Raw genomic sequence first — 129,323 nt, 5'->3', positions numbered from 1 at the left:
AATTTTCTTCTCTTCTAACAAACCATTAGCAACAATTACAACAAAACATACTGCATTGTGGTTTGAATAAACCCATGTTGCACTTTATAATAAGTACACACTATTTAATGATGAATTCAGTTTTTATTAATCCTTTACCAATGCTAAATAGTGTGTACTTATTATAAAGTGCTACCATATTTACAATAACAATTTAAAACACTAAATGTTATTTATTATGTAACACTGCCTACATAAATGGCAGCTGCATTAACTCTGCAATAACAACAAGCAGTTTATCGGCCAAACTTGGTTGGGAACAAACAAGCTACCAAGTGCAAAATGCGAAAGTGCAAAATGTAAAAACGTAAACGTGACCAATTCAGTAATTGGTCACGTTTTAACTCAACAGCAGATTTTTAAGAGTCTGCAGCTTTGGTGGGAGTTTGTCCTTGCCCAAGCCAAGCATCACTCTTTGAATGAAGTTGAATGTGTTCTTCATGGCTTTAGGGTAGTTCAAGTGCAAGGCATACGATAGCCCAAACAAGAGGCAAAGTGTGTGAGGTAGGTTCTGAAGATCATCCATCACAATACCTCCCTCAACAATAATGGCAGTCGACACTGGGTCCAGGTGGAGTTGATTTGGAGACAGGGGCACATCTTCAGCGATGACAGTCAGAACCCCAACAGGTACTTGTGCCCAGGCATCACCACTGTCACGATCCTGTGGAAGACCAAACAACAACAACATTACAACAAGGAAATGTAAATTGTCACTGTGTGTCCACACAGCTCCACACAAACACACACACACACAGATGCGCGCACACGCATACACACCATTCTAGTAAACATAATATCTTAGATACACCTTTGGAGAGAACATTTCTTCAAATTGAAGGTTGAAATTTGGTGGTCAAAGGTCACTGTGACCGTACAATACATAAAACTCTGGCCATAACTCAAGAATGAATATGCTAATTATGACAATTTCACACAAATGTTGAGGATAAGATGCAATTATAAGAACTTACAAAGCAGGTGTGGTAGAAGTGACTTGGGTCATCACCAAGCAGAACAGGGAGGCCTCGGAGTACGAGGGTTCGCATTGCCGTCACATCTGATGTCTGGAAGTGGATAATTTGAAAAAAGTACATTGTTATGCAACATTAAAATCTGACAGTACGAAGCTGTTCGTCAATGTGACAATGAAACAAGTATCATAAGAATGTTTGTTTGACAGTACAGACTTACCCGCAAATCAATTTGCTGCAATAACTCAGCCAATGTCTCTCCAACGCTTCCTTTCTTGGACTTGAAGATTGCTACAAAGCGGGATGTGAAGCGGTCCAGAGCATCAAAGAAGTTATTATGCAGGTTTGTGGTGGAGATCCGGTGTAACTCGGCAAACACCTAGAACACAGCAAAAAAACATACAGCGACTAAATCAGCTTGGACCATTGTAGAAATAAAAAAATATATATAATCTGCAAACAAGAGCTACGTCATTACACTGTTCATTTGTAGGTAAAAACTAAGTTGATATGGGTAGTTGGGATTATGCCCTCAAAATACACTGCTTGCAGTTCCACTGCATCTGCAAGAAATAATTTTAATTGGGGAGAATCTATTAATTATCATATAATTGTACCATTGTAAACCCTTTGTCAAAATCTCTAACAATGCTCTATTGCTGATTATAATTTATAAAGAAGAAATATCCTCCAAATTAAAGGCTATTGGCTGGTGTCTTACCTTTAGTGAACGGCCCCTCCCTCCGGCAGTTGACGTCAGCACTTTCTCTGAAAAGGACAAAGAAATTTAAAAGGAAGCTGTACTTACAGTATATACAAATACATAAACACACTATTTGTACACATGTAAATGCATGTACATACATATATTTGAGGCCATGTTCATAAACAAATTCAAAAATTGAAATAAACACAAGTAAACATAGCTGTCTTGTCATACTTCCTGAGGAGTTTATACAGGTCAAAGAAGATAGCCAAGACCACCAATATCCCCTGTCTAATGTTAACATAAATTGCAGATTGAGATTACAACTTGATTATCTTTTACAGGCATCTTATTGTAGCTGACAGCTCAAGAGTCGCATATAAAAGGTCAAATTAATTTGCGCATTCTCTGAGGCTTAAGAGGTATGCATGCGCAACTGCAGCTTTAATGGGGACTTTCACCACTGGATGAATTAACGTCGCATGAAGCTGATGACTGCTCGTGTGTTAACTATGGCAGTTCAGATTACTGTATGAAATCATTTCGGTGATGCTAATATTCAGAATAATGAAACTATTAGATATTTGTGTAGTATGTATTTTCCACAATGCAGACAGTCCCTGCGCCCCTGTGTGCACGACTCTCGCAGCTGGCCGCACATTGAAACCAACGTTATTCGCCCAGCTCGGAGAACCACCCGTTTTGGTCAAATGAAGGTTAGCTTGTTGTCTGTCAGAGAGGTGTTCTTTGTGTTTTAACACCGTTTCGCTAATGAGTTATTTATCCGGGAAACCCAAATCTGTTAATCTCTTTCCAACTTTACCGAACTAACTTTGGCAGTGTGTTGTGTTGTAAAGACTTAGTTACAACGGCACTAGTCATTCATTAACTAAATACACAGGAGTAGCAAAGACCAACCGAAGTGTAAAATCCCTACATTACACAGTAGGGGCGAGATCCCCCTAGCGACGCTGGCACTCAGTGGCACTTGCCAGTAGTTGCCACAGCTACTCAGTGGCACTTGCCGGCACTTGCCAGCAGTTGCCAGCAGTTGCCAGCAGGTGCCGCAGCTACTCAGTGGCACTTGCCGGCAGTTGCCAGCAGTTGCCAGCAGATGCCACTACTAGTCAAAAAGTGCCACTACTAGTTAAAAAGTGCCACTACTAGTTAAAAAGTGCCACTACTAGTCAAAAAGTGCCAGCAGACGGAGGGTCGGCCAGGCGCGTCTGCGGCATGTCTGCGCAGTGACGAGTCTGCGACGATTTAGTGACAAGCTCCACTGAAGTGCCCGGACAGCGGAAGAAATTACTTTCATGATCACAAAATGGAGGAGCTGCGGTTTAGCTAGATAGATACACAGATGGATATATATATACATATACAGGACTGTCTCAGAAAATTAGAATATTGTGATGAAGTTCTTTATTTTCTGTAATGCAATTAAAAAAACAAAAATGTCATGCATTCTGGATTCATTACAAATCAACTGAAATATTGCAAGCCTTTTATTCTGATTTATTGCTGATTATGGCTTACAGCTTAAGAAAACTCAAATATCCTATCTCTAAATATTAGAATATCATGAAAAAGTATACTAGTAGGGTATTAAACAAATCACTTGAATTGTCTAATTAACTCGAAACACCTGCAAGGGTTTCCTGAGCCTTGACAAACACTCAGCTGTTATAAATCTTTTTTTTTACTTGGTCTGAGGAAATATTAAAATTTTATGAGATAGGATTTTAGAGTTTTCTTAAGCTGTAAGCCATAATCAGCAATATTAAAAGAATAAAAGGCTTGCAATATTTCAGTTGATTTGTAATGAATCCAGAATGCATGACATTTTTGTTTTTTTAATTGCATTACAGAAAATAAAGAACTTTATCACAATATTCTAATTTTCTGAGACAGTCCTGTATGTATATATATATAGAGATAATTTGTGTCTTTTTGTAGACTTACTTACAATATGCAATAAGATAGTTCTGTACATTACTGCTATACTATATTTAATATTGGTTTGCTTCTATATATTTGTAAGGTGCTGTGATGCTTGAGTTAGGTTTATAAATGCAATTAATGTGATGGTTATTAATTGAATACTAGGCCAACATTAAATTACACATCAAAGCACATATATTTGCTGAATCAATAAAGCTACAGTTGTCATGGGTGTTAACAGAATATGAAAAGAACGAGACGCAGAGAAAGTCAGGAAACAGTATTCACGGAACGTATTTGTAAATATGAAACACATTTAATAAAACAAAACACAACATGTAAAACAATAAACTCTCATTACGCAACTAATCACAGTGCTTGAATGACCCATCCACCTTGTAACCCTTGTCCATGAATTCCTCAGAAAACCTATTATAATCACTTTGATATTCAAAGTTGAAATCAAAGAGTCTTTCAGCTCCGTTCTTCTTCTTCTCCGCATGTGCTTTTCCGATGGCCAGCTGTTCTGATCGGCCCATTAGCGTCAGTGCGGGTAATGTCACCTTCCCCTTCAAAGGCCATGTCTGGCACCACTTGGCTGCCAACAGAGCATGCTCAATTTTGGAATTTTCCAGAATTCTGCATGAGAAGAATATGAACATTACAAAAACACACACCATTTATTTCAAGTACATTTCGTTTTTAAGTCACTTTGACTATACAATATGAAACAATAGCTAAATGTAATTAATTAAGAAAGAAAAGCGATACATTTGAATTCTAAATCAGCACAGTAATACTGTAGGAGCTATTTATTTTGTGTTAGTATTTAGTTATTCTATTTGTAAGTATTCTTGTTTAATTATTCTAGATGTTTGCCTATTCAGAATATACATATATTTGTTAAATTAAGCCATTTGTCGTTGTTGTCTATGTATACTTAGTCTTTGGTTTGTTCCTTTGTTTATGAATTGGGTAATGCTACTGATTTATCGAACAAATGGCCACTACAAATACTATTTCAAAATGTCTATAGTGATCTGCACTTAATGCTTGTGTACTGTGGCTGGAGTTCCTTGAGCACCATGTATGTTGTTTCAAAACCACAAATGGATGGATGGAGTAGGTGGTAGAAGCAGGATTTCACTGCAGTTTAAATAATATGGTGGTACTCCAATTTGGAGTCCACCAGCAAAGTATGTACAATGTTCCTAGAGTTCTTATATAAAGGAGGGAGACTTTATCCTTTTGTTTAACTGTGTAATTATTTGTTCAGACATGATATATCAGACTTTTAACAATTACCTGTTGGTCTGTCGGCTCAGGTGCAGGGCTGTCGTTTTCCTTTTCTCTTCCACTTGGAATTAACAGAGAGTAAATTGTGACATTACTTTCACGATTGACTTTTCTTAAAATGTCACACTTTACAGAGTGCTGGATTATTATGGCAAGCTGATTATAGGCATACAGTTAGCTGTAGAAACACAATTCTTCAAATACATATGAGAAATTGCATTTCCCTTCATCACTAAACCTGTTAGTGTTCATAAAAATGCATGAAATCTACATTTAACACAAAAGCAAAGGAATTACTTAGATCTCATAAAGAAAAAGGTCTTACCTGTGCGCATCTTCCTGTTTTAAGAGGAGGCTTTCTGCCTCGTGTCTCCAAAGACCCAGTGTTTTTCTCAGCCACTGAATTGTTACCTTAAAAGCAACATAAATTCACATTTTGTGACCACATTTAAGTTCTGTGTGTACAAAGTTGTGAAATCAAATTAATCCAAGATGTAACAATTTCACCAAACCTTTACTAATGCGCCATTTGGGCATACAACTATCAGCAGGGCCACCAGAAAGCTTGTTCAAATGAATACTCCTGACTTATTCAACAAAGTATGGTCATGAAATCTATTTTTGTGCTGTATGTTCATTTATTACACCATTATCGAGAGCAAATATATGAATAGAATCATGCAGTTTATGCTTGTGTGTTTTTAGAAAAAATAGCACACATTCACTGGATAACAGTAAAGCATGGGTATATGTAAAAAACAACCAAAGTGACAGTGTATTTCACACCAAATACCATTTATTATTATGAATGTGAGGGGTTTTTCTCTCACAATTGATGTGTATTGTGTATATCATATTTATTTTAATAAATACTATGAATCCTACCTGTGGCAGAATTACATCTTCCAGGTACATCTGCTGTTCTAGCTCTTTGCCCGTTACAGGCAGGATGTTCTTCAGCCTGTTGATCATCTTTGAAGTCTAAAACATTTTACAAATGATCGTTATTACATATGAACTCCAAAGTACAGACTTTTTTCAGAAGCTTTGATGAAAATGTCATGCTTCTGTTTTTTGACAAACATTATTAGAAATACAGGTCATACTTTCCTAACGATTAGAGACAAAGAGAAACATGTCTTGCAAGTTACGATGAAACATGGCAATGTTTTGAGCATACCTTCAAGTCATCCAACAATGTGTTGTTGGATGAGTACATCATTTGCAATGCCGGATAAAACTCCTTGTTTTTATGGAGATAGTGTCTGTTGGAAAGAAGCGTGCCATCTCTGATCTTTTGCTCCAGATCCTGCAAAGAGCATAACAATTCTGATGTCATGTATTTCTTTTACCATCTCATGTGAACAAGTTAAAGTATTGATAGCCCAAAATGAATGGGAGTACAAGTACAAGGCACATTTATAAAAGCTGTTTAACACAGTTTAGTAATTTAAACTCTAAATCAGAATAATTTACTGAAAGGTTTGGATTGTGGGTGTCACTGCATTTGAGAAGTTTGACAACCATCCATGTAGCCAACAGACTGCATTTCCAAATACTTTGTCAACATAACAATTATTGCATAATCTTACAAATGTAGGAAGGAGTTATTAAAGACATTTATAAAACTTGTTGTAGTTTTTTTGTTACCTTTCACTGGCACCGACAACTCAGCGGCAAGTGCCGCTCGGTGCCAGTACTCAGCGACAACTCAGCGGCGTGTTTGCGACGAGTCGCCGGCAGCAACACTCAAGTGGCAGGACAGGAGCAAGCGAACGACACTCGCCGAGAAGCTGTGGGTGGAACAACCATATTTACACTTACACTCATATACCATCATATGTATAATATACCCGCCTTTTTAAAATAATAATAATAAAAAAAGATTTGTTTTTTACCATGATCATAGGCCTACTGTTATACCCCCACTATGATACTCTACTCTGAGGAGATGCCACTGTTAGTCTAAAGTTTAATATATTACGAAGTGAAACGTAGTAGAAGCAAAACAATATTAAATATTGTACAGCAGTAATGTACAGCACTATCTTATTGCATATTGTCAGTAAGTGTCTACAAAAAGACAATTATATATTATCACTCCCTCCAGGAATTAGACGCCACCTTTGTTCTTTTTCTTTACTGACAGATGTTTATTGGATGCGGGAGTACTTCGCCATCCACCTTCAATCCACCGTCGAACTGTACAAAATACATTTAACAAGGTTGACGTTGACATTACGTAAAATACAGTTGACAAATATATGCGACGAAAACATTAACATAAAACATAAACGTACCTCACTGGCTGCACATAAACCACGAGGGAATGGGTCCACTTTAGACATGTATTCTTCTCTTACTTGCACTTTCTAGCTTCACTTACTTGCACTTCTAGCTTCTCTTACTTGCACTTCTAGCTTCTCTTACTTGCACTTCTAGCTTCACTTACTTGCACTTCCTAGCTTCAACCACATGTTCACCTGAGATTGTTACAATCAAATGCGTCCCAACGCAACACAGGACGCACAAATAGTTCCGACCAAATACAAAACAAAAACAACCATCATTAAATAAACGAGTTGTACAAATAATATATATTCAAGCAAACTTATGACAAATGACATAAATAACATTCATGGCAGTTACATATATATATATCCATCTGTGTATCTAGCTATTTTAGCTATCTATCTATCTAGCTAAACCGCAGCTCCTCCATTCTGTGATCATGAAAGTGATTTCTTCCGCTGTCCGGGCACTTCAGTGAAGCTTGTCACTAAATCGTCGCAGACTCGTCACTGCGGCCGACCCTCCGTCTGCTGGCACTTTTTAACTAGTAGTGGCACTTTTTAACTAGTAGTGGCACTTTTTGACTAGTAGTGGCATCTGCTGGCAACTGCTGGCAACTGCTGGCAACTGCTGGCAACTGCTGGCAACTGCTGGCAACTGCTGGCAACTGCTGGCAACTGCTGGCAACTGTCACTGAGTGCCAGTGCTTACACTTTAGACTAACAGTGGCATCTCCTCAAAGTAGAATTTCATGGCGGTATAACAGTATGACATGGTAAAACAATAAATTATATATATATATATATATATATATAAAATTATTATTAAAGAAAGGCGGGTACATTATACATTTTGTAGCGACCCTGTGAAGTGGCTGTCAATCACAGTGTGGCACCGTGCATGCTGGTCGAGGGGGCGTGCCTGTGATTGGCGGAGTAGAGGGGAGGCGGGGTTAACCTGTCGGAAAACGGAAGTTAAGGGTGGTTGACGGGAACCGTTGTTGTTGACGTTCGAGCTGCTAAACTGAGAGGAGCAGCTGTCTGTGTTGGTGGATGCGAGCACGCTGTCTGTGTTGGTGGATGCCTAATAAAGGGAGGATTAATAACGTCGTCCCGTCTCCGTGTCATCAGTGCCATAACGTCCGAGACGTTACAATATCATGGTATATAAGTGTAATAGGTTACGAAGTGAAACGTAGTAGTAGCAAAACAATATTAAATACAGTACAGCAGTAATGTACAGCACTATCTTATTGCATATTGTAAGTAAGTGTCTACAAAAAGACAATATATATATATATATATATATATATATATATATATATATATCCATCTGTGTATCTAGCTATTTTAGCTAGCTATCTAGCTAAACCGCAGCTCCTCCATTCTGTGATCATGAAAGTGATTTATTCCGCTGTCCGGGCACTTCAGTGAAGCTTGTCACTGAGTCGTCGCAGACTCGTCACTGCGCAGACATGCCTCAGACGCGCCTGGCCGACCCTCCGTCTGCTGGCACTTTTTAACTAGTAGTGGCACTTTTTGACTAGCTGCGGCATCTGCTGGCAAGTGCTGGCAAGTGTCACTGAGTGCCAGTGCTTAAACTTTAGACTAACAGTGGCATCTCCTCAAAGGAGAATTTCAAGGAGGTATAACAGTATGACATGGTAAACAAATTAATTATATATATTTTTTTATTAAAGAAAGGCGGGTACATTATACATATCATGGTATATAAGTGTTATATATTACGAAGTGAAACGTAGTAGTAGCAAAACAATATTCAATATAGTACAGCAGTATTGTACAGCAATATCGTATTGCATATTGTAAGTAAGTCTAAAAAAATACATTATCTATGCAAGTCTGTGGCACTTGTCACAGACTTGCCACTGAGGTGCCAGTGAGTTGTCGCTGAGTACTGGCACCGAGCGGCACTTGCCACTGAGGTGCCAGTGAGTTGCCACTGAGGTGCCAGTGAGTTGCCATTGAGTTGTCGGTGCCAGTGATTGCACTCGCCCTCTCTCACATTACATGCAATATATAGCTCGCTGCTAGCTAACCAACGTTACACATGTAGGCTAACGTCTTACACCAATCACTTAAGAGTTAGCTAGTGTAAAATACTATAACTCCCCCGCTAACAGTGGCTTTAGTGACAAGTTACCTTACTGTTGCTGCAGCCCTCTTGCACATCTTCAACACAGTTGCCAGAGAAACAGTTGTTGGCTTTACAAACAGTACAATGTGTCTCTTAATGACGTGGGTGCCACCCGTTTCAACAACACCTTAACGGAGCTTCAGCAGAAAGCACGGTCATGCTGCATTCACTTGTAACTCGGACTTTCCAGTGTCGCGCGCCCTGTGACCAAAATGCGTTCGTCAACTTTCGTTAAGGAACCATTCAAATCGTTTGCCAGGTGACCCGGGAGCAGTGTGTGTGTGGAGGGGGTGGGGGGAGTCAATCTTAAGGTGACCGCCAAAACACGCCTGAACAACTCTGCCAATAGACTAGCAGGGCTCCGCTCGACGACATTGCGGGGGGAGCCCGTGCGGCTCTCCCGTTATAACTACGCTACTGCACGCGCGCGCCTCTTGGCAACCGCACGCCCGTTAACCGCGACTGGATGTAGAAAGCGGAATATAGCGCCAAAACACGCCTGAACAAAGTCTGCTTATAGACTAGCTAATGGACAGTGAGTGTAAGCTAACGCTAAGTCAGCTAGATTTGGCTAGTTACCTTAGCAAACTCACGCTAGCTAACATTAGCAGCAGTAATAAACACTAAACATTGTACACACAGTTATTGTTTGCTTGATAACTTACCTTATTGTTCTTCAGAAGACAAATTGAGACTTTTCACAACTTAAGTCTTTATTGCGCAGCTTCCAGTCCGCTCGAGCCACCGTGTCTTGAGCGCGAAGATGGACTGACTGTCCGCTTCTGCGCATGCTCAGACCCCAGCCGTTATTTGTTACTTGAGTGTATCAAGTTAGCTTTACTCAAAACAATTTGTGAATTGGTTATTTTCTACCTGTAAGTAACTGTTACTTGGTAAAAACTAGTAAGAAGTGATATTTTTGATCGCCGAGTAAAGTATACTCATTTAATGTAAGTGTCGACCACTATTACATTTTACAGTGTAATACAAACTCGATATATTTAGTTTTGGTTGTCGTTGTTGTTGTTTTTTCATCATTAAAAAAACTCATCATATTTGCCACTATGTGCTGCACGCTGTGATGTGTCGACGTCATCCTGGCCTATGGTGTTATTGATTTGTTGCTTGTCAGGTGGAGCTTTCTGGAAATCAGAAACAAAAAGCATTAATAATAGAGCAGCGCTGCTGGAACATAAAGCCCGGGCCAGATGGCGGCTGACTGGACTTTTTTTTTTTTCTTCCCCTCTTGGAGAAAACCACATCTCTCCCCGATGTAATTTACCCGCGTGTTGATGGTGGCGGTGACCTTGGCGTCCGTGGGGGTCACGTGCCACAGACAATCAGAGACGCACACGGAAAGGAGCCCAGAGAGAAATCTCTGAAGTCACACCAACAAAAAAGTGTATAAGACACATTGTGAGTCATCCAGATTGTGTAACAGAAGTGGGCTACAGGTGAGGTGAGTATGAAGTGTGAAGTGTGTGTGTGTGTGTGTGTGTGTGTGTGTGTGTGTGAAAGTTCATCTGTTGGATTGACCTCATGCTGGTTAGAGGAGCACTGCGACCAGACCGCGTTAGATGAGCTAAATGCTAACATCAGCAGGCTCACAATGACATCGCTAATGTGTATATACATGTATTCATAAAACACGTAGGATATAATAAATAAATTAAATGTTTAAAAAGTAAAAGGAGAACAAAAAGTGCATATTCACTATAAGCAATAAGAAAAGTCATTTCAAAATCCTCCTCTGGGGACCGCGAATGTCCGTCCAAGAAAATGTGACGGCGATCCATCCAACACCAGACGGGCGACCACCCGAGAAGAAGTCCAAGGGTAAAGAAAAGGATCGCTTTGTTGCTTTTTATTTGTTTCCACTTCATTAAAGAATCTGGAAGCGAAACTTCCAGAGGACGAACTCGACTCTTTGACTTAATGAACCAAATGTTTGACGTGCGCAGGTGAGGGAATAACTCCAGGGAAAGTCCTCACAGCCATTCATCACAATGAGCCACCTCATTGATCGTACCAGTACAGCTGCCAGTAAGTGTGTGTGTGTGTGTGTGTGTGTGTGTGTGTGTGTGTCTTTGTTCGTGTGTGTGAGAGAGAGCAGGACTCTTAATTCATTGCTGTTCTTTGCAGGGTCGCAGTTAAGAAAATGTGCTCTGCGCGATGTGCTGATGATCAGCTGATTGATTGGTTGATTGATTGACAGCAGGCGTGAATCGCTGAGCCGGCAACACCGAGGATGTCGACGCGGCAAAGGTGAGACGGAGCGGCGCTTCTCACCTTTTGACCCCGACGCACCGTGCTTCAGCTAGAAAGAGAAGAAGGAGCTCGTAGCCCCGCCTCCTCCTGCTGCATCTTGTATAACGTGTCCACCGATCAGCAGATTCCAGGCCGATCCTCCCGCGTTGCTCCTCTCGACGTGGGCGCTGCGAAGCCTTCCGAGGCTGTAACTGTGATTAAGAGCTGAACAAATAAACCTGGCTGCGGTGAACACGCGGCGGGAGCGTTTTAATCACCCAATTCAATTGTCCAGATACATTTGATGGAGCAGGAGTTGTTAACGGCCTGTGGCTTTCTTCAGGGAACAAGGGGATCCGCGCTCGCCTCCACAACACACACACACACACACACACACACACGATTTACCTGTCATGGTCACACCTGGCAGATGCTGCAACGGAAGAGGAAAGTAATTCTCACCCTAATAGGTGAGATCGCACACACACACACACACACACACACACGGTGTACTCTGAGCTCTCACATTGTGGTAAAATCATTCTTTCCCCTTCAAGAGCAGCTTTGGGGAAAAAAAACGTAAATCACCATGACGCAACGCGTGTGCAAATGTGTGTGTGTGTGTATGTGTGTGTGTGTGCAATCTCACCTATTAGGTTGAGAATTACTTTCCTCTTCAGTTGCAGCATCTGCCAGGTGTGTGACCATGACATGTAAAGTGTGTGTCTGTGTGTGTGTGTGTGTGTGTGTGTGTGTGCGTGTTTAAGGCCCTCTGCTTCTTCTGTGCCAAGAGTCAGCTGCTGCCTCGGCATCCGAGAGGCGGTTCTACGGCCTCAGTGACAGGTCAGCATGTAAAATCCGGTGTTAGCCTATGAATATGAATGCGTCTGAAGCAGTCTGCGCTCTCACACGATGTTTATCTCAAAGAGGAACGGACTCTGAACCCCGAGGGATCGATACAGAGGCGGGAGAGGAGGGACGGGCCTGTCGAATAGGCAGAACTGTGAGGAAGAGGTGGTGAAAGGGCAACCGAGTATTATTTAAAAGTGCTCTATCGTCAATATTCAATCAATAATTTGAATCCCTTCAGCTCTGCAAAGCTTTTCATTGAAGTTCTTGATGTCAGCGAAAACGCTCCACACGAGAAATCAGAGACGGATGTTTGTTTATTATTATAACTTCATGTTTGAATCCAGATGTTTCTCTGTGTGTGAAGCAACTGTTCTCTAGCAGCTTGTTGATATTGCTATAGCATTCATTTGTATTTGATGTGTTGTTGTTGTTGTTTAGAGCTCTCTCTGCTGCCCCCAAGTGGCCAAGTGGCTTCATTGGAGTTGAACGCAACATGTGTGTGTGTGTGTGTGGAGACCATTGTGGCAGCAAACAAGTGTAAAGACCGAGTGGAGTCACGTGCACCGAGAGATTTGAACGTTTTATTACGTCAGTAAATTCCTCTCAAGTGAATTTTTAAACATTTAAGTGTCTTTCGTAAATTAGTCGCTAACCAGTGAGACTCTACACACGTCATCACGCCGACTTGTTGGATGCTCGTGCGATTGTAAAGTTGTTAGTTTAGAGTTTGATTTTATACTTCTGTCCATTTTCTGCAATAATCCCAAAATCAACATGAAAAAAATTCAATTGCCTCTTTTTTATGGAGTGAATTAGTGCGACGCTAACCTACGTCATACGTCATGTCATCTCTACACTACATATTTCATGAGATAATTCTGAGAATCAACATTATAATGCTTTGAATAACGAAGGAATTAAACTTTGTAGAATTGTTTTAACAGAAATATATATATATATAGTATTGGACTGAAACACAGTAGTAGACCTCAGAGGACTGACCCCCCCCCCCCTCCTATTGACGCTGTCACATCAAAAAAGTAAATTCAATGCAATCCTCATGACCTCAATCAAAAGGTCAACTTAACTTTAAACTGTTCCTTATTTTATTTGAATTAGCCCCATATATCTATTAATGGATTTAATCGCTCAACTATGAATATTTTCAATTGGTTTCCTCGGAGCAACTTTTAATCAATTAACTTCTGCTCCACCATATTATTATTTATATTTTTAAGAGTAAAGGTCACAAAGAGCCACACAAGCTCAACCCAGGAAATAGAAATAAATCCCACATGATTAACAACATTAAATGTGAAAGTGGGTGTGAGGTCTGGTCCTTCAACATCCCACTCACTTCATTTTGTCTTTTAAAAAGTCGGTTATTAATTAAACCCTTCAGGCTTTTAAACGTCTTTGTGTATTCAGAAAAGCGCTAAATAAGTTTGAATTATTATAATAATAATTATTAAGTATGTTCCTCCCACATTCAGCATCACTGGGATTCTTCTTCCAGTCTTCCAGAAGATTAATAGTCGTATTTGGTTCGATTGATATAGCTGATGATGATGATGATGATGACGATGATGATGCCATTCTGACTGCAGTTTAGAGAGGGGTTTGGCATGCAACAAAGGTCCACACAGATGTAATTCTATATTTTTCATATGGCCAGGTTGCACCGGGGGGCCCGGAGCTAGAAATGATGCCTTCAGGTACCTGATCTGCTTTGTTTAATAAGTTGAAAGTGTGGCCATCACTCATATTCTCATGGCAACCCGATTTTTTATTCCATCTCCTCTCCAACAGTCTCTGATTCGCACTCATTTACATAGTTCGAGACACACTGCAGCATCTCGGACTGAACTCATCCTCTCGTTTCCCTTTTGGCCTCGTCAGCGTCCTCCGCACTGAGGATGAGGGGAAAGCAGGAGAAAAGCAAAGCAGTCCGACTCTCAATGTCGAGCATAAAGAGAAGCTGTAATTACTGGAGGGGTGGATTGTGTTGTAGTGTCGGCCGAAGTAGAAACAGCTGCATCTAGTGGAGTAAATCTATTTTCTGAGCTCCAAGGGAGTCCAGGACGTGAGGCTGAGAGCGTCGTGTGTGTGTGTGTGTGTGTGCGCGCTCGGCCTCGCCGGTATTCCGACAGCAGGAAAGTGTCTCACTTAGAGCGACTCATGTAGATTTAGAGACGCTGTGATTGTGCGACTCATTGATCGGCACGCGGCTCATTTCTCATCTGCTTTATTACCACCGATGAATAGTTTCATGAGCCACTCCTAGTGTTACCAGAAAGTTTTATTTGGATGCTTCCTCACACATGTACGATGCATACGTTATAACCTGCAACCACCAAACGGGCGCCATGATTCACCGCCGTGTGGCTTTACATGCACACTGTGACCCGTTGAGCCAGATTTGGAGTGAGGTCACCAAAGAGCGTCCATTCAAAAATATCTGAATGGAAAACGGATGAGTTACAACCAAATCCAACATGATGTCATAAAACTCCTCCTCTAAAACAGATACAAACATAAAACGTGTATCTACCATCAATCAGACATGAAATTTAACTCTGATGATGTATAGACAGATGTATTCAGACTCAAACCATGTGAGAACAGACACTTTCATTCATGCAACGACGAAGATAAACTCACTAAATTATTTTAAATTCCTCGTTCTTCTTCATGGAAAAAAAAAAAAGTGTCACATATTTCCCACGCCCCTTCCTTCGTAGTTCATGTCACCTGAATCCCCTGAGGGGCGACCTCCTGATCACAAGCTCTCTCAGAATAGCATTTTTCCATAATTTCCTAAATTTCCGCACAGGCTCGGAGTGGAACTGGCGCGAGCCTCTCGGTGGTCTAACTCGTCTCCCGCGGCCCGGTTGCTGGGTCCGATGGTTCCGGGTCATCCGCCGGGGGCTCAGAGGGGCCGCTGCATTTGTTCTTCAGAGATCGTCCTAAAAAGCGCCAGTACTCCTTACGGATGGTGTCCTTCTCCTGAGCCAAGAGTTGGCAAATCTACCAAGAGGGGGAGAGGGAGGGGGGGGGGGGGACACAAGCAGGTCAGCAAAACCAAAATGGAGCAATTCTCCATATATATATAAAACAATCCTGATCCCTCACAGGCGTATTGGTGAGCAACAAATTCCTTAAGAGCAAAGATCGAAGACATCCTTCCTGATCGGTCGTCACAAAGTCGGAGCTGTTTCCTTTAACCCTCCTGTTACCTTCACATTTACCGACATATTTTACCCTCGGGGTCAATTTGACCCCAGCAATTAAAACCTCCAGAAAATGATTAGAATTAATATTGTTTCCCAAGTTTAAGTGTGAGGTACTTTGTTTGTTTGTTACCTAAATAGCTCTTTAAATATATAAAAAAGTTGATATTTCTTATATGTTTGACACAGTGAAAAACAGCCTGGGGTCAAATTGACCCCAAAGAACACCGACGTTAAATATTGAATAGGGTCAAATTGACCCTAAGGTAACCGGCGGGTGAAACAAGAAGCACTCACTTCTAGAGCCTTCCCGAGCGTTTCACTCCGGTCCGCCTCAGACATGTTCTCCTTTCTGTCGCCGTTCTCCAAGACGTCCTCGTAGCAGTCGAACAGAAAGGCGAGGAGATAAGAGGAGCAGTGCGTCTCCTTCAGCTCGAGGATCCTCTCCAGCAGGCCGGGCGGAGACGACAGACCTTGGTCTTGAAGCATCCTTGAGAAATAAAATAAGAGTGAAACTGAGTCTCCACAGGTTTATTTTTATTTTTTAAACTTCTGGAGCATGCCGTATATTATTGGGGATGACACACGGGCAAAATGAGCCCTTTGAACAAATACAAGAGAATAACATAATGCAGCTGCTTGACGATTTACTGGGAATAGATATACTTGTGTCCACTTGTGACATCTTACCCCTTCAAGTAGTTCCATACGCTCTCGTTGTGGGGAGCCTTCTTGATTTGGATCACACAATACCTTTTAAAGAGAGGACAATCAGGCCAAAGAAAGCTTAGTGCACAAACTGAAGCGGGAACAACGACTGGATGAGAAACAGAAACCTTTTCTTATTCGTACAGCTCGTTCATGGGACATCGAAATTAAACGCAGGCGGTTATCAGGGTTCTTACACAACTTGACCAGTGGATTTCCAGGACTTTAAACCAAATTTCCATGACCAAACTGAAATTTTGTATATACATGAAAAAGTGAGAACATTTAGTATTTAAACAATGTGAATTCCAAAGCATGAAACAAATGAATAAGAGACAATATTTTGATTAAAAGAATAAACACTTGCTTCACGAGCTATGGCCAACGAACTTTCCAGTTACGGTGCGTTCACTTGCAACGCGAAAAGAAGAAAAAAATTCGACGCCAGTATGCCGGCTTATATTTTGAGTCTTTCTAAAACATATTCATTATTTCAAACTCGGCGTAAATGAACATGTGATTATAACAAATTTCCATGACTTCTCCCAAAATTTTGTGATTTAAGTTTTTTCCGTGACTTTTCCAGGCCTGGAAATGACCATTTAAAAATTCCATGACTTTTCCAGGTTTTCCATGACCGTACGAACAATGGTTATTCTCAACACTGAAGAAGGCATTTATTTCATCAGACTGACTTTAAATGGAAGCTATTCATGGCAGGAAGTCCAAAAATGTAAAGACGCAAATTCACTTTGTGTCCAGATCCTCCAGACTTATTAGGGAAAGTACTCACTGAATCTCTCTCTCCACCACGGCCGGATCGGAGAAGCCCGTAATGTGGGAAACTACAAAATGCCTCTGGTTCCATGCAGAGTTATTCCTCACGTCTTCTTCCAGAAGCCTCTCCACGAACTCCAGCTCGTTGTCCCACAGTTTGTACTCCTGCAGGTCGACCCAGACAACATGTTGGCTACGCACTTGTTTATGTAATCCCGTTACTGCTTTTAGTGGCGCAGGACAAATACCGACTCAAACAAATTAATAAGCAACGGACCGGTTGCGGCAGAGCGGCTCGCTGTGCTGAGCTCAAACACCGACCTGGATGACCCACTGTCTCTGCTGCCAGGCGTGGTAGTTCTTTGCATCTTGGCTGAGAATGTCGGCAATGAACTCCAGTTCCTCCGAAGGGTCATTCAACCACTCGACCACCATACGCCTGTGATGCCTGGGAGGAGAGTCGGAAAGCTGCTCTCATTACCTTCGCATTGAAAATGCGGAAGGTAATGTTTTGATCGCCGTGTATTTATTTATTTATTTGTATGCGTGTTACTCGCATAACTCAAAAAGTGTTAAACCGAATCGCATGAAATTTGGTGGGATGATTGGTTATTATCCGGGGACCATTTGATTAGATTTTGGGATCGATCGGGTCAAAGGTCAAGGTCATGAAAAGTTCAAAATCTTCTTTTTACCAAAGCGCGGTCAATTTCTATCCAATTGGCATGCAACTAATGCCAACATGTTCATAACTCAATGCCCAATCTTGTGATATGCGAAGGTGTGCGCTCTACCGAGTGCCCGTTCTAGTTATCCAATGCTTTTGTCAAAATGAAAATATATTCTTTTCTCCCTTTCTTTTTTTAATGCTTGGCTTCTTTCTCCACAGCCTACACATATTTCCTTTAAAGAAAAACAATTGGAGAAAAAGTTCACCACACATAGAAATTGACAAAACAAACAAATTAATGACCCTGAAAATATATAGTTTTTTTAAAACAATGTCAACAATATTGAACAACCGCTACATGAACATGGTCCTCGACATGGATTTGCCATCACTCACCAGACTTGATAGTTTTTGGGCTGCTCCTCGATGATGGCGGTGATGTACCTCAGCTCCTCCCGCAGGTCCTTTGACAGCGCTTGCAGCAATACTCGCCTGTAGTGCCTGAAAACACCCGAAGCCAAGAAGTGTCATTAAACAGATGAATAAACAAAAAGTGCACTTCTTTCTGTGTGTGTGTGTGTGTGTGTGTGTGTGTGTGTGTGTGTGTGTTTGACAGCTCGTGGGATTGGGACCTCGTTGTTCATGAAGCGACAGCTCTGTACAAACACAAATTGGGGTCCTAAGATGAAATGTTATCCTAAAAAGGTGCAGATTTTGTTATCCACAGCTCAGCATCAGTAGGGGTACCCCTTTTTCTACAAACTAACACTTTGAAATCAACTCTTAAAAAAATGATATTTACGCAAAAAGATGTCAGCATTGCTTTGAAGTGAAGCGAGACGCCACGGCACAGTCAACACGAGTTGTCCATTTCCCAAACATGCATCGTGCTCACCAAACGGTGTAATTAGCAGCATTTAGCTCAATGGCCTTTGCTGTCAAGGCGAAGGCCCGATCGCTCCTTTCATCGTTCTTCAGGAGTGCTCGGAAATAGTCGTACACGTCCGAGACTGTTGGGAGAAATACAAGCAGACGTTAAATGTGTGGATGTTAGACACGTACACTACCGTTCAAAAGTTTGGGGTCATCCAGACAATTTTGTGTCTTCCATGAAAACTCACTTTTATTTATCAAATGAATTGAAAATTGAATAGAAAATATAGTCAAGACATTGACAAGGTTAGAAATAATGATTCATATTTGAAGTATTAATTTTGTTCTTCAAACTTCAAGCTCAAAGGAAGGCCAGTTGTATAGCTTATATCACCAGCATAACTGTTTTCAGCTGTGCTAACATTATTGCACAAGGGTTTTCTAATCAGACATTAGTCTTCTAAGGCGATTAGCAAACACAATGTACCATTAGAACACTGGAGTGATAGTTGATGGAAATGGGCCTCTATACACCTATGGAGATATTTCATTAGAAACCAGACGTTTCCACCGAGAATAGTCATTTACCACATTAACAATGTGTCGTGTGTATTTTTGATTAATGTTATCTTGATTGAAAAAACAGTGCTTTTCTTTGAAAAATAAAGACATTTCTAAGTGACCCCAAACTTTTGAACGGTAGTGTATGTTAGAAATACCAATAAAGTTCTGACGACAACTACTTTTGGCTCGATGCTTTCACATGTATGAAGCGCCCCATCGCTCACGAATAATCCCACCGAACTTACACATGTCAGAGTAGGCGATCTTCACGACAGGATTTGGGCCATCGTCCTGAGGAACGGGCTCCAGATCAGCCCACTCCTTTCTGTCTCTGCAGGACCAACACATGGGGAGGATTTATTGGCCGCTCATCTCGTATTGTGCCTGAAAGCGGCTGACGAGGCGAGCGCTTCTTACGCGTCCTCATTTACAACACACTTGCAATTTTAGTGAAACGCTAAAATATCGTCATTGTTGCTCGGGCGCAGTTTAATCGTGCTTTTGTTACGTTTATTAAATGTCTCTACTTGGCACTGTAGACCGGTGTTACGGTTTAAGAAGCGACCGTGTTAACTGGCGATTGTTGTCCGTTGTTGTGGTATTTACAGTCAGCTGTTGAACACGTAGCTGCCCTTATGAGTGCCACATTGTTTGATTTGTATACAGGGTTCTTACACATTTTGACCAATGGATTTCCAGGACTTTAAATCAAATTTCCATTCCAAAACTAAAATCTCGGTATAAACATGAAACATTTAGAAAACGTTGCGTATTGAGAGCGTACGCCGGCTTATATTTTGAGCGTCTTTCTGTAAAAAACATATTAATTATTTCAAACTCGGCGTAAATGAACATGTGATTATAACACATTTCCATGACTTTTCCCAAACTTTCATGATTTAAGTTTTTTCCATGACTTTTCCAGGTCTTCCATGACCGTAAGAACCCTGTGTATTGTATATATTATTATCTATGTGAGAGGGGTTGACACTGCAATACACAATTTAACCAAGCAGGCATTCACAAAGACAGCTATACGTGTTCTCTATCCTTTGTCGTAACCACGACAACAACGGACGCGTTCGGCTGAAAAGTCGCCAGCTAACAGGGTCACCCGTTAAACCGTTACACCGGGGGTGAACGCACAGAACCGGTGTTACACCCCTACTGGTTTTCAGACCTACTGGTTTCCCTACGCGTGCGTGTTGTGTTCTCTTCACATCTGCAGCGGGGCTCTGTCTCGCTCACCAGATTCGTCACACATTCACAAACATATTGCTGGAGATCTTCAAGCCACCGTTCATATCCATTTCGGCGATTACGATTGTATAAGTGAGCAGTGCATCACAGCCACGTAGGAATAAATACATTTAATAAAAAATAAAAATAAAAAGATCGCCCGACCTGGTTTCGATCTCTGTCACGCAAAATGAGTCTGCACTCTAAGCCTCGCAGTCTGTGCGCTGCGCCACCAGATATTAGTTTCAACTCAAGTAATTGATATATTCAACCATTACGTCACATCTTTTGTTTCATGGGAACAGTTTGGCGGAGGGGATCTGAAACAACTGGTTACCTTGTTCGGATATTTACACTTTGAAACATGTTTAGCGATGCTTGTTCGCAACGCAACAGCCACACAATACCGACAACAACTAATTGACTTTCGTGACGAGTATATAATGACGATGGTACTGTGAACAGAGATTAGAAACATTGCGAACACTGAACAACAGGAAGAATGGCATACTCGTAATGTTCCATCTACAAAACAATGTAGAACATATTGCTGGAGCTCTTGAAGCCACATGTCACATCTATTTACGATTGTACAAGTGAGCACTACACATCACACATGAAGAAACACATATTTGTATAAAAAGATCGCATCATGATACAAAAATAATATTGATAAACTGTATTGACATAATTCAAGAGTTTAGAAAATGCTGCACAGCTGTCACATCTTGCAATCACAATTCCAATCAAGCAAGGACATAATTAGCAATATCTGTATAAAAGGAAACTGTGTCAGACAAACAAACGGAAGGGAAAAGACAAGAAGCTTCGATGGATCCACTTATGGTGCAAGAATTGCTTCAGTTCAAGCTAACAAATGCATTCCCTTAACATTTCCAAAAAAATGATGTCTGAATATTATTTATAAAAGCATCACAAAACATGTTTGGAAGTATTTGAATATCCTTAAGGTAACCAATTGTTTCAGGTTGCCTCGACCAAACTGTTCCCATGCATACGAGTTGTGACGTAATGGATGAATATCAAAATTACTTGACTTGCAGTTAATATCTAGTGGCGTAGCGCATAGACTGCTGCGCTATAGAGTCGCCAAATTTTGCTTGAAGGAGATCGAAACCAGGTCGTTGCGATCTTTTTATAAAAATATGTGTTTCTTCATGTGTGACGTGTAGTGCTCACTTGTACAATCGTAAATAGATGTGACATGTGGCTTCAAGAGCTCCAGCAATATGTTCATCATTGTTTTGTAGATGGAACATTACGAGTATTCCATTCTTCCTGTTGTTCAGTGTTCGCAATGTTTCTAATCTCTGTTCACAGTACCATCGTCATTACTGATGGCGCCGCGAAAGGTCGCCTCGGTGTGTTGGTGCGCGATGTTTTTTATTGTTTTCGTTTTAAATACTGTTTTCTGCTGGGATTCCCAGAGCTCTTTCACCAGAGAGGAACTCTTGAACATAAGGGGAACAACTCCAGCGGATTTACTTCCAACGTTTTTAACTTCTGTGGAGTTACTGGACATTTTTGTAAAAGGTGTGCTCACCTTCGCCACGTGGTGAAACGCCGGCGGAGAGGAAAGCGTTCGGGGCGCTTGCGGCTACGGAAGCGGGATCTCGTACAGCGCTGCGGGCATATTTCTCTCAACGTCCGCTCACTGTGCAACAAACTGGGCGAACTCCAGCTGCTGGTGGGGAGAGACAGAGACTTCTCCTCATCCTCCGTTCTGTGTTTCACGGAATCATGGCTTAGTGGCTCGATACCAGACTCTGCGCTCCAGCTCGCTGGCTTCCAGCTGTTCGGCGGACCGGGTCACGGAGCTCTCGGTAAAAAAGGGTGGAGGAATCTGCTTTTACCTCAACAACGGCTGGTGCAACGACGTAACGGTGATTCTACAGCACTGTTCGCGGACCTGGAATCTTTATCATCCACTGCAAACCCTTCTACTCCCACGTGAGTTCGCTTCATTCATCCTGGCGGAGTTTACATGCCGCGCGGGAACGTGAACGTGGCACAACAGACACTCGCTGAACAGATACGGCGTGTGGGCGGACCTTCCGGACTCTTTGTTATTGTACTCGGGATTTTAACAAAGGAAACCTCAGCCACGAACTCCTAAATATAGACAGTTAATTAAATGCCCTACCAGAGAAGAGCATTCTGGACCACTGCTACACAACAATCAGCAGGGCCTATCACGCCGTCCTCGAGCTGCACTGGGAAACTCTGACCACGTCATGGTCCATCTGATTCCCTCATACAGGCAGAGACTAAAGCTCTGCAAACCTGTGGTGAGGAAGTTCAAGAAGTGGACCAGTGAGGCTCTGGAGGATCTCGGGCGTGCTTTGACTGTACTGACTGGGATGTCTTCAGGACTGCTACCAACAGCCTGGATGAGTACACAGAGGCTGTAACTTCCTACATCAGCTTCTGTGAGGACAGCTGTATTCCATCCAGCTCCAGGGTGAGTTATAACAACGACAAACCCTGGTTCACAGCGGAGCTCAGGAAGCTAAGACTGCAGAAGGACCAGGCATTCAGGAGTGGGGACAAGGACCTGTACACAGAGTCCAAATACAGGTTTAGCAAGGCGGTGAGAGATGCTAAGCGACTGTACTCTGAGAAACTGCAACAGCAGCTCTCAGCAAACGACTCTGCTTCTGTCTGGAGAGGGCTCAGGCAGATCACCAACTACAAGCCCAAATCACCCCACTCCATGAACAATGTGCTTCTGGCAGATGAGCTAAATGAGTTCTACTGCCGCTTTGAAAGACAATGGAGCAGTCCTGAGACAATCCCCACAGCCCCACCAACAAGCCACAGACCATCAGCCCACCCTCCCCCAGCCCATCAGGGGCTCACACCTCTGGAGCACCCTCCATCAACTCAGCGACGCCCCTCGTCATCCTGGAGAGATCCGTCAACAGGCTGTTTAAAAAGCAGAACCCCCGCAAAGCAGCGGGCCCGGACTCCGTCTCCCCCTCCACCCTGAAGCACTGTGCCGACCAGCTGTCTCCGGTGTTCACCGACATCTTCAACACCTCCCTGGAGACATGCCACGTTCCAGCCTGCTTCAAGGCCTCCACCATCATCCCGTCCCAAAAACCCAAGATCACAGGACTCAATGACTACAGGCCCGTCGCCTGACCTCTGTGGTCATGAAGTCCTTTGAACGCTGGTCCTGTCACACCTCAAGACCATCACCGACCCACTCCTGGACCCCTGCAGTTCGCCTACAGAGCCAACAGGTCTGCAGGCGATGCAGTCAACATGGCCCTTCACTACATCCTCCAGCATCTGGACTCCCGAGGAACCTCGCCAGGATCCTGTTTGTGGACTTCAGCTCTGCCTTCAATTCCATCATCCCGTCCCTGCTGCAGGACAAGCTCTCCCAGCTGCACGTGCCCGACTCCACCTGCAGGTGGATCACAGACTTCCTGACCGACAGGAAGCAGCACGTGAGGCTGGGGAAACACGTCTCAGGCTCCCGGACCACCAGCACGGGTTCCCCAAGGCTGTGTTCTCTCGCCTCTGCTGTTCTCCCTGTACACCAACAGCTGCACCTCCAGTCACCAGTCCGTCAAGCTCCTAAAGTTCGCGGATGACACCACCCTCATTGGACTCATCTCTGGCGGAGACGAGACCGCCTACAGGTGGGAGACTGACCACCTGGTGACCTGGTGCAGCCAGAACAACCTGGAGCTCAACGCTCTGAAGACAGTGGAGATGGTTGTGGATTTCAGGAGGAATGCAGCCCCACCGCCCCTCTCATCCTGTGTGACTCCCCGTCGGCTGTGGAGTCCTACCGCTTCCTGGGCTCCATCATCTCCCAGGACCTCAAGTGGGAGCTGAACATCGGCTCCATCTCCAAGAAGGCCCAGCAGAGGATGTTCTTCCTGAGGCAGCTGAGGAAATTCAACCTGCCAGGGAAGATGATGGTACAGTTCTACACGGCCATCGTTGAGTCCATCATCTGCTCCTCCATCACCGTCTGGCACCCTGCAGCCACATCATCCGCTCGGCCGAGAGGGTTATCGGCTGCAATCTGCCTTCCCTCCAGGTCCTGTTCACTTCCAGGTCACTGAAGCGGGCCAGAAAGATTGTCGCCGACCCTCCCACCCTGGACACTCCTGTTCGAGTCCCTCCTCGGGAGGAGGCTGCGTCCATCATGACCACGACCTCCCGCCACACCAATAGCTTTTTCCGACGGCGGTCGGGCTCATCAATGGACCCCCGGACTGACTGACTGTCACCCCCAGGACTACCACCTCTTCTTCCACCTTCCTCTCTCCTCCTTCTTCCCGCTCCTTCCTCTTCCTCCTCCTCCCTCTTCCTCCCACTCCCCCTCCCTCCTTGCGTTGATTGTTGTTTGTCATGTCCAAATGTTGCACCTTCCACCAAAAAAAATTCCTCGTTTGTTTGTGAAAACATTCATTCTTTGGCAATAAACCTGTTTCTGATTCTGATTCTGATTCTATATACTCGTCACGAAAGTCAATTAGTTGTTGTCGGTATTGTGTGGCTGTTGCGTTGCGAACAAGCATCGCTAAACATGTTTCAAAGTGTAAATATCCGAACAAGGTAACCAGTTGTTTCAGATCCCCTCCGCCAAACTGTTCCCATGAAACAAAAGATGTGACGTAATGGTTGAATATATCAATTACTTGAGTTGAAACTAATATCTGGTGGCGCAGCGCAGACTGCGCGGCTTAGAGTGCAGACTCATTTTGCGTGACAGAGATCGAAACCAGGTCGGGCGATCTTTTTATTTTTATTTATTAAATGTATTTATTCCTACGTGGCTGTGATGCACTGCTCACTTATACAATCGTAATCGCCGAAATGGATATGAACGGAGGCTTGAAGATCTCCAGCAATATGTTTGTGAATGTGTGACGAATCTGGTGAGCGAGACAGAGCCCCGCTGCAGATGTGAAGAGAACACAACACACGCACGCGTAGGGAAACCAGTAGGTTTGAAAACCAGTAGGGGTGTAACACCGGTTAGCAGCTAGCGTTAGCAGAAGTATCACAACACTCCAATAAAACATATCGTTTCACGTTTGGAGTTGAATCCAAGTAAACTGCTGGTAACGTTGTTATGGCACACACTGAGGAAACGTAGTGATGTTAAACGAGAAGTTATCAAACGTTACTGTAACTAAAGGCAGAGGGTGTTAACGCCAGAGCAGCGGGTAAACTAGCCCATCGAACTGTCGGGCAAAAATGAGAGACACACGTTACCTGTAGAATATATATCGAGTCGGGTCGGGGAAGTACTCATCCCCGAGGTTGTCGTCATCCTCAACATCACACTCTTTACATTCGTTCACTTCTACAGATTCATTTGTAATTTCCTCGACACCTGACATCGCTAATGTTGTAGCTTAATCCGGGGAGGAAAGAGGAAAACGGAATATCCGGTGGAGCGGGAAAATGCGTTAAAGGACTGTGGGAAGACTTATGAGACGAGAGAGATGTCCTCAGTTTATTTTTATTTCTCTGCCTTGTAAAACACTCCAATTGCTTTATATATTATATATATATATATATATATATATATATATATATAAATAAACACAAACATATATAAATATATAGATGTATAAATATATATCTCCTTCATTTCTCTGCCTTGTAAAGCTCTTTCTAATTATTAAATATATATATACAATTATATATATATATATAAAAATATATAAATATATATATATATACATCCTTTATTTTTCTGCCTTGTAAAGCACTTTCTAATTGCTGCTCGTTTTAAAAAGTGCTTGTTAAATAACCTTTATAACCACAAGGTATGTTTAGATAATACCTTCATTGCATAACATGAGACTAACAGCCAGTGTTAAATATTACAATTACACATACAATTATGAGTGTGGAGTTTGTTGTTAAAACTAAGTGCTACAAATAATGAGCTTGTTGATCTGGAATACAACAAGCATTGTGAGCCATGCGCGTTCTCTCCCTCTCAGGGAGTCTTAATACTATGGTCTCTGAAGCATCCTGGAGGCCTCCTGAGACTTAAGGGCTAAGGGAACAAGGGGTGAGGAAGGGGCGACTCACTTCTCTGCCTCCTGGTCTGGGAGAGTGTAAGCCTCTCACAATCACGTGAAATAGTCTTTGCTTGAGAGGACGCAGCAGTTACCCCCATCTGGAATGGAAATCCAGAAGGCCCTCTTCCCACAAGAGCCGCTGCCGGTCCACCTCCTGATCCCACGGCCATTGCTCCGAGCATATAAAACTTCACTAGTATAGTGTGCCATCAACATAATAGAAATGCAAAAGAAGTGTAGAACATGAAATCATGTTGTTTGCCATAAAATGTAATACAAAATGTCAAAAAATAATGCTTTACGTCATAAAAAAAGGCCATAGACCTAAAAATGCCACAGCTGTGTCCAGAGTATAGCTACCATAAAAATGATTAAGTCAATGTCATTATAGTTGGTATGCCATAATGTCATACATGTCAGTCTTGTGTACCTTGAAAACTACTCGATATGAACTCAGAGGGAATATACACCATAGTTTTTAAGAAGGAAATGACAATGGGGTCATATGGGTACATTTTAATTTTCATACTGTGACAATTAATCCATCTTATTGTTGCCGCACTGGAAGCTCCGATGGATATTTGCTTAAGTTTACGTTCTCTCCTGATTCTTGCTATGTTTAAATTGTTTCCACATGGGCCGGCCATCACAACAGTAGAGTTGTCTCGAAATATAGAAATGAAAAACATTTTAAAAACTCAATATCAAGCCTGTGGATATTTGAGCAGTGGCAGCTCCTGAAAAAAATGAAAGCATCAGACTGCATCCTGTCCAACATCCAGCCTCCTGATGGCTCGTCAGTGTTGTGTTTCTGTGAGTTATGCAAAAAGCAAAGTGGAAACGGTTGAACTATCCACTGAGATCTTTATCGATATCAAACACAACATACATGCTGTGAGTCATTGACAAATCACTGCCCTCAATCAGTACCTGAAATATACTCAATTAAATCCCCCAGATTTGTGCAGCTTCCCTTGAATTTATATATTGAACAGTGTTTATTGCAGTATATATGGATATTGCAGTATATATATTTTATGGAACCAGCTTCCAATTTCAGTCCGGGAGGCAGACACAGTCACCTCATTTAATAGTCGACTTAAGACCTTCCTCTTTGACAGAGCTTATAGTTAGGGCTGAATCAGGTTTGCCCTGGTCCAGCCCCTTGATATGCTGCTATAGGCTTATAGCTGGGGGGCGCTTTTAGGATACATTGAGTGAGTACCTATCTCCTCTTTTTCTCTCCTTCATGAATTTTCATCTCTCAATCACTCTACTAACTCTGCTTTCTCCCCGGTCCTTGACTTCTCATGGGGTCATCGGACCCATGAGACGGCATAGATCCTGCCTGATGGATCATCGAGGTCTGGGTCTGGAATTCCTGCTCCTGACTCGCCCACTGTCCTGTTGAGACTCCGAGACCTCCTCCCCACAGCCATCTGCCTGATGGATCGTGGAGGTCTCCATCGTGGAATATGCCTACTATGAACTATTCATACACTGTCATATTCATTGAATGTATTTTAACTCTAAATCTGTCCTTCTGTACACATTACATATATTGTTCTGTCCATCCTGGAGAGGGATCCTCCTCTGTTGCTCTCCTGAAGGTTTCTTCCCTTTTTTTCCCCCCTGAAGGGTTATTTGGGAGTTTTTCCTGGTCCGATGCGAGGTTTTGGGGCAGGGATGTCTATGTGTACAGATTGTAAAGCACTCAGACAAATTTGTGAAATTGGGCGATACAAATAAACTGAATTGAATATATACATATACAGGACTGTCTCAGAAAATTAGAATATTGTGATAAAGTTCTTTATTTTCTGTAATGCAATTAAAAAAACAAAAATGTCATGCATTCTGGATTCATTACAAATCAACTGAAATATTGCAAGCCTTTTATTTTTTTTAATATTGCTGATTATGGCTTACAGCTTAAGAAAACTCTAAAATCCTATCGCATAAAATTTTAATATTTCCTCAGACCAAGTAAAAAAAAAGATTTATAACAGCTGAGTGTTTGTCAAGGCTCAGGAAACCCTTGCAGGTGTTTCGAGTTAATTAGACAATTCAAGTGATTTGTTTAATACCCTACTAGTATACTTTTTCATGATATTCTAATATTTAGAGATAGGATATTTGAGTTTTCTTAAGCTGTAAGCCATAATCAGCAATATTAAAAGAATAAAAGGCTTGCAATATTTCAGTTGATTTGTAATGAATCCAGAATGCATGACATTTGTTTTTTAAATTGCATTACAGAAAATAAAGAACTTTATCACAATATTCTAATTTTCTGAGACAGTCCTGTATAATATATATATTCTGGAACTATAACATGTTTTAATAATTTAAAGTAAAATTATTAACATTTAAAACTTTTTTTCTCTTAAGCAACTAATTGTAATAATAATAATAATATTTTTAGCTGAACTTTGGTAGTTTTACAACAAAATGTAGAAAGTAGAAATATTATTTATCAGTGTAGTATTGTGTAGGTCTAGGAGGTCCTAATTGTATTGTTGCCAATTTGTCTTCATTGTTACGCCGACCGAAAGGAGTCTCTCTCAAAGAAAGAATTGACACGCTGCTGTTGCCCTGAGCACTGGCCGTCTCCACTGAATACGCCTCTGTCGAAGCTGGATGACGTACTTATACGCTTTTACGTCGATTACTTACGACACGACCTGGAGGGGCGAGCCCCCCTGGGAGCCATAGAGAATGCATTGAGAGCTCTGTTTTGTGAAAAAAATGGATTTAACATGGGAGTCAATGGGAGAGGTCTGGGCGATTTTCATTTCGTCCAAAATCGACCCAGAAGGGGCGGGGCCAATTGAAGCACGACTTTAGGCGGACTGAATGACTGTTACCTGATTCGACAATGACACGCATATATTTTTTTTCCCCTTTTCCCCTAGGCAGCACGTCGCCCCAATCGCACTTATGGACAAGCCGCCCCTGCATTTGAGTCGACGCTCAAGTAAAACAACAAAGTGACACACGTGTTACGGTGAAGCTGAACTTTATTTTCATCGACGACTCTGGACATTATAAAAATAAATAGATGATTCACAGTCAGTGGATCGTCATACAAATTGTTATCAAAATTATGCATCAGCCAGAATGAAGAATTAAACACATGCATAAATCACCCTCCCATCGACGTGTTCAGAGTACTCCCCTTTACCATCTGCGATTAACTAAATCGGTTCTGCGACAGAACCCCTTGACGTTATAGAAAAATCACCATTCAAATTAGACAACTATGCAAGTTGAATATGATGCTTCTCTCGATGTTTTCGGTGGTGGCTTGACCCAAAGTGTGTTCAGGGACTGTCCTCCTGATCCAATCCGTGTTTTTCAATGTAGCGTCTAGAAGAGGAAGAACAGAGCAGACGGTCAAAGGGGCCCCCACAGCGTCTTTCTGGACCAGATGTGAAGGAATGCAGTGCCTGAAGGGGTCCTAGGGTTACAGCGGGTCCCCCATTTGCACATGAACACAACAATGAGGCCCACAGAATGAGCTGCAGAGTTGGATAATGACTCAGAGGGGTTGTCACGACGATCAACCTCTTTACAGGATTTTCTACTTCAGTCTGGATTTGAGAACAAATCTGCTGGGTCTACGTGACTGAAGACGGAAGTATTTTTACCGAAGTTTTCCGGCTTTAACACAACGTAGAACTCACTATTGAGCGACAGACGGAAACCCAGAAAGGAATTCAAAGTAAATCTCTAAGCAAATTAATATTGCAAAGCTGTCCGGCTCAACTGCAAGATGTCGTGCATAATGAAGCAGCGTTGGCGTCTTATTAGCATGATCTGAACACGCGTCAAGTCCTGTCAATGAGGCCAGAAATATGTGATTTATACAATAGCCGAGGGATTATGGGAAGATTTCATTGGCCCTTTTTGTCACATCGGCTGCAATATTAACAAAGATGATGCTCTTCTAATCATCCATTGTACGGCGTAACGACCCCTCACCTCCTTGCAAAATTATAGAGTGCTTCTTTCCTCTCTTGGAGAGACAAATGTCTGTCAACTGGTGATCGCCCAAAACATTGGGCAGCAGGCTGTGGATGAAAAAAGAATTATTAAAATCACTGGAAAACAAAAACACCAACAATAAGCTAGATGGACTGCATTTGAGGACAAAAAGCAATCTTAAAACACAGAAATAGCCAAACAAAAATGCTATTTTGCCATTCCTATGCAACTTCAAATTCCCCAGTTCTATTCTCGTGAATACACATTTCATATGTTTAATGAGCATCTCACCGTAATGGTGGGAGTCGGACCAGAGGGATAGGAGCTGTTCCTAGAGGACCCAGAAGACGTCGTCCCGGTTGCCTCCATTGGACCTTCGTCCTTGTGCTCCAGCAGGTTTGTGATGGTGGTGTCGACGCAGTTGGTTTTCGCTGCACACAAATCAAGGGACCATAAAAAAGGCATTCAAACCACCTTCCGGTTTTGGGAAAGACGCGTTCACAATAATAAAGCGGTGTACTGAAATAGGGCTGTACCCAAGTCCTTCGCGATGACATTCAGTAGGACGTGCGGCAGAACGTCCTTCACCTGCTGGGCCATCCGAGCGATCCGATGAGCATCGGTGCCCAAACTCTGGACCATGAAACCCAGGCCAATAGAGCCGGGTCTGACACCTATGGGAAAGAACAGCTGTCACCAGACGCCCCCAGGAACACCTGGCGCTCGCGTCTGAACTCGACTTACTGGTCGATGTTTGCGGCGCAGTGTGCCGTTTACGCTTGATGTGCTCCGCTTTATCGGCTTTGGTGATCTTGGTGGAGACCACGCCGAGTTCAGCCGCCAACAGCTGAAATTAAAAAGATGCGCATTGCTGGGGTCAGGATGATTGGATAAATTGTATAACTGAATAACTTATTTGTTTTTTGCAGTTACAAATCGAACCCGTAAACCATTAGTTTCACCTCCTGGGCTTTGTTGGCAAACTCCTGCATGGACTCGCCCTCTTGTCTGGACACTGGTGGGAGCCAACTGGGATGGAAAGGAAGAAACAAACAAATTAAAATTGCCTCCAACAAGTCTAGTTGCAGTTTGCCTCCACGTTGGTCCAAAAACGTCATCGCTTTTTATCCGTTTAGACATGAGTGAAAATCATCAGAATTAGCGTATGACGATGTTCTGTGAGGTCAGTGACCTTCGACCACATTTTAAAATCAGTTTATCTTTGAGTCCACGTGAATGCGTGTCAAATTTGAGACCGTGGTGTTCCCGAGACGGCTGACGCGGAGGCAAGTGAAGTAAAAACACGATTATGTCAACAGAAATGTTCAAAATCAATTTATAAAAAAATGAATTTGTAACCAAGAGCACTAAACGATTACTTACTCGAATAAGTTTAGTTTTAAAAGCATTTGAAGCGCATGCACATCAATCAGCATTACTGGCTAGAGAAGATTGTGGGTTGTATTTGTGCCTAAAAGTGTTTATAGTTAAGTTACATAAACATCCTCACAAAAAACTACCTCAGTTACATGGATAATAAACACCGCTATTGGATTATTATCGATCAATCAGCTTCAGAACATCAGGATCCCACGTTTAAAAAAAAAGCAATTTCCGATAGAAAAATGTATACAAATTATTTAGTACCTTACATGATACACCGTACATGGAACAAAAAATGTCCATAAGAGCTCCTTCAGCCAGCTCGAGTCAGGTGTGCTCTGGGGACAGACAACCATCACATTATAGCCCCACGTATCGGCCCTACATGCAAATATGTACACACAGGGGGACCATAAAAGTCCTTAGGACCATTTCAAAATGATCTCCACTGAGCCCAACAAGCTAAATGATATCCGGTACCGAGGTGGCTGGATAAGATCCAAGCAGCCTCCACTAATCCGCATGCCGTTACTTCCAGAAAAGTGAACTATTGTAATGATTTCCCGCAGCTGGGATTGAGATATAAATGCATTATTTCACCCCATAGATTTCCTTCCTTCCTCTGCGTGTTAACATTTGGCATTTCCAGGCACGTTGCATAGTTTATACGTCATTACCAAGCACATTAGGAAATATCGTACACCAAGATATTCGAGACAGCATTCAAGATTCAAACGGAGAATGCTGCAACTACACAAATAAAGAGTTATGTTAAAAACAAGGTATCCATCATATGTTGGTAAATTCATACCAAAGCAATCAAAGGTCTGGTCACGCGTAAGGCCACGGGTTGGATGGAATCAGTCAGTGAGAAAGGCCAGGAACTGCGAGGAAACAGAGGTTTAGTAAGCGGTGAACATCGGCTAAATATTTTACTTTATAATGCAAGAGAAATATCAATGTGAACACATCGAATTTCTTTCTTCCATTGATAAAGAGGAAAACGGTCCGTTTAAATCAGATTTACTCATATTAGTTTGCAGTGAAAACCTTCAATAAACTGAAATTCCCAAGTACGCTTAAAAAAACAATTACAATATTTGTCTTGATAGTGTTATGAAGCGCTCCTCCCAGTTTGATTGGGTTTCAGTGCAGATTTGGAGCCCCGCAAATTAAAGACAGAAATGAACCGATCCTGCAGCTGTTTTAAATTCTTTAAACCCATCGAACTCTAGAGGGGAGACAACCGCCAAAGTAATTAATCTCCATCTCCACAAAAGAGGAATGATCGAAAGTCACGAGTCTGAAGCCAAACCCCCGTCTCCATCTGCAAATACTGATAGGTCCCAGGTCTGTAGGACCGATTTCATTACAATTGATCATTATGACTATAAACAAGACGGATAAAGTAGAATTTGAGGGGAAAATGTTACGTTTTCTCAGAGTTATTTCCATCCTTTTTAAAACTTTGCATCAACTAAGTCCCACTCACAAATAATAACCGTCTTCCTTTGGTGCCATGAACCAAACGTGCAACAGAAATGTTCACCTGAACTTCAGCAGACCGGCGCGGCCGTTTGTGGTTTCCTCTTCAGGAAACAGCAGCAGAGGGGGGGTGCCTTCAGTGGAGCAGTACCTCTGGAGAGACTCTCCGACGGCTTCTTGGCCAGACGCTGACTGGATTTCCATGAAGCCTCTGGCCCAACACACAAAGCCCGTGGAGCCCTCTAACTGGGGCTAACGAGCAGACGGAGGAAGAGCAAATTCAACCTTACACTGACTTTACTGTGTTCAACAGGGAAATGCAACTTTTTTGCACAGGTAAATAAGAAAAATAAAAAGTAATTGGTGAGATAGAAATGTGGCCGGTAAGACTTCAATACGCCTCACGGAGCAGTGCGAACACCGCCTCCTCCGTTTCATCCGCCACCATTAAAGTTAACATCCAGAACATTATGTACTTTCATCCGTTTAGTTCCTCTGGGAGAGAATTCACAATGCAAGTGCAACACTGACATGTGGATGCCCCATTTGTATTTACTATCATTTACAATATATGCTGCAAACAAATGCATCGTGGATTTAACAGAAAATCTATAAAAAATTGCTTATTAAGACATAGAGGTTTGGAGCTACACCAGTTCTTAACACAAATACCAAAACAAAGAAACTACAGACATCAGCACAGTCCTTTCAGAGGGCTAATCCCCGAAACGCTGCAGCTGGCGACAATGTTTAAAAAAAATCCTGCATAATGCGGTCTTGCACATTTTAAAAGTCAAACACTCACAGTATGGCAGGGGGTCAGAAGGTTGATGATGTTGTGGTCGAACTCCGTCACGTGGTTGCATGCGTACAGCTTGGTGTTTCGGTCTCTGGAGCGAGGGTTTTTCTGTCTCACATGCATTCCCAGCACCGAGCACATAACCCGGACAATAAATCTGAAGAGAACAATGAAACTCGTCATCAACTTCAAATATCACAAGAACCATCAATTATAAGAGGTCATTGTGTAACAGACGCATAGCATATAAAATATATTGAGCAGCCACTAGCTGTCATGGTGTTTATGGGGTGGCGGTGTTTAATGGGTTATTATAGCTGTGAGAGGCAGCCACACTTCAATTATTCTTAATTGCACAGTATGCAATATATAGCACCACTTCACAGCATTAACTGTTCCTGTTTTTTCCTTTTAATTTCCCACCACTTTGACCTAAATACATTATTATCAACACACAATTGATAATCATCATTGACATCATTATCAATGGGATTGTGCTTTACCCAGGGGGAAAATACAAAATAAAATCTGACTGACAATTGCTTAGAATATGCGTACTATTAACGACACGTGTAGTTACCACAGCAGCTCGTGCTGCCACGATCACAACAAATGGAGTCGGAGAAGAAAAACACATGCGCTCTAAAATACTCGCCTTCTAGCAAAACTCTCCGGAAGTGCACAGCTGACCAAGAACACGTGAACACCAATGAAAATCCTTATCAACGTCAAACAGATCCCAACGGGAGAGTAAATCAGCAGCAGCAGGAGAAGAACTGCATCTTTGGGAAAACTGGACAAAGAAAAAAAAAAAGATGTTTAAATGCAGTGCATGAAAACTTTAACAGGCATCAAACACACAAAGACATGTGGATTTGTGTGCTTTTAGTCTGGTACCTTACATGCAGCACTAAACCACCCACACCGGGGCTACCTTCCAAAACGTGCATCACAATAACTAACGTAACGCTCTTTGTTGTGCATGATTCAATTCTCTGGACAGAAACTGCAGTGCAGTTAGAAACCTGTTTCCACTTCCACGTGCACCTCCATTTATACTCTCTGCACGCTGCAGTTTAAGACCCTGAGCGTGTCTCTGGTTGAGTGTGTTAAAAGTATTCACTGCTGAATAATAAGCATCACCTGGTTGCTTCACTGTCGCATTAACGTTTGTGTTTTCGTGTCACAGTGCGAAAGTTTCACTTCCCACAAGTTATTTATGACACGTGTCAAACATTACGCTATTGTCCCTGGCGGTGAATCTTTAATTTAAATCCTACACATTATGAACTGGCCTGAAATCCGACACCTATAGACCGACTGCTGCATTGTCGGGCCTCATGTCCCACATGCTCACTGCGAAATATGGCCTGTTTGTTTTTCTACGTTGGGCCTTTGTGGTCGAGGCACAACTTCTTTTTTTTTCTCCATATGGTTATTAACGGGAGACAGAAGGACAAAAGCTGCGGCAACGTGTTGGCGGATAATAAGTTGGGTCTTGCGAGGAAACTTTAGCCATCAGCTCAGCGCAAACGTCCATTATAAGGACGACGGGACTATCCACCATGTCGAGTAACGAGCTACCGCGGTGAGACGTGTCCGGTGAAGCCAGCGCAACTCCCGGGAGCGAGAAGACGTTTACGTTAACGTCACCGCGGCTAGCCCGCTAACGGTAGCCAGGGGCTACAAAAGGTGCAATATCCCTTCGCGGTATCGTAGCTAACACACGGTGCACGTCACCGACAACATGTCAGTCACGTTTATGCATCAAACAAACAGGATCACAAATGTTTCTACGCCGCGTTAGCTGAAGATTACCGGCCTCAGCTAGCTGCCGTTAGCGGACTTACCGACGAGAGTCAAACATGTCCTCGATGCCCCGGTTCTCCATGTCTGCAGTCGGACCTTCGAGGCTAATGCTAAGAAAACAACCTGGTCTCAAAGTATAAATGAGTCATGCCGTTCAAGACAGCGACAGATGTGTTCGAGGGGGATTGTACTGGACGCCAAATGGCTTCGGGCAGCCTATTTCAACGAGTTTAAAACGTTAGCTTAGCTTAGTCCAAAGGTGCCTCTGCCCGCGGTGCTAGCAGCGCTAGCCCCAGTGAGCCAGCAACAACGACACTTCCGGCCGGAATCCTCCAAAATAAAAGGGCTATGCCCATATATGGGACTTAAACGTTGAGCTAAATTTGGAACAGACATGCCCATTAATACTCTTAATAACCTAATATATTATGATGTCGTGTGAACTGTAGCTGTGAAATAAACCAACTAAAGACTCTCAAAGTCCGCCTACTTTATCTGTGTCGCATTGTCTGATCATTTCCTCCCAATATTTAATTCAAACTACAGGAAAAGCGACAACACGTGACGGTGTTTTGTCTCCTCTCGTGGAGGTATTTGATTACTACTGCCCATTGGCTGTAATTACAATGGCGTGATGTTTAGAGGAAACAAATAGATGTAACGACATGTTTAGAACAATATTAAGTATTTTAAATTATTCCAGTGAGATTTTAAATGACACAACTATTTGGAGAATAGGGAAATTAATAACTTCATCTGTCTCAACACTAAAACGACACTTCACAGTGTATTATACTTTACATATATTTATTTAAATATATTTTATATATATTACAACCTGGCGATTTGTCATTTAATCTTATTTATGTGCGCTGTTAACCGGTTATTGCGGCTTTACATAATTATGATGTACTGTATGTAGGACATACCCGCCCACTAATACCCATGTCTCCTCCCACAGCCTCATGTTTTGTTTGGCAACAACACACGATCGTTCCAACCACTGCTGATAACTTCACATCGTTATATTTTGTCAAGGGAAACAGAAGACCTCTCTCTCGTTCTCTTTTTAACTGCGCACCGTCTGGACAGCGACAGACATGGTGGTCGGATCCCGCTTTCCGGTAATCCTGTGCCTGGCCCTGGCCGCCGTGCTGGGCTCGGTACTCGGGTTCGGCGAGGACATCGATCGGCCTCTCATCGGGTCTCCGGGCTCTCCTATCCGGCTGCAGGAGTCCGACCCCGGCCTCAAAAAGGCTCTGGAGTTCGCGGAGGAGCGCTACAACCGGGGCTCCAATGCAATGCTCCTGCGCAAAACCAGCCGGCTGCTCTCGGCCACCAAGCAGGTAACGTTAACACACAGCGTGTATTTTCACTCTTATTAATTTATCCACAGCATTGTGACATTTTATTATTTAGTCATAACGAAGGTGAATGGAAAACGTCGGCTGTGTGACGATTTGCGACATTTCCGAACGAGTTACGTTAAATTCATTGTAAACAAAGGCTCCAGTGCGCACTATTCATGTCTGCGTCATGTTACAAGAAAGGCCGGAAAAATCTGAATTACCTTCAAAATAATGGTATGAGCTAGAATAAACAGGTTCATTATGCAGACGCATACAATGACTACCACTATACTACACCTGTATAGCCCTGTCTCATTGTTTTATTTAGATAAATATGCCTTGTTTATACCTCTAAAGTGACCCTTGTGTGTATTTGTCTGTCTTCCAGCTGGTTAAGGGAATCCTCTATTCAATAACAGTGGAACTGAGTAACACCCAGTGCAAGAAATCCACCGGGCTCAGGACATGTGACTTCTATCCCGAGTTGCACAAACTCAAGGTAAGTTGTGTGTGTGTGAGAAGGGAGGGTGACAAAGTAGGCCATTGTCTCGGTTTAAGAATGGCAGATTTCTCAGAGTATGACACCATCCAAAATTAGCAACGTGTTAATTGTGTTACGAGTAAATACTATTGCAGCAGTGCTGTTATCAGTACAGCTGAGATGTCAATAGATCTTGAGACCCGAGTTGCACTCGAAGGAGCCCCAACCATGCGGATGCCTCATGACCTCTCTATGCAAACACACCTGGACACATACACTTCTTCTTTTTTTGTTCCTCTATTTTTAGACTTTACAGAGGAGACCTAATCCCCCTTTCTTCTTTTTTTTAGACATCCTCTATCTGAGCCAGGGGGGAGAAAAAGAGATGTTCTGATTGAGCCGTTTCACTTTTGAAAATATGTAGACACACAAGAGACATGGATGTTGGATTGAGCTACAGTGATTGTGCAACACATTGCTATTTTCAACAGATGTCTTTCCTCCATGTTTTTGTTTATGTCAGACGGAGGTGTGTGTGTTCGAGGTGTGGGACATTCCCTGGCAGGAGGCTTCAACTCAGTTCAAACAGAAGTGCAAGCCTAAAGGTCAGTCCGCCTTCACACACATCAATGGTGTGGTCAATCTCTGGCTGGAGAACACAACTCTGGTTACCTGCAATCACCCACTGTTTACACGCTATCAGTGTTATCCCATGATGCTGACATAGCAGGTGCATCTTCCAGGATGAAGGTGGCTCTATTGAACCGATTAATGCTAGTTTACACCACCATTATAAAGACAATTATGTATTTGTTTTAAACATGTTCCCTTGCTGGATTAATAAAGTATCTATCTATCTATTCATTGACACTGATCTTCTCAAGCAGCCTTAATTATCTATGCAGTTGGTGCATGGAAATAGTCCCAGAAGAAAGACTTGATGCAAATGTTTCCTTCATTTTGACCTTTATCTTCTTATGTAAACTTAAATTTAGCATGTGGCCAACACTGTTTGATAAATGTGTGATCTACACACTGGAACAAAACTTTTTTGTCTTGGATGTCTTTTTTTATCAGTTGAAACTCAACCAAAAGAAACCAACGAGGTCGTGGAGGCGTCCGCCAGCCAGCCTCTGCAGGTACAAATGCTGTCCTATTCAGATCAATAACGGACTGACAACAAGTTCCACGTTGCTATCTGCCAACTCTCCTCCGTTTATTGTGTAAACTGCTGGAATTTGACATTAAAGATACGGCCTGCATGCGTTTTGTCTACTCATCATCTGACAGGAGTCTGTGGAGCTGTTGGGCCAGTTCAAAGAGTTCATGGTGACGTACAACAAGGTGTACAGCAGCCAGGAGGGTGAGTCACTGACACCACGTATTGTTCAGACCAAAAACAAAAAATGTTAACACCGTGAACCCCGTGACGCACTGACAGCCTTCTCACAGCAACAATAAACGCCCTTTTGTCTCGTATGACAACCTAAACACACGGTGAAATATCACCATCCATTCAGGGCCTTTTGGATATTGTGCACTGATGGGTGCAACGTATCCCGTCAACAGTGAACAATCGTTACTTAACACACTCCAAAAGTACCATAGAGCTCGTCACAGGAGATGAAAGGTCACTGCCTTCCGATTGGCGTGTCCCGCGAAAACAACCCAGATCAGCACGCCTACCAAACGTCTGCTTCCTCATTCGTGTTTTGCTCCGCACGTCACATGACATGTGATAGACGAATACACACAGCAGGAAAATGAAAATGAAAAAAGATGTTTAAATGCAGTGCATGAAAACTTTAATAGGCATCAAACACACAAAGACATGTGGATTTATGTGCTTTTAGTCTGGTACCTTACATGCAGCACTAAACCACCCACACCGCTACCTTCCAAAACGTGCATCACAATAACTAACGTAACGCTCTTTGTTGTGCATGATTCAATTCTCTGTACAGAAACTGCAGTGCAGTTAGAAACCTGTTTCCACTTCCACGTGCACCTCCATTTATACTCTCTGCACGCTGCAGTTTAAGACCCTGAGCGTGTCTCTGGTTGAGTGTGTTAAAAGTATTCACTGCTGAATAATAAGCATCACCTGGTTGCTTCACTGTCGCATTAACGTTTGTGTTTTCGTGTCACAGTGCGAAAGTTTCACTTCCACAAGTTATTTATGACACGTGTCAAACATTACGCTATTGTCCCTGGCGGTGAATCTTTAATTTAAATCCTACACAATATGAACTGGCCTGAAATCCGACACCTATAGACCGACTGCTGCATTGTCGGGCCTCATGTCCCACATGCTCACTGCGAAATATGGCCTGTTTGTTTTTCTACGTTGGGCCTTTGTGGTCGAGGCACAACTTCTTTTTTTTTCTCCATATGGTTATTAACGGGAGACAGAAGGACAAAAGCTGCGGCAACGTGTTGGCGGATAATAAGTTGGGTCTTGCGAGGAAACTTTAGCCATCAGCTCAGCGCAAACGTCCATTATAAGGACGACGGGACTATCCACCATGTCGAGTAACGAGCTACCGCGGTGAGACGTGTCCGGTGAAGCCAGCGCAACTCCCGGGAGCGAGAAGACGTTTACGTTAACGTCACCGCGGCTAGCCCGCTAACGGTAGCCAGGGGCTACAAAAGGTGCAATATCCCTTCGCGGTATCGTAGCTAACACACGGTGCACGTCACCGACAACATGTCAGTCACGTTTATGCATCAAACAAACAGGATCACAAATGTTTCTACGCCGCGTTAGCTGAAGATTACCGGCCTCAGCTAGCTGCCGTTAGCGGACTTACCGACGAGAGTCAAACATGTCCTCGATGCCCCGGTTCTCCATGTCTGCAGTCGGACCTTCGAGGCTAATGCTAAGAAAACAACCTGGTCTCAAAGTATAAATGAGTCATGCCGTTCACGACAGCGACAGATGTGTTCGAGGGGGATTGTACTGGACGCCAAATGGCTTCGGGCAGCCTATTTCAACGAGTTTAAAACGTTAGCTTAGCTTAGTCCAAAGGTGCCTGCCCGCGGTGCTAGCAGCGCTAGCCCCAGTGAGCCAGCAACAACGACACTTCCGGCCGGAATCCTCCAAAATAAAAGGGCTATGCCCATATATGGGACTTAAACGTTGAGCTAAATTTGGAACAGACATGCCCATTAATACTCTTAATAACCTAATATATTATGATGTCGTGTGAACTGTAGCTGTGAAATAAACCAACTAAAGACTCTCAAAGTCCGCCTACTTTATCTGTGTCGCATTGTCTGATCATTTCCTCCCAATATTTAATTCAAACTACAGGAAAAGCGACAACACGTGACGGTGTTTTGTCTCCCTCTCGTGGAGGTATTTGATTACTACTGCCCATTGGCTGTAATTACAATGGCGTGATGTTTAGAGGAAACAAATAGATGTAACGACATGTTTAGAACAATATTAAGTATTTTAAATTATTCCAGTGAGATTTTAAATGACACAACTATTTGGAGAATAGGGAAATTAATAACTTCATCTGTCTCAACACTAAAACGACACTTCACAGTGTATTATACTTTACATATATTTATTTAAATATATTTTATATATATTACAACCTGGCGATTTGTCATTTAATCTTATTTATGTGCGCTGTTAACCGGTTATTGCGGCTTTACATAATTATGATGTACTGTATGTAGGACATACCCCGCCCACTAATACCCATGTCTCCTCCCACAGCCTCATGTTTTGTTTGGCAACAACACACGATCGTTCCAACCACTGCTGATAACTTCACATCGTTATATTTTGTCAAGGGAAACAGAAGACCTCTCTCTCGTTCTCTTTTTAACTGCGCACCGTCTGGACAGCGACAGACATGGTGGTCGGATCCCGCTTTCCGGTAATCCTGTGCCTGGCCCTGGCCGCCGTGCTGGGCTCGGTACTCGGGTTCGGCGAGGACATCGATCGGCCTCTCATCGGGTCTCCGGGCTCTCCTATCCGGCTGCAGGAGTCCGACCCCGGCCTCAAAAAGGCTCTGGAGTTCGCGGAGGAGCGCTACAACCAGGGCTCCAATGCAATGCTCCTGCGCAAAACCAGCCGGCTGCTCTCGGCCACCAAGCAGGTAACGTTAACACACAGCGTGTATTTTCACTCTTATTAATTTATCCACAGCATTGTGACATTTTATTATTTAGTCATAACGAAGGTGAATGGAAAACGTCGGCTGTGTGACGATTTGCGACATTTCCGAACGAGTTACGTTAAATTCATTGTAAACAAAGGCTCCAGTGCGCACTATTCATGTCTGCGTCATGTTACAAGAAAGGCCGGAAAAATCTGAATTACCTTCAAAATAATGGTATGAGCTAGAATAAACAGGTTCATTATGCAGACGCATACAATGACTACCACTATACTACACCTGTATAGCCCTGTCTCATTGTTTTATTTAGATAAATATGCCTTGTTTATACCTCTAAAGTGACCCTTGTGTGTATTTGTCTGTCTTCCAGCTGGTTAAGGGAATCCTCTATTCAATAACAGTGGAACTGAGTAACACCCAGTGCAAGAAATCCACCGGGCTCAGGACATGTGACTTCTATCCCGAGTTGCACAAACTCAAGGTAAGTTGTGTGTGTGTGAGAAGGGAGGGTGACAAAGTAGGCCATTGTCTCGGTTTAAGAATGGCAGATTTCTCAGAGTATGACACCATCCAAAATTAGCAACGTGTTAATTGTGTTACAAGTAAATACTATTGCAGCAGTGCTGTTATCAGTACAGCTGAGATGTCAATAGATCTTGAGACCCGAGTTGCACTCGAAGGAGCCCCAACCATGCGGATGCCTCATGACCTCTCTATGCAAACACACCTGGACACATACACTTCTTCTTTTTTTGTTCCTCTATTTTTAGACTTTACAGAGGAGACCTAATCCCCCTTTCTTCTTTTTTTTAGACATCCTCTATCTGAGCCAGGGGGGAGAAAAAGAGATGTTCTGATTGAGCCGTTTCACTTTTGAAAATATGTAGACACACAAGAGACATGGATGTTGGATTGAGCTACAGTGATTGTGCAACACATTGCTATTTTCAACAGATGTCTTTCCTCCATGTTTTTGTTTATGTCAGACGGAGGTGTGTGTGTTCGAGGTGTGGGACATTCCCTGGCAGGAGGCTTCAACTCAGTTCAAACAGAAGTGCAAGCCTAAAGGTCAGTCCGCCTTCACACACATCAATGGTGTGGTCAATCTCTGGCTGGAGAACACAACTCTGGTTACCTGCAATCACCCACTGTTTACACGCTATCAGTGTTATCCCATGATGCTGACATAGCAGGTGCATCTTCCAGGATGAAGGTGGCTCTATTGAACCGATTAATGCTAGTTTACACCACCATTATAAAGACAATTATGTATTTGTTTTTAAACATGTTCCCCTTGCTGGATTAATAAAGTATCTATCTATCTATTCATTGACACTGATCTTCTCAAGCAGCCTTAATTATCTATGCAGTTGGTGCATGGAAATAGTCCCAGAAGAAAGACTTGATGCAAATGTTTCCTTCATTTTGACCTTTATCTTCTTATGTAAACTTAAATTTAGCATGTGGCCCAACACTGTTTGATAAATGTGTGATCTACACACTGGAACAAAACTTTTTTGTCTTGGATGTCTTTTTTTATCAGTTGAAACTCAACCAAAAGAAACCAACGAGGTCGTGGAGGCGTCCGCCAGCCAGCCTCTGCAGGTACAAATGCTGTCCTATTCAGATCAATAACCGGACTGACAACAAGTTCCACGTTGCTATCTGCCAACTCTCCTCCGTTTATTGTGTAAACTGCTGGAATTTGACATTAAAGATACGGCCTGCATGCGTTTTTTGTCTACTCATCATCTGACAGGAGTCTGTGGAGCTGTTGGGCCAGTTCAAAGAGTTCATGGTGACGTACAACAAGGTGTACAGCAGCCAGGAGGGTGAGTCACTGACACCACGTATTGTTCAGACCAAAAACAAAAAATGTTAACACCGTGAACCCCGTGACGCACTGACAGCCTTCTCACAGCAACAATAAACGCCCTTTTGTCTCGTATGACAACCTAAACACACGGTGAAATATCACCATCCATTCAGGGCCTTTTGGATATTGTGCACTGATGGGTGCAACGTATCCCGTCAACAGTGAACAATCGTTACTTAACACACTCCAAAAGTACCATAGAGCTCGTCACAGGAGATGAAAGGTCACTGCCTTCCGATTGGCGTGTCCCGCGAAAACAACCCAGATCAGCACGCCTACCAAACGTCTGCTTCCTCATTCGTGTTTTGCTCCGCACGTCACATGACATGTGATAGACGAATACACACAGCAGGAAAATGAAAATGAAAACCGTATTTTTTTCATTTTTATTGTCATATTACATATAGTTACATACATATATGAAATATATTCTCTGTATTTGACCCATCCTTAGTTATTAAGGAGCTGCTGTGAAGTGCCCAGGGAGCAACTGGGGGTGCAGTGTCTTGCTCAAGGACACTTCAACATAAAGGCTTTCAGGCGGCATTGCATTTTTTTTAAATCTATGTTTATTTGACCCCGCAGAGGCAGATCATCGTCTGCGCGTCTTCCACGAGAACCTGAAGACCTCCGAGAAGCTCCAGTCTTTGGATCAAGGCTCGGCTGAGTATGGAGTCACCAAGTTCAGCGACCTATCCGGTATGTGTCTCGACGTGTGTTTCTGCCGTCGGCTCGTATTTAAACGCCGTCAGCTTTTCACATGTTGCGTCAGAAGTAACGCAAACGTTGAACTGCTCTCCTTCTGCTTTTTTCTCCAGAGGAAGAGTTTCGCTCGACTTACCTCAACCCGCTGCTGAGCCAGTGGACTCTTCATCGCCCGATGAAACCGGCCCCTCGCGCCCGAGGCCCCGCCCCCGCCAGCTGGGATTGGCGGGAGCACGGAGCCGTTAGTTCCGTGAAGAATCAGGTACCAACAGAGATATTTCATTATAATAGAGCGTTCACCCTCAGTAGCTTTTCCACCAATGAATACATGATGCGTCCTGCTTACATCGTGCTGATTGGAGTGTGTGTGTGTGTTTCTTGCAGGGTATGTGTGGATCCTGCTGGGCATTTTCTGTCACAGGCAACATTGAAGGCCAGTGGTTCCTGAAAAATGGGACGCTGCTGTCCCTCTCTGAACAAGGTAAAACACACACACACACACACACACACACACACACACACACACACGCATACAGACATGCACAGACCCAAACAAACACAGATGATACAAAAATTCAATAACTCTCCAGCAAGAAAAAAGCCAGTTTGTGAAAAACCAAACATTTTCTCTGCTCTGATTTTGTCCTTCACAGAGCTGATGGACTGTGATGGGCTGGACCAGGCGTGCAAAGGAGGACTGCCGGCCAACGCCTATGAGTCCATCGAGAAGCTGGGTACGTGTGACATGAGTGGAGGACGAGTGACGGGAGCAACCATAAAATCATTTTAGTGTTCGCCGCAGTTATTTAGTTAAATCTGCAAATCCATACTGTGCGTGTGATTTTGATCCTCAACGTCTAGGTGGTCTGGAGACGGAGATCGACTACTCCTACACGGGGCAGAAGCAGAGGTGCGACTTCACCTCCATGAAGGTGGCGGCCTACATCAACAGCTCTGTGGAGCTGTCCAAAGACGAAACGGGTGAGGACGGAGCTCTGACGAACGAATCCCGAAAACACACCGCAACAAGCTTTTTTCAATCGGAGAGTAACACGGATTAGCCTCGGTGAACAGATGGTAGTCACGCAAACTATGATTTCTTGATTCCTATTTCAAAGAGAGAATAATTACGAAGATTAATGGGTGTTGATTTTGATCACGTGTTACTAGAAAACTCTGCTGTGTGGCAGATGGAACCAAAGAGCTGTTGAATTTACTCTTCTTTAATTTTTGTCGTTCTTTTTTTTTCTCAGAAATTGCAGCGTGGCTGGCTGAGAACGGACCGGTCTCCGTTGCACTGAACGCCTTCGCCATGCAGGTAACCGCTTTTGACTGTATGACATAACATATGACCCCCTGCCCCCACCTCCATGTAAGTTATACGCATCATGGCAAAGGGCACATTCAATTCATCTTTTCTTTGTGAAATGTCTGTAGTTCTACAGGAAGGGCGTGTCTCACCCTCTAAAGATCTTCTGCAACCCCTGGTCGATCGACCACGCCGTGCTGATGGTGGGATACGGAGAACGTAAGTGCCTCTGCATGTTGTTTTAATTATCCTGTGCTTTATTCGGACAGCTCCTGATTCTTGTATTAATGTTTCTGTGCTTTCAGTTAAAAGTATCCCATTCTGGGCCATCAAAAACAGCTGGGGAGAGGATTATGGAGAGCAGGTAAGACAAGCCCCACCTACTCCTCACAGTCTTTGTAGATTAGAGAATGATAATACTGTATTCTTCTTCACACCTTCTCATTTTAAACAAAGGCATCATCACTTCCTGACTTGGCAAGACGAATTTTCACAATGTGTCAACAGTGTCATTTCTTACCTAAAAGCCACAGTTGGTTGTTGTTGTGTTGCACTATGCTGTGTTGTTTGTGTGTTTGTTCACTCTCTCTCTCTCTTCCAGGGTTATTACTACCTGTACAGGGGGTCCAATGCCTGTGGGATCAACCAGATGTGCTCGTCTGCTGTCGTCAACTTGAGAACTAACACCACATACACACACGTAAACACACCATCATAGTTCATGTATTGGATCCAGAATGCATAACGATTGCAATCAGACACACATGAATTCCTGCTGATGATCCTGTTAAACCATCCCAATGTTCCACCTTGTTACCTCACACCTTGTGTTACTAAAAACATACCAACGTTCATAAACTAACTTTGCTGAGTAATTTTTTTAAAGTAATTTTAAAGTAGATCATATGTGCCCATTTATTGTCTTTAGCCCCGTCGGTCATAAGGATTGCTGTATTTTAGGCAGTTTTTGGTTTTAATTGATCTTTCCTCAAAGTATTTGAGTATTTGTTTGAGCGTGCACTAATTAAAGTTGGACTACTGTATTTTGTGGCTTCTTGGATGTTTTGTTAATGGCGTCCATGCTAATGCTTTGTCGTATTTGAGTGGGACTGTACCGATCTGTATTGATCTGCACATTTGGTCGGTACATAACTGCAAATTACTAATAACAACTGCTGTAAGACAGTGAGAAATAAGTGAAGGTTGAATAAAGTGTGAAATCCTAATCTTTGTGTGTGGTTTTCTTTTCTTACTAAATGAAACTGCCACAAGGACCGAGACAAGAGAACATTCCAGAGACAGGAGAACATTCCTGAGACAGGAGAACATTCCTGAGACAGGAGAACATTCCAGAGACAAGAGAACATTCCTGAGACGAGAACATTCCTGGTCAGATCCTCCTCAAATTGAAATTAAACAACATCAATACACCTTGCACCGCTTTCACTTTCCATGCTGTATTTACATCGTATACACCATACACTTTTAATTTTTTTATTTCATTTTCTTACATTTATTGTATTGTATTGTGACTTAATATTCATATGTTATGTTTACTCTAACCTTGTTTGCTGTTGCTACAACCAAATGTCCCTCTGAGGATGAATAAAGTATTGATCTATCAATCTTATCAATTGAAAATACAAACAAATGCAGCAAAACATTTGTTACTGTGATTAGATTATACCGTCAATAAACGCCATTGAACATCACATTGCTTAAATGTCTAAGTGCCTGATGTTAAAAGTAAGGATATGCAATGTTGTACTATATAAACATCCACTGCTATTTTTATGAATTAATTTGTGGTCTGCATATAAGTATTTATAAAATCAATTGTCCCGAAGTAAAATAAATAAATAGCGACAACCTGAAAGAAGGCATTGGTATTTTATTGTGTTACCTTGTGTATCTATTGAGAACTGGTTGGCAACAGCGAACACTAGTGATCTTGAACGTTGCTCACATTGAGAGATGTAAAACTACATTACCCACAATGCAAAGGCACTGCGGCGGAATAACCAGACCAGTGTGGGGCGGTGTGGTGCAGTATATTGGGGTGAGAGTTGGCACCCCAATATTATCTTGTTAGACGCTGTTATAGTCAGAAAATAACAGCAATTGATGCAGAAGTGACGGAGTTACGTGAAGTGTCATTATAATCCCTCATTGAACGTCCATTTAGCCGGCAGATAAAAGAGCATTAGAGAGTGACCATTATTTTGAAAGGGATGGACTACTTGACACCGGAAGTGTAGCCGTTGGTGTCGTCAGAAAACAGGAACACATGTGGTTTGGCTTTACTGACAAACTATTTCAACGTGTCTTTTCTTCTAACTGCTTTTTAGCTGCTGTCACGCTTCCTAGGAACACTCTCTGCTTTAAGGAGACACACCTATCCTCGTTCCTCGTTTCTTTCTTTCAAGGTAATCACGTGACCCGCTGACGTGTTGAGCTATAGCTGCGCTTCGAGATGGCTAGCTCTAATGCTAGCTTAGTCAGCCGTAGCACGAGTAACTATTCGGCCTAAAAAGTTACGGCAACGTGATGTATACGTCATTGTGGTAGCCACATATTTATAAAAGTTGCCACGATCATGTTAACTGGAACTCTTAATTATTGTGAGCGTAGCTAGTTTTCAATTTAACCTCTCTGTTTTTGTTTTATAACTCTCCTCCTCTCAGCTGGACGTCACCGGAAGTTCACATCCTAACTCTTCAAGATGTCACAGGCCACCAAACGCAAACACGTCCTCAAGGAGGCCCTCGGGGCCTACGTCACGCCCACCGCGAACCAGCAGATCGTGAAGGTGTGTGGGCCGCGTGCACCTCGGTGTGTTTATTTCAGGTATTTCATTGTCGTCATCCGGACTCTCGTCTCCATCCTCTCGACCTGTGTAGATCACTGGTAGCCGTGGCAACAACCTCCACGAAGCGGTCACAGCCCAGGGCGTGACGTTCCTGGTGAGCATGCCCCCCAAGTTCCGCAAGAACCTCTGGATCAAGAGAGGTGAGTGATTTGAGTCGGATATTATATGAATATTATAGATTATCACAGAGATTATGCAGTGTGAATCGGGTATTCACTCAAAAAGAAACAACTTCTGTATAGCGCTACGAGATATCAAGAACTCCACAGGGTATTTATACCATTTTTAAGTACAATATGAAATGTGTTGCCACTTCTCAGGGAAATGCCAATGCAACATTTGTTTTGTCTGATTTGTAAACCTTGTGAATATCAGACTATGTATTTCTGCACCTTTTGATTTCTTGATTTTATTCTCTGTAATGTCATATAGGCGCTAAATGCACACTAGATATGTTAATCGGCGGATTTCTTTTAAATTGCATACTTATCTTATACTTATCAATATATATTTTTCCAAATTGAACAGTGGTTGCTTATGGGACTTTTGACTCAGCAGCTTGGTATTTGTTGCTGTTTCAAGAGAATAGATACTGATATATCAATAGAAGCAGCTGGAGTGAGGACGTATTATAAAGTACTGACTGAAAGGAAAATCTGTATTTCTCTTTTACCTTTCTTTATTTTCTGGATCACATTTTCTACATGTCTAGGTGACTATGTGATCGTGGATCCCATTGACGAAGGAGAGAAGGTGAAGGCAGAGATCAACGTCATTCTCTTCAAAGATCATATTCAGTACCTGCAAAAACAGCAGCTCTGGTGAGTGTGAACACACACACACACACACACACACACACTCAAACATAACTAGCGTACTTTGGTCAAGTGTAACTGCGTGTGTTGTTTCTCGGTTTCCTCCAGGCCCGAGGGCTTTACACAGGAGACGAGCAAAAAGCAGGAAAAGGAGACGGAGGAGAAAGACAAGGACCTCAGTGACTCTGAAGATGAGAGTGACCTCTTTGTAAACACCAACCGCTGTTATTACCACTACAGTGAGAGTGAGGAGGAGGACAGCGAGGAGGAGGAGGACGCCGCCGCCGCCGCCGGCGACAAAGACAAAGAGAAAAGGACAGAAAGCGCTTCGTAGCGGCTGCTCCGAGGAGGCGGGACAATCGAGAGCGAGAGGCTGCCGTGCGAAGAGGCGGTCCTCGCGCACCTGAGCCGTCTGGACTGCCGTGGAGGGGCTCTTCGTCTGGACTTTCAACTCACTGGAACAGAAGAAGTCTCGCTTGTGAAATTGGTTTTTTTTTTAAAGAAAGAAGAACAAAGTGGAATCGATCATGTCAAAGCTGACGTGCTTCTGTAGTTTCAGGGTCCTAAACTCAAGCATGTCTCTGGTCTGAACTTCAGTGCAGCGATCGCTATATTGCTGGTGTGCTGTGTTCTTAGGCCATACTGGACATACGCAGGAAGTTAATGGAAACCGTTAAATCCATTTATCCTCATCGCTCGATTCAAAACTGTCACTGTTGACGGACCACCCTGTACTCGTGTTTAATGTGAGTTATTAGTTTAGATTGAGGAGTCAGGCGTGGTGTGAGTTTAAATATCTTTCCAGTGTGACTGGTCCTCTGGAGAACATTCCTTTTAACAAGCTGGACTGTTTAAAAAAAAAGTTATTTTCAAATGAATGCAGCTGATGGCCTCGACGGTTTCACGGATCAAAACGCTCCCGTTTCATTCGTATCGCGGCGCACCGATCGCCGGTCATTGTGGCCGACGAGTGCCTCGTCTTCTCCGCATTCCTCGCTGATTTTCGGGTTTGTGTAATGATTAAAGTTTTTGAAATGGATTCGTTCTACATTCTTAAGCGCTTTTCTTTTTTTTCACTCCACGGACGTGACTTTTATTTCACGTTCAAAGAATAAATCACCTCTGGTCAGATCCTCCTCAAATTGAAATTAAACATCAATACACCTTGCACCGCTTTCACTTTACATGCCGTATTTACATCGTAAACACCATAAACTTTTCATTTTTAAAAATTTCATTTGCTTACATTTATTGTTTCTTCGTTCAAGGAACTGCTGCACAGAAGGCTACGAAAGTAAACACATTTATTCCCGCATGTGCTACCTATGAAGTCATAAGTTCGTACTACATAGAACATCATGTTTGGTATCGAGCCCTTGAGTGAGTATTATATTTGCACTGCCGGTAAAACACGTTCCACAGGGACTTGTGTACTTGGCACAGTTTGTCCCTGAGCTTTTGGTGGATACGTGTCATGTGTATTTTTTTTTGGAAGGAAATGACGTCGGGGTTGCATTTACATTTTTGATTTAATAAAATTATTCTTCCATTTACATTCATTTCAGTCCAATATATCGCATTATATTAACATAACGGTCCAAATGTAATGACGGTCACGTTGATGATTTACAGTCCCACGTCATTACATTTTTGTTTTCTATAATACAAGAAATGGCATTTAATGGTCTTTCAGGTCAAATGTTTATATACAGGGTTCGTACGGTCATGGAAAACCTGGAAAAGTCATGGAATTTTAAAATGGTCATTTCCAGGCCTCATAAACGTTTTGGAAAAGTCATGGAAATTCGTTAAAATCACATGTTCATCTACGCCGAGTTTGAAATAATTAATATATTTTTTGAAGAAAGACGTTCAAAATATAAGCCAGCGATAGCTCTCAATACGCAACATTTTCTCCAGTTTTCTTGTTTATACTGAGATTTATGATTTATAAAAACTATATGTAAATATACTGGTTTATTATTAAATATTTCCTTAATTTCCCCAAGGGTTTCACATGTTTTACTATAATCAAATAGAAGCCCAGGACATGGATGCCTCAGTTAAATTTAAAAAACGTGCGTTCGTGGAACCGGATGCTCTCACGGTTCGGGTTTGTTCTCCTTCTCGCCCGCCCTCCTCAGGGGCGTGTCCCGACACTGGGCCTGGCTCATTTTCAAACGGGCCCACAGTTTAACGATCTGGGCGGGGCTTCGTTTGTGGACCAATAGGATGGTGTGATACGAACACCGCTTCTCCTCTTCCCCGTGAGGAAAGTCAAACGTGAGGAAGGCGGGGTGGTGCACCGGGCGAGCGTTAATCCGAACCATACACATCCCCACGTAAACATCGTCGATTGGGAACAGGTGAACCCTTTCAGAAACGTGGAGCAGGCGTCTGGCCAGCAGGCCCGAGTACACCACCCCTCCACCGCCTGCGTACATGGGATACACGCCCTGGTAGAAGCCGTATGGGATGAAGTACTTGGACCGGCGGACTCGATTGGCTAATCCCGCCGTGATGACATCGCCCGTCATGAAGTCCCCGATGGTCTTGTGCGCTTGCGGCTTCTTCAGCTGGTCCAGGAGGAACGCCACCATCCTCGGCGTGTTGACGAAGACGTCGTCGTCCCCCTTGAAGACGAAGAGAGTCCGCTTGCACGAGCGGGAGAGCCAGCTCCAGAAGAGCACGTCCTTCATGGTGAGATTGAAGAACGTGTCCCTGAAGTCCCACTGCAGGACGTCTCCGTGGCGTTCGCTCTCCATCTGCAGTGCCTCGGATAAACGGACACCCGCGTCCCCGTTCCCGAGCAGGAACACCCTGCGGACGTGTCCTCCGCCACGTCCGCCTCCTTTACGGTTACTCCACTGCCCCGCGACCCGTCCCACCTGACCCCAGGTCTGTCGAATGGCCTGCCTGTTCTTAAAATTCATCTCTGTTGACTTAATGGCCAGGAGGAGGAGGGGGGCCTCCCGCTCATCCGTCGTGCCGGCTCCACATCCTCCAACCGGCTGGATGAGGGCCGGGTAGTCTCTCCTATGCATGTGGCTCACAAACTCTCGTATCCGCGGCAGCCGATCGAAGCTTTTCCTCATCTTCGCCAAGTCGGTAACGTCAGAGAAAGCTTGCGTCCGTAGGGACTCGTAAGACGAACGGTTTCGAGATCCCGTCTTGATGTTTCGGGGTCGCAGAATTGGGTTAAAATGGCGGTCCATGCTCAGCTGGAGACGGTTCCAGATGGCGTCCTCGTGCCGACGCAGCGACCAGAATGTTTCCGGGAGTGGGTTGAAGCTCCCGTTGCTGAAAGTTCCCGGGGCCACAAAGCGAACAGGACTCGAGGCCACGACGGTGCTCCTCTCTAACTTATTGAGGACGAAACAAAACACCATGATGCCGTAGACGAACAGCAGGAACAGGGAGATGCATGACGTGCACAAGTAGATGAACAAGGAGCGCCAGCGACAGGTGAAGCACGCCATTCAGCTGCAAGTGAACCGATGATATCCTAATCTCTACAAAAATAAAATGAGAAAAAGACATTTTTTAGTGTCAAAATACCATAAACGTGCCATGAGTTGCACGAACAGGAACGCATAGTCACACTTGGTAGCTTCTGGATTGTCTTGTATTTTCATCGGCAGATTAATTTGGTTCTCAGTTGGAATGGACATTTTTTCTTCTTTTTTTTTCTTCCAGAGACTCATGCATCTACAATTCAGCTGCCAAATGGAACACACATTTATTTAATTAATTAATTATTTATTTTATTTTATTTCATTTATTGATTTGAACAGGGACCGTACACATCAATCAACCCAGGGTTAAATGTGTCAGTCTTAGCTATAAGGCTGAATTTCAAACGTAGTCCCTGTGGCCAGATATTACAAGCCTTCACTATAAGCATCATAAAAAGCAATAATCATAAAGGTTACGATCAAATTCTGGCCTCATCATAAAATCCTTTAAAAAAAACATCATAAAAAGCAATAAGTATACACACAATCACTGAGGAGGGCGTCACAATTCTGATTGCTAAAAAGCCAGTTCTTCAGGCCGTGTTTAAAAGAGTGATATGTTCCGCTCGTGCGTTTATGAAGAGGCATTCCAGAGGTGTCCTGCTTTCACTGAGAATGCCGACTGGCTAAAGGAACTCTTCCTAAATGGGATGATACACCCTAATTTAAGTTGTTATCAATACGTCATGCCTATAGTCATTTAGCAAAATGAGATCCTCTCCTCTTCGGGGCGCTAACATAAATGAACATCTTTCTTTGCTTACCTGTTCTTGCAAGTGAAGACTCCCAAAATTCATTGAATACTCGTCCGATTGGATCAGCAAAGCCAGCTGTGCAGGCCGGTCATCCGATGGCTTTATCAGAGCATTTCGCTTTGGCTCTCCATTAATCAGTTGGAATCTAGACACGGGGCGTCACGGTTCTTAACTCTCTTTAATCCCAAAGCCATCCGACCTTCTGTATGAACACATTTGTGTCAACAAAGATCCAAACGAGATCCTTTTTTCCCCTAAGACAACACAGATGGATACACCCACTGACAAAAAGAGAGCAAACCGGACGGACATGTTCTTCCTCCGCTGATGTTTGCCCAGCGGACTCTTCTGTGCTATATAATGCCAGCCTTTACATCCAGACACCGGCTGAGTGAAACAGCTACAAACAGGTTTGGCGGCCGGGTAACGGGTCCGGGAGGGGAGAGAGACTCCATGCGTCTGGGATCCTGAAACTGTAGTTTTTCTGAAACACTTCTGTAAACAATGGAACCCGCTGCAGGTTTTCATCGATGGGAAGCACCCAAAGCTCCCTGTCCTTTATTTCGCATGACAAAGACGACAGGACGGTTTCAAAATGGTAGGAATAAAGTTTTATTTTTCATATGAAGGGGTGGTTTTGGATTTTTCTTCTTTTACAAGTAGTATGTTTTTTGATAAAACTTGCAAAAAATCATCTAGCATATTCCAAGAACGATGGACATGAAGAGAAAAGGGATTTATTGCTGAATGTTAAAATGAAGACAGGGTTTTGTTTTTCTTCTAGTGGAAAAACGATTTGCTTGCTGCTTTTTCCATGCACCCAACTACCAGTACCACTAGGACATGCAGAGGGGTGGGGGGAGGAGAGGAGGAGAGGAGGAGAGGGGATGTGGGAGAGACAGAGAGGAAGGGAGGAGAGGAGAGGATAGGAGAGGAGAGGAGGGGGAATCTGGGAGGGAAAGAGAGGAAGGGAGGAGAGGATAGGAGAGGAAAGGAGAGGAGAGGAGGGGGTATGTGGGAGGGGACAGAGAGGAAGGGAGGAGAGGAGAGGAGGGGAAAGGATAGGAGAGGAGAGGAGGGGGAATCTGGGAGGGAAAGAGAGGAAGGGAGGAGAGGATAGGAGAGGAAAGGAGAGGAGAGGAGGGGGTATGTGGGAGGGGACAGAGAGGAAGGGAGGAGAGGAGAGGAGGGGGAATCTGGGAGGGAAAGAGAGGAAGGGAGGAGAGGAGAGAAGGGGGTATGTGGGAGGGGACATAGGGGAAGGGAGAAGAGGAAAGGAGCGGAGAGAAGAGGAGAGAAAAAGAGAGGAAGGGAAGAGAGGAGAGGACAGGAAATGAGAGGAAAGGAAAGGAGAGGAGAGGGAGGCAGGAGGGAGAGGAGAGGGCGGGGGGGTGCGGGAGGGAGACAGAGGGAGGGAGGAGAGAGAGGGAGTTGGGAGGTAAAAAAGATAAAGGCAAACTGCTTGACAAACACAAACATGGTGGGGCTTTTTGTGTGTGTTTGTGTGTGTGTGTGTGTGTGTGTGTATGTAAAAGGCAAAAGGGGGGGGGGAGTGCAGGGTGCGGAGAAAGAGGCGGAGGGGGGGGGGGGGTTACAATTCATCTAGCTCTAGAAGCACACTACCCTCACTTGCAGTATTTCCACGTTGCAAATCCCAGATTGAATACAATGATATTCAGACAACACTAGCCAGACCTTTGAGCCATGAACCCAAATTATGTTTTTTTTTAAATATACTTCTAGCAGGATTCCCCTAAAATTTTAAAATACTTTCTATATCTGTGATCCATGCATCTCCCTTTTGGAAAGAAAAGAAAAAGAAGAAACACTCTACTTAATCTCTAATAAATTCCTCAGTGAGCCTGAAACGGGGTTTCTGAACCCGATGAATATCTGAAGAGCTTCTGACCGTTAAGTTCAGTCCACTCGTCTGGAGATGGGGCCTAAAATTCATCTGCTAGTTGCTTCTGTAGGTCGGTTACGGGGGGGGTGAGAAAGACATGAAGGTGAGTGGCGATGCGAGGTGGAGAGGAGGTGGGGGGGGGGCGGACAGACGGAGACAAGACAGATAACAGATCATTCAGTCAATATGACCAAGCAAAAGGAAGTTCAATCAATAAAAGTTAATAGGAATGCAAATCAAGGATGCAATAGTCAGTATTATCATATACCGTCGTTTGGCTGTGAGCTTAAGAAAAAAAAAAAGTAGAACCGGACTCAGAAACTCGCCCTCTAGCACGCAGCGGTTTTGACCCGTCGGAGCAGCGCCCGTCGCTACCGGGGTTGAAAAAGGTGGCGGCGATCCCGGGTGGCCCAACAGATGGAGAGGGGCCCCGTAAAAAGTAGCAGGTTTATATTAGTAAAAGAAGAAGAAAAAAAAGGGGTGGAACCCAGAGCAGTATCCTCCTCTCGGATGGGGGGCCCAGAATTCCGAGCTACACCCCTGCAACATAGTGAACAGATGTGGTCTCCGCATCATTTTCTCATCATCATCGCCATCGGCGTTATCTTCATCGTGACCCACACGCAGCGACACACATGCCCACGTACACGTACACATACACACACACACACACAACCTTTTTGAAGTAAAAAAAATAATTAATAAAAAGCAACTGAATCTCCCTTCTGATTCGAAGAGTTTTTTTCTTCTTTTTACCCCTTCATCATCATGGCCACGACGAGTGAACGCAACAAACCTGATGGACGGGCGGGAGGGAGAGAGCGAGGGGAAAGTGGATCTGGGCCTGCGGACTGAACTGAGACTGAGGTGACGTGCGCTCACTGCGTTGAGTCTTTTTGTGTGAGGCTGTGATGTGATGCTGGGTGGGGGGGGGGGGGGAGTCCTGAGACACAGTGCGGCTCTAAGCTGCTGGCATAGGAAACGGGCGGGCTGGGCAGTCCACGGGAGGCCGGAGTCGGGCTGGATTACAACTGGATCGGTCGGGTTTGGGTTTGGATCGGCGGCTCCACCCGGGGGCCAGCGGCTGCTCACGGAGGGTCAGCTTCTGGCAGCGTGAGAGGAGCATGTCAGTCAAACAAGAGACCACACTTTTCAAGGTGAACGGAGGCGGTGTAACCAAAAATGAGACTTTATGGGGTGTACATACACACACACACACAAACACACAACCACACAAACACACAAACACACAAACTGCAACCGCCACCAAAGTCATGGCAGCACCCTGAAACACCTACACAGGAATCTGCTCCCTAACACTCTTGTTTTTTTCACAGGAATAACGACAAATGACCGACAGGCAGCGAACGACGACGTGAATGGCCGATGCGATTCATCCGAGGAAAAAAAAACTACCCTACACTTCCGGTTGCGTCAGTGACTAAATGTCCCTGTGAAATCGAGCGCGTCGCGTGGATCATACTCATGTAAACAGACACCTTTTACACAGGAGGAATCAATATTGCATGATGACGTAATCAGATCACAGTTCAAAAAAGAGGAAGATCCCAAATGAAAGAAAAAAACAAAGCAAAAGGAAGGAGGAGGGTTGGTCTCTATAAAAAACGAGGAGTCTTTATAAGAAAGGCTACAAAAACTCAATGGGACCTCCGACTTCAGCATACAGCAAAAGGCACCACAATATTATTCTATTTATCTAACTTGTGAAAAAATTGGCACGTAATTCTCTTATTTTTTCATCTCTCGTAATGCTGTAAATCAAAAAACTTTACATATAAATATTCCCCGCCCCGCCCTCGTTATAAAAAAAGTCTTTGCTGTTAGCTAGTAGACAATTTTTGCTGAAATGAAAATAAATATTTCATTTGTTTAGAATATGTTATACAAAATAAAAATATTTTCTCCTAGGTGCAGGTCTCTAGTCCACTGGTTGTGTGTACAGTAGGAGGAAGGGGAGTGTGTGAGGGCGGAGGGGTGGGTGGTGTTGGGGGGGGGACAAGTCTTAAAGGGGCATGTTGTTGGCCTTGGAGCGCTGCGACTGGGAGCCGCGGCCCTGCTGCCCGTTGCTGCGCGTCCCCGGCCGACTCAGCCCGCGGTGAGTCCGTGTGTCCGCGCCGGACGACGCGCGGTAACCCGGGACGACCGGCGGGGGCGGGTCCATGTTCATGTTCTGCACACTAAGGAAAGGCGTGCTCTCCCCGTGAGCGTCCTCTTCCTCCTCCTCTTCCTCCTCCTCCTCCTCCGACTGGCTGAAGCTCTGCGAGCTGTAGTCCCGTTGGCCCGTCGAGCGCTGGGACGCGTGTCCGTTGAGGCGGTTGCGTCGCGGGCGGCGCCGGCTCCGGATGGGTTCCCGCGAAGAGGCGTACTCCTGCGTGGTCTCGTAGGCCTCGTCGTCGGGGAGACGGTAGGGGCTGGACGGGAGACTTCCCGTGCTCTCCGTCAGGTAGGGTCGCCGCGGACGCCGGGGCTGCCTGTATAGACTCCCATCCTGAAAGGTCAAACACAGGGGGGGGGGGGGGTTGATGGAAACTGTATCTGTTTGGCAGTGGTTTGCTCAAAGGAACTTCAGCAGCTGGATGCCAACACAGGGATTTGAACCATCGGGTTAAAGGTAAACTTTATTTTTCTCATTGTGAATGAAACTAAAACAATGAACTCATTCAACTAACAAGTACACTACCGTTCAAAAGTTTGGGGTCATCCAGACAATTTCGTGTGTTCCATGAAAACTCACTTTTATTTCTCAAATGAATTAAAAATTGAATAGAAAATATAGTCAAGACATTGACAAGGTTAGAAATAATGATTAACATTTGAAGTATTAATTTTGTTCTTCAAACTTCAAGCTCAAAGGAAGGCCAGTTGTATAGCTTATATCACCAGCATAACTGTTTTCAGCTGTGCTAACATTATTGCACAAGGGTTTTCTAATCAGACATTAGTCTTCTAAGGTGATTAGCAAACACAATGTACCATTAGAACACTGGAGTGATCGTTGATGGAAATGGGCCTCTATACACCTCTGGAGATATTTCATTAGAAACCAGACGTTTCCACCTAGAATAGTCATTTACCACATTAACAATGTATAGAGTGTATTTTTGATTAATGTTATCTTTATTAAAAAAACAGTGCTTTTCTTTGAAAAATAAAGACATTTCTAAGTGACTCCAAACTTTTGAACGGTAGTGTATATCTATCTAAAGCCTGATATACAGCAGAATGATTAGCATTACATTCCCGAGAGGTCAACGCAAGTCACCTCAGAGTAGTGGGCTAAAGTTAGGGTCGACTGTGGGTCAGCGGTTAGCAGGTACGTCTTTCAATCAGGGGGGTTAGCAGTTAAATCCCCGCCCGAGTCGATGTGTCCTTGAGCAAGACACTTAACCCTAAATTTGATGAATGTAACATGATTGTAAGTCGCTTTGGATAAAAGCGTCAGCTAAATGACAAGTAATTTAATTTAATTTAAAGTTACGCGTCAAAAATGTCCTCTCGCTGCGTTATCGGGTGCCAGGAAAGAAGAAGAGCCCGTGGTCGCGGTTAGCAGAAGCTACATTGTCTCTGAAAAGCTTCACCGACATTGGAAGACTCTCTTTAGGGACCCGTTGCTAACGCTGGAGTAGCACCCGTTTGTGCTGGATAGTTCTAGGCATGCAAAGACGGATATCAGGTGTGTAAATCTCCGTGGCCTGGAGAGTGAGTAGGTTTTTTCACTCATTCAAAGAAACTTGTATTTTTCTCCCGCCAGTATAAAAACAAATGAGTGTTGTATTAAATATTGGGCCACCGCTTTGCTCCCGAGAATACGTCGTTATGATTGCTCACATAAACGAGGCCTATTCCTCTGTGCCGCAGAGCTCCGGTAACAACACACACCAGAGAGCCACACATGTTAGGTCGAGTCGATCCAACACACACACACACACACACACACGCTCACAAGAGCACTACATGTATTATTCATCGGCGGAAAAATAGTCCCCGACAAAGGCAGGCTATTTAATCCTGTTTGATATGAACTAAAAAGATACACTGTCCAGCTGTTTTGGGAAATTATTTTGTCTTTAAAAAACAATGAAATATGTGCACCTCTTTTTCTTTTTATACAAAGAGAGAGAGAGAGTTATGCATTGCTGCTTTTGGGCTCCATGGGATTTGTTGGCAAAAAAATTAATATGTATGAATATAAATCCCTATCCGTTCACTGATTGTGTCGTCACCCCCGTCTTATACGTGTGGACTATCGTTGCCTTCACGCACATCGGGGCATCGGAGCAGCGGCTCGTCGTCCTCTCGATGGTAGGCGGCGGCGGCGGCGGCGGGGGGCAGGGAGAGGGCGTGGCTTATGTTGGGCGAGGTGATATGGAAGGCGGGCACCTGCGGCGGCAGCGGGGGGTAGTGGAACTCCACCGGAGACAGCCGCGCTGGCGTGGTCAGCGCCGACACGTACCTGGACGGGAGGAAAAAGACAACAGCAGATTATTGAGGAGTCTGAATCGCATCTTGAAGTGGGTGATACTGAAAGTGTGTGTGGGGCACACACACTTTCAGTATCACCCATGTCTGCATGCTGGGTAGGGGTGGAGCCTACCCAGCATGCAGACATGGGTGATGAGCAGTTTTTCGAACAGAAAAAGAGTCATTATGACATCAAGTGGATTTTTACGCTTATCATGAATTACGCCTTGCTTGCACATTCCTGCTGAGCAACATATTTGTCCCATCAAAATCAAGATTCAAGATTTATGATTTGTATGAAATTATATAAGAAGCACAGAAGAAGACACAAATAAGTTTTTACATTCGACAGACAAATAAAATGTAAAAACACACTCCTTTAAAATAGTTATTAAATGTGAAAAGGTAACAGAATAATCTCTTTCATTATCATGAATTTGTAGGTGATGCGAACATAGCTAATTATATGAATATCAAGGTTTTTAGGCCCTGAGCATTCTGGGACATGTAGTAGACTATTAGATGGTAAATGTAAAAAAAAAAAAAAGGGGTTTAATTTTGTCTTCACTACTAGTACATAACTGGTTTCTAAATTCACATTACAGTATCCTCTCCACAAGTATCTAGTTAACATGGAATAATTCATAACACATGACTGCCACTTGGTGTCGCCAAAGAGCGGCTGGTGTGATACAAAAACTAAATAAAGTTAAAATGTTGGACAGTCATGAACAGAGACGGTTTTAAATATCAACCCTGTCACGCACGCACACACACACACACACACACACACACACACACACACACACACACACACACACACACACACACACACACACACACACACACACACACACACACACACACACACACACACACACACACACACACACACACACACACTCCACCTTCCCTACCTGTCACTGTGAGGCGAGTCTCTCAGAGAGTCGTAGGAGTCCCCGTACTGCATTCCCGGTCCGGACGTGTCCCAGTGGGCGGCCCTCCTCGCCATGCACGCCGGGCTGCTGCACTTACTGGTTCCCACGGAGCTGGACAACCCGCCTGACTGGCAGTCTGAGTTCATGCTCTCTGTTCGCTCCATGCTCCACGTCCGCTCCTCGTGTCTGCAGGATTAGGTGTGAGCAGAACAAGTTTAAAAGGTTACGGCCGCACCGAGGAGGAGGGAGGATACAGAGGAGGACGGACAGCCGGGTAAAGAGAGGAAACGGCCCACATGCACGGCAAAGCACCATGAAGTGATTGTTCAAAATGAAGGGGCTCTTAGTACTGCCGATGCCATTACCAATCAACAGCCAACTACCAGCATGAATGAGTAAACAAGTGGCTGGTTCCACTGGTGTGAGTTTCAAGAGCAAGACTCCTCTTGATTTACTTGATTTTGTCGTGATTCCTAAGGAATAAACTGGCATAATTTCCGAAACAAGTTTAACTTCTCCACCAACAAGTGGTTAAAATGCTTCAAGTTGTGGTTCGGCCAAATCAAAGTGTTCTGACTTAGCCCGTGTTACACTATATTACATTAAATGTCATTTAGCTGACACTTTAATCCAAAGCTACTTACAATCATGTTACGCTCATACACCGTAGTCACAGCTACAGGGAGCAATTCAGGGTTAAGTGTCTTGCTCAAGGACAGATCAACTAGGGCGGGGATTGAACCACCGACCCTCTGATTGATAGACGGACCTTATAACCACTGACCCCACATTCGCCCTTGTGGTTTCTAGCCGTGCAGGTCTCATCGGTTTCAACTGAACACGTTTTTAAAAAGCCGTCTCTGAGATTTTACGCTGCCACCACAATACAATAAGCGTGAAGCGCTAAATTGTTATTTTTTCATCAGCAAACTAAAAAACGTGAAACTATGTTCCCGTTACTCTGAATGAGCCAAAGCACCCGCTGCTAACAGCTCTCACTGGAGCTACTTTCTACACATGAAACAGGCCTCATGAAAACAGACGATTCAGCATCTTTTACACGATTGGACATCTGCATGAAACACATTGTCCCTTTAATAACTGAAACTGTAAGAAGAAAAATCCGGAATATAGACGTTCCCGTCTCCGCCCGTGCGTGTGGCCGTTCTACCTGGAAGCATGCGAGGCCGTGGTGGAGTGGTGGGAGCGGGTGGACATTCGGCTGCCGGCGTAGTTCCCCGCACCTTCAGCGCCGTGGCTGATCACGCACTCCGTCGTTGGGACGCTCTTGGAGATGTACTGCAACACACAATGTGAATACTTTTGACCAATATTTAGCATTTTCCAAATAACAAACGCGTCACACAGTGGTTCCGTGCACATGAATATACTCATCATCACTTTGTTCGTCATTGCTATATATTCTGCTGGGGAACGGTAGGTGTTTCTGCCCTGTTTTTAACGTCGGCCAGCTTCGTGTCACCATAAGTCCCGAAGTTGTCAGTGGACCAGAGCTTTATTGACGCAAAGACTTTTCTGAAGGCTTAATGAACCTTCTTGGTGGAGTTGAATCTCAGTGGCAGAGCTACATAAAGTCGACCAGCGACTCCATCTCAGGGGACGTGATGCTTCCTGTGCAGTTTGCTCAGGTGAAGCTGACATCCAGTTCTAGTGTCTCGCTCTTCTTCTGTCTCTCCTTTTAGAATTAATTAATATCTACTAAAACTCCTATTTATAGACAGTTAAATTACATTTTTAATTCCAGCAGAGACTAATCTGACAAATCTGGCTTTTTTCCCCCCACAGCACCTGAACAATGAACAAAATGTGACTTCCATTCATCCTGATTAGGTGCTAATAGATCATTGTAAATATATTGTTTTGTTGTATACTGTATTTATTGTTATTGTTGGCTACCGGAAGCCCAACGGATACCGCAACCACTCTGGCACACATTTTGATCTTTACTCGGCAGTTGTAATAATAATGTAAAGAAATGCAAGATAAGCTTCATAAAACAACGTAAGTTAGTAACTTTTCCTCATTTTGAGAAGCAATATAATCAGTTGACATTGTTACGTGTTTTTAAGAAACTGTGGTTACTTATTTATTTCTCTGCCTCCTGAGAACACCGTGACCCTGTCAGGAGAGACCCGCTGTGAGGTTTCCGCTCAGCATGAAGAGCCGGGTCGACGGGAGGTGACTTTTACTTCCAGCCTGTCAGTTACCGCCTGACCTCAGGATCACCCTGTGCCCGCTGCCTTCCGCTGTGTGTTTTTGCACACTGAACTCACATCAACCATGGGGATCTCCTCCGGGCCGGGCCCGGGGTGTTTGGGCCCGTTGGCCAGCATGCAGTTGGGCTGCTCCACACACTGATTCTGGTTCTCGTGCAGCTGACTGTGCATCTTCTTCCTCTGCTTCCTGGAAGGGGGATGGAGGAACAATCATTGATCTGGCAACTGATGAATTAAAGCTTATTCTTCTGTTGCAGTAACTGTAAAATAATATACCATACAGAGCAGTTGGGATTCATTAATATGGCTCTTGATCCACTTGGTAATTGGGCATTAGGTGGTTTAAGAATTATCTTGATTTTATTTTCTGTCATGGTGCCAACATGACAAAACCCACCTACAAATAAACAAGTAAACAGATAAATAATTTGCCTTTTACTAATAGAATGTTCCATAGATAATTATTCACTGTACAATAGTGTTCGAAAGTAACTCAGTACACATTACGTCAGACTTTACTAAAGTCCATGTTTGAGGTACTTGAATCATTGGCTCCCAATATTTTGAACTTGCTAAAAAGATGCTGTTTTTGAAATTTTGAAAGTGGTGTCCCCACGCGACACCTTCTAGTCAAGGTCCTCACAGGTCTGCGATTTCAAGTAGGTGTGTGTGTGTGTGTGTGGCTGAGGCCTCTGGTCACATTTCTATGAATAGCAGTGTCAGGAAAGACTGATTTTTCCCTCAAAACATCTCAGATAACTTCCTTTAAATAAGAAGGTCTAAAGTTGTGAAATGTTTGACAAAAAGCAAAGATTTTTCTTCTCTTCTTCTTCACTGCCCCTCAGATTTGTCTCGTGACCCTTTGGAGCGCTTGACTTAATATCTAACTGTCTCTCAGCTGTTTGAGCTTCACCGTGACACAGTGCTGCATCCGTAGCCATCTAATCACTGTATAATAATGCTTTAAAAAATAGGGACTCATTAATGTTTCCAAAGACACATACTTGATTTTGCAGTAGGCCACCACGCACACGATGCCGACCACCAGCAGCGCCACGCAGATGCCTGTGATCGTCAGCACCCGCCTCTGATAGAGCTCCTCGGCCTCTGTGGACGCAAACACACACACACACACACACAGACACACACAGACACACACACACACACACAAAACAGCATGAGCGCTACTCCATTGATGGTAGCTACAGAAACACAGTTTTCTCCCCATTATCTGCTGCCATCCTTTCCCCTGAGCTGCCGATGATGAAACAACCCTCGCTCTACAATGTCACATGACTTTCAGTTGTAACTGTACTACAGTCAAACAGTGCTATTACCACTACAACACAGGAGTAATTCTACAATTAGGATGAAAAGCAGGGCTGTAAACCTGCATCCTGACACAGACTTCCTGCTGTCCCTACAGAAAGTGAATTAACAATGGCCGTGGGGATGTAATGCTACAGATGGCACTGGTGGGGGTCTGAATGCATGCCTGTATGGATGGAATCATCAAGACATGAGTCCAGATGGGGAAAAAAGAAGGAAAGCATTTGTTTTTCAAAGTGTTGACACCGCAACGGCCCAGAGAGTATAACAGTTCAGTATTCACAAAGCTCACCACGACTGTAACCGTCACAAAAGTTTCATTAAATGTAAGACTTGTGTGTCACTTCGACATTCATTCATTTATATATTTTAAATATACTGAATATGTATTAATGATCTGCTTTTGTTGTTGTTATACGTTCCTGTGCTTCTATGAAGCGGTGATGCTCTTGTTTCACAGAAGCCTGTCATGTGACCCTGTGGCGGTCATGCTGACAAACAACATAAACCGGCATTTCCAAAGCTACTCTTTTTTAAATTTAAACAGAATTTAAGTGGGTTTTTTATTTTTGTGTCACAGCAAACATCAGTTATCTCTAACATTTTTAAATGAACTCATAACTTGACTAACTGAAAGCAGCTTTTTGCTGCCCTCTCTGGTCGAAATCTTCACGCCTGTTTCCCTGTTTCAGCATCACTGAGAGGTGCAGTGCGTGAACTCCCAACAAACTCCAATTTAAATCTTCTGCGTTATTATAACTTTACTATATGTCAGAACAACTGACGTCGTATAAAGAGGAGTGAAACTCAGTCGAGGTTAACTTTGATGGAAGTTTATTTTTGACTGTATGCATAAAATGAGCTGAAACTGTGCACGTGATGATCGGTGTGACACATCCTCACAGAGGGGTACGTGTCCGTCGTGACTGATGAGTGACATCGTGGTGGGTGTGGTCAGGAGGGAGGGAGGGGCCTTTGCTGCACCAGGATATATCCCTGCAGCAAGGTGATAAGTTAAACCACTGGAGGTCAGCAAAAAGGGACTTTTCATTATTTTCTGAACAATATTTTAATATTCTACACCTAACCCCGATTTTAAACATTTTTTTCTTCACTTTCCTGCTTATGACCTTTGACTTTGTCGTTGTTTTACTTGTAAAAATGTGACTGTGGCAAAATATTTGTTGCTTGGAAAAAAAGGAGGAAATAGTACGGTGGTATTTTCCAGATTTTATTGTATTTTTTGTTGATTGTTCTTGAGTGCTTTAATTATATGTCATATTAATTTCATATCAATCAGATAACATAACCTGCATCACAATCACCTTAATTAGGAAACAAAACATAACAATGTCCATGGAAGACAATTCTCTTTCCCTTAGCCTTTGAGTGACCTGTAATTTTACAAATAGATTATTTTTGAAATATTTCCTGGTGTTAGTTGCCTTTTGGAACATCTCAAATCGGATTGCATGACGCTGAACGACATCCCGCGATGACACTCATTACATTCTCACAGGTTGGTGGCGATGCCGTGTGAATACTCGGTGTCTTATTGTTAATTCAGATTTTTTTTTCTGGGCCCGCTGTGGCGTAAACATTCTGGGTCGGAATGAAAAAAAAGAGCAACGACACTGTGACAGAGGGGAGCAACAAAGGAAACAGAACATGAGGGGAAGAGGGAGGGAATAGAAGAAGAAAAAAGGCAATAGGTGGTGAGGAAACAGAAGAAAGAGCAGGAGGAGACACATGTAGACAGGGAGGGAGAGGAGGGGAGCAGGTGGCGTGTCCAGGAGAACGAGGCCCAGGGCCGAACGAGTCCCCAGAAACCACACACTGGCCTGACTTTGTCCCCTTATCAACTAAAACGGGATTATAGAGGCCCTTGGACTGTTAGTTATGGACAAATTAGAATCCCTGAGGATCAATTATTGTTGTTTCTCAATGTCATAAACCTTCTGTTGTCACTTTCAACGACTCTTCTTACTTTGGACCAAAACTGAAAGTGACTGCTTGGCAAAGTGACACCTATCTTTAGCTGTGTGTCCACTCATCTAGCCGTGACTCTTGAAAGGGGCGGGGAACAACCCCCTCTACCTAATTCCTCACCTCGCTATTCCTCGCCAAAAAAAAGCTTGAGGCACGCCACTGAAGAGGACGCAAGGGGGTTCTAAATACAGGGGCCTCTGTAAGGATTGACAAGCCTACGAGAGGGCCTCGGCCTTGGCATTGTGTGTGTGTCACAGGGCACTGATACAGAGAGGCAAATGGAAAGCTCGCTGGCACAGTGGAGCCAACAGCGAGCGTGATTTAGGACAGACGAGCTCTCGACTCTGACACCCAAGTCAATCAAGGGCAGAATAATAAGGACAGACTATGTGGTCAGGCCTTTTGCTCGCTTTTTTTTGGCAACGCTCTGCAGAAATACTCGCAGCTTGCATGTTTTTATTCGAAAGGCTGCTGAAGCCAATATATGCACATTGCCAAAGCTCATAAGACGAGCCAGACACTTGTATTTATCTAAAGATGTGAAACGTTCTCTGGTTCCTGGACAAAGAGGGTAGCTCAGATAAACACAGCTTTTGATTTGTAACAGGCCCAGTACACTCTCGTAGTTTTTTTCATTAATGAATCCTTCCTTAGTTAATTCGTCTTTCTCAAAGGCCTAAATTGGTCGGATTGTATAGGAGGAGTGCATGCGGAGAAGGGAGGTTACGAGTCTTAAAAAGCAGGTTAGTGGGCAGGAGAAAAAGAGGGACAGGTTGAGGGAGACCCAATTGTTGGTTTTAGAAAGAAGATGGCACAATAATGTGTGACTGTGATAGGATCTTGGCAAACCCTTTTAAGCACAGCAAAATGAATAATAATGTTCCATACCCATAAATTCAATTCTGAGAAGCTCTGCCAGCGCAGAAAGTTGTCGTGGTTCAAAAAAGGAAAGAGACAGATAGGGTCAGGTGTAAAGTCCACTTTGGAGCAAATATATTATTGTTCACGTCCTGCATACGCTGAACCAGGATATGTTAATTGGTGCAGCCGATCATGGGGATTGACGGGTGTACCGTTCAGTAACAGACAGACAACTCAAGACAGCCTCAGCTCTGTGACCCTCCGGAAATGATAAGGAAACAACAGACCAAAAACCGAATCAAAAGTGAAGGGAGGAAAGGGAGCAAGGGCAGAAGGAAGGAGGAAGCCAACAGGCAGGAAAAAAGGCCATGCAGAGACGGGACGGACAAGGACAGCAAGACGGGAAGCCACGCAACTTACTGCTATATTTACAAGACCTCATTTCTGCAGTAAACAGACACACAGAAAAGAAATGAAAACAAGACAAAAGAAAAGAAAGAAAAACAAGCAGTGAGTTTCTCTCCAGAAACACAGTCCAGTCGATGGGGGCTGGCAGCCAATGGGGGCGAGCGCTGTAACTCATTTGACTAATGGCAATTGTGTGCCTTTTGTATTGATTTTTACAGCATACCTCTTGTATAGCACTTTGTCCAGCTGCAGCTATTATAACCTTTCATATGATTAATGATTTACATTCCCAATCGCCGTGGCGTTGCATGCATTACAGCCTCGTACAGAGAGACGCCCACACGGGGAAAGCCAGCCAATCGACCCCCACCGCCGCTCCGCATGTGGACGGTTGCATTGCGATCGCGCCACGAGAAAAGCGGACAGACGACAAAACGACATGGATCCCCCCCAAAGAAATGGCAGACGGCGTTCGATGCAAAAATAAAAGCATACAGACAGAGTTCAGCGTGGAGACTTGGTGATGGGGTCTAAAACAAGAGACATTACATACAGTGTGATTTCTTATGGTGTGAAACCATGGTCTTTGGTTGAAATTAGATATTATTCCGTGTGGAAACTCGCACAACGGACAAACGGCAGAGCATGGAGCAACATTGTAAACGCTGGAGGAAAGAAGAAGAGGGTCATTTGTATCCCTCGGTTTTATCTCCCTGTGATTGCCGGGCCAGTGACAGCAGCGTGACACAGTCGATGGAGGGAGGAGCACATTTATTTGTTATTTTTGGCACATGTCCTGGGATCTCCGGTTGCCTATCATTACTGAGATATGTGTTTCAGTGTAACTGTCCATGCAATCACAGGAGATGGACAAAACACGCCCCATTCGCATCCCGAGGATTTAAAGGACTAGCTCGACATTTCTGAGAATCTATGAACATGCTTTCTCTGCTGACAGAAAATCGATACCACTCACGTGTTTGGACAGTAAATATATAGAGCGAGGAGACTGTTAGCTTAGCTTAGCATGAAGACTGGAATCAGGGAGACTAGCCTGGCTGTGCCCGGAAGTAACCTCAGGCTATCAACGATACACAAGGTCGCTGCTCCTGGCAAAATAATTATTCAGCACATAAGTCCCTGGAAAATCATGTTTGATTTTTTAACAAATTGACATGCTATAATGTGTTAAACAATTCATTTTAGAGGTGTTAGTTGGTGGAGCTCATTCGACCGAGCCACGCTAGACGCCTCCCCCGGTTTTCAGTCGTTATGCTAAGCTAAACCAAGGCTACTTCATAGATAAATCAATTAAAATTTAAAAAACACTGAAATACAAGGTGTTTTTTTTGCTCGTAATTAGTAAAAATACCAGTGAAACATTTGGTTGATAAGATTTCTTGAATTAAGATGCTGTTTGGCCTTTAAAGATAAATATAGATCTTGTAGTGAGCTACTTTTTAGCTTTATTTGACTAGAATCACGAAGTGGTGTCATGATAAGCCTGTAATGCTCAAAAGAAGTATTTCTTCACTGACATTATAATTATATCCCAAATGCATTGCCTAAAAACAAGTACCTATATCTCACCGAAATGTTACTTTTGAGGTAATTGTGTCACATTAAGTGTTTATTAATTCGATAAATATATGTGGTAAGACTCTGCGTTTTCTTTCCTGCCTGACGTTTCATTTCTAACATACTGACGGAAGCCAAAAATGTCAAACTACTCCCTTAATTCAATTTCTCTGGGATGAGGAGCAACACTTGTGACACCATTTTGAACACATCAGAACTCAACCCTGGGACAGTTCAGGCGACATTTAGCCACATGCCATCATGAAAAGATGTTATCAGATGATCCATGGATGCTCAGAGTGAAAACAACAGGTTATCACATTCATTACTGTATGATTGATCCTAATTCCTCTCAGATACCGCTGACATGGCATCAAGAATCTCCCGCTTATATGAAAATCAATATCACAAAGGCTATCTGGGATGGATATGTGATATTTTCAAATCTCGTTACATTAAAGACTTGAGATGTTGAACATATTGTAACTCTAAATCCCATTCGCCGGGCCCAATTATGCGGGTATTGGCGAGCTTCTCGTAATGACTGGCGGCCGTTCAGAACAATGTCAGAAGGACTTACATTGTTCTCCATCTCAAGCCTCCGTTGTCCGTCGTGCTCCTCCTCCAAAAGGTAAAAATCAATACAAGATTTCCCTCTTTGTTTGAGGCACAGCATAGAGTGAGAGCTGTCAAGGTGGTATGAATAGTTTCTATCCACATAGTTTAGTTAACTGCTTAAACTCTACACAGCACCGATGGACCATTTCCTGCATTTACTATTGTGTTAATTCTCCGTCTCCTCCGTTTCTCTCTGGATCAAGATGCAACGCAAGCATTACGTCTTAACAATACAAACTTTGAAAATGTGAAGATGTGGTGCTTATTGTTGAGGTGTCAGTACTGGGGGTTTTTTTTTAAAGAAAGAAAAAAAGCTTCTAAGTCAAGCATCCATTCTGCAACGGGCTGACAGATTTATCTTCGACTGTTTGAGGAGCACCACGGAGGAACCGGGGAGGACATGGAGAGGAAGGGGTGGACACAGAGGCATGCACATCACATACACAACACACACACACACACACACACATTAGACAAGGTTTTAAACACACACCCGGACACAAACATACACACGGAGCGCTCCCTCCATCCAACACCTCCAATGTAGCATGCAGCATCTCAGTGAGAAGGAGACAGACAAGAGCAAATGGACATACTGTAGAAATCTGCCATGACGGAGTTTTGACAGCGGTCCCCCGTATAGTCATTGGGACACCTGATGGAGGGAAACAAGACACAGAGGGAGGGGAGGGGAATTAAAGATACAGAGGGAAGAGAGGGGGGGGTCAAACAGGAGGAAGGAGAGGAGGAGAGGTACACAAAGACAGATCGGGGGGAGGGGGAGAGAGAGAGGAAGGGGAGGAGGGAGACATAAGAGAGCAGAGAGAGATGAGGGATTAGAAACAGCACAATCCACCAACTACAGAGAGAGAGAGATGACCTGCATACCGCGACATCACCGCCATCAATATGACATCACCGCGACAGTTAAGACATCATCACGGTCACGAAAGGGTCATGTGATGGTGGCGCAGGAAGTAGGAGGGGTCAAAAATCCACCCCCCCCCCTTCAAGCACAAACACTGATGCACGCAAGCACACACACACACACAGACACACACACACACACACACACACTCCCGATCGCTCTTTATTCTGGACTCTCGTTCGTTGCGTCCGTTTGTTAACCCCTGACTAAAAGCAAGAAAAGCAAAGGTACACACATCACGCCTGTGACGTGTCAGACATCAGGGAGAGGAGGAGTCTCACAGAGCAGGAGCAAAGTAGGAGGAGCCAATACTGCTTCTTCATACCCAATTAAGTTATCCTCAATACACACGTTCTCGTGATGTCTTTAATTTAACGGGGTAGGGGGTGTAAGGAAATATCAATACGCATAAGTATCGCAATTTTTTATTTGACATTTAATAGATTTTTAAATCAATAGTTTACATGCAAAGACGCATCCAAAGTAGTGATATGATGTTGGATGTCTTTGTTTTTTAGTAATATTACATGTATATGGCGGTGTGTTCTTCATTCTATGACACTTTTCCTAAATGACAATACATCCCCTTATTGACAGTATTGCAGTCTATTGAATCCGTCTATTATAAGACATCTTTATACATTCACCTTTCCTCATCGCTAACTCTGTCTGCTTAGAGCTTATAAAGAGCTTTCTCTCTGAAAACAGCTTCCTGCGAGAGACGGAACCGAAACATGAACGTCTCGGGCCTTGAAACCCCAAACCCCAAAACCCAAAACATCGAACTTGAAGAACTTGTACCGTTCTCGAGAGCCGAGGGAAGCTGCACTCTGATACTTGTTCTGCGGGGTTTGTCACTACAAGCGACAAAAAGGGTGCAACAACTTCTACAAGTTACGGGATCGGAAACAAACAAAACAAACATCTGACAACATATCTGCACACACAGCCAGCAGTTATATTCAACAGAATGACATTTCGACATTTCGCTTCGTCAGGCGAGGTTAAATGACCGTCACAAAATATATAGTAACACACACACATTAATAACTCAATCTACAATCAGACTGGATCGGAACCGAGATGAATGACACGGTCCGATTCTCCCATACAGGGGACAGAGCATCGACTACGAGCCACGCGTAAAACCTGTCGTCATTTGATCCAATAAAAATTGGAGCAGCTTTACAATATTTGACATGAACAACGTGTGAAACGCCCGCAATCCTATTAATATCAATATGTAAAGAGACGTCCAGTGTCACTGACCTCCTGGGTATTTTTTACGCTATTCTCGTGGCTTCATCAACGAGACGCAGTGGAGAGTCACAGCTCTGGTGTGAGCTCTGATGAATGTCATTGAATGTGCCTTTTAGAGGTCAGTGTATTTCGAGGTCAAGGTTTAATGAAGCCGGCAGGAAATCAAAGCGGTTGTGCCCTGTTACATCACACTCGTGCAGGAGTTCAGGGGAGTGCAGCGGCGATGGAAACATCCATCGTCGCTGGGTGTGATGTTGTGTCTGGTGTAAGTCGTCACGACAACGCATCCCTAAATTAACCCCGTAGTCTAAGCCTGAAAGAATGACAACCTGTCAAAATGACCTACCCACAAGTGCAAAAATCTTCTTCCCTGCCTCAGTCAGACTGATGGCACAACAGAACTACTGAGAAATGCGCACTCCTTGAAAGTGTGAAAAAATGTGCAATACCACAATCAGTGCGATACCCCCACACAACCTTCCCCCAACATCTGAACATGTGCAATATCCCCATATAACTGTCCCCTTCCCCCTCTTTCTTTCTGTTTACAAGCTAGGCACAGCAGTAGCCCACTTACCGACTTATGATCTCTGCACTCTCCTTTCTTATGTTTATTTTTGATAACCTGTTCCTGTACTTAATACTGTTAATACTGCATACACTTTACCACTATGTACAGTGTGTTTTTTGAGCAGTGTTTCTTAAAATATATTGTTCATATTTCTATTATTATTACGGTTACTATTATTATTATTATTATTATTATAGTGTGTTTGTTTTGTACCTCTGTTGACTTGGAGAACCCTGCAAAAATAATTCCGATGTGTCTGGACTGCTGGTCTAGGCACAGATCAGATGGCAAATAAAAAACCTTGAACCTTGAACCTTGAAAATGTGTATAATCCATTTGGTTTTTCCAAGAATAGAAGTCGAAGAGTGACGCACACACACACACACACACACACACACACACACACACCAACTTGAAATCGCGGACCCGTAAGGACCTTTAAGAGGAGGTGTTGTGTGGGGGACACCACTATCAAAATTGAATAACAGCATACTTTTGATCACATAATTGTTTTTGGGGGGTCCTGAGAACGAAAATATTAAATCAAAGCGAGACACACACACACACAAACACACACACACTTGAAATCGCAGACCCGTAAGGACCTTGACTAGGAGGTGTCGCGTGGGGGACACCACTTTCAAAATTGAATAACAGCATACTTTTGATCACATCCATTTTTTGGGGGGTCCCGGGAACCAAAATATTAACTTGAAGAGTGACACACACACACACAAACACACACACACCGAGCCCTCCACAGTGTGTGAGCGTGAAAGTGGATGCAATAGGTTTGGGGTGTTCTTTCATGGGCTTCACCCTCCTGTTACCTTATGGTCAATTTGACCCCATTCAATGTTTAACGTCGGTGTTCTTTCGGGTCAATTTGACCCCAGGCTGTTTTTCACTGTGTCAAACATATAAGAAATATCAACTTTTTTATATATTTAAAGGGCTATTTAGGTAGTAAACAAACAAACATAAAGTACCTCACACTTAAACTTGGAAAACAATATTAATTCTAATAATTTTCTGGAGGTTTTAATTGCTGGGGTCAAATTGACCCCGAGGGTAAAATATGTCAGTAAATATAAAGGTAACAGGAGGGTTAAACATTGAATGGGGTCAAATTGACACTAAGGTAACAGGAGGGTTAAACATTGAATGGGGTCAAATTGACCCGAAGGTAACAGGAGGGTTAAATAACTGCAACAGTTTACGTGCAGCAGCAGAATGTGGCGTCTTGTTTCTGGATGGGCGGCGAGCTGTCAGCGGCCTGAATATGATTCATATTCAGGCAACAGCCATCACACTGAAACTACCCAGGAGGCTCCTCGCTGCATCACGGTCACTGCTACACTGATACATATTCATGGTCCGAATTATTTTCGTGACTGTTGATGCTAAGTATTGATGCCGCCATTCTTTTTTCTATTTACTCCTATCAGCTCTGTTGAATGAAGAAATCCACAGGACCTCATTTAAATTGGTGTCCTTGAGAAAATCTGTGCTTGAGAGAGCAAGCTTAAAATTCTAACATCTTGAATAATGTGTCATATTCTGCGTCGTGGCTTTTACCCAGCCAGGCATAATTGATTTAATCTCCTTCGTGCCATAAGTGATAGTAGATCAGCGTTTACTGACGTCCAATAGGCATGTTATGGAAAACGTGGCCCGACTGCAGTGCACATTACACTGAAGATGAATCACAGCAATTGACGAACCCCCTGCGTTATGATATCATGGGCGTGGCCCCCGTTACAGTCATTATAGGATAACAGAGGCTCTCTGGCTCTAATGGCCATCTTGTATTTATTTCAGTGATTTAGTCTCAGGTCACCGAATGTATGTATCCGGTTTAAAAAGCAACGACCCTCAGTCTACCCCCATGTACATACCGGGGATCTTTCTCTCCTCTTTCTCGCCACTAAAGAGACAACTTGCATTTTGAATCAATTCCAGCAACAAAAAAACCTCGGAAGAGACCACTCAGCAATTTCCCACAGAGTTATAAATAGAGCGGAGAGAGAGAGAGAAAGAGAGAGCGAGGGGGGAGACACTCTGGAGCAGAGGCAGCCTTTTGCCGGCACAGCTTTTACTGTATATCTTTCCTTTTTTCTCTCCTTTAATGCCTCTTTTCGTTCTCTCTCTCTCTGCATCCCATTTCCCTTCTACCCTGCCCATGCTGCCCTTCCCTCATATCCCCCCCCCCTGACTGTACTCCCCTGAGAATGAGCACAGAGAGGAAGAAGAAGAAAAGCCCCCCCCCCCCCCACATCACCTCCCCACCCCACACACACACACACACACACAGACAGCCGTGGACGTCATGACATTATGTCCAGGCATCAATACTGGCCTGAACTCGTGGCATTTGCAGATAAGATTAGATTAAATTAACTTTATTGATTTAAATGGGGGGGAATTTGGCATTGTCCACCTATAGCTGGGAATACAAGGGCTAATGTTTACGACCAGGGCTGCCAGACTGGGAGTGTAGCAACAAAGTTCAGATCAATCAGAATAAGAGCTCTCTGCCACTCGCCACGGAAAGCTTTAACACGGGTTGAAAGGGACGATTGAGTAAGCGAGACACACCGAGCTCCCCCTGCCAGCGAGCTCGCCAGGGGCCATGTTTGTATGCACTGATCTCCTTTAACCTCCACTCTCTTGTTTTTAAGCCAGGGTGCCTTTCTGTAGATGCGCCGCCCTCCGCCGTAACCTACAGACTCCATTTTGCAGTACAGCATTACTTTCCCCTTCGGGGGGGAAAAAGAGGAGATTATACGTGTCCACGGCCGCCACAAAGGAGATAGCAAAATACCACCTTCGAATTTCAGGGATATTAAAAAGGATCTGCTGTCGGCCAGCGCCGTGCAGCTGTTGTGCAGCATGGCGAGTGGCTTGGTGTGTGTGTGAGTGTGAGCGAGGGGGTCTACACATCTTTGAAGATGAGCGAACATATTTACATCCCGTTCTTCACCAAGGAGGACAGAGCTGAGACGCAACCATCACTTTTTGGAAATATGCTTGCTGCAGCTTCTTGAAAAAGCTTTTTTTCTCGTGAACAACCGCACCTATAGAGGTTGGGAAATCCGGCTTGTTTTTTATTCCTACATTGCTTTACACGCATCTCGTAAAGGTCTACATGTACTCTCTCACGAAAAAACAAAGTTTTCTGCTCGTCAGCATCATAAAAAAACAAAGGATGTATCCTTCAGCGATGACCGGAAGGTATATCAGATGAGAGATAAAGAGATAAAGGCAAGAGAGAGAGAGAGAGAGAGATAGATAGATAGATATGTACTTTATTAATCCCCAAGGGGAAATTTGTCGTAACAGTAGCAGCACCAATAAACTAAACACACAAGAATAAAAAAATATATATATAAAAAACAGGGATGAAAGATATAGATGTATACAAGAAGTATACAAAGTAAAATATAAAATAAAATATATATGAATCACTGTAACTGTGTTACATCAACTTATTAAGACATTTATTTATACGCGCATGTATGAGCGTGTTACAGTTACAGCAAGTAGAATACAATAATGTGCATGTTGTGAACGTCGTGTAGACATTGAGGCAAGAGGGGAAGAGAGAGCGAAGAGGGGAAGCAAAGGGATATAAATATATATGAAGAGAGAGAGAGAAATGGAAATGAAGAGACAAAGAGCGTATAGCACGCACCGAAGGATCTAAGGATGGATTTCTAGCACATGCATCCAATTGTCCACGAAGCATCACACAACAGAGCTCTCGATTATGCACGCCGATACACGCCATCTGTTATCCGACATCAGGGGGACGCGTTTGATACACATCGAGGAGATGATCCTGTGTGTTTGGCAAGTTGGAGCTGAGAGATTACAACCTCCAGTTTAGACAATATAACAAAGCCCTTTGGCTTAGCTTCGGTTAGGAAAAAACTATTTAAATATATATATATATATATATACACTGGGTCATTCAATGTGTACAAAAGAGAGGCAGTGTTACCGGATAATTGATAATATGATGCCTCAATGTCTACATGACGTTAAGAACATGCACATTATTGTATTCTACTTGCTGTCACTGTAACACGCTCATACATGCGCGTATAAATAAATGTCTTAATAAGTTGATGGAACACAGTTACAGTGATTCATCTGATATCCAGTTTTTTTGCACTTGCTGTTCTAAACACCTACATGTCTGGTGGCTCTTTCCTGAAGAAAAATCCTCCCACGCACAGGAAGTGGTGCATTTTATGTGAACAGTTTATTTCATAAAAAGCGAAGACGGAGGAGGACTGGATACGTAGCGCGCAGTGAAGCATGTTAACAACTCAGAGTCTGCGTCAGTGCAGAAGTAGTCGTGGCGTCACTATCACTCCATTTCAGAACCAGCTTTCCATGTTTGTGTGTAAAAAAAGTTTACTTTTGGTATACAATTAATATATAAAAAGTAATAGCATGAATAAGTTTACTAACTAAATAAAAAAAATGTGGTTTATTTAAACTCGGTATTTAAATACATTGTTTCAATGCTAATTTAGAGCATATACATTTTGAAATATATAAAAAATATGTTTAATAAGTACATTTAAGTAATTGCACAGAACTTACACGGAAAGTATATTTTTCTTATAATATATTTCTTGAAAGTATGGACTACATTACAATGATTTAAAAGTGTGTTAAAGGTTAAAAAAAATTAAAATAGGTGAAAGCGTGACTTTAGTATACTTTTTATAGATTTGCAGAAAGTACATTTCTTTCATAGGATACTTGAAATTTACTTTGGGCATTTTAAGTATATTTTTAAAGACATTAAAGTATATATATTTTTCGCCTGGGTATGTATGAGCTGAAGAAATCCCAAACTTATGATTTGAGACTCGAGGACAATTCTTATTGATTTTTATTTTATTTGGTGCATTAACAGTAATGAAAATGGCTTGACAGGAGAAAATTAATTCCCTCCCTATTTGTAATGCATGACCTTACACATCAGGTGCGCGTGGCCACAGATGACCGTGACCTGCAGCGGCAACACCGCGGCGAGCAGAAGGCGAAATTGGTAAAAGGCGAGATTGCCATTTACTGAATATGTTGAAAAGATTAGTGAATGTGTGTTTGCTCGCCGCACTTTGCATCGAGCGCTGGCTGTATGCAAATGCTGCAATCAGTTGTGAATACATGCTTTGATATAGCTTTGCTATTTGGACTTTTCTCAGTTAATAAGCAGACTTATTGTAAGTCAATATTTTCATGAAGCTATTAGTATGCAATGCTGTGATTACGGTTGCTATGCAACGAGCACAGCTGCTAACGTGGCGACCGACAGATGGTGGTGAGTGACAATGAAAAGGAAAAGAAAACAGATCTGAATCGATCAGGTAAGTAATCGTCTGTCTGTGTGTGTGTGTGTGTGTGTGTCTGTGTGTATGTCTGTCTCTCTGTCTGTCTGTCTGTCTGTGTGTGTGTGTGTCTGTGTGTGTCTGTATGTCTGTCTCTCTGTCTGTCTGTATGTGTCTGTGTCTGTGTGTTTGTGTCTGTCTGTGTGTGTCTCTGTGTGTCTGTCTGTGTGTGTGTCTGTGTGTGTGTCTGTGTGTGTGTCTGTCTGTGTGTGTCTGTCAGTCTGTCTGTGTGTGTCTGTATGTGTGTGTATCTGTCTGTGTGTGTCTGTCTCTGTGTATGTCTGTGTGTGTCTGTGTGTGTGTTTGTGTCTGTGTGTGTCTCTGTGTGTCTGTCTGTGTGTGTGTCTGTGTGTGTGTCTGTGTGTGTGTCTGTGTGTGTGTCTGTCTGTGTGTGTCTGTCAGTCTGTCTGTGTGTGTCTGTATGTGTGTGTATCTGTCTGTGTGTGTCTGTCTCTGTGTATGTCTGTGTGTGTCTGTGTGTGTGTGTTTGTGTCTGTCTGTGTGTGTCTCTGTGTGTCTGTCTGTGTGTGTGTCTGCGTGTGTGTCTGTGTGTGTGTCTGTCTGTGTGTGTCTGTCAGTCTGTCTGTGTGTGTGTCTGTGTCTGTGTGTGTGTCTGTGTGTGTGTGTGTGTGTGTCTGTGTGTGTGTCTGTCTGTGTGTGTCTGTGTGTGTCTGTCTATGTGTGTGTGTCTGTCTGTGTGTGTGTGTGTGTGTCTGTCTCTGTGTGTCTGTCTGTGTGTGTGTCTGTGTGTGTCTGTCTGTGTGTGTGTCTGTCTGTGTGTGTCTGTCTGTGTGTGTGTCTGTGTGTGTCTGTATGTGTGTCTGTGTGTGTGTGTCTGTGTGTGTGTCTGTCTGTGTGTGTCTGTCAGTCTGTCTGTGTGTCTCTGTGTGTGTCTGTGTGTGTCTGTGTGTGTGTCTGTCTGTTTGTCTGTGTTTCTGTGTCTGTGTGCGTCTGTGTGTATCTGTGTTTCTGTGTGTGTGTGGTTCCAATGCCATGCAGTATAAGTTGATAATAAATTGTAACATGAACACGCACGGAACAGACATGAGAGCTCTCACTGCACAGTAATATAAATTCAGGAACATCCCATCCCTGTTCCTCCTCTGAGTCATCAGCATTGTGTCACGCCAACAGAGACACGACAAGAGGCAGCAGCTAATATACGCTCCATCAGCTAATACCTCCGTCAGCTAATACCTCCGTCAGCGGGACGTCCTCTTTAACTTTTAAAGTTCCTCTGAGCAATAAATACTGCTCAGAAACGGGTCAGCGGACGTAGAACCGACGGCCATGCTGGTATAGACCAGCTAGCCAAAGGGCTGCTGTAGTCTGGTGGAGCATCATAGATCATAACATAGATCCTAACATAGATCATAACATAGATCCTAACATAGATCATAACATAGATCCTAACATAGATCCTAATATGGATCCTAACATAGATCCTAACATAGATCCTAACATAGATCCTAATATGGATCCTAACATAGATCCTAACATAGATCATAACATAGATCATAACATAGATCCTAACATAGATCATAACATAGATCCTAACATAGATCTTAATATAGATCCTAACATAGATCATAACATAGATCCTAATATGGATCCTAACATAGATCCTAACATAGATCTTAATATAGATCCTAACATAGATCTTAATATAGATCCTAACATAGATCCTAACATAGATCATAACATAGATCATAACATAGATCCTAACATAAATCATAACATAGATCCTAATATGGATCCTAACATAGATCCTAACATAGATCTTAATATAGATCCTAACATAGATCCTAACATAGATCTTAATATAGATCCTAACATAGATCCTAACATAGATCCTAACATAGATCATAACATAGATCCTAATATGGATCCTAACATAGATCCTAACATAGATCATAACAGATCATAACATAGATCTTAATATAGATCCTAACATAGATCCTAACAGATCATAACATAGATCATAACGTAGATCCTAACATAGATCCTAACATAGATCATAACATAGATCATAACATAGATCCTAACATAGATCCTAACATAGATCATAACATAGATCATAACATAGATCCTAACATAGATCATAACATAGATCCTAACATAGATCCTAACATAGATCATAACATAGATCCTAACATAGATCATAACATAGATCCTAACATAGATCATAACATAGATCATAACATAGATCATAACATAGATCCTAACATAGATCATAACATAGATCATAACATAGATCATAACATAGATCCTAACATAGATCATAACATAGATCCTAACATAGATCCACATGCAGGTCGACGCTCTTTGTCTCCTGCTGGCTTCAACCATCATGATGCCAACAGGTGGAATTCAAAGCACCAGTTTTGCTTGTTTTTCTGCATCTAATCAACATAATTGGGCTTCATTGTTAATTGAATACATCAAATTGGTATCGGTGTATATTTTTAATATAAAAAAATATTTGTATGAATATAATTTCCAATGCCAAACACACCATAGTTTTAACTGTTCTTCCCATTTTCTTTCCATGACTTTCAGGAACCAGGAGCATCGTTAACTTCCCTCCCCGTAAACTCGGTGGAACGCACGCGGACACAATGTCCGAGTCTCGATTTGAGCCTCGTCTCCTGCGGTCGAGCCGAGGACGCGGCGCGCGGCGAGCGGCTCGGCGGGCGGCGTGGTGCGAGTGTGTGGGGGGAGGGGAGCCACCGGGAACAGAGGACCAGCGACACAGTGTCTGACACCAGGGAGACGGAGACAGCAAGAGAGGGAGGGGAGGCAGGAGAGACGGGGGCGGGGCGACTCCACATCGATATGACTCAGGGGGGGGGGGTTCGACTTACTTGCAGGACAGCTGGTTAATACCATGTATGAAGTAACAGTCTCCCCCGTTGACGCAGTGGGCCTTCTCCGAGTCGTTGCAGCGCCGCCCGTGGCTCACACCTGGAGACGGGGTGGTGGTGGTCACTGCGAGGAGGGGGGGGGGGGTCACACAGGAAGACAGATGCAAAGAGGAAACCGTCATCACACGTGTGGCAGCCACAGAACGAACTATCAGACCTCTCAGACCCTTTTAGACCTCTTAAGTGGGTTTTTTCAAAGAGCTCAGTGTCACAATTATATCAATTATATTATATCACTTTTGGGGGGGGGGGGCATCGGTCGCCTCCCTGCGCTCGCTCACAGCTGCCGGTGGAGAAAGAGCCGGGCTCAGACGGACGTACACCCGCTCCCCCACAACAACACACTTCTCTGGCTTCTTCTTCTGGAACTTGAAACCCTCGGCGTGTATTTACACGTAATCCATGATTTGTTTTTTCCCCTCATTTTTTTGGTCATGTGCCTTATCTGACACACGAGCTGCACGACGATGATGTCCTGATGTGATGACACGCGTAACGCCACCTGGTCCGATGGCCCGTGGATTAAGTTTGTGAGGACGTGATCAGATTCCTGCATCTTTGACATCACGCGGATTCTTTCAAAAACACGAGTAGTTCTATTGTATTCTCACCCTTCTCGACTGAAATGAGATCTTTTGTGGAAAGCCAAGTTAACAGAATAACGGCTCTCGCATTTCTGTTGGAGTACGTTACAAGATACCCGCTGAATTTAAGATTACAGACAGAACTCTGCAGTATCAGGTTATAGTTTTCAGGAAGATGGATAAGAGGAACTCCCTCTGAAGAGAAATGTGCTGAGAGACCAAGACTTGAAGAACAAAATATATGTGAAGGACATTTGTATTGGTGGGATAAGATAGTTCAAAGTTATACTAATGGATCAGACAGACAGACAGGCAGAGAGACAGACAGACACACACACACAGACACACACACATACAGACAGACACACACACACATACATACAGACAGACACACACACACACACATACAGACAGACAGACACACACACACACACATACATACAGACAGACACACAGACACACATGAAGACAGACAGACAGATAGACAGAGAGACAGACAGACACACACAGACACACACACATACAGACAGACACACACACATACATACAGACAGACACACACACACACACACACATACAGACAGACACACACACAGACACACACACATACAGACAGACACACAGACACACATACAGACAGACAGACAGACACACACACATACAGACAGACACACACACAGACAGACAGACAGACACACATACAGACAGACAGACACACACATACAGACACACATACATACAGACAGACACACACAGACACACACACACACACACAGACAGACATACACACAGACAGACACAGACAGACAGACAGACACACATACAGACAGACAGACACATACAGACAGACACACACATACAGACAGACACACACAGACAGACATACAGACAGACACACACACAGACACACAGACACACATACACACAGACAGACACACAGACAGACACACACACAGACAGACAGACACACACACACAGATACACATACACAAAGACAGACACACACACAGACAGAGAAACAGACACACATACAGAGACAGACAGACACACACACACACACATACATACAGACAGACACACAGACACACATGAAGACAGACAGACAGATAGACAGAGAGACAGACAGACACACACAGACACACACACATACAGACAGACACACACACATACATACAGACAGACACACACACACACACACATACAGACAGACACACACACAGGCACACACACATACAGACAGACACACAGACACACATAAAGACAGACAGACAGATACACATACATATATACAGACAGACACACACACACAGACAGACACACATACAGACAGACACACACATACAGACACACATACAGACAGACATACAGACAGACACACACACACACACACATACACACAGACAGACACAGACAGACAGACACACACATACAGACAGACACACATACAGACAGACACACACATACAGACACACATATACAGACAGACATACAGACAGACACACACACACACACAGACACACATACACACATACAGACACACAGACAGACACACACACAGACAGACAGACACACACACACAGATACACATACACAAAGACAGACACACACACAGACAGACACACACACAGACAGACACACACAGACAGACAGACAGACAGACAGATGCGTCGTTGCTCACAGATCTGCACGCTGATGATACTCGTGACGTTTTCTTGCCCCAGTGAGTTTTCCGCCACACACGTGTAGTTCCCAGAGTCTTCTGCACGGACACGACTGATCTGCACCTTTGAGTTTTTTCTTCAGCAAAGAGGAACGAGGGAGAGAGAGAGAGAGATTGATGGAGAGCAGAACAAATAGAGAGTGTAGGTTATTGCAGCAGACTCATCGTTGAGTAAATGAGAAATTAGATTCCAGCCCAGAGAAGCAATAAAGGACTCATAATTATATTCAAATGTTGGTAGCGATTGGCCATGAAGACAAATGGACCATTACAAGTTCAAACCAGAGACGGCTTTCACTCAATCCTCACAGACAAAAGCCTCAAAATCAGAATCTTCACAGTAAGCGAGAACAGTTCAGTTGATCCAGGATCAGGATACCAGGACGTTTCCCTCTCCGCCGCGGCTCAGACTTGGACTGCTGCGACCTGATTTGAGCTTCCACTGAACGTTACAATGCATTTGGTGGATTTCTGGTTTTCATGCCTTACAGTGCAGCCGGTCCAGGTATCGAGACCAACGACCTCCTCGGTATGTGGTGTTGTATTAAGATGGCCTTGAAAACAACCAAACGTGTACTTCGACTTGTGTGCTCTTTTACTGCATCTCTGTTGATGAATGAAATGCATGACGTGAGTAAAAGTCACATTTTCTCCACAGTTCAGGGTGTCGTGTGAAGTTGCACGGGCTCATTGGAGCCTGTATGTGTTCCCTCAAAGGGTTGTAACTGAAACACTGTATGAACTACTCCCCAACATATTGTTAAATAACTCTCTTTGTATTTGATTATTGTTTATTTGAGTGTAGAAATATTGTACATAGGAAATGTATCTAATATTATAACAATATATCCATTTAATTGACCTTCAAAATAAAAGCACAGGATATTTTTCTTAAATTTATTTAAGAAAAGGTGATAATATGAATTTCGAGCCGTCAGGGGCCACATAAAATGACACTTGTGATGTACAGCATGTGTTTGAGGATGCCGTCGTCTGTCTGGATGTTGGCCACTTTCAAAACTTCTCGGTGACTCACTTGTTGGTCTTTATTTTGAGGTCTCGGCCTTTCTGCAGCTCGTGTCCATCTTTGAACCAGCGGAACGACGGGCTGGGGTTCCCCGACGCCTCGCACTTCAGGTTCAGCTTGTCCCCTTCCACCAGAGACTGGCCTCGCATCAGCCGGAGCTTAGGAGCGGAGGCTGGAGAGAGAGAGAGAGAGAGAGAGAGAGAGAGAGAGAGAGAGAGAGAGAGAGAGGGAGAGAGAGAACAATAGAGCGGGAGCGGAAAAATAAAATCAGAGCTTGCATTATTGAAATTAACCGCAGACATTCAATTATTCTATCCATTTAATTTTGCGAGTGTGCATCTGTGTGTGTGTGTGTGTGTGTGTGCATGTGTGTGTGTGTGTGTGTGTGTGTGTGTGTGTGTGTGTAGCTGATCTGTTAGTGAGGGTTCAGATGTGGGATCAAGACCTAAGACAACAGTTCGGAGTTCACAGGAGAGATGGCTCAAGCATAGAGGAAAATCAATGAAACAACACACACACACACACGCACGCACGCCACACGCCACACACACACACACTCTCACACACGCACACACAGGAAAAGCACTTTGTTACAGTTTGAATCCTGAAAAGTGAACGCTTATAGAGAAACAAGATCTTCCCTCAGAAACTCTGCAGTAGATTGTCACTATTGAACAGTGTGTGTGTGTGTGTGTGTGTGTGTGTGTGTGTGTGTGTGTGTGTGTGTGTGTGTGTGTGTGTGCACGTGTGCTTCATCAGTCTCCGGAGAGTTTCACACTCTGGCTCTCTTCTCTCCTTAAAAACTACAACAGACTGCATCACTGACACCAGCACTGGCAGCTAAAGCACACAGAAGCTAGAGCAAAGAGACAAGTCAGCACTATATAGTACGATTTAGACACACACACACACACACACACACACACACACATACCGCTCAACAACTGCTGTATAGAGTCACAGGTCCTCACATACACTAAATAGACGCTGTCTATTGGTAGACAGACTTGGGGATGAATTGACACAAAGGTTTAAGGGCATGTTAGACACTTCTTCAGGCCTTTAAAAAGTAAAAAAAGAAATGAGAAGTTATCATCTATGAATATTTCGCATGAAAAATATTCATACCGGCAGCATAGTCGGTATAAAAAGTCAAAAATAGACTCAGACCCAAGCTGTGTAGCCTAAGCTCCGGCATGGATGCGGAAATTATAAACTCTGAGCAACTCTCATAGGAATGAACAAAGCTGCTTTCATACATCCATGGTTGGACATATAAAATAAAAATGTATAAAACGTATTCCATCACAACGTGATTGTGCGATGCCTTTCGACCTTGATATGGACAAAAATTACGTCTCTTTTTTGCACAGTCTCTAAGGTCCTTTTGTCCGCTGGGCCACTGACCTGGGTCTAGACCTCTAGAGGGGGTCTAGACCTCTACAGCCAATATCTGAGGTAAGGTAAGGATGTTTATGGTCATTGTTAAAACATAGAACGAAATTAAGTTGGCGACTCATCAGTCAGTACAGCAGTAACAGGTACAAACATGTATAAAAACATTAAGACAGGACATTTTAATTGAAAACAAGACATTTAAAAATATAAATAAATATAAAATAAAACACAGGCATCAATCATAATAGTATTAATACATATGTATTATATTATTATTATTATTATATTATTATATTGTATTATTATAATGTACTATATAACTCAGCTATTCAAATAGGTCTGCTGTGGTGGTCATTGATGGTAAATACAAACAACCAGTCAGACCTTGACAGATGGAATTTATTCCTGTTCTACAGCAACAGAGAAAAATGTGTACAAATGAGATAATGGCGCAACCATTCAACTTTTAAAAGGAAATGACTGTCGATGCAATTGGAAATTGACATTTTGGTTTTGATCCGCTTCATAAACTAAATAAAACAGGAAATTACTTTGCAAAGACTTTACGGTTTCCTAGAAATATTTCTCTAACTATATAACTCTATGTGGACAGGCCAGACACGTCAGTCACTACAGAATAATCCCCTTACTAAAGACCGGAGGGTATGAACAATATCTCGAGTCACAAGGTGAAAACAAAGTGCCAGACTGTCTGTTTACTATGAATACAACGCCCCAGGAGGCGAGGCCTCTGACATCTTGTGTAATCTCTTACGCTCAAAAAATCGAAAGTCTAAGACCAACAAGTATTCAATTCAACTCAGTTTACTTTATACAGCCCAATATCACAAATTACGAATTTTAAAAACTCCCAAGAAATAGAAAAAACCCTTTCACTGGGAAAAAAGGGAAGAGCAACAGAGGAGGATCCCTCTCCAGGATGGACAGAAGAATAGACGTCATGTGACCAGAAGGAAGCGTGACAGAGTTAAAGGAACACATTCAATGAGTATGACAGAGTGTATGAATAGTTTGTATAGACGTGAACCACAATCCAGACCTCCACAATCCATGAAACACATGTATGTATATATATATATATATATATATATATATATATATATATATACAGTATACAGTATATATACATATATACACCATAATATAATATATAATATACATATACACATAAATATATATATATACATATATATACCATAATATTATATATAATATACATATAAATATATATTTATATTTATACCATAAGGTTATATATATATATATATATATATATATATATATATGTGTGTGTGTGCCTTGGGTGACTGTGGGTCGGTGGTTAGCAGCTCTGTCTTTCAATCAGGGGGTTGGCGGTTCTATCCCCGCCCTAGTCGATGTGCCCTTGGGCAAGGCACTTAACCCTGAATTGCTCCCCTTAGCTGTGTCTACACGTATGAATGTAACATGATTGTAAGTCGCTTTGGATAGAAGTGTCAGCTAATGTGATGCTTTTACATACGGACTCATGCATTGCATTGTTCTATGGCTGCGTGATCCTTAAATTACCTCCAGTGAGAAATTAATGGGAGAAAGAAAAGAAAACAACACAAACTCAGAATGGAGAACCTCTACGAAGTGCCATCCAAACAGCTTGCAGTTATGTATGCAGGATTTAGGAAGGATTTCTAGACTCACAACAGAACAAGCAGCACATCTTTAAATCCAGCTCTCACATTTTGTGAGATTTAGTCTTGTCACCGACGCGACACACACACACACACACACACACACACACACACACACACACACTGTTGATGTACAATTCCATGTCACACCAAAGTAAACCATCTCAACATCCCAAGATGCTCTCTTTCTCTCTCTCTCTCTCTCTTTCTCCCTCTCTCTGCGTGGCTCCTGGTTTGTAATGAGTTTTGTTGAAGAAGAAAGGCACTGCCTGTCACTGTCATCGTATAGTTTTTTTAGTGGGGGGGGGGGGGGAATAATTAGTCTGCTGTTTTAATATTTTCCGTGATCGGCTGTTGAATCGTGACTGGAATCGACTAGACTCCAAAACAAAAGAAAACGCGTGACAGATGAAACGCAGCAGGCAGCTGTTTGCTGTGAAAAAGCTCGATGAACCCCCCGCAGCGCAGACCGATCGCACCAACTGCCATTGTCTGCTGGGGGAGCAGCATCGGAGCCGGTGACACCAGCCGTCTTAACAAACTGGTTAGGAAGGCTGGCTTCATCATCGGCTGCCAGCTGGAGCACCTGGAACAGGTGGTGGAGAAGAAACTGCTGTCCATATTGGACAACCCGGACCACCCTCTCCACCACCTCCTACAGGGACAGAGGAGTACTTTCTCCAGACGTCTCCTCACGCTCCGCTGCCACAAGGACAGATACAGGAGAACCTGCCGACGGCTATGAGGCTCTATAACAGATCACCTCTTGCCAGATCATAGTGCAATAACTGAATACTTACACTATGTTGATCTGCACTTCACACATCTCATTTGTTTGCACTACACACATACACACACATTTCATTTCATTTGCTCTGCACTCATACACACACTTTGCTTTTTGCACTCTGTCTATATTTAATATTTTGTGTATTTGATTTGTCAGTGTTGTTGTGTGTTGTGTATGCATGTGTGTTGTATATTTACATATATATTTTGTTTTGTATTTTACTTTTATTTTACTTGTATACTTCTATATCTTTCATCCCTGTTTCTTATATTTTGTGTTTTGTTTTTACTCTTGTGTGTTGCTGCTACTGTCACGACAAATTTCCCCTTGGGGATTAATAAAGTATATATCTATCTATCTATCTAACTAGTGGTGGAGCAGGGGGGGAGCGTTCCTCAGGGAGGGGGGTGGAGACCAAAGAAGAGCTAAAAGTCAATATATTAGAAATATCGGAAATGCTCAGGCTTTGTATCGCGATAATGTGTTGTGTTTACTTGTTGTGCTGACCCCTAGTGGCCCAAACTATAACATCATGTTCACAATGACAACAACGATGCACAAATAATATATTGGGGTTTATTGTGTGTGAAGGAGTTGTTGCACTACATCGGAATCGCACCACTTCACGCAACGATTGACTTGTGATGCGGTCGGACATTACATGTTACATTACATGTTACATTACATGTTACATTACACGTCATTTAGCTGATGCTTTTATTCCAAAGCGACTTACAATAAGTGAATTTAACCACGAGTACAAACTCAGAACAACAAGAATCAAGAAAGTAACATTTCTTCAAGAAAGCCAAATTACACAAATACCATAAATAATACTATAAGTAACACCATAAGTACTAAAATACCATAAGTAATAAAATTCCATAAGTAATACCATAAGTACTAAAATACCATAAGTACTCAAATACCATAAGAAGTGCCATTCAAGTGCCACTGAAGCGCTAATCTGTACGACATCACGTCATAAGAACTATTTATTTCTAGGAGAAACACGTACAAACTTTATGCCCCTTTCAATCGACGTGATTGGCCGGCTGAGCCGTTTCCACGCGCTATGCTTCTGTGAGGAAGCGCTAGCTAGAAGTCATTACAGGAAACCGTGTACGTGTTCAACGAGATGAGTTGTTGTTATTGCAACGACGCATCGAGTCACGACAAACCGTTTCTCACGGGGAAATGAGCAGCCTCCTCGCTGTTTTCATTTTTTCCGCAGGAGGCAAAGAGGAAATCATGGGAATTGTAATCTAATAACAAAATACCATATGTGAAAAAGAGATGAGGTTTCATTGTGGGAGGGGCAACTTTAGGCCAATTCCAGCAGAACAGATTAGAAATGTAGACTCACGATGATAAAACACCCCTGAGAGTAATAATCGTTGCATGTTATTGCACTTTCTTTCCCAAAAGCAAGTCACAAAGTGCTTCACAGTCGGTAAATACATTTGAAATAATCAACGGCAAATTAACTGGAAATGCTAAGAAACAAAAGAAGAAGAGGACCGAAATAATAATAGCTTCCCTTCAACATCATGGGAAGAAAACAACAATGGTTGAAGTATGAATGAGGTGTTGCACTACACAAACTGCAGTGAACATATTTCACGATGGCAGAGAAACATGAAGCACAACCGACATTATAACCCAGACAGAAGTGGAAACTGCGGCTTCTCGGAAAAAAAAGACCCAGCGAGTTCATGTGAAATATGTGAGTGGGAGAACGGAGTGAGGTTTTAAAATGAAATTTGGGTCTCCGCAGATTGGAATATTTTTTTCTAAAGCTTGGCAAAACACACACATGAGTAGGAGGTTAAGACACGCCGGAGGAGAAGGAGAGGACAGCCAGTTCGTCCATACATCCGATGTTAAATAACAGCCCATCCTTCTGTCCGTCTATTAATGCGTCTCTCCAAACTACCTCGAGGGGTCAATTCAATCACACCCCTCTGTGTCGTTCCCAGTGTGACGCCACAGCTCTGCTCGATGCCCACTTTAAAAAGGACTGACGTCCTCCGATTGTCTTTAAACGTGTTCATTAGTCTGGGTTCATCCGCGTATTAAGTTGTAATAGTTTATTTTGATTCTGAAGTCTTATGCTTTAAATTAATACATATAGAAAGATATTATAATAGGAAATATTAGGGAGAATATTATTATGAATGTATTATGAAGCATAAGGAAAAGACTGTTTTCTCTATACAAATGATAAATGTAAATGGCAAGAGTTAATGTTTATATGTATGTCGCATGAGAATGAATGTTAGTCTGGTATTTCAGAAATGTCGAAGCCGGTTGAAGCCCGTGACGTTACTTTAATCCGGAAAGTAACATACGAGACTTTTATTGTGAAGGAACTTTTTTAGTCAGCTGAACGGAAGTGACACGACGTCGCAGCGACGTGACCTTTAACCTCACCATGCGATCACGAGCCTGGTTTGTTTGTTGAAATTCTTGCCATTAAATATTGTGAAACTTAATTCACCGCATTCTGAGCCTGATTTCCATCATCTGCAAAGGGCCCAGGACCAGAACTCTTTATAGTATCGTGTCATGAAGTGTTGAAATGTTGAAACTCATATGAAACATAATTCCTACATTTCCCAGAATTCATTTAAATAAATGGCCGACCTGTTTGTGCTATGCTGGGATACGCACATTACATTTAAAAAGAAAGCACGAGACATCCATTAAGGTTGAGTCCTTGTTCTACATTCATTCCTCTGTGATTGTCCAGGACAGGACGGCCGGGCAATCAATCAAATTTGAATTACGATTTTGGCTTCCAACAATTATGATGAGAAGATAATCGACATAAAACAATTATTGCGCCTCATTCCGCTTTGCAACGACTCTCGAGTTTTTCATTTAGCTTTCGGGGCCCTGCTTGGTCGCTCGGTGTGGGAGGGTCCCCTCATCATGGGCCGTGACATCACCATTACTACACATTGGTTGTATAGTAATATAGTAATGACTAAATTGTTTATGAAAACACATTTAACATATGCATATATATATATATATATTTAAATATATATATTTACATATGTATATATATGTACAAATATATATATAAATATATATATTTAAATATATATATATATATATATGTACATATATATATATATATATATACACACTCTTAATTTTGCTCCAATAGCTCTCTCGGTAATTAGATAAACCAAAAAGGGTTTGCAGGGATTTCTACTTAAAAAAACTAATTAGGTATTGATATAAGACTTGAAAGACTTTTAATGAGAACAAATTTGGGCAGCAACTACTCTTCATTTTTATTGTTGATCTGTCGATCCTTTTCCCGATTAACGGATTCGCTGTTTGCTCAATAAAATGTCCTCAAATGTCTTGTTTTGTAATCAGGTATTCAGTTTACTGTCATAGAGGAGTAAAGAAACCGTGAAGAAGATGGCAACTAATCGATGACTCGTTGCAGCTGTAAAACAAATAAAGAACACTTTGCCAGTTGGAAGTGATAATCCCGTTTGTCTCCGATGCAAAATCACTTTCTATAATTAAAAAAAACTTGCAGGATTAGGCTAATCATATTTGGAAAATCCTTTAAACAAGATCATTTGTATTAGAATAGGTGAAATGATTTATTTGTTTGTTGCCCCACTGGCACATATTTTATAATCGTTTTCAAGAAAAGTGACACTGAACTATATTTGCAAGAATATCCGCCGCAGCTCCGCTTAACTTAACAACCATCCAGATGAGACTCGTGGTCGAGTGAGAGTCAGTCTGGGTGAGACTGTCAGGCTGGTGTGTGCAGGTTAGTGTGGAAATGAGAGTCGGCCTGAAGCAGCTGTACCTGAGCCCGGTCACCGGTCAGCGCATCCCTCTCTGGGACTCCTCGGGCAACATGGAAGTTTTGTCGGCCTGGGAAAAAAACCTCAAAGGAAATTACCCTTCATGGACGGGACCTCCACATTTCGTGGGCGTGACGGTGTCGGATTGATTGAATCGCTGCAAATTCCCACTCCATCCCACATTAAACACTTCATGTCACTTTAGGTATTAAAACATCCTAATGAATTTGTCCTTTCAAAAATAAGTAATGAATCGTAAACTAATCTCAATGGAAACAAGCAATACTGTATAGATATTTAAATCGCACATATAAAAGGACTTTAAAAGACCAAATGAGGAGTGAGTAGTACGAAGTGTGATCGGGGTGATTATTCAATATGAGAATTTATCGTCTTTCAGGAAGAAGATATGAAATCACTCGCATTGTCATAGACGTTTTTGTTAACAATAAACAACTTAATAAAGGTTAAGATGAAGTTCAGTCAGGAAGACACTCTTTACACTCCTGTTCATTCATAATCTCAGTCTCTAACTCTCCCAGCGATTACTCCATCAGCTGATTGGCCGACTCGTACTTGAATGAAACAATAAGATCCGACGCAGTCTCTGTAAACCAATCGCGTTGTTGTCAAACTTTTTAAACGCCTTCTCCTCTCTGCTGCTGTCGGTTGTCATTTCAGCTCAAACCGATGTGACTCCTCCTCCACCCCGAGCTCCTCCAATCAGCATTCAGTCCTGCTCATCTTTCATCATCGGCTAACAGCAACTCTCTTCTTCTTCTTCACCACCAATGTCTGGACTACCCTGAGAGCTCATCCTAAATCAGGATGGAGTCCAATCCACAAATGCACTATTATATAAATATATGCAACTACAATCTACAATGTTCTTTAACTAATTCAATGACACTTCAATGTGTGATTCTACTATCATTCCATTTCCATGTAATCTAATCAAACACGTGCATCAACATAATTGTGAAGAACTTCTAACTGTGAAACCATCTCAGTTTAATACTAATCAATTATATGTGTTTATTCATAGGTTTCAAAAGCTGTAAAACCTATAAACAAGCTCTACTGTTGCCGCCCGATGTTCCAAAACCAGACCACAAATGCTGAGGAGGAAGAAATTTACTGTGAGCGGTTCCCTATTAAGTCTCAAAAACCACTCTCTCCATGCCAGAAACACATTAGCACCTTATAGGGTGCATTAGGATGTTGGACAGATGATGTTTTAAATAAGTAATTCAATTGATATTTCCATCTTTCCTCATTTTCTCTGCATTAATTAATAGAAACACACGAAAGAGCGCACGAGGATCCCGCTACAGGAAGGGTGGATGGAACACTACTTCCTAGAAACACATGAGACGCTTCTCCTTTCAAAACTAAAGTGATTCATAGCGTAGAATTATCATTTGTGAGATGGAAATATAGACATTTAGACACATCAGCGGCCGGCAACTTCAACACAAATACACCAGAATGAGCTCAACCCTCGAAGAGACCGGCACAACTCCATATTGAGCGATATTGCCACAATAATGGCCCTTTATGTTACTATCTGATGTCGACCTTTGAATCGTTGTACGATCCATCCTCTTTATTTCTTACTTGTAAAATGATAGGCCAATAGACCAGAGAACATCCGAGTTGGCTTATAAATCCCGCGGGCCTCGTCACAAACCCTCGCAAAAATGCCTAATTTTGCCGGCGCTGCTGGCTAACAAGCACATCAAAAATGTTGCGGATGAAACACAAATAAAATGAACTTAATTTGGAGATGTTGTGTTTGAGGTTGAGGTTTTAGTTTGATACGGAAATATTCACACTGCTGCAGACGTAGAAAGAAAAAAACAACGCCTGCAATTTACACACAGATGTTACACGGCACTGTGAAAGTGCATGTGTGTGTGTGTGTACATGTGAATTGAATGTGTGTGTGTGTGTGTGTGTGTGTGTGCACTGTAAGTTGCTGATCCAAGCCTTCTGTATCACTGAGTGATGAGAGAATTCTTCCGTGAGAGCACAGAGAGGTGTGGTGGGGGCACAAACGGACAGCATTGTCTGGCCAATAGCCTGTGACCGGCCTGCTCCCCGAGCCAATCACACGTGACCAGCGCTCCCATCAGCCGCCCATCAAGAGGTCCTTCTTTCAAGGTCAGCTGATGCTCCCACCCTCCTCTCCTCTCCTCTCTCTCTCTCTCGCTCTCTCTCTCTGTGTCCAGCAAAGCAGGCATCAACAACATTTATCAGATTTATTGATAACCATGATCCAATAACGGAGTCATGTGGCAGCCAAACCAATTTGGTGTGTTCGCGGACAGGTACGGCGCCCTCAGAAGGCGTGGTCAGCAACATGTCGGCACACACGGGCTGGACGTGTGTGTGTGTGTGTCAGCTGACAGTGGGCGAACAAGTACAGTACGTTCAGAAAATGTACAAAGACAAAGTGGAGAGGAACCCGACGTGTGTGTCTCAACGGCGGGATGCGCACACACGTTTGTTGTGTATCTGTCGAGTGTGTTTGAGTGCAAGCGTGCGCGCGCGCGCGTGTGTGTTCATGTATAAAAGAGAGAAGCTCCTTCTATCTCATTCTCCGATCAGTGTGATTTCTGCCGCGCACAGCTGTCACCATGGAAACCAGGGAGGGAGCAGGAGAAAGAGAGAGAGAGAAACAGAGAGACAGAGAGACAGACAGAAAGAGAAAGAGAGGATGCAAAGCAGAAAGAAAGGGAAAGAAAGAATAGGAGTGAGCACAAGAGATAGTGTGTGAGAGAAAGAGGAAGGGAAAGAGGGAAAAGAGAGGGAGAGAGAGAGAGAGATGAACATTGGTAGTTGAATGATAGCAGTCACAACAGGCCCTCTTGCAGTATCACCCAGCTAACCTCTGCACAGCAGCAATAGCAAGCCCAGGGCAACCCTCCATGTATGTCAGTGTGTGTGTGTGTGTGTGTGTGTGTGTGTGTGTGTGTGTGTGTGTGTGTGTGTGTGTGTGTGCTTGTCACATCCACATTTGATAAAGAAAATCATTCTGTGTGGATGTGTGTGTGTGTGTGGTTGCAAGAGTGACTGTCAATAAATCATTCCCTCCCCTTTCTGTTTTTTAGACACATACGCTGACAGACACACACACACACACAAACACACACTGACTTGACCTTGTCTCTCATCGCTGGTGTTGTGCATTGTTCTGTTGGCTGCAGGGAGATCTATTTAAGTATAAATACACCCCTTAGATTTCTACACAAATCAGGTTCTTTTCAAAGACAGACACACACAACTCCGCACATACACACACATAAAGATGTGTGTGTGTATGTAATAGTTGTGTGTCTGGAGAAGAGGGTGATATGGAGAAATATGGAGAAGCAGGATGTTGGAATATTAGATAGATAGATATATAGATATATAGATAGATAGATAGAAGATAGATAGATAGAAGATAGATAGATAGATAGATAGATAGATAGATAGATAGAGAGGATGTGCAGAGTTGGTAATGAATAGTTAATGAAGGGCTTGCGGGCAGATCGGTGGGGAAAAGCTATTCTCTCCGTCTCTCCTTTCTCCTTCTCCTCTTTCTCTGTGAGTCGTGTGCAAGTCATTCTGTGCCCCACCTGTCCTCCATTTATCTTTTTCTAGACCCCCCCCCCCACAACACTTTCTATTCTTTCTCTTCTCTCTCACCCCTCCCCTACTCACCCATTCATCTTCCCTCGTCTCTCTCTCTCTTTCTCACCTCCGTTTCCTTCCTGGTTTCATCCATCCTGCGCTCTCAACTCTCCCTCCTCCCTCTCTTATCCACCACGCCTCACCCCACCATTTCCCACCTCTCATCTCTCCCATCAACCTTCTGCCCTCAACAGGCCGACACACCATTAACTTCATGGCGTGTAAAGCAGGCTAACAGACACAATTCTCCTGATAAGAGGATTGAAGCATTGATTACATCCGTCCTCCATAAGGGGCTGCAGATTCTACAGGAGAATGATTTCCCACTGCCCTTTGAGAAACGAACAAAGACTCTGTTTGAAGAAGGTGCACTACTGCCGCTTTGAAAGACAAAGATGTTGAGATTTCATTCTTGTGGTGTACCCCAGGGTTCTGTGCTCGGTCCCATGTCTGTCAAGGCGGGCAGCCGTTATTTTACATCATTTGTAAATACGGTTTCCGCTGGTACCCAGACGACCCATGTTTCTGCTACACCTGAATATCAGATATATATTTGCTTTTCTGATAGCCTATCAGGGAATGGATCACGCAACATGTATTACAAGTAAAGAAGAACAAAGAAGAGAGTATTACTTGTGGGATCAAATTAAAATAAAACATATCACAGAGACCATCACCAAGCGTTCATTTCTCGGGACAACTGCATCATCATACATCAATTTGTTAAAAATATTGCAGCCAGGATCTGTACCTAAACCAAAGTGAGTGCACATTTGATACGTTGGCTAAACTCATGTTGGATGTGAGTTGAGGAATATATTTAAGATGCTGAGATATAAAATAAATCTGCAACATAACGAAAAACAAGAAGCAATCACTTAATTATACACCCCCCCCCCAGGTTTGTCGAATGTAGGCTATAAGAAAGAGAAAACAAAGCCAAACAGTAAACCATAAAAGTTCCTGTCCGACCACTCAAGTTTCTTTTCACCTTATTTAGTACCGTATATAGGGAGGCTATGTTTAAGTATCGCTTTAAAGATGACAAACTGAGCCATCAGTCGGATTAGAGCTGGTTAGCTGTTAGCAGCCATTCGCAGTCCTGCTGTGTGTTTGGACAGGAGCGATATCAGCTAACAGAGCTAACAGAGCTAACAGTTAATGGGGCCAATACAGCTAACAGAACTAACAGGGCCAATACAGCTAACATAGCTAACAGCTAATGGGGCCTATACAGCTAACAAAGCTAATACAGCTAACAGAGCCAATACAGCTAACAGAGCTAACAGCTAACTGGGCCAATACAGCTAACATAGCTAACAGCTAATGGGGCCAATCCAGCTACCAGAGCTAACAGCTAATGGGGCCAAGACAGCTAACCGAGCCAATACAGCTAACAGAGCCAATACAGCTAACATAGCTAACAGCTAATGGGGCCAATACAGCTAACAGAGCTAACAGCTAACTGGGCCAATACAGCTAACAGAGCTAACAGAGCCAATACAGCTAACTGAGCTAACAGCTCTGCTGTGTGTTTAGTCCCATGAAGACAGCTTGAGTTCAGAGGAAGCGTGAAACAGTCGACATGAAGCGTTGCCCAGTGAACTGCAGTTTAGCAGTAGCCTATGCAGACGGTGTACAGAGCTGCACCGATTAAAATGAGCGGGTGTCTGTTAAATGAAACATGGAAAATGCGTCTGATAGCCTAAGCTTGTGGTCTAGACGGGGAGCAATTGTGGTTTGTATTTATTCCATCAAACATTACAGTAGTGGTTGCTGCAGATGAACCCAGCGGAGGTCTGCACTCTACTAAATGCACTTTTCTCGTGATGGATTCTGTATATATTCTAAGATTTCAGCATAATTTTATAATAAACAATAGTTTTCTGTCTAGGTAGACATATGATGATACGCATCACCGCTCAGGACTTACGCTTGGTTCATACTCCCCCTGACCCTGGAACAACCTCGGGGTAGAAATGAGTGTGTGCACTTTTGTTCCTAATTTGATTTGAAGGTAGAAATGTACAGTAGCTACAGACCGTGGAATAACAACCTGAGTGACAGCCTAAGTGACAGCCTACTAAATCATTTCCGTTGTGTTTGACAGTCTTCACAAGTTAAGAAAGTTAGATCTGAATCAGCTTATTGTGGTGTCTTTTACTTTTCACTTTATTCTATGCATGTGTGGGTTGTTTCGCAGACTGTTGAATCCATGAACATACAACATAGTAAGAAGAAAAACATGCTGTTCATGAGGCTCACCTGAAGGTAAAAGCTGTGTGCATATTACATTTTTAATTTGTCTTTTCATTTTACTGAGGCCGAAATGTCTTCATTATTAGTAAGTATGACACTAAATTGCGAGGCAATAGAGACTTAATAAGTCTCACTAGCCTCTTGGCCTCTTGGCCTTTTGTTTGACTGGCACTGCTGGACATTGAATTCCCGTCCTCATTTCCACATCCACTAAAATGAACGTACTGCAATGACAAAGGTTTATAGCGGATTAAATCTGCACTTGGCAACGTTGCATGTTGGCAGCACTAAATAGCAGTGAGAGTTTTTTAAATTTTTATAATTGAAGTAAATTTGTCATTTTTTTGTCACAGTCCGTGATCAGTACTGAACACATTCTTTCAGGTCATGCAGTAAACTTTACAGACATTGGAAAAGCATTTTTCATTGTTTTCTCAAACGCTTGAGAGAAGAGTTTGGAGCCAGATCTGCTCATAGCAACAAGTATATTTTCTGCCAATAGGTATGATATAATGGTCATTGTTTCAGCATGATTGTCAAAAAAACAAACAGGGAATTTCAGTATCTTCAAAAAAATCTTCTTTTTTTAAAAGCTGAAATATGATTTTTCATAAATAAAGAATGAGGCAATCTTCTTAATCACTCAAAAAGAAAAATACAGGTCACTGCTTCTCGAAATCTAAAAGTTGCTCACACGGAAGAATACGACGTTGCAAAAACAAACATAAAGCACACACAGTATCTACCACGAGCCTCTAATAGATCAGAGATAACATCTAGAGAGGCAGAGGAGGACATCTGGAAGACAGATGAAGATACTCCACCCATCAAAGATCGCCACAACAAAGCGAGATAAAGATAGCCCACGCCTTTCTGAGCCCCAGATAGCCCGATATAGAACCAAAGGGCTGTTTTAACCCTTTTCTTGCCCAATAAATATGCAGAGAATTCACCGTCTGTTTCAGTGATCCATTCCTCTTGTTCACATGGAGGCCGCTAAAATACACATTAGAAGTGAGACGGAGCATTTGTTGACCATGAAGCTTTAACCGGAGTGACAGTTGGACATTTTAACGACCTCATGAATGTGAGGCGTTTCGCTGACTCGGTGCTTTACAGTCGGGCGCGCGGCTACTTATGGAGAAGAATGCCAAAGATTAAAATGGCTTTCCAAGAAAACAGTCGGACGACATTTGATTTAAATGCTTTATCTGGAATGCCAAGTGACAAGTTCTTGGCACGAATGTTTCTTATCATTCCCTTCTGAATTTGATGTCCAATCTAATTCCGCTGTGGAATAATCTGAAGAGAGAAACAGAGGGAGCACCGGCCAAATCCACCCGAGCTGAAACAGACACTTTGCTGATGCAGTGTGGAGGGCGTGTGCAGCAAGCAGCCGCATATATGTGTGGGTGGTGTGAGCAGTGCATCTGCATGCGTGTGTGTGTGTGTGTGTGTGTGTGTGTGTATGTAAGTGGGGTTACACAGATACCTGTCTCATTCACAAACTGAGCCATGTGGGGCATGTGTCAGAGAGTTTTCTACTAAGGCTGACTGCTGGAGAAGAAGAAAAAAAGGTGAGTGTTGATACATTATTCACAAGCAAGAACACACACATACATACACACTCGCTTCTACACACTATACATCTGAAGGAAATGTACACGAGTTAGGCAGTCGTGAGTGTGCAGAAAAGCGTGCAAATACACACACGACGACAAGCAAAGTTGATTAGTGTAATGTCAGTAATACATAAATGAGCAAAAACATGATCTATACATCATTTTATATATATATATATATATAGAGAGAGAGAGAGAGAGAGAGGCATATACACGCACAGGCAGGAGAGGAGAGAAATCCTCAGTCTTTTGTTATTCCGTGTGCATAATTTATAGCAGCCCCAGATCTCCCTGCTAATGACAGCACACTAGGGCAGCAGCAACAGTAACAGCTAACTGACATGGCTGTGTGCGTGTGTGTGTGTGTGTGTGTGTGTGTGTGTGTAGAGGTATAATGCTCTGTTGAGACAAGGACAGTGAAAGAGACAGAAGGAGAGAGAGAGACACACACAGGGTGTCTGAAATAGACACAGATAACGCAACAAAGAGGGGAAAGGGAGGAGACAGACAAGCGAGAAACCTCTCGCAATGCACACACACACACACACACACACACACAGTCTTGTAAAGTCACTGATTCAACCAGTGTATATCCTTGCATCCTTGCATGTTTATTCATATCAACATTCAGTATGTATATTAGTCCACCTTTTTTTCTGGCTTAAGGTGGAAATCCTCTTAATCGAAGAATTCACCAAGTATTGTTCCCAGTCCAAACATCAGTGTGATTGATGCACAGAGGGGCCTGGACATGTCCACGTCTGTAGCTCTGTTATCCGGCTTCACTTCTTTGTCATCCCTTGGCGAACAGACAATTGTTCACTGCAGACCATAAAGGTATTTGCACCAAAGAAAAGCCGCGATGAAAGCTTAAATTCACCGGGGATGGTTTAATGACTTGTTTGAGGGCGTGGCCTTGGATAATGTTTCCCGTTGCAAGGATTGTGTTTTTTTCTCGACGTGCTGCGCCAGAGCAAAATTCTCCTAATTCTTGGGATTTGGAGATCAATGCCACAGCGGTTCTGCCCTCCAGCTGCTGATGTGAGTCTGAGCTGAGGGACAGCGGTGCACGCTAACCCAGGAAGATGATACGGCGGCTGATAAGGTGCTGGAGGTACACACATGCGAACACAATCTGCTATGCATGGGTCAGGCAGTCAACATATAAAAATCTCATCCGCAATTATACCACTTATACATAATTATAGATAGTCTGACTCTCCAAGCAAAACCAAAATGCACCAACACTCACCTCTAAAGTCAATAATGAGCACAAAGGATTTTGCGTGTTGAATTCATAAATGAGCAGAAATGTAAAAATGATGTTACATGCTGCAACATTTCTTGATCAACAACAGTTTATCCATTCGCCCAGTGCTGTTTGAAATCTGCTGTTGTACCAGTACCAGTACCATTAAAGAGATACCCATACCATAACCATGCTTTTCAAATGAGATCATCAACAGCGCGGCACGCTGAGCTGCCATCTCCATAAAAGTCGTATTAAATGGGAGGACACTTGTCCTGCCACCAAAACCTAAAGAAATTCATAATTTTTTTAGAGATCTGGTAACAAAAGACAATCTACTGGGTAGCACAGGTTTTGGTGTTGGTGTCTGCACCGGTGCCAAGACTCAGTGAAACCACCACGACTCGACAAGACAAGCAACTCAAATAGCTTTTTATATGTTTACGTACAGCTTACGCAAAGGAGATGCGTGAGAGAAGGTGGGGGCCATATCTCTGAATATCATACGTGAATCAGCTGACACATGATAGAGGTTATACTTTAAATCTTCTAAGTATATTTCCCCAAAATGTTGAATTATTTGAATATTTTTGTCAGAGTAAAAGCGGGATGATCCTCAGCGAGACAAAAATACAGTTTACAGAGTAGAGCAGTGAAATCTTTTTCAGACATTTTTTGATACGATACAACAATCCATGAACTCAAGTGTCCTCACTCTCAATGTGCTGGAAAAAAAAGTTTCACGTGTGCATTATTATTACTGCGGCATCTATTTGAAATATCAAAGCCGAAGAGCTCTCCCTCTCTTTCCCGCCCTCCTTGTCTCTCTTTGTGTGGCTAACTGACAGGAGGGGCGGGCATAAGATGAACCACACACTTCCCACTACAGTCAGATACAGCAGGCGGAGGGGAAGAGGGAGCGGGGGGGGGCATGAGAGTTGAGGTATGCGCAGCACTAGATGCAGCATCAGTGACAGGAGCATGTTGAGGCATCAGGTGAAGCTATTTCGGGAAGAAGCTTGTCAAAGGATCTCAAAAGGCACGTCAGCAGCAATGATCAGAGGAGACGTGCATCAGGATTTAGACTCCCTGGGACGTAAGACAGGACTGGGTTTGTACTTTTAAAAGAGAGAGAGAGAGTGAGCCGTCCGCACACAATTCAGTGAAACAGGAAAGAGAGTTGTGCGAGAAAGTCAATGAAGGCCGGTTGGAGCTCAGCAGAGACTTACATGGGGTTACATGTGATTTCCCGTCATCGACACAGAGATGTATTGGATAAGCTGTGGCACGCTCAATAACATTATAGGAGCGAGAGAGAAACCGGACTGCTCTCTTTTTGCAAGATGGCTCTGCTATTTATTACGGTGCAAAAAGAAGAAAAAAAGATTATCGACCGCCTCATAATTTCTCTCACGACGAGAAGCCCGTGCTTCTGACTGCACGACCGCGGCTCGCTGTAAATGTCAAGATTCATCGGCAGGAAGTCTGAATCATACCTTGAGACGGTCGCCTCATAACAGGTTGTTTCAAAGAGATATTAGGGAGTATTTATACCATTGTCATCTTGTCCAAACTGCCTGAAAGTGGCTTCCTTCATATTCATGTGGCACAGATATATCAAGAGCAGGTCTCTAGATTTCAACAAATCAGAGAGTCGCTGGTCGCCAAACACAGCAGGCGGAACAAAGCAACTCTTTGTTGTTTTCATGCTGCATTTTACACCAAACACTCTCTTTGGCAGGGTTATCAAAGTTAAGGCGATTTATAGAGCACATAATAACCTACAAACATTGACCAACGTGCGTTATTAAGAGATTAAAATAAAAAGACAGGAATGACAACACGAATATGAAAATATATGTACATTCAAATTAAAAGTATAGAATATCTTTGACAGCATTGCTCCAACAAAAATAATCAAATAGAAAAAAAGAAACAAAGTGTGGTCAGGCATTTCTTCATGACATTATTTGACCCTCCGATAAGTCCCGCCCCTTGAACGCAGACTGGCCAATCACAGCGTACATCAGGCTGCACTGACCCGTGTTTCAGATTCTCTTTTTCTTCAGGCTGCTTGAGTGGATGTGAAGCTAGTCGTAGTTAAAGGTTGTGTAATAGCGATACACATGTTTCTGTAATGTCATGTTTCCACACAAAGTCCCGTGGAGCGAACGTTAACGTGGCATGTTAGCACATCGTTAGCTGGAGTTAGCATGTCAGTGCTACGCTAGTTGCTGACGGAACATTCAAGGTGCTTTTTTCCTTTCTTTAAATGCATCGTCGTTTGTGTGGAACGCCATGTGATGTGGTGGTTCGCTGTTACCCAGATCTATACTTTATATCTTTATCTTTTTCACATGTTCACACTGTCAAATCAGTTTGACATACTGGATGTGTCCTTCTTGTTGTTGACCTTTATCTTCTTGCTTTTTGTTCCTCCAAAATATAAGTTAGTATGTAATTCAGGTGGAGAAGTTGGTGACTGTGTGGCTCCGTGACGGAGTAGCAGCAGAGCGGGTCTTTTCGGGGTCAATTAAGAGGTTAAAGAAAAGAGATTAGCTATGGGATGGGACACAAGGGCCCAGTATACTCGTAGATATTCTGCAATTTTGGGACGAATTAAAATGCTTGACCTTTAGTTTTTAATTGGGTGTTGTAACAGTGAGCATTAGCATTAGTCACCAGATATAAGAGGAAGATGGGATTAGCGGTTCAGAGATTTAACCTGATGCTAGTCAATAAAGTGCTTTAAAAAAATGTATTTAAAAGAAAGATGTGTACCTCCACCAGTCAAACATTAAAATAGCACTTTCCTAAATATCAGATTACTGTAACAGAACCATACAAAACTGTCTGTAAATATAAAATCCGAATGTCTCAGCTACGTAAACTTGCTCCAACCCCAAACGCAGGTTTTTACAGTATAATAGTGAAAGAAAATGTCAACAGCACCACGGTAACATAATAACGTTGACATTATTTGATCGGCGTGTGTACAGAAGTGGGCGTTCCATCAGCGTGGCTGTGATTGGCCGGCTGAGTTTAGAATAGGTTTGGGATTGGTCACGCTCAGGGTCTGCTGACACGCCCCTTACCCCAATCCATCTTTAAGCTACAGTAATGTATGTCCCAAATGACATTCTTCTTCAGCGTCCCGTCTGATCCCCGGCCAGAAGTCCTGCTCGGTCGGTCGTAGCTCATTCAACATCCACCCTGACACCACGGCATCCACCCAGATGAGAAGTGTCAGCAGAGCCAATGAGTGAGCTACAACTGACGGAGGGGGAGCACTGGCAGCTGAGGGAGTAATAAATGTGAAATACTTCACTTACAGTCGATGCGTTTGAGATGTACTAAGCGTACAAGTAGAAACGTAGAGCTACACGGGATCATGTTTGAATGTTGGTTTTCCTGTTGTTAATTAAATAATGTTGGAAAAGTGAAACGTTCGTCTTTAGCGTTCCTTTAAACCTCGCGACTGTAGTTCTGGGCGAGGATTTTTTTTCCTTCTACTTCTACTGTGATTGGTTCTGTCAGACGGATCCAAATCAATCCTCGGAAAATTAGCAGCGGGGACGTTAGAAATAAAACATTTGTGCGCGTTCCCATGTGACGCTGTGTGGACTTTCAGAGGCTTCTGGTTGCCACAGTGCGCCTACTACTGTGTCACCACACTGTGCAGAGCCTAATTAGGTATTAGGTTGTGTGTGTGTGTGTGTGTGTGTGTGTGTGTGCGTGTGTGTGTGTGTACGGGGTGATTCAGCTCATAAGTGGGTATGTCCTCTCCTGAGCTCATCCATGCCTAGAAAATGTGTTTTAGACTGAAGCCTGATTGCAACAGCACAGTCATAAATAAATGACGATCATTTTTAGTATGTCATGGAGGTATAAAAATATAACACGTAGTTAACTCAAATGACGGATGAACCCCTTCGTGAAGACGTATGAGTCTATTCTCCCTTTGAGGATTCAACCCTATAGTGTTAACACACACTGGTGCTGCAAGGTATGTTGCATCTGGGTGAGAAGAACTGAAAAATCGAAAAGAGCGTTTGTATGATTACAATGCTAATGTTGTATTGGAGGAATGTGTCACACTTAAGCGTCTTTGAGTATTATGAAAAGCGCTATAGAAATTGTATGTATTATTTATTAGTATTTACTTCCACAGGTGAGATCCTTTCCCCCTCTCTTTGGAGAAATATACCTTCCTCTCTCTGTACTTGTACCACGTTTGACAGATGCTTTTACTGTAACACCCGCTGGTACAAATCCTAAAATCATATCAAGAGCGGCGTATTACTTTAAAATACTGAAAACACACAGATGGAACGGATCAGTGAGACGATTTGTCATGAAGTTAGCATTGTGCTCACAAGGAATGTGTGTTAAAAGTAACAGACCTCAGAGCAGATTGGATTATATGCAACAGACAAAAGTCACAAGAGAGCTCAGTTGAGGAACTGATTCTAAACCTTTTATTTTACCTCCGCTAGAGGAAAATGGGTTAAATCAAGACTCGGTTGGAGATGAAATGTGAGAGATAATAGAGAACATTATTTAGTTGTGTGTCACGTTCAGACAATAAATCCATTCTGATGACAATAACCTCTCACCAGCCTGGTCAGACCGTTTTAATAGCTGCACCGCTCACAGAAGAAAGTCATTTTTAAAAACCAGGAAGCTGTAAAGAGGTTTCTGAGAGCATCGGTGGAACAAATGGAGCTATTTGAACAGTTACACCCACAGACTGTCACACGTGTGACATGAAACAGCTCTGGGATCAGAATACTGTCTGTAGGCAGCTATTCAAAGTGTGTAAAGGTTACCTCGAGACCAGGTTCATGTCCCTGAGTCACAGTCGTCTGCCTCTGTGACACAGGAGCTGCTACAACTGGCTTGCAGACTACACTTCACTGTGAAGATGGAGATCTCTTGGAATGGCTCCACAGAAGTGATCCTCACTTGTCTGAGGAACCTGCTGCTTGGGGTTTAACCCCGGGTTTAACTCAGGTTTAACTCAGGTTTAACGCAGGTGTAACCACTCTCTCCCACACAGCCGACATGCACACACGCGCTCACTGTCACGCTTCTTGTTTCATGATGGGTGACCGGGGGTTACGGAGGACCAAAAGGGTCAATCGGCTCGCGCACACACACTCCACACACACACACACACTATGTAGACTGCATGCGCGCGCTCGCACGCACGAGCCTGTGTCTCCGATGCATCGCCATGGCAGCGTCGGTTGGCCCTCGCGGTGCGGTGTGATGAGTGCACGGCAGGTGTAACCGGGAGGGAAAGCCTTCAACTTACCGCAGTCCTCGCACAACACTCGGTCCACATCCTTCTTGAGGTCCGGCTCGCTGGCGTCCACCGGGGCGTACGATGCCTTGAATACCAAGGGCTCGGCGGTGGGGTCCATGAAAAAGATATATCTGTGGTCCTTCTCCACCGTGGTGCACGGGGCCTCGGAACCGAAGTCCCCGACGGTCACGAGCTGCTCCCTCTCGAGGCCGCCGCTGTTGACGGGCCACACGTCCAGCACTTTGACATTCACACTGTAGGGCTCCCGGGAGGAGACGTTCTCCGGGGAGGAGCGCACCTCGCCCTCGATGACCACGGCTGATTGGTACGCCTGGTCCTGGAGGGAGTTGAGACTCGGGGCGTAACAGGCGAAGGAGACCCCGATGACCAGCATGGAGAAATGCACTGGATCAAGCCTCATGCCGTCAGCCTGTGCTGTGCTGCAGTGCTGCTGGGCGGCGGAGCGAGCTGGAAGAGAGAGGCGGCGGCGAGCAGGCAGGGCAGAGCGGCAGACCTTGTGGAAGTGTCCATGCCATCTGTGTCTGCCGCTGCTTTCCCCATACGGCTGCTGGCCTCGGATGATGGACACACACACACACACACACACACACACAAACACACACACAACCAGCCTAAGAACCGGAAACGGTCCGCTTCTGCATGCTTACAAATTTGATTGCTGCATTCTCCTTCGCCAAACCACCACCCTCCCCCTCTTATCTCCCCTTTTTTTCCTGAAAGGCAAAACAAGACTCGTAAATTAGCCTCCTCTCGATTCTAGGGCTCTCTCTCTCTCTCTCTCCCTCGCTCTCTCTCTCTCCAGCTAATAGGCTAGCATCGCATGGGTGCGCGCATTGCCTCTGGAATGAAGAAGAAGAAAAAAGGCAGCTTGCGCGTACAGGGGGAATCACAAGAAACGATACGCACTCCACGTACACGCAAGGTCGGGGTCCTTTATCCACTTATTTCGATCATCCAAAGAGTCCCAATCCTTCAAAACCCCGTAGGAGAAGAAGAAGAAAAAAATAGAAAATAAAGAAATAAAGAGAGAACAGAAAACCGGGGAGGAACAGAGTGACGCGGGGATGAGAGAGCGGCGGTTATCCGGCGAGGCGATGCAACAGTAGCGCGCACCCTCCAGCCGCGTCCCCTGCGCCCCTCGTCGAACGCGAGAGGCTGACGTGAGCAAACATCACCTGCCCGCTCGCTGGCGTCGGCTCGCCACGTCCTGCGCAAACACCCTAATGACCCGCGCACCCGAGCGCACACACACCGCCACCGAAACCCCACACACACACACAGCGCGACTGTGTTCCACCAACAAAAAAAACAACAAAAAAGGAAATCGCGCACGCAATGCACAGACACGGAGCACCACAGAGTGCGTCTGTATTAGCCAAGCCCCTTTGCGCGGCGCACACTGTGCTGGATCTCCGGTGCGAGAGGTGCGAGAGAAAGCGAGAGAGAGGCGACTGTATAGACTACACACACTGCGGATAGTTGTTGCGATGACTAACGCTGCGAAATTCTCTCAATGGATTCCTCGGCATGGCGAGGCGTGCTCGGAGTTTCCAGACTTTAGCATTAAATGTCCTCAGACATGGAGAAAGCTCGCCGCGCGCCGCAGGAGAGCACACCCCGAAGCGGACACGGTCATTGCAGTTCATTCATATCTCCTTTGGGACACTGGATACAGCTTTGCGACTCATGGTGCAACAAGTGGGGGCCGCAGGTAGCCCAACCCGTGGCGGGTATTATGCTGGAAGAGACGTTCTCCCCCAAAAATATGTTTTGCCAATCCTGCTCAGCTACAGCTAATAAAGCCATTTTTTTTTTTTTTTCATTGAATGCATCTCCACCAATGAAAAGAGAGCTTTACACAATATGCTCAGGCTTTTTGTTTGTTTGTTTGTTATATGGGTGACCACAAGGACCCCCCTCCTCTCTGCACAGCAAAACCATGTCCCTGCCTCCATCTCTGTATCCATCAATCAAACCATTCATAAGATGTGTCTCACCCTCCCGGTAAGAGGCCGCGCGCCCTTCGCTAGAGGTCAGAAAGCCTTTCATTGACCACGCTGTAGAGAAATGGATCAAATATAATGATCATATCGGGGACATAGGGACATTTTTTGTATTACTTACTATAGATGACCTGAATGATAAAAGCAATGTGCGAGGCCGTTTTCCTCACGTGTGTCCCCATCAGCAGGGTGACGTCTTGAACCGTCTCTGTCCGTGGTGCTGAAAGGCTTGACAGGTTAAGAGCCACTCTCACGTGGTACCTGAAGGCCACAGCCACGATTGCTGCAATGAAGGTTTTTTCTCCATGTCCTCTGGAACATATACGATCAAAATAGTCTACTTGTTGACGACGGTTGTTCCACCATCAGGAAGCAGATTCAAGACTATTAAAACCCGGACTAAGGAGGAACAGCTTTTCCCCCTGGAGCGGTTTCCTCCATCTCCATCACTCCCACACACAGCACCCACCCAGCTCCCACTGGACGGTGCTGCGGGGGGACAACAATAGACAATAGCACAACACTTGTTCACGTTTAAGCCATTGATGCCTGTGTTTTATGTTCTATTTATTCTAATTTATTTGTTTTGTTTTAAATTAGCCTGTCCTGTCTTAATGTATACCTGTTGCTGTTGTGTACTAACTGATGAGTCGCCAACTTCATTTTTTATTGTATGTTTTTACAACGGCAATAAACATCCGTAGAACTTATTTTATAGTCATAGGGAAACATATATGTAGTCCTGTCTGCCATCCACAGTACTAAGTGCTAATAAAACGTTTTTATTGTCATTTTTGGTCAAATGTAGATGGTTCCACGTTACTAGGATTGTTCCTCCGGTCCAGGAATCAGCACATCGCGGACGGAGCCCTTCAGAGTCTGTGATCCACCCCCACCGCCCACTGCCCACCCATTCACCGATCTGTCCCCCCTGCAGTCATTCAACCGGTCATGCATTCATTACAGACCCCCATTCAGAGACCACACACACACAAACACACACACACACACACACACAATTTAAGAATTTACAAATTAGCCTTGAAAGCAAATCCTTGACAAAGCGAAGGGGAGTAACAAATGATTTCTGCCGCCTCGGGCAGGACCACCAATCGCCTCCACGGCTCCCCGGACGATGGTGCCGAGCCCATGTGGGAATTATCAGAGGGGCTGCAGCTGATAGAACTGGAAGGTCACGTGGGTCCACTTGGGTTGGCCTATCGTGGTACACCCCCTGCTTCACGGTCAGACTAAGGCTCTCGATCTCTGATGTTGAAATATACAATGGGTACGGAGATATTTCAGGAGTATTATTATATTACCATGTGATATTTCAGTTTTTCTTTTTTAATAAATTTGGAAAAAATTCTACATTTCTGTTTTTTTGTGTCAAGATGGGGTGCTGAGTGAACATTAGTGAGAAATAAAATGAACTTTTTTGATTTTAGCAAATGGCTGCAATGAAACAAAGAGTGAACATTTTAAAGGGGTCTGAATACTTTCCGTACCCACTGTATACTTGTCATAGTGACACAGAGGCCTTTTTTTGGGTAATAGTTATTGCACAGAATATGTCATGGCACACTTGTCCCAGATTCCCTCTCCGCTGCCCTCTTTCTCTCATTTTCTGAATCACGAGGAATACTCAAAAAATCCTAAATGTTTTTTATGCCCACCACCCGCTGTCCGTGGTTTTGAAAACAAACAGCAGCTCCTCGTCCACTCAACCCACAGTGGACGTGACTGTACATTAAAGATTAAAACGCCAATTCCATTCCAGATTGAGACCTTTTTTATGCCAGCTCATCATTCAGATCAAATATATTCTAGTCATTTATATATTCAAGTCATAGAAAAAATATTTAGGGTCAAAATAATGTTATAACATTTAATTATATAGCGGTTTGTGGTGGTGTTTGTGAGTTTGAATGCCCCTTTTCTTTTTCACACTTTCGTTTAAAAAAAATATTTTCACCACAGATAGAACACATGTATACAGAAATGAAAAACAAGTCAAAACAACAACAATAAAAATAAAAAGTGTGTGTGTGTGTGTGGGGGGGGTCTGGTTTGCTCTGTCATGATAAATCCTGAGAAACATTCGAGTGTTCTTATCTCGTGTTGTCGTTGACGCGTAAACATCGTCCGTTTCTCCCTCCTCTCACGACGTCGCTCCTCCTGAGCTCGTATTCTGTGAGTTAACACTTCCATATTGTACACGTCACTCATGATTCTCAACCATCCATCTTGTCGTGGTTCTATCGTGTGTCTTCGTAATAGCTTTTTTACAAGCTGCTAGCAGGATTTTCACCAGACACCTGTCTTCCCCTAACACAGAATCTATTGTCATATTACCAAAGTAGAGAACTAGTTAACTAGGAGACACGCCCCCCCCCCTCCTTTCTTCCTAATGTTGTATCTTTTTTTAAATTTGTATTTTGTGTTTATTTTTATTTTTATGTAATTATGTATGCATGTTTCCACGTCTCAATTTATACTATATTTAAATATACCTTAGGTTGCTGCTATCGTGGTTGTTTGTTCATTGTCTTTGAAATCTTTGTATATAGTGACAGTGTGTCACGATTACACAACCTCCAAACGACTGAATGTAAAGTTATGTATACCCCCACTTCTTGGAGGTAGTATTATTCTTCATTCCTGTGTTTGCAAAATCAATAAAAAATATTAAAAATATTACCAAAGTAGAGAAACATACTAGGTGTGTCATATATCCCAGAATTCTGACCATAACCGTACAGACATTTCCCCCAAAAATTTACCATTTCCGGGCAGACGCGTTTCACCCTTTTATTGCTTTTATACATGATGATGCATTAATGTTCACCCCCAAACAGAGGTCCAGCTAGTTGATGCAGTGGAGATCACCTGAGTCGATGTGTGTGATTGTAAACACACCTGTCTGATAGGTCCAGTCTCGGGTTCATCAGTCGTCCTGCTACACATTGCAACATGAAGACAAAAGAACAGATAATTGAGAAGTATAAGTCAGGAGATGGCTACAAACAGGGTCTCCCACATAGATCAGTTAAATCCCTCGATAGGAAATGGAAGGAACAAGGCCCTCGTTTAAATCTTCCTGGACACGAGGACCACTCTGAAGGAGCTACGAGCTTCAGTGGCTCAGGTGGGAGAGACACCTGTTGCCCCGAAGCTGCACAGGAGGCAAAGAGAACGCCCTGTGGAGTAAAGCTCATGTATGAAGGGCATGTGGGAGAGTCCAAGGTCACATGGAAAGAAGGTTCTTTGGTCTGATGAGACAAATATTGAGCTTTCTGGCCATGAGACTCTGTGTTTGACTCTCTCGTCTCCACCGTGAAGCTCGGCAGCATGCCGCTCTGGGGGTGCTTCTCAGCAGCGGGCCCTGGAAGGCTCGTAAAGGTAGAGGCGGAACATGAATGAAGTGAAATATATCGCCGAATCCTCGAGGATAATCTGACTCTGAGTCTGCAAGAGAACTACGACTCGGGAGGAGATTTATTTCCCGGCGAGACAACGACGAAGTCGACACGGGAATGGTTCAAAGACGACCAGGTGAATGTTCCAGAGTCAAAGCCCAGATTTTAAGCCGATTGAGAATTTGTGGCTGGACTTGAAAAGAGATTTTTTTTTCACGCCCGATCCCTGAGCAGACCTTACTGAGCTTAAGCTATTTTACAATAAAAGAACGGAGAGAACAGGTCCAGATGTGCAGCCCGGTGGAGACCAACAGGATCAATGATCGCAGCCAGAGGCGCATCGACTTTTATGTATGCAATCATTTACTCTTGTACATTTATAATTGGTTTGTAAAAAACAGTTTTTACTTTGACATGAAAGAAGGATTCTTTTGCAAATTATATTGACGATGATTTCATGTATAAGATCAATAACAAGGTGAAACATCCAAGAGGGTGAATACTTTTTATAGGCACACACATATATATATATATGTATATACATATACATATACATATATATATATACATATATAAATATGTATATATATATAGATATACATATACATATATATACATTATAGGCACATATACATATATATACATACATATATAAATATGTATATATATATAGATAGACATATACATATATATACATATATATACATTATAGGCACATATACATATATATACATATATATATGTCAATATTTATATATATACATATAAATATACATATGTATATATACATATATATATTTCTATATATATATATACATATGTATATATATACATAATTTATAGGCACATACATATGTGTATATACATACATGTAAATATTTATATATATATACATATGTAAATATCATATATATACATATATATATATGAAGCTCTAAAGCGTCACTTCAGTCAAGAAGACTAACCCCGTAGTTTATTTCTCATATCCTTCACTTCTCATTCCTGATCACTCATAATTTCATTGCTCGGTCTGAGCTTTCAATCATGACATCATCTCTTTGGATTAGATGTTCTCCTCTATCGAATAAGGACAATGAATTATCAGCCTATTATCATCTTGCTGGTTTCTCTTTTAAAATAGGACTATCTCTATTATACCTTCAGTACATTCATGTTGCTGTGAGGCTCCCCCCTCCACCTCCCCACCTCCGCCCAATCATCTCAGACTCATCAGCACCACCACCAGGCCTGGGACAGATCTCGCTCTGTCAAGGCTTTATCATCACATATCATCTGGTTAATAACAAATAAAAAATCTTTTCTCCATCTAACTTGTCTCTCCTGATTGAAATGCACAACAACATCTTTTAATTTCAACATCTCCTTAAAGAAAAGGCTGACATGTTAAACATATGGTGTGTTCCTTTCCAGATGTCGCTGTTAACAACATGCCACAGCCTTCATCCTAATGATCTGTTCTGCCTTCAACATCCATGAAGTCCGCCACATAGTTCACCTTATGACCTTTACATGAGGGGTTCATTCAAACATATTCATGATTTAAAAAATATTTGTGCTCACACCTGTGTGCTCCTTTCTACACACCCCCTCTCAAGGCCATTGAGAAACAGCGACATCACAGAGTGATGATTCACGCCGCTTCAGACTCCCACACAGAACATCAGTTCATTCAGAAATGACTCTTTCACCTTGCTCTCTCTCTCTCTCTCTCCTTGTCTCTCTCTCTCTCTCTCTCTCTCTCTCTCTCTCTCTCTCTCTCTCTCTCTCTTTGTCTCTCTCTGTCTTTCTCTCTCCTTTTGGGACCTCGCGTTCGCTGTCCGTGTTGCTGAAACATCCAACTATAATCACCAGGTATGACTTTTGTTCCTCTACTTTTTAAAACTTCTTAGACAGGATGCAGACAGGTTTGTCCTTTACGATCTATCTATCTATCTATCTATCTATTTATCGATCTATTTATCTATCTATTTATCTATTTATCTATCTATTTATCTATCTATCTATCTATTTATCTATCTATCTGTCTATCTATCTATTTATCTATCTATCTATCTATTTATCTATCTATCTATCTATTTATCTATCTATCTACCTACCTACCTATCTACCTACCTACCTACCTACCTACCTATCTACCTACCTATCTATCTACCTACCTACTTACCTACCTACCTATCTAGGTCCGTGTACGTTTTGTTAGTTTGTTTTTTCGTTTCATTCCAAATACGGAATACGGAAATCACGTGGTTTTTTCGTTTTCCGTTTCAAAACCAAAAACGGAAAAACGGAATACCACCTCCGTATTTCGTTTCTGCTGTCTGAAACCAAAAACGACAGAACGGAAGTGCTTAAAATGAAGTCAAAATAAAAGCCAGTGATACATATTCGTATTAACCTTAGAAGAATATTAATGAATCAATATAAAGAATAAATAATTAAACGGAGATATTTTAACGATGCAAACACATAGCAGGGTAACGTTAGAAGAATATTAATTAGTCAATATAAAGAATAAAGAATTAAACCTGGATATTTTAGCGACAGTGGTGACGACGGGAAGTTTAATATTCATGTACACAGCAAGAATCACCTTCTCACTTTGTGTGTGTGTGTGTGTGTGTGTGTGTGTGTGTGTGTGTGTGTGTGTGTGTGTGTGTGTGTGTGTGTGTGTGTGTGTTTTGAAACATATGGTTGGAGGAGCAAGAAAGACTGTCCCACATTTACAAAGAAACAAATGGTCAATTTGACCCGCCACATAACAGGAGGGTTAAATGTAGTTGACACTACAAAGGGTTGCATTTTGGGTAACTGAGTTTATTCTGTGTTTATCTCCCGCAGTAGACGTGTTTGCCACTGCCACCCTTTTGCACTGAAGCACGCAAGATGGACTCCAGCCTGTTACCTTACTTAGATATTGTACAACAAATGATGCATAGTGGCTGTAGTGATGTGGACATAAAAAACACTTGATATTTGAATGTGGCTTGCGTAGAGGAACGTCCGTGGCCAATATTCGGAAGTTTTGTAAAGACCACGGGTTAAAAAGACAGCGAGTGACGGACCAACAACTTGAAGCTGCAGTCTCCAATGCAATAACACAGGTAGGGTGCAGTTAATTTATTTGCGCGAAAAATGCATACAACGAAACTATAAGTGTGTGTAAGGTTAGTATGTTATACTTTAACCCTCCTGTTATGTTCGTTTCTGACATACAGCCGTCATGCTCCCGGGTCAGTTTGACCCAAAAGTGGTCAGAAACAAAAACATCCTAATAACTATAGTTTGTACCTCATCACCAACACCATTACTAACAATCCAATCAGTTTTTAGTGGAATTGAGTTATTCACCCCTCCATAGATTTAATGAAAAATACATGTTCAAACAATTTTTTAGGTACATTGAAAAAATCTAAATCTAAATTAAATTGCATTAGTTTACTATAACATATATATTCTCCTACATTTTATTACCATTTAGTAAAAAAATGTCATGGGGTGATGTAGATAAATAGAGATGAGACACCTGTGTTCAGGGTCATAATGACCCGCCCACTAAAAATCAAGCCAAATGAGTCATAAAGGATTTGTATTGAAAGTAAACTTTAGTTATGTTAATTTATAGTGTTGATATGCATAAATTATGTTATAAAAGATGACCAAAGGCCAGCACATAGTCATCCTCTTGGTGCAGTCGTATGGATCTGTAGAAATGTCACTCTTGCCTGTCTTCAAAACTTGAGAGCCCTGAACAGGGTGTGTGTCACTCTCAGTCACCCAGTCGATTAGAAGTACTAGAGCACCATATTTATTAGGAGAGACATGAAAGAAAGCCTTACCTTAGTGTCCCATGTCCAATAAAGGTGTATTTAGGGGGGAAATGAGAAACATTTGTAAAGTGTGGTTCTCGTGGGGTGATGGCCGGGCACACAGGCAGGATATAGATGGTTCATACAAACAGATGGTAAGAAAGACTGTCCCACATTTACAAAGAGGGGGGGGGGGGGGGGACTCCATAATAGCTATTGTATTTAGTAGTTATATAGTTATTGTAACACGGTCCGAAAACTGTGCAGCTCCACGCAGCTCCAGCCGCAAATACCTGCCGTAAAGTGTGATCCATGTGACGTCATTCTGTAACTTGCTTGTATTTATTACAATAACAAATGATAACGACATCTTTTAACATTAAAGTTAGACACAGATCTGATTAAAGGTCAACATCTGAATCCAACTAAATAATGTAGCCTACTGCTAATTAAATTTGTCTCTTACAACTATGAAAATGTAACGAGTAAAACATGTTTAAACTGCAACTAGTTTTCATAATCATCTATAATTCAAAACACTTAACAATTAATAGTAATTTAATTGGAGTTGAAGTTGACATTTCATGGCTTAACATTACAATGCAACATGTATTCCTTTCTTTATCTTCAGGGTGGTCCTACCTATGGCAGGAAAATGATGACTGGGAGTCTTGCAGCTGCAGGTGTCTTCGCATCAGAGGGTCGTGTTGGAGCTGTTTTGCGCAACATTCACCCACCTTACCATAAGGCACGATGCCAGGTTTTTCTTTTCTTCTCAAATTAGAATATGTTGTGCTATTCAATAAGGTCATGATGTTCTTTTTTGTCTGTGTTTAAGGGAGCAAGGAACCTCAACCTCTTCCTTACCATGCAGCCTATGTGGGTCACAAAATCCACATGGACCAAAATGAGAAGATTGTCATGTTTGGCGTGACTCATGTGCTGGCAATAGATGGCTTCTCCAGCAAAATTGTTGGACAAGCTACTATGCCTGTAAAGAACAACCTCACCATCTAGAATGACGTTTACAGGTAATTGAAAAGACTGTTGTCCTTGTACCCTAAACATTACAAATCATCCCCATTTTATGAGGTGTTTTAACAGGGTGTCTGTGGGTCCTTAAAAACAAAAAAATGCATTTAAAATGAAATATCTTACAATTTCTTGAATACCATTTTGTCAGCTCTGAAAAATGTACTTGATTAGGAAGAGACGCACATTTTCGAAAGTGGATTTAAATTCAATATGGCTTGTTAATGTATTAAAAGAAAATGCTCAACTTAAGTGGGATTAGTCGCATGTGAAAACCTTCATAATATACTGTATATTTTTTTAGTTTGGATTTGAATCAACGTATTAAATTGCATTCATATTGGTCTAAAAAAGGACTTAAATTAAACTTATTGAAAACTACAGAAACCCTTTTTAAGCAGCAAGTTACAACTCATCTCACCTCATCAGTACCTGATAACACAAGACCTACTACACATTTTGTAAATGTATCTGACACCATTAGCCTTACCCTCCATACTGCTGTCTGCCAATGTTATGTTTTCTTGCAGGAGTGCAGTAATGGAATATGGGATGTGGGACCAGGTCAGAGTGGATCATGGAAAGGAGTTCTACCTCACTCTTTTCATGCAGGAGAAGTTGGCCAGCCACCGCCACAACACTGAAAGGCCACCATATCTCCAAACACCATCGACAAAGGTGATCGACATACAATGGTTTTGCTGATTATAAAGTTAATCAACATGTAATTAATAACTATTTCACACTTTCTTTAATTATCCAGAATGGTTAACAGAAGATATTGAAATGTGTGAAAGTAAGTTAGTCTGGGGGGGCGGGGAAATATTTGTTTATCAAGAATCTGAAAATGTCTCTATTTTGCAATGACAGAATCACAGAATCGAGAGAATCTGGCCAGAAATTAACAACCGAGTTAACTACCCATTGAAAGCTGCATTGGTCGAACTGGTGGATCAGGAGGAGCTGGACATGGAGGACCAGATGACTCGGTTCTGTGTGTCATCTTTGACATGCCAGTTGGCCCAGATCGGTGTTAACCGAACTGTGCAAGCATGGAATGCACACAGGATTCCTGGTATGTCTTCGGGTTGGTCTTTCAAGCCTTTTTTAATGTGAATAATTATTTTCAAAATGTTTTACTATTGAATGTTTCTTAAACATGTTTAATCAAATACTAGAAGGAGCATGTTGCAATACATGGCATGGTTGTGACAGCCACATTGAATTATTATTACAGGGAGGGGGATACCAAATTACTTGGCCAGAGATGGATGCCCAAAGAAGCTGTCGACAGACCTTTTGCCAAATGCATCTGTGGCTGCAGACTGGTACGACCAGGAAGTGGGCTCACTGACACGAGTGTCAGACTTTGGCACCAACCCATTTCCAAGTTCACAGGACCAGGAAGCTGCAGTGAGGGAATTTGCTCTGCAGTGCCCTGATACAAGTGTCCTGCTGGACAATGCAGTGAATAATCTGCCACAACCGTTCAAAGATGGACTCAAAGGCCTCATCGACATCTCAAGGAGAAATTGTCAACGCTGATGTTTTTTTGTGTGTCCAAATTGTTATTGTCTGTGCTTTTTATTTGGTTCAACTGACGGGATGTTTTTTTCTTTTCTTCAAATGTTGGGGGTTAAAGGAGAAATATGTTCTTTATGAATAAACACTTACCGGTATGTCTTCAAAGTCTGGCACGAATTTCATTTTTAATCTCTAATGGGAAAGGCTGGACCTGTAACACCAACTATTGAGAGTGACACGGTGTGTTGACCCCTGCCCTGTAAGGCACTGGAAGATGGCTTGTTCAGCGACCTCTGACCTAGGTAACAAACGTACACCCCAAAATATACACACACAAGACGGTTGCAGTCGGTTTAGGGCGGTGAAGCCATGATAACTTCATACATTAGCCACCATTGTATCACTTGTTTCAGGCTAATAAGTCGGTCTCCCCGACAGCCGGGTATCACAGATTTGGACCCAGTGTGAAGATTTCCCACTGGAGGAGGACCCCTATGTGGTTGGGAACCTCGCTTGTTTATGAAGGGCAGCTTAAGGACCTGACACCTCAGTTTGGATGCCAATCTGACACCTATTGCTTCACAAAGAACACAGCTGATGTCTGAGCACTACAATCACACAGCAGGAACAAACATCAATGATAAACAATATCTGGTGGCGCAGCGCACAGACTGCGCGTCTTTGAGCAGTCTCCTTTGCGTGAAAGAGATCAAACCAGGTCAGGCGATTTTTTTATTTTTTCGGAAATGTATTTCTTCATCCGTGGCTGTGATGCGCTGCTCACTTATACAATCGTAATCGCCGAAATGGATATGAACGGTGGCTTAAAGATCTCCAGCAATATGTTTGTGAATGTGTGACGAATCTGGTGAGCGACAGAGCCCCGCTGCAGATGTGAAGAGAACACAACGCAGGCGTATGGAAACCAGTAGGTTTGAAAACCAGTAGGGGTGTAACACCGGCTGCTGCCGAACAGTTGAGGCATTAGACAGTGTTCTGATTGTCTCCGCTGAGGCCAATATGTTGTTTAGTAACGCCGTTGCTTAAGGGCTGTTGAGCACATTGTTGATCTGCCATCCTGATCACCTTCAACTGAAACGCCTTCCCAGGGTTGCCAGGTCTGTGTGACAAAACCAGCCCAATGGCCAATAAAACCAGCCCAAAACCAATCAGAACTCAAAATATGCTCGTTAAACCATATACACTGCTTTTAAAGTCCAACAGCATTGCTATCATTGCCAAATGTATTGTAATATCTACAAAGTAACACCAAATGTTTAGTATGCCAGCATTAAAAGCAGTTTATAGGATTTGGGTATACATAAATTATTTCATTTAAAATATGGATTTTATTGAAAGATATTCATGTAATTTGGTATGCAAATAGGTCTACCCGAACCAGCGGACACAAATTCAACCCATAACACTTCAAAAGTTGTCAATGCCGTGCGGACCTGGCAACACTGCACCTTCCGTTGCAAGTGAAATGCCTTCCGTTTCAAGTGAAATGCCTTCCGTTTCAAGTGAAATTTTTATATGTGTGTATGAGAGCTTTTCATATCATGTGTGTGTGTTAAAGCTTTTCAATAGTATGTGTGAGAGATTTTCAGTTGTGTGTGTGAGCATATAGTTTTTCAGTAGTGTGTGTGAGAGCATTTCACTAGTGTGTGTGTGTGAGAGCATTTCAGTAGTGTGTGTGAGAGGGTATTCTGAATAATGTCCCTCACGGCCCCTCATACAGATGTGCAGCCCGGTGGAGACCAACAGGATCAATGATCGCAGCCAGAGGCGCATCGACTTTTATGTATGCAATCATTTACTCTTGTACATTTATAATTGGTTTGTAAAAAACAGTTTTTACTTTGACATGAAAGAAGGATTCTTTTGCAAATTATATTGACGATGATTTCATGTATAAGATCAATAACAAGGTGAAACATCCAAGAGGGTGAATACTTTTTATAGGCACACACATAGATATATATATGTATATATACATATACATATGTGCATAGATATATATATATATATATGTATATATATATAGATATGTGTACATATATATACATTATAATATACATATATATACATATATATATAAATATGTATATATATAGATAGACATATACATATATATACATATATATATATTATAGGCACATATATATATACACATATATATATGTCAATATATATATATATACATATAAATATATGTATATATACATATATATATTTCTATATATATATATACATATGTATATATACATAATTTATAGGCACATACATATGTGTATATACATACATGTAAATATTTATATATATATATATATGTAAATATCATATATATACATATATATATATGAAGCTCTTCACTAGTCAAGAAGACTAACCTCAGAGTTTATTTCTCATATCCTTCACTTTCATTCCTGGATCACCATAATTTCATTGCTCGTCTGAGCTTTCAATCATGACATCATCTCTTTGGATTAGATGTTCTCCTCTATCGAATAAGGACAATGAATTATCAGCCTATTATCATCTTGCTGGTTTCTCTTTAAAATAGGGACTATCTCTATTATACCTTCAGTACATTCATGTTGCTGGAGGCTCCCCCCTCCACCTCCCCACCTCCGCCCAATCATCCAGACTCATCAGCACCACCACCAGGCCTGGGACAGATCTCGCTCTGTCAAGGCTTTATCATCACATATCATCTGGTTAATAACAACAAAAAATCTTTCTCCATCTAACTTGTCTCTCCTGATTGAAATGCACAACAACATCTTTAATTTCAACATCTCCTTAAAGAAAAGGCTGACATGTTAAACATATGGTGTGTTCTTTCCAGATGTCGCTATACATGCCACAGCCTTCATCCTAATGATCTGTTCTGCCTTCAACATCCATGAAGTCCTAGTTCACCTTATGACCTTTACATGAAAACATATTCATGATTTAAAAATATTTGTGCTCACACCTGTGTTCCTTTCTATCTCAATATTGAGAAACATCACAGAGTGATGATTCACGCCGCTCAGACCCCACACAGAACATCAGTTCATTCAGAAATGACTCTTTCACCTTGCTCTCTCTCTCTCTCTCTTGTCTCTCTCTGTTCTCCTTATGTTCGCTGTCCGTGTTGTTGAAACATCCAACTATAATCACCAGGTATGACTTTTGTTCCTCTACTTTTTAAAACTTCTTAGACAGGATGGACAGGTTTGTCCTTTACAGATCTATCTATCTATCTATCTATCTATTTATCGATCTATTTATCTATCTATTTATCTATTTATCTATCTATTTATCTATTCACTTGTTTCAGGCTAATAAGTCGGTCTCCCGGGACGGCTGAATTTGGACCCAGTGTGAAGATTTCCCACTGGAGGAGGACCCTATGTGGTTGGGAACCTCGCTTGTTTATGAAGGGCAGCAGGACCCTGACACCTCAGTTTGGATGCCAATCTGACACCTATTGCTTCACTAAGAACACAGCTGATGTCTGAGCACGACAATCAAACAGCAGGAACAAACATCAATGATAAACAATCTGAGCCAACCTATAAATCACATAATACTAAACACCATTTTGACCTGAGCTTGTAGCAGGTATGAAGCTTCAGTGAAGCTCAGTCAGGACGGTTCATACATCTGACATTCACTTTTCATTTGGAACAGCTCTTGGAAGGCAAAACTTTGATGATGTAAATCATGCAGCAGATTAACTGCAGATGGAAGAATCAGAGGAATTGAGATCCAGCAATACAATTCAAATACAGGAATGTAATCCTAATGCAATGCTACCACTAATTCTGAAGGCTTCCTCTTTTAGGGAGTAGTTAACTTGTGCTTGACATAAAGAATTAGAAAATACCAAAGATTGTCTTTCTTTACTAATCTAGAAATGTGCAGATGTCATTGGATCAGATAGCCTATAAGTAGGCTACATGTGAGCTGCTGCTCTAAACTAAAGGCCATGACCTGTTAGGCCTACTCTGAGCTAAACCTGTTGCTATTAGCTAAACAAGGCCATGACCTGTTGCTCTGAGCTAAACCTGTTGCTATTAGCTAAACAAGGTCATGACTTGCTGCTCTAAACTAAAGAAGGTCATGACTTGTTGCCCGAGCTAAAGAAGGCCACGACCTGCTGCTCTGAGCTAAAGAAGGCCACGACCTGCTGCTCTGAGCTAAAGAAGGCCATGACTTGCTGCTCTAAACTAAAGAAGGCCATGACTTGCTGCTCTAAACTAAAGAAGGCCATGGCCTGTTGCTCTGAGCTAAAGAAGGCTCTGAGCTGAATATGGCTTATCTAAATGTACATGCAGAGATATAGCCATACGGGCAAACACAGACAACAACTCTAACAATCAATACTATAAACTATGAGACATCTTAGAGATGTGAGAGGAGCTTTGCTCTCCATGTTTCAGTCTGATACAATAACTCATGGAGTCAACTCCTCAGAACATGTTCACACACAACACAGAGCTCCATCCTTCTGGAGACCAAAGTACTACATGATGATGATGTGATGTAGTCAGAGGGCTAAGACTGCAGAGTAACAACAGAACAGGTTACATGTTGATGATGATTTAGTTTATTTCAATCAGCAAAATATACAACACTCATAATTCAACAAATGAAGAAAGTGGCTGACCGAAAAATTGAGAACAGCTGAAGCTAACGAGCTTATAAGTGCCCTAACCTATGATTTCTCGAAAAAACTTATTTCAAAGAATCATATATATATATATATATATATACACACATACATACGTATACATATACATACATATACACATATATACATATAAACACACACACTATACATACACACACATGCATATAAACATAAAACAAAACAAAAAACTTGTCCCCATTAACCGTTGATGTAATGATGATGTAGTAATGAAGGTTACAGGTGAAGCACAGGTGGTGCTGTGACTAGGTGTTAACTGAAGGCTGCTTAATAAGAAAAAATCAACTGTCTCTTTATTTTTCAATTGTCAATATGTATTGCCTCGTGGTCATCATATCCTCACTCTTCCATGTGGGAATGTTTTGTTCCAAAATGACCCAAATAAAACAAGTAAATACATGATGTATACAACTGCTGGAAATTAACCATGAACATAAATATCAGAGGAAATAAACGGCATTAAATACATATGTATCAATAACAGGTATACTGCCATCTAGCGGTATAAAGGTGAACCGTTTACTCTGCGGTGGAAATATAGTCTCTGCACAGAAACATTACTTTGATTAATCTATAATAAGAACTGTGTTGCATCAAACAATGCAACGATTAAGTGAGAAGGTGATTCTTGCTGTGTAGGCTACATGAATATTAAACTTCCTGTCGTCACCACTGTCGCTAATATATCCAGGTTTAATTCTTTATTCTTTATATTGACTAATTAATATTCTTCTAACGTTACCCTGCTATGTGTTTGCATCGTTAAAATATCCCTGTTTAATTATTTATTCTTTATATTGATTAATTAATATTCTTCTAAGGTTAATCCGAATATGTATCACTGGCTTTTATTTTGACTTCATTTTAAGCACTTCCGTTCTGTCGTTTTTGGTTTCAGACAGCAGAAACGAAATACGGAGGTGGTATCCGTTTTTCCGTTTTTGGTTTTGAAACGGAAAACGAAAAAACCACGTGATTTCCGTATTCCGTATTTGGAATGAAACGAAAAAACAAACTAACAAAACGTACACGGACCTATCTACCTACCTACCTACCTACCTACCTACCTATCTATCTCTCTACCAGTACTGCAGTGTTTCAGGCTCACGTGGGTGGGGGTTAACTTTCCTTTGCAACGTCGAGTCCAGGCTGAAGGCTGAAGTGAACACTGTGTGGAACAGCGCGCGCGTCTTGAACGCAGCCCGCTCCCGACAGTAACAGCGACTACAGTTACTTTCACTTTTCTTTTTTTCCCCCCTCTCTTCTCTTCTCTCTCCTCTCGTCTCGCGATAGAGCGGCGGAGCGATTTGACGGGCAGTCGAGGTTGCAGCAGGCAGAGAGGGAGACGGCGGAAGGTAAAGCAGGGAGGCAGCATCATGGCGGACAGAGACAGTGGCAGTGACCACGGAGGGCCCACCGCGGGGCCCGTCTCGCTCCCACAGGGCGCGATGGGCGCCATGTCCCGGCTGCAGCACGACACCGAGGAGCTCGCCTCCAAGCGCGTCGACATCCAGAACAAGCGCTTCTACCTCGACGTGAAGCAGAATGTGAAAGGCCGCTTCCTAAAGATAGCCGAGGTCGGAGCCGGGGGAAACAAGAGCCGCCTCACGCTCTCCATGTCGGTGGCGGTGGAGTTCCGCGACTACCTCGGGGACTTTATCGTACATTACGCCCAGCTGGGCCCCACCAACCCGGACATAGTGCAGGATGAGCCCCGGCGCGCGCTCAAGAGCGAATTCCTGGTGCGCGAGAATCGGAAATATTACATGGATCTGAAGGAGAACCAGAGGGGGCGGTTCCTGAGGATCCGGCAGACCGTTAATCGGGGGCCCGGATTGGGAAGCACGCAAGGCCAGACCATCGCGCTGCCGGCGCAGGGTCTCATCGAGTTCCGCGACGCTTTGGCCAAACTCATCGACGACTACGGGGTGGACGAGGAGCCCGCGGAGCTCCCGGAGGGCACCTCGATCACGGTCGACAACAAGCGCTTCTTCTTCGACGTGGGCTCCAACAAGTACGGGGTGTTCATGCGGGTCAGCGAGGTGAAGCCCACGTACCGGAACTCCATCACGGTTCCGTGCAAAGTGTGGTCCAAATTTGGCACCACCTTCTGCAAATACGCGGAGGAGATGCGGAAGATCCAGGAGCGGAGCCGAGAGAAACGGGCCTCCGAGCTGCCACCGGAGGGCCCGCAAGCCGGGGATGACGGCGACGTTGACTGATGGAGAGAGAGAGGAGGGATCTTTTTTTTTTCTTCTTCTTTTTTTGGGAGAGCAGGACGCGTGAAAAACAACAGACTAGAATCTGAACTCCTGAGAGAAAATGAGACTTTTAACTGTATAAATATAAACGAGAATTTCCAAGGGAATCACCCCACACACAAGCTCCACAGACACGGCTGCAGCTGCGCCGTCTCCTCGCTCATTTTACTGGATGTCACCCCACTTACCACCCATGTAACAGTACGCCGCTGCTATGGAGGATCCGACTGTAAGATATGAACTGTTTCCTACACTTGATTTAAATGACAATGAACAGAGTGTTTATATCTCTTATCCAACGACAGATTTTGCACACGTCAAAAGCTATTTCGAAAAAAAAAATTATTATCATAATAATGTTTAAATGTTTTCAAACTGGTATTATACGAAGATTTAATCAAAAGTAAAAAACCAGAGGTCTATTATATGACATGACTGTCTTCACGTAGAAGGAATATTTGATATCAGCACAAAGATATATCATGAAACCAAAATCTGAAACCAGATGTATAGTTTTTATTATAAAGGTACGCAGACTTAAATATGAAAGCGCTCTCAAAAGTGTATATGAATTAGCAGAAGGCAGCACTCCAGGCCTGTGAACACTGGTCAGCATGTGTGTAGGCCCGTGGTTTGAAGAAAAAAGAAGTTTGGCAAAGTAGGCTATAGTCTTTTTAATTGGACCTAGAGCGTAGTCGGCTAATGAAAGCATCGCTATCATGCCCTTGTGGAGAAGTTGAGAGGAAAAAAATATTTTAAAAGCCTATTTTATTTTCAAACAAAAGGGATGAATCTTATCGCTGAGCATATTGAATATCAACCCTCTTGCACCATGTTCATATAAACTTAATAGAAAGAAGAAGACGAAGAAAAGTGCTAACTTAGATGTACTAATTATGATTTTGTGAATCAGCTGTAACAAACAAGAAAAAAAGAAAGACTGAAAAAAAACGTCCTGATTCAGATTCCCACGTTTTCTGTGGGTTAAGTTTTGTCTTTGTTACTTGGTAGTTTTTCTCTCTGGGGGGGGGGGGGTAGTCGGGCTGGGGGGGGGGGGTTACAAAAAGATTAGGTCCACGTTGTGAAACGATGGCGCGTGGCGAGGCGACGGCATCCTCTCTGACGCCATTACGACCCCGTGCCTTATCCACGCCGCCCGTGTCCGTGACCTCGAACCGCCGTACGTTCATTCATTTAAAACGAGTGCTGTCGTAGGCCGAATTATTTACTCACCGGGGGACTTTCGGTGCATGGAGCATTTGGGGTGGGGGTTGGGGAGGGGAGGGGGGGGGCTTCAGAAAGATTAGAACATTTTGAAAAGAAGGAGGGGCTAATTGTATTGTGACCCAGAATCTCTAGCGGCACCCCTGCCCTGGCGTGACCCAGGATGAACCACCGGGCGTCAGCATGGAGATTCATCGCATGCTGACACCTTATGCACCATGTTTAAAAAAAAACCAAAACAACAACAACAACAAACAACCTAAATCCGGAGTGGCTGGATGAGGCTGTCGGTCGGAGCTGAGATGGATGCCGTGAAAGAGGCCGGTCGGGTCTGAGTGCAGTTTAGTGGACGTAGAGGCCCAGGCAGTATCTCTCTCTTCATGGTGCTACAGCCCCTCGATGGCTGTAGCATGTCATTTATTTCTCCATTACTTTAATTCTGACGCTCCTCTTCTTCTTTTTATAATCCTCCTACAAAGTTCTTTCCTCCACATCGCGTGTCGGGTTCCCCCCCCCCCCCCCCCCCCGGGCAGAGAGGAAGCCGCCGAGTAGCGCGGGACTCCTCGTGTCAGTGTGCAATATTGTGTGCGGCGGCGTCGCATCACGTGTATACGTACTTTATTAAAAAAGACCGGTGGGCGGGGAACAAATGTATAGGCTTTGTGATGGGTCGGAGAAGCATGAGGCCGGTGCGTCTGCATTGTGTGTTTTCCGAAATGTGAAGTCTCTTCTTCTCATCGCACTTTAGTCGTGAAAAAAGAAGAAAAATAAAAACCGTCGGACTCGTCGTGAGATATTTTTGTCATGTTCTGTAAACCAGTCGGCCGCCTCGTCCGCCTATTAGTGCACGAAGAATAGTTGAGGGTGTGTTATGTCCCCCCCCCCCCCCAACACACACACACACAACGCAGACGGGCCCAGTCGTGTCTCGGGGCTTCGGTCCAGGCTTGGCTCACGCTCCACATCTTCATCGCCTCCCCGTTGAGGCCTCTCGTCTCTCTCTGGAGGTTTTGGGGAGGCCTCTTCACGGTTTCTAGAACTGCACGAGGCCCTCCTGTCGCCAGGAGCCCGGAAAAACGGTTCGGAGCCCCGAGTGCGACCCGGACCGCCGGGAAGAACTTAGATTTGACTTCAGCTCGTCTGCATGTGTCCGGGCCCCAGATAGCTCAATCCTTCCCCCTCTTGATATCGGCTCTGCTCCTGCCCCGCGATTCAAAGTGTAAGAAGATAAGGAGCTCGCTGTGTTTAGTTCACCTATCGGCGTTATTTAAAGCGGGGGGGCGGGGGGGGGCCTTCAGCGACAGTGCGGCTGGAGGGGAAACACCGTGCGGATGGCGGCCTGAGAGGCCTCAGCTGGGCGAACGCTGCTGACGTCGTCACGGACACGGGACGGCCGACGCTCGACCGAAGCGGAGTTCCTCCCCTCGGCATCAGACTCCCTGTTGAATCCTCGCTTTGTAAAAAGTCGATCTGCTTTGATTGTGCGTTGCCGTGAAAGACGTTCCGGAGAATCCCATCGCGGGACGTTTTTTTTCCGGCCCAGGTTTGCCTCCGGGTGTCGCTGAAAGGCCCGACGAAGCCTGGCACTGCACCGCCGGGGGGGCTCACCTGCAGCAGCCTGCCGCACGACCTCCTGACCCTTCGGCTGTCGGGCAGATCCACTCGGGGCCTTTTCTCTATTTTGGAGAACAGGGAGTCTCTGTGCACTCTCACTGCCCCTTTTTTAAATATAAAAACGCCCATTTCCATGAAACACACATACGAGCCACCTGTGACTCAGCAAACGCACATCTGAGGTCAATCCGAGTTCATCTGCAGTCCGGTCTGGAGGCTCTCGGTTGTGACGCAGCACTTATTCCACTCAGTGTTCTGGCTTCAGCGCGATTGAATTCGGGCCTCCAGGAGACGCCACAACACTTTCTTTCTCTCTTTTTCTGGGGCCAGAAATAACAAGAGGCTGAACCCGGTCATTGAGTTTATAGAGTTCAGTGAGTTCGCTTTGTGAGTGCCTCACTCTGAAACACACACACACACACACACACTTCTGGATAGATTTAAAAGACGTGCTGTTGCTACCGGCTTCACATGTGTGGATGATTCGGTCGTGAATCGTGACGGATCCATTTTGGCTCGCAGTTCTATCAAGTTGGGGGGGGGGGGGGAGGGGCTCTTGTGATTTAGCCGAAGACGGTGTGGACAAATCCGATTCGCCCCGTTTTACGAGAGCTCGCCCGGCGTGCAGAGGCCTGGAGTGACCTTGCAGCCATGTTGTTCCACCGTCATCCATTCGCTGGGAACGTCAAGACCACCAAAATCCCACTTTGTTTCTGGTTTCGAAGTTGCGTTCTTTCACTGGCCGCTCGAGAGTTTCAGCCAATCACAGCCTCCGGTCAGAGCCGAGCGCGATATGACTCGTTTCAAACCGAGCGGGGGAGGGGGGGGGCATCACGTTCAGACCGTACAATGCTAAATATACCGTGGTGTAAAGTTACAAAGACGTTGCTGAAGATGATGGGAAATGGATCCTGGATTTTAAAGGGGCGGGGTCAATGCACAATGAACATATCCCATGTCACCGATTGGTCCAAATCCCTTTACCATCCCCCATATGAGATAATATGTTGTATCTTTCAAAAATATTTTATCTGTGGCGTGTATGTGTGTGTATATATATATATAGAGGGATATAAATATCTCTCTATATATATATAGTTTGTTATATATTATGCTCCTCCTTTCAGAAAAATATAACATGTAAACAGGAAAAACATATTGCTGTTTTTTTCCTTT

The 129,323-nt window shown here is 43.1% G+C and overlaps 9 protein-coding genes across 11 annotated transcripts in view; 5 read left to right on the top strand and 4 right to left on the bottom strand.

The window, feature by feature from the left end:
* Positions 1-14,220: 14,220 nt before the first annotated feature.
* Positions 14,221-25,967, bottom strand: fnta (farnesyltransferase, CAAX box, alpha). The gene is made up of 9 exons (XM_056440265.1): positions 25,828-25,967; positions 19,572-19,657; positions 18,785-18,899; positions 18,286-18,390; positions 17,541-17,667; positions 17,236-17,384; positions 16,425-16,487; positions 16,032-16,224; positions 14,221-15,531 (listed from the first exon to the last, which is right to left on the bottom strand). Exons 1-9 carry the CDS (start codon positions 25,953-25,955, stop codon positions 15,373-15,375), a joined length of 1,125 nt encoding a protein of 374 aa, XP_056296240.1. The 5' UTR covers positions 25,956-25,967; the 3' UTR covers positions 14,221-15,372.
* A 3,683-nt stretch (positions 25,968-29,650) lies between these two features.
* On the bottom strand, positions 29,651-36,401 carry aup1 (AUP1 lipid droplet regulating VLDL assembly factor). Its single transcript, XM_056439294.1, has 12 exons — positions 36,153-36,401; positions 34,958-35,095; positions 34,309-34,459; positions 33,568-33,755; positions 32,830-32,902; positions 32,283-32,356; positions 31,598-31,664; positions 31,380-31,482; positions 31,172-31,309; positions 30,927-31,066; positions 30,633-30,721; positions 29,651-30,017 (listed from the first exon to the last, which is right to left on the bottom strand). Exons 1-12 carry the CDS (start codon positions 36,191-36,193, stop codon positions 29,972-29,974), a joined length of 1,248 nt encoding a protein of 415 aa, XP_056295269.1. The 5' UTR covers positions 36,194-36,401; the 3' UTR covers positions 29,651-29,971.
* Positions 36,402-37,072: 671 nt separating this feature from the next.
* LOC130209555 (cystatin-like) lies at positions 37,073-39,369 on the top strand. Its single transcript, XM_056439296.1, has 5 exons — positions 37,073-37,457; positions 37,849-37,959; positions 38,465-38,546; positions 39,019-39,080; positions 39,232-39,369. The coding sequence occupies exons 1-5, from the start codon at positions 37,212-37,214 to the stop codon at positions 39,352-39,354; spliced, it is 624 nt and encodes a 207-aa protein (XP_056295271.1). The 5' UTR covers positions 37,073-37,211; the 3' UTR covers positions 39,355-39,369.
* A 2,305-nt stretch (positions 39,370-41,674) lies between these two features.
* On the top strand, positions 41,675-47,193 carry LOC130209553 (cathepsin L-like). The gene is made up of 14 exons (XM_056439293.1): positions 41,675-42,056; positions 42,448-42,558; positions 43,064-43,145; positions 43,621-43,682; positions 43,837-43,909; positions 44,539-44,652; positions 44,772-44,920; positions 45,043-45,139; positions 45,312-45,392; positions 45,520-45,639; positions 45,912-45,976; positions 46,096-46,186; positions 46,273-46,331; positions 46,569-47,193. Exons 1-14 carry the CDS (start codon positions 41,811-41,813, stop codon positions 46,683-46,685), a joined length of 1,467 nt encoding a protein of 488 aa, XP_056295268.1. The 5' UTR covers positions 41,675-41,810; the 3' UTR covers positions 46,686-47,193.
* Positions 47,194-48,253: 1,060 nt separating this feature from the next.
* eif1ad (eukaryotic translation initiation factor 1A domain containing) lies at positions 48,254-50,690 on the top strand. Its single transcript, XM_056439366.1, has 5 exons — positions 48,254-48,393; positions 48,652-48,776; positions 48,868-48,976; positions 49,549-49,657; positions 49,760-50,690. Exons 2-5 carry the CDS (start codon positions 48,690-48,692, stop codon positions 49,983-49,985), a joined length of 531 nt encoding a protein of 176 aa, XP_056295341.1. The 5' UTR covers positions 48,254-48,393; positions 48,652-48,689; the 3' UTR covers positions 49,986-50,690.
* A 1,063-nt stretch (positions 50,691-51,753) lies between these two features.
* Positions 51,754-53,130, bottom strand: LOC130210095 (N-acetyllactosaminide beta-1,3-N-acetylglucosaminyltransferase 2-like). The gene has a single exon (XM_056440077.1). It carries the CDS (start codon positions 53,128-53,130, stop codon positions 51,754-51,756), a length of 1,377 nt encoding a protein of 458 aa, XP_056296052.1.
* A 3,669-nt stretch (positions 53,131-56,799) lies between these two features.
* On the bottom strand, positions 56,800-106,941 carry nrg2b (neuregulin 2b). Its single transcript, XM_056439413.1, has 12 exons — positions 106,530-106,941; positions 84,696-84,858; positions 83,618-83,736; positions 81,296-81,419; positions 70,861-70,919; positions 67,688-67,711; positions 64,486-64,588; positions 63,539-63,668; positions 62,416-62,543; positions 61,224-61,430; positions 60,109-60,298; positions 56,800-58,333 (listed from the first exon to the last, which is right to left on the bottom strand). The coding sequence occupies exons 1-12, from the start codon at positions 106,939-106,941 to the stop codon at positions 57,848-57,850; spliced, it is 2,145 nt and encodes a 714-aa protein (XP_056295388.1). The 3' UTR covers positions 56,800-57,847.
* A 7,803-nt stretch (positions 106,942-114,744) lies between these two features.
* Positions 114,745-118,451, top strand: LOC130209632 (uncharacterized). 3 transcript variants are annotated; one of them, XR_008834658.1, is made up of 6 exons: positions 114,745-115,085; positions 116,422-116,550; positions 116,665-116,821; positions 117,353-117,500; positions 117,693-117,897; positions 118,060-118,451. XR_008834658.1 is itself a non-coding variant. In XM_056439405.1 (3 exons), the coding sequence occupies exons 1-3, from the start codon at positions 117,363-117,365 to the stop codon at positions 118,365-118,367; spliced, it is 651 nt and encodes a 216-aa protein (XP_056295380.1). In that variant the 5' UTR covers positions 117,353-117,362; the 3' UTR covers positions 118,368-118,451. The 3 variants fall into 3 exon arrangements, 1 of the variants encoding a protein (XP_056295380.1); XR_008834657.1 differs by lacking the exon at positions 114,745-115,085 and having other exon boundaries at positions 116,014-116,550; XM_056439405.1 differs by lacking the exons at positions 114,745-115,085; positions 116,422-116,550; positions 116,665-116,821.
* Positions 118,452-124,334: 5,883 nt separating this feature from the next.
* The window catches only part of purab (purine-rich element binding protein Ab), a 5,619-nt gene continuing 630 nt past the window's right edge, over positions 124,335-129,323 (top strand). The window contains exon 1 of the mRNA XM_056439753.1: positions 124,335-125,538. Coding sequence (XP_056295728.1) covers positions 124,425-125,270 — 846 coding nt within the window. The 5' untranslated portion in view covers positions 124,335-124,424 and the 3' untranslated portion in view covers positions 125,271-125,538. The remainder of the gene's footprint in view (positions 125,539-129,323) is intronic.

The sequence above is a fragment of the Pseudoliparis swirei genome, chromosome 19, assembly GCF_029220125.1.
Source record: "Pseudoliparis swirei isolate HS2019 ecotype Mariana Trench chromosome 19, NWPU_hadal_v1, whole genome shotgun sequence".
In the NCBI taxonomy this organism is placed as follows: Eukaryota; Metazoa; Chordata; class Actinopteri; order Perciformes; family Liparidae; genus Pseudoliparis; species Pseudoliparis swirei.
The sequence above is the reverse complement of the archived record's forward strand: the minus strand, read 5'-3'. Positions and strand labels throughout refer to the sequence as shown.

Coding starts and splice junctions, on each gene's coding strand:
- aup1 (XM_056439294.1), bottom strand. CDS start 36,193: ATGGAGAACCGGGGCATCGAGGACATGTTTGACTCTCGTCG. Junction 31,665..32,282: donor TGTACGGTGTATCATGTAAG/GTACTAAATAAT, acceptor TTTCCATCCCAG/TTGGCTCCCACCAGTGTCCA. Junction 31,310..31,379: donor TGCGCCGCAAACATCGACCA/GTAAGTCGAGTT, acceptor TCTTTCCCATAG/GTGTCAGACCCGGCTCTATT.
- fnta (XM_056440265.1), bottom strand. CDS start 25,955: ATGTCAGGTGTCGAGGAAATTACAAATGAATCTGTAGAAGTGAACGAA. Junction 17,668..18,285: donor CCCAAAAACTATCAAGTCTG/GTGAGTGATGGC, acceptor CTCTCCTCCCAG/GCATCACAGGCGTATGGTGG. Junction 16,488..17,235: donor GTGGTGGAGAGAGAGATTCA/GTGAGTACTTTC, acceptor TCTCTTTAAAAG/GTATTGTGTGATCCAAATCA.
- nrg2b (XM_056439413.1), bottom strand. CDS start 106,941: ATGAGGCTTGATCCAGTGCATTTCTCCATGCTGGTCATCGGGGTCTCC. Junction 67,712..70,860: donor CGTCATGGCAGATTTCTACA/GTATGTCCATTT, acceptor CTGCGCTGGCAG/AGCTTCTCAGAATTGAATTT. Junction 61,431..62,415: donor ACGGCCTCGCATGCTTCCAG/GTAGAACGGCCA, acceptor CTAATCCTGCAG/ACACGAGGAGCGGACGTGGA.
- LOC130209632 (XM_056439405.1), top strand. CDS start 117,363: ATGGAATATGGGATGTGGGACCAGGTCAGAGTGGATCATGGAAAGGAG. Junction 117,501..117,692: donor TCCAAACACCATCGACAAAG/GTGATCGACATA, acceptor TTGCAATGACAG/AATCACAGAATCGAGAGAAT. Junction 117,898..118,059: donor GAATGCACACAGGATTCCTG/GTATGTCTTCGG, acceptor TTATTATTACAG/GGAGGGGGATACCAAATTAC.
- LOC130209553 (XM_056439293.1), top strand. CDS start 41,811: ATGGTGGTCGGATCCCGCTTTCCGGTAATCCTGTGCCTGGCCCTGGCC. Junction 42,559..43,063: donor CCGAGTTGCACAAACTCAAG/GTAAGTTGTGTG, acceptor TGTTTATGTCAG/ACGGAGGTGTGTGTGTTCGA. Junction 45,640..45,911: donor GCTGTCCAAAGACGAAACGG/GTGAGGACGGAG, acceptor TTTTTTTCTCAG/AAATTGCAGCGTGGCTGGCT.
- eif1ad (XM_056439366.1), top strand. CDS start 48,690: ATGTCACAGGCCACCAAACGCAAACACGTCCTCAAGGAGGCCCTCGGG. Junction 48,777..48,867: donor CGAACCAGCAGATCGTGAAG/GTGTGTGGGCCG, acceptor CGACCTGTGTAG/ATCACTGGTAGCCGTGGCAA. Junction 48,977..49,548: donor GAACCTCTGGATCAAGAGAG/GTGAGTGATTTG, acceptor CTACATGTCTAG/GTGACTATGTGATCGTGGAT.
- LOC130210095 (XM_056440077.1), bottom strand. CDS start 53,130: ATGGCGTGCTTCACCTGTCGCTGGCGCTCCTTGTTCATCTACTTGTGC.
- LOC130209555 (XM_056439296.1), top strand. CDS start 37,212: ATGGTGGTCGGATCCCGCTTTCCGGTAATCCTGTGCCTGGCCCTGGCC. Junction 37,458..37,848: donor TGCTCTCGGCCACCAAGCAG/GTAACGTTAACA, acceptor TCTGTCTTCCAG/CTGGTTAAGGGAATCCTCTA. Junction 37,960..38,464: donor CCGAGTTGCACAAACTCAAG/GTAAGTTGTGTG, acceptor TGTTTATGTCAG/ACGGAGGTGTGTGTGTTCGA.